Below are 144179 nucleotides of genomic sequence, written 5' to 3' on the forward strand. Positions count from 1 at the left end.
AAATGTATAGGCGGAAATGGCGACAGCCCCACAGGATGGCTAGTGCTTCCCTTTCGATTTGTGAGTACTTCATTTCAGTGGCGGAGAGGGCCTTGCTCGCATATGCGATAGGACGCATATTGCCACGCTCGTCCGGTTGCAGTAGCACCGCCCCAACCCCTACCGGGCTCGCATCTACCACCACCTCGGATTCCACCCTAGGGTTGAAATACGCCATGGTGTCGCCATCGGACAGGGCGGTCTTCAGGGTCTCGAATGCCTCCTGCTCCTCAGTGCCCCATTTCCATGCTGTGTCGTTCCTCGTCAGCGCCCTGAGTGGCTCTGCCGTTGACGCTAGCCCTTTGATGAACCGCCCACAGTATGTTACCATCCCCAAGAAGCTTCTCACCTCGGTGGGGGATTGTGGGGCGGCAACGTTCCTGATGTCTTTGATTTTGGCTGAGTCGGGGGATACACCCGCTGCATGGAAGATGAAGCCAAAGAAGCCTACGCGGTCCTTGAAGAACTCGCATTTTTGCCGATGTAGTGTGAGGCCTAGACTTTTCAGTCTTTGGAGAGTGCTTTCCAGCCTCTTCACGTGTTCCGATTCCGAGGCCGCGAACACCAGGATGTCGTCGCTCATGTTCAACACGCCTTTGAGACCGGCTAGGGCCCCTCTGATGGTATTTTGAAATACTTCGGCGGCTGACGAGACCCCGAAGCTTAGACGTTTGAATTGGTAAAGGCCATCATGCGTGGTGAATGTTGTTATATATCTCGAGTCAGGGTGGAGCTCGAGCTGATGGTACCCTGCTCTCAGGTCCAGTTTGGAGAAGACCTTGGCGCCTTGTAGTTCTCCAATGATGTCATCGAGGGTCGGTGTTATATGTCTTTCCCTCTTAATTGCTGCATTGGGCAGTCTCATGTCCACACATAGTCTGACCGCCCCGGGTTGTTTCGGTTTGGGCGTCACCACAATCGGGGAGACCCATGGCGTCGGCCCCTCTACTCTCTCGATGATGTCCATGCTGACGAGAGATCGGAGTTCTTCCTCCACCTTTTCCCTGAGGTGGAAGGGTATCCGCCGGTGTTTCAGGGCTGTGGGCCTGATTGATTCATCGATGTGGAGACGCACCGGGGGCGCTTTCAATTTCCCAATTCCCTCGAAGATGCCTGAGAATTTGTTCAACAGTGTCTCAATGTCTATTTGATACACCTTGTATGCGAAGTGGACGAGGTTTAGTGCTTCAGATGCGGCGCAACTGAGTATGGAGTGTGGGCTGACATCTGTGACGAAGAATCTGGCCTTGATCGAGACTTCCCCCTTTGACACTGGTGACACAAATACCCCTTTGAGAGGCAACGGGGTATCCCCCCCGAACGTGAACATTTTTGTCATGGACTTGTCCAGTGTTGGAGGGCCTGGGAGTCTCAAGTAGTGTTCCTCCGCGAGGACACACACTGATGCCCCTGTATCGATGAGAATTTGAGTTGGCACCCCCAGTATGTTCACTTCGCACTTGGGCTGTCTTTTCCGTTTGCTCGCCGATGCAATGTTCGAGATGAAGAAGACCTCGTCTTCCTCTTCTTCGTCTTCTTCCTCTTCCTCGGCAAGCTGTAGCTTTTGGATTTCTAGCTCCAGCGCCGCGATACTCCGCTGTCTCCTGAAGCCGCTACCTTGTACTCTCGCGGGTCCTCTTTGTGCCGGCACAGGAGCGGGGGCACGGCACATGCGTGCATAGTGTCCTGGTTCGTTGCACCTTCCGCAGAACCTACCCTTGGCTGGGCACTCCTCCGTATGTGGCAGGTCATATCCACAGTACCTGCAGGAAGATCCAGAAGTGGTAGGGGTATTGTTACCGGATGACTGTGGGGTCCATTTGGCTCTTGACTTGGGCCATTTGTTCATGGCATATGCTACATCCCGTGTGCTGGGATGAACTGCTGCGTCCATGGTCGCCCCTCTGGACTCTGCCAGCTCATAGGTTCGGCCACTATCTTGGATTTGTTGCAGTGACCATCCTGGCTCCCTCAATATTTGCCGTCTCAGCTTACCTGAGCTGCAGCCCTGGATGACCTGGTGTCGTATCATCGACTCTTCGTTGTCCCAGCGACATGTGCTAGCCATTAGTGTCAGCCTTGCACAGAATTGGTCAAGGGATTCCTCCTCCCGCTGTTTCTCCTTGGAAAACAGGAATCTTTCATAGTCTACATTTGACTGGGGAATAAAGTGATTCTCCAATGCAGTCTTTACCGTTGTGTATGTGACTATACGCAGGTTGAGTGATTCATATATGCGCATCACCTCCAGCCCCGCCGAATATAGGAGCGTCGCTCTTTTCGAGTCATCATCGATGGTCCCTGTGGCTGTAAAATACATTTCCAGTTTCTTCACCCATAGTAGCCACCGGGGTCCTAGCTTGGATGGGGGGCCGGAAGTATCAAATTCCTGCATGGGCAGTAGCGACCCCTGTTGAGTCCTTATCACTCGTGTCGCAGTTTCTGGTTCCCCGTCACTTTCCGCCATCCTCACAGGTCGCACAGGCACCTCTCGGTAATTTGGAGGCCGCAAACCTGACTGGGGTGGGGTTCCACGTACCTCAGACTGCTGTTTTCCAGGTTCTCAGTCTCTGCGCAACCGTGTTGTGCTGTCTGCGTCGTTGTGATCATCCCCAGATTATTGGGGGCGGTCGGAGTTCCAAAAATTCGTTGTGTTTTCTTGAAGTGGCAGCGCACGAGCACCTTCTCAGGCTGCTACTGCCACTCCACGTGGAGTCTTGCCGCTGGGTCCGCTCCGTGTCACTGCGTAGCAACGCAGATTTTTTGTTCCTCTGCACCCACGTGCTGGGCGCACGTTGCGGCAGTGATCCCGCCTCGTCGCCAGTTGTTATGTATGCCCCGGGGACCCACACACACACACGCATCCGTGCAGGCACACAAGGAGTACGCGGGACGCAATGTTGGTTCGTCCGCGTCCCGGCGGGAACTGCCGCACGGGCGCACTTTATTGCTGCTGCGCATGCGCGGGCCACAACGAGGCTCGCGCATGCGCACTACACACAACTCGGGACGTCACAGGTGCCAGGTCAAATTGCTCCTGCATGGTCTCAAAGTCCAGGAGGTGGCCCCCTTGTATCACATGTGCTAGCGTGTGTATTCCTTTTGTGAGCCAGTGACCAAGAGAGCCCATTTTCACTATTTCCAGGAGGAGCGCGTTGTGCCATATGGGTTGGGAGAATGTCGGTTTTCCCTTCCAGCCGACTAGCTTGTGTGCATCTCGCCAGGCCCGACGGAAATGGAGGGTCATTTAACAGGGCCATGATCTCTAGTTCAATATGAATGTGTGGTAGTGTGGGGTATGCATGCATCCAGTCATTTACTACCCCAATCTGTGTCGCAAGGTAATAGGTGCGTATGCAGGGTAAACCGATGCCTCCCTCGCATACTGATCTCTGGAGCGTATCGAGAGCAATTCTGGATTGTTTCCCACCCCATAGCAGCATGCAAAGGTTTCTGTCAATAATTGTAAAGGTTTCTCGGGGGATAGTAAATGGCGCATTTTGGAGAACGTACAGCATTCTTCGGAGGGTCATCATCTTGAATAAAGCGGCTCTACCCATTAGCGATAGGGGGAGTGATTGCCAGTGGGAGGTATCTCTGTTGAATCGCTCAATTACTGGTTGTAGGTTAAGTTGGAGGAACCCTTCAAGTGTCGGGTCTAGCCGTATGCCCAGGTATTTGAATTCTTTAATAGAGACATGGTATGGGCAGGTGCTGGGATCGCAGACTCACCACCCTGGATCGGGAAGTAAATGGTTTTGGCTTCATTCACCTTCAGGCCCGCAAACCGCTGATACTCCCTAAGGATGAGGGAGACAGCTGGGCATGAGGTGCTCGGGTTACTGAGGTATATGAGGAGGTCATCCGCATGGAATGATAGGCGGTCCTCTCTTCCTCCCGGCCATGCAAAACCGGTCCAGTTGGTGTTGACTCTGAGTTCAATTGTGAGTGGTTCTATCTCCAGGAGGAAAAGAAGTGGGGACAATGGGCATTCCTGCCTTGTACCTCGACCCAAGGGAAATGATTTAGAGGACCTGCCGTTCACCCTCACTGTGGCCTCCGGGAATGCATTGAGGAGTTTGACCTATGATATAAATGTTTGCCCCAGGTTCACCCGGGCCATGATCGCCCACAATGCATCCCACCCTACAGACTCGAATGCTTTTTCAAAGTCCACCGCCAGGAGGGCTAGTGGGGCTGGTATTTCTTTAGCTCTGCTCAACGCCAGTGGGATTCTGCGCAGGTTCATGCGAGTGGATTTGTGGGGCATAAATCCACATTGGTCTGGGTGGACGAGAGTCTCTATTACCTGCAATAATCTGTTAGCAAGTGTTTTGGCGAGGACCTTGGCTTCGCCGTTAATCAGGGATATAGGGCGATAGGAGGCACATTCCTCCGGGGGTTTCCCAGGTTTATGTATGACTATTGTGCATGCCTTCCTTAGGTCCGGGGGGAGAGCTCCTAGTTCTTTGCTGCGTAGGAACATACGGTGCATATGGGTAGATAGTGTACCACCGAGGCCTTTCCATGTCTCTGTGGGGAACCCATTGGGACACGGGGCTTTCCCAGGTTGGAGCTGTGCGAGCGCCTCCTGCACTTCGGTGTCGGTGATTTCAGCGTTCAGGAGATCAGATTGGCGCTGTGAGAGTTTCGGGATCTCAATCCGGTCGAGGTAGCGTGAAGGTTCGTATGGCGAGCTCTCGTGGGTGGGGTATAAAGATTCCTGTAGTAGGCGGAAAATGCTTCAACAATATCAGAGTCTTGGGTCAACAATGTTCCATCCGGAGATTCAATGGCCCGCCCATGTCCCCCGCTATGTTCGCGTCGCTCCAACCAGGCCAGTGTCTTATTTGCTTTGTCGCCTCTTTCATAAATTTGGCTCCGGACTAGTTGATGGGCAGTTTGTGCGTTATCTAGAGACAGGTTGCTGAGGGTATCCTGTGCCGTGAGCAGAGCCTCCTTTGCTTCTTGGTTGTTGCGTTTTAGGACTCGTCGTTCGCACTCCGAGACTCGTGCTTCTGCTTCTTTAATCCTCAGAACTTGTTGTTGTTGGTGGGCGGAAACCGCCGAGATAGCTTCCCCCCGGAGGACGGTCTTGTACGCCTCCCAGATCGAGATAGGACAGTCAACCGAGCCCTCGTTGATCTCGAAATATTCCGCTGTCTTTTTTTCCAGCTCCTCCGCAATTTCAGGGAGACGGAGGTGGTATATGTTTAGGCGCCAGTTACGATCCGGACATCGGTTGGGATTCTTCATAGTTAGAAGGAGCGGGGAGTGGTACGAAATTCCCCTTGCGAGGAATTCAGCATCAAGGAGTCTATGATTTATGCTGCGGGGGATGAAGGCGTAATCAATCCTGGAGAACGACTTGTGGACCCCAGAGAAGAAAGAAAAGCCAGCCTCTTCATTATGAAGTGAGCGCCATGTATCCACCAGTCCCAGGGCTTCAGCGAACACAGCAAGTGACGTGGAGGCGGGTCGGCCTCCAGCTCTCCTATGAGATCTATCGACTGCAGTATCCATCACCTCGTTGTAGTCCCCACCAATCACCCATATATCGGCCTCTTCTTCCAGGAGTAAGCGCCACAGCTCGGCGAGCAGTTTTTTCGTAAGCGTGGGAGGAGCATAGATTGCTGCGAGGCCCTATTTCTCTCCCCAGATGTCGCCTAATACCATTACGTACCGTACCCGGGGGTCAGTTTTGACCTTCCTGACCTGCAGGGGGACACGCTTATGGACGAGTATCATCGTGCCCCTGGCACCCTTTGTGAATCCGGCATGGTAGGTGTGCGAGTAGTTGGATCTCCTGAAAAAGTTGGTGCTCGTGCCTATCAAATGTGTTTCATTTAAGAGAGCGATGTCCGGCGAGTATCGGTTACGGTACTGGAGCACCAGTCTTCGCTTTATGCTGGAGCCGAGGACAGTATGGTTACTTTGTTGGAGTTCATTCTATCTGCGAGTAATTCTTGTTGAGGCATCTGGGAGGATCAGTGGCGGCTGCGTATTTTCTGGAGATGTGTAGTGACGTTGTTCCCGGGGGAGACATCCGGGGGTCGTCTCGTAGTATTGTGTGTGCAACAGGATGATAGGTGCGTCAACGGTCTTGCCCGTAGATGGTGCTTGGTTTCCTTGCCAGCATTTGTCAGTGTCGCGTCTTCTTGTCCCGTACTTCTGTGTTTGGCCCTGCTCGTAGGCCGTGTTTGGTTCTTCTGCCAGCATATGCCAATGTCTTTCCTTCTCATCCTGTGAATCTGTTTAATTATATCCTTAAAACTCCCCCCACCCTGTACTTCCCCCCCAACTGGGAGCACCTGTCGCCCAAACATTGAATTTATAACTTAGAAAACTTCCTTGGGATGACCCGAACTAGGGTAGTAACTTCTGCGGGGTCACCTGGACTGCGCTTGAGACTGCGGTGCCAGGACGGCGGCGGCCGCAGGAGTGTAGTTTCTGTGTTGTCACGTAGCGAGTTTGATTCTGTGATGCCCAGACCTCATCCGTTCTCTGTGTTATTTAGGTGGGGTGCTGTGGAAATCCGGTTTCCGGGTCCACCTGAGTGAGGGGTGGCGAGCGTTGCCCGGGCCCGGGTTTCCGTGCGGACGGTCCAGAGGGCGAGCGTCGGGCCGCGGGTCCATTGAGGATCTGTGTTTTGAGCCATTCCCATGCTTCGTTGGGGTTGTGGACTAGGTAGGTCATACCCTCGTGGTGGACCTTGAGCATCGCCGGGAAGAAGAGAGTGTATTTGATTGACAAGGATTGAAGTTTCTTCTTGACAGAGTCAAACGATTGGCGGGCCTTTTGGACCTCTTTGGTATAGTCCGGGTAGAACCCCACTCTGTAGCCGTTGTATGTGATTGGGCCGGAGGCCCGTGCCATCTGCAGGATTCCATCCCGGTCCCGATAGTTGAGGAGGCGTGCAATTATTGTTCTGGGCGGGGCTCCTGGGGTGGGTCGCCTGGTGGGAACCCTATGTGCTCTCTCGAATTTCGACAGTTTTTTGGGGACAAAGATATGAGTCAGACAGTCTTCTAGGAAAAGTTCGACACTAGGGCCTTCTTCTTTCTCCGGGATCCCAAGGATCCTAAGGTTATTGCGACGTGCCCTGCCCTCGCTGTCTTTGGCGCGGTATTCAAGTTGGGTGACTTTCTGGGCAATTTATGGCAAGAAGGTGTTCCAACTGGCGAACGTTATCTTCTGTGTCCGACACTCTTTGTTCCGCTTCTCCGACCCTGGACGATAAGTTGTGGAGATCTTGACGTAGGAGAGATACTTCCGTGGAGACTCCGCCTATTCTGAGTTCCAACGATGTTCTCGAGTCCCCAATTGCCTTCATTAAGTCGTTCAGGGAGAGTTGGGGGTCCTGAGTCTCTTCTCTGGTTCCCGCTTCCGCCAGGTTTTGCATCTCCTGGCGAAAGGGGGCCTCCACTGTGTAGAGGTCCATTTTGCTCTGCAGGGTTTGCCTCTTGGCCTTGTCCTTGCCCATTGCGAGGTCAGTAATTTATGTGAGGCTTAAGGCCTGGGTGGACCGTGTTGATGCCCCTCAGGGGGTTGTCGCGGGGACCAAGTTGGGGTGGACTTGTCGGGCGTCAATCTTTCGTAGTGACGTGCAGAGGGCCGTAGCTCCCGACGCTGGTCACCGACCCCTCGCTGCGTGCACCACCGTATTAGTGATATCTCCCCTGAGACCGTTGATTGCAGGGTGGCGATGCAGTCCCCTAGCGTTAATGGTTCCATGGATCATTGGTCTGGGATGATCCAGTAGAATTTGGGGGGGTACCACCCTGCGAGGTCTCACCAGGAGTTATCCCCCCTTGTGGGGTTGTGTGTCCAGTGATTTATGTTTGTGGGGCTATGGGCCCTGCATCAAGGGTCTTCGTCCCCCCAACGGCCGAGTCCCAAAGATGCTGCCTTTTGGCCAGTCCTCTGGACCTTTGAACAGTGTCTCAGTGTGGGGGTGAAGTTGCTGGCGTTCTCACCGGTGCAGGGTGCTTATACTGGTGGGGGAGGAGAGCGTCCTCGGTCCCCATCATTCTGTTTTGTTCTGCCCCCCGCCGGGGTGGATCTTGTGCTATATTGTGGGAGAGGGTGAGCCGCCTCCTTTGTGCGGGTCGCTGTCCCGCCGTTTCGCAGGGTTTGGGGGGGGAAGGTTGCACGTACCTTGTTGGTGTCGTTGGGGGAGCGTGGCGCCGCGTTGCCTGTGTCTGCGTCGCGACTCAACCCAAGGTGCTGCAGTCTCGCTGATGGGGGGGGAGGGCGCAGCGTGGAGGGGTTCCAGCTCTGTACCTCGTCCCAGTTTGTGTTGCCCGGTCTGGCTGCGTAGGGTGTCTGGTCGCCCAGCGCGTTGCAGATGTCCGGCCGTTGCGGTTCCTCCCTAGGGGATGGGGTCACAGCAGCCCAAAGCGTAGGCCGTCGGCGGCAGCCGTGCCGCGATTCGAGTGCTCATCAGCAGGGATTGAGGGGCTCTGTGCGGTAGCCTGCAGGTGCCGGTGTAGCGCCGTCACCTGACATCTCTGATGCGCCCACACCACCATAGCCCAGGGGGGGAGGGGCGGAGCAGCCGCTCTGTCACACAGCAATGGCGGCAAGCCCCGCATTGGCGGGCCCAGGACCGCGTATCGCGCCCCCGGGTCCGATTGTGCCCCAGGTTGCAGCAGTTGTAGCCTGGGTGCGTCCGCCACCGAGACAATGCTCTCAGAGGTCGGGTGTATTTGGAAAACGGAGTCTTTCAGGATATTTTCCACAGCCGCCGGGAGCCTGATGCAGTTAGCTCCTCATGCGCGGCTCGCGCATGCGCAGTCCTTTAGAATGAATCTTAACCACTGGCATTGCTCTGGGCAACCCTCCAGACCATCGTTCTTCGCCTGCCAAGCCATTACAGAAGGGGAAAGGGTATCCCTATATGATATCCCCACCAAAATTATTGCCGTAGATATGGCTGTTTGGTTCGCCATAGGCGATATTTTTGGGGGGGATATTATGTGGGAGCAGGGGTTGCGGGGGTTTCCCCCGCACATTAAAAAATTATGCAGGGGTTGCAGGGGTGTCCCCCGCAGGATCCATGTGTGAATTTTGCTGCAAAAATATGCCGATATTTTTTCATCATAATTAACACATGTAACCGGGGAAAGACCATATGCAAATCGGGATTGGCCCCACCCCAAAATGGGCAGATCAGCCCGAACTGCTAGGTCACATCCCTTCTGCACGAGACCACAAGCATCCCCAAACATATTTCAGCCTTGTTGGGCCTCATCAGTGAGTAGCTTGGGTCACTAGGCACGCAACCCACATATGGGCATACCCGTCCTACTCGGGGTGACATCCCTTGGAAGCTGGAACCTAAAGAACAGAGAGTAGGTAGAAAAGACTGAAGGAAAAATTCACTTCGAAGAGAAAGAAAACAGAATAATCATCATTGAGACAGAAAAATCCCTGCAGGATTCAGGGAAGGAAATCTTATTTTACGGGATTGGGGGAATCCCTCCCAAAGAAAAATGGGTCACATGACACCCACAGACTGACTGTGTAGATACTGACACAGACAGAGGTAGAGAAACCCCTAGAGCCCAACCACGTACTCCCAAGACCTTAGAAGTATCCTCTCCGCAAGCAGGTTATGAGGACTTTCTTCAGATACAACAGGACAGCAAAGAATCTGGGGAAAAAGAGAATCCCCTACTACAAATATCATTTCCAAATGCAGGTTTATTCCCGATCTCAAACACTGGAAATTGATCTTCAACACACAAACCGCCTGCAATCACACACTGACTAAGTTCAACATTAAGAAGATTACTGCAGAGCTGGCAACCAACTCGAAACTTCCTCTGACAAGTTGAGGGAAAGCAGGGCAGGTTGTATGCTCCTGTAAAAGTACAGGGTCAGTGTGAATGATCAGCTTGGGTGGCTACTGGATCCCAAACAACTCTCCTGTCTAAAGAAGCTTTTGACCACCTGAATCTAGGAAGTGGGAGAGTCATCTTATTCCTCTCACATGTCTTTCTGGAGAACTCCAAAACGTTCATGGGAACAATATTTCTGTCGCAGGGACAGCGGATCTAGAAATAAAGATTGGGAATCACCGTTTGAAACACCTGTTGATAATCGTGACTCCAGTGGGCACCCACTGTTTACTGGGGAATTATTTCCTTCGGAGGTTACCACCTCTGACTGATTGCATGTACCAGATCCTATCAACTCAGACTAACTGGCCTATCACACTCAAGAAGTGTGAAACATATGTTAGCCTGAATGGCACCTGTCATTTGATTGAGCGGTGTACAGATCAATTAGAATTTCACTTCCAGAAATCACTGAAGGAGAACAAACTGGTGATGGGAACTATTCCCAACTACCAAAGGTCAACCTTCCTCCCAGTTACGAGTGGTACTCCACATTGGAAAGGAACGGGGAACACTTTGAGATTTTATACTATCAAAATTTAGAAGAAACACCAAGTACTTTGAAAGAGTATGATGAAAAACCAGCTTGAAGTCTGACCGATATTCAGAAAAAGGGCAAGCACTGCTACTTCCCAATTCATATACATGAAGGGGAGGAGCCAGTGCTCACCAGAGTATGTCTGAATAATGGAGAACACATCAGCAGTGAAGGATTATTCAGGCAACTCCACTATTCACACATTTAGATTGAATAATAAATGGGAAGTGGGTTTGGAAACACCAGATGCTAAGCATTTCCTGCCTAGCAGGCAAATCCTAGAAATCTCCATTGGCAATAAAACTATCGAACATAATTGGTGGGTCAGTAGAGATGTCTCTTCTGATTTTTATTTGGGTAATGATATTCTCCATTGATTTGCTATAAATCTAGATTGTATTAACAACAAAATATTTTCACGGCTGAGGGATAACCCCCATGGGCTTTGGCAACATTGAGAGGGCATTTTGTTCAGCTTAATTGTTGACATATGCAGTTGAAGTCCAAGTGGGAGACAAGGATACCATCCCAGGACAAATGCGACAATTCACATTTTGCGTCAAAAATTAATCAAGGGCAAAACCTCGAAAATAAGGAAACTTAAATAAATTTGAAATCTCGCCTCCAACAACAAAGTTTGTATTTATATCCAACACCTTTAGTGGATCTACAAGATGACACCATTTGAATATTGGTGGATAACAGTGATTACTTTGGGCGCTGGCACTTCTATTGAAATGGCGGTTAGCGCCCAATACTATTCTATTGATTTAGGGAATTAAATCATAGGACCAACAACTGCTCTGACACCATTGACAGTATCCCTCCAGAAAACATTTTTTACCCATCACGAAGGAATTCCTTGGTGTACTCTTGACGGATGAGGTGGTATTTGGAGTCAACGACAACTATCTTGAATCCAGGGAACCTCAAGTCCCAGTAAACTCCAATAAAAGAGATCTCTCCACCCAACTGGAGGATACCGCTGAGATTTCTAAGTAGACAGTTTTGTCGGGTTTCAGGCATATGATTGAGAAATTGATCAATCTAGCTGATGCCTGAGGCTGAGGAAAATAAAGCAACTGAAACTGGTATTCCTGAATTTACAGGATATCTTTTCAGTAGATTCTTATGATTGTGGACATACAGCTATTCTTTAAACTACGATACCCACCAACCCAGAGATGTCCCCAGTATTCATTAGACAATACCCTCTCGCGTCCATGGAGTCGCTCACAGAGATTATCAATAACTTGGAATCCCATTGGATTATTCATCCGATTCACAGTACCTTTAACACCCCGGCACTGTGGATACTGAAAGCAAATGGACAATGGAGACGAATGTGCCGACCTGAGGGAGATAAACAGGTCCACATGTCAAGATGGCACTTCCCTATATCGATCACTGGTTCAGGTGCAAGGGTCAAAAGTGTACTCAGCCGTTAATTTGACAAATGGTTACATGACAGTAACTGTGAGAAGGGAACACCAGTACAAGCTTGCCTTTTCCTAGAAGGGGCAGCAATATACGTGGGCCCGAACACCCTTTTGATTTATAAACTCAGTAAATTAATTCAATATATTCCTTCAGACGACCTTGCCCAACTTGGGTGAAGGGGAAACCTGGCCAATGTATATGATATATTTATCAAGAGTTCAACAGTGGAAGAACATATTGCAGACATTTGCTATGTTCTGGCCCAGTTGCAGAGGGCTGGAGCAACACTGTCCTTTCAGAAGGCACAATTCTGCCAGGGTGAGGTTTCTAGAGCATAAAATCACCCTTGAGGTCTCAACCTCGCAGGTGAAGAAAGTGGAAGCATTATTGAAATAGCAAGACCCTACCACACTGCGAAAATTGAGAAGCCTTCTTGGACTCAATCAACTGCTGGTCCATTTATTTATGGCTGGAGTCAAGTGGGATTGGGGTCCGGAGCAAACCAATGCTTAAACTGAAGAGAAGCCTTTCTAAAACTCTTCCTTTTGTTTACCCCATTCAAAATAAAGGTTTTTTCTTAGAGACGGTGTCTTCAGATACCTTCCTGACAGCAGCTTTGTGTCAAAAGCATGACACGGTCAACGAAGTTCTCTCTTACGCAGGCTAAACTTTGTACTCTATGGAGGAGAAATTCAATGATTGTGAAAAGGCACTTCTAGCAACGGTATGGGCATTAAAAAAAAAAAATCACTGCCCGTTTATCCAGGGGGAGCATATGGTTGTAGAGACTCCTCACCAACCCTTGCAGTATCTACAAAGTGATAGAATATTGGCTGTGAATATATCTCATGCCTGGATTCTGTGGAGGTCAGGTATGGCCAAAACAAGAAGAGGCCTTTAGCATAAAGATTGGTGGTTGTGCATAATTGTGCTCAAGAAAACTGTCTTGAGGATGAAATTTAGTGACGAAAGACAATCTAGAGGCATACCAAGTCTCCCCACACAAGGTCTATGAAGAAGACCCTTGCCAGAGTATATACGAAATCTATATAGATGGGTTCTCCTACCATATTGTTAACAATGGGGGAAGAAGAACTAGTGGCTGGCATTGGAAATGCATGGGTTAATGAGACCCTGAACCCTCTGCTGGTTACAAAATAGGACCCCGAAGTAGTGGCAGAGTTAATGGCCATATATCAAGCCTTCCTCACTGCATCCACACTGCAGTAAAGCACTAACTCACAAAATTGGTGATAATCAATGACTCTATGTCAGGAATGTGTTTGTGGTACACCAGGGCAACTGGAACAATAGAGGCATGCTTTGGCCTAACAATAAACCTTTAAAATATGGTAGATTGATCCAGTGTATTGATTATCTGGTGACCTCTAATGAGATGACCATCTATTGGAAAAAGGTCAGAGGCCATTTCAAGATAGAAGATGCCCATAAGATGGGGATTGAACTGGCTGACCCGCTGGCTAAAACTGGAGCTCTACAGTGGGATTTCATAGATACGGAATGCCTGCTGGGTATGAATTCAAGTTACCACTGTGACCAGATCTCAAACTCGTGCCATCAGGATTCTGTCAGCTGCTCAGTGGAGTAAAGTTACCCCTGATGCAGACTTGATCATTGCCCAGAGAGAGTACCCTTTATTGGAAACAGTTAAACATAGTGTGCCATCATCTAATGATATTTAAAAAAATATATAATTGACTGGTATTCAATGTTATCGTCACAATCAATAACCCTGTTACTTGTGTAGTGTCTATTTTAATTGACTAAATCAATACATGTGTTACAAAAAACAATGTACCAATTTTTTATAAATGACCAAATCATTGTGTCGGTTGCTATAATTTGCCAACACGTGTTTCGACCACCAGGGTCGTTTTCAAAGCAAAACCTAATTCAGCAACCCTCATAATTCATAATAAGTCCTGCTTCAGAAAATATATGTATTTCAAGTTGTCCTCTGATTCCCGCAAACCTAGTCACTGAGCTTAATGCCTCTTACTAGTGTCTGTCCCCAAATTCCAAATATCTAATGTGTGAAAAACTTCCAAAATCCAAGACCATTGTGAGTATTTTAAAGAAGTTTGTGGCTGACTCTAACCAAGTTGGGACATTAGATTACAGCTTGTCCTGATTGCTCTTAGGTCCCCACCTTCTGCAACCACAATGTCTCCATTTGACTGATGACCGGACAAAAAATGGTGTTCCCTCTGCATCTGCTCCATAGAACTCAGGAGCAGTCTCTGATTGGTGCCTACAGCACGCTTTTGCTTATGGCCAGCGCAACTCAGAGACATTGGCTGAACGGATGAAGTCCTAGTATGACTTAAAGATCATGAAAAGGGAGTTGGAGGTGGGTGAAAAGGCCTCCATAATTTTCAGGGGAACCAAACCAAGGAACGGAAATTCCACATCAATCAGTTAAAAATCTGTCCCCCCAGACTAGCTTTAAGAGCGATTGAGGAGCCCGCTAAATTGGAGCTGAGGACCATCAGAGAAATGAAGGGTAAAATCAAAACCCCAAGATGAAAACTAAAAAATATTAAAAAAATATACAAAATGCAGCTCATGCTTGATGACGGAAGATAAATAGTGTCTTTTAATGGAAAATGGAAAAAAGTAATGTCTTCAATTCTGTTCAATGGTTCGGGGAAATTATGTTTAAACATACCTTCTTAACAACTCTTTCTACTCCTCTCCTTAGAAAACGAGTTCAAATTCCTTACAGCCTGGTTCACCGGACGAAGAGAGGACCCCGGAAACCTGCAAAAAAAAGAATAGCAATGGAAATCCAGGAAGGAGGCCCCTTTCACACCCCAGGGACATAGAAATCACCTACCCCCGGATGCAAAATAGGGAACTGGCTGTTCTACATCGAAAGGAAGATCTTGTGACTGTTAATGGAGAAAAAACATTTCCCCTGCCCTTTCACAGTAGTTCCAATGTGAGAAGAACAGCAGGGGGTGGGGTCTGTGGGGTATTTCAGCAATAGGATACAGGTGAACTGTATCTGGCTAAGAGGCTGGCCAAAATGGTCAGTACAATTTAAACAAAACATAACGGGTGTATTTGTAGAGTGGACTGTTCACCCTCAGAGGGGCATCTTGGCGCTATTGACAGATAACAGATGTTTATCGTTACCCAACTTAATGGTACTCATTTTATCGACCTCAGAAGGATGAAGAGCTAAGTGGACCTGCCGGGATTTAAACCTGTGACCATGAGGTCAAGCACAGGTCCCTGGAGGGAATGCATTAGTTCATTGAGCCGCAGACAAAAGGCACAACAAAAGACCATATATATAACAACAAGGACCGTTTTGGGATTGCCTACTGTGGGTTGCCCAATTCAATAGTCACACTTAGGAAACACACAGTTTCTTTGTTAAAAAAGATGATTCGAGTGAGCACGTGTCTCTAGCTTGGCTTTCAAGCATATGTGAGTGCATTGTGTCGTGGAATCTTTAATGGGTTTTCTCTGTCAGGCAGGTGTAGAAGTGTTAAAAAAGAAGAAAAAAGGATATTCTTTGGTGAATCTTTCTCTCTCGATTCTTTTGTAAAGGTGGACCTTCGGGGTTAATTGGTTTGAGGATCCATAGTCCAAATGCACTGACTCTGGGTGATCTTATTGTCCTCTAGGTCAGGTCATTTCATAGCCGACCGGTTTCTGTGGTAAGGGGTAGTTAAACCACATTCATCAGGGCTTGAACTGTGGGCATGTAGGTGAGTGCCCTCTTCGTTACTATTGCAGTGTTGTCTGCATTAATACGGTTCCTCTACCTGTAAGGATGACAGGAGGGGAAGGGGGAAGAGAAAACAGGGGAAATTCCCAATTTACAACCTGAAGTGTGGATATAGTATAACACACTGCACATGTAGTATAAGCAAGGAAGGGGGAATCCATGTAGACAGTAGTTTTTGCACGGAGGGGTGAGGCGGCCTGTGACCTAGGGGCCAAATACAATATTTAATACAGTTGTACTTGTGTATGGTCACAATAGCTACAGCAAACACTAATGTTATAACATTCTAAATAACCAGATGTTGCAGTTACATCACTGCGGGAGTGGCCACGCAATGGCGTGCCAGCTTCCGTTTACAAATACACCTCGCGGACGGGATCCGATCTTGCGGTCCCGTCCACGTGCTCATCTAAGTCAAGCGAGGGCTGTCTCCCGCTAGTCGGGGACAGCGCTAGTTACATCTACAGGGGTTTACCTGCTGCTCGTGTCTGGTGGGCCGCGCGAGAGGAGTTCTCAAAGCTGGGGCTCGCCAGTCCCTAGTGTTTATGGTTGTCTTGGCGCCGTTCAGCGTCACGTGTGCATTCCCCAAAATGGCCGACCCGAAAAGGGAAAAAGGTCCTCCATTTTGGGGTCAGGCCAAATTGCAAGTGTGCAAGGCCACCATGTACAGAACCAGATGTTAGAGTACTCGCAGGCCGTGTCTCATCATGTTATGTTACTAACACCATCTGGCATGAACGATCAATTCGACATCATATACCACCGGGTAGGGTGATCAGGACAAAAGGCCAGCAATCAACTCTCAATCACCAAACATCACTTAAGAAAAAAACATTTAAAATAGTGAGCCCTGGCTCATTGTGACGGGGCCAAAAATGTACAGGTATACTTTAACCAACACGTGTGCGATGCACTGTAGTGCAGATTTTCCAAAAGAATGAACTGCTATGGAGAACCTGGAGTTGTCACAGATCAGTGATGATAGAATGTGTGGGTGCATAGTCCCCAGAAATGAGCAGGTCACGTCTGTCATAATGTGACCTGTCCATTCACCAAAACTTGGCATCTAATAAAAGTTTATACTCAAAGCTGTTTTTAATAGGCACAATTTTGTATTTTCTTATTATATGGCTTATAGCACACACCAATCTTAAGGGCAGCAGTGCACTGGATTGTACCAGAATGTATCTTTGCATTTTATACAGTAACTGCGTACTGTTGGTGGAGAGAGAGGGGGATTTTTATTACTCTGGCACTTATCATTGAAAGAACCACGCTTTTTAGCGTTTCGCGGAACTGTAGGAGGGTGGGGGCATGGTAGTGGAAGGATTGCCTCTGCTGGGATTGAGCCCCAGATGGTTGGAACATGGTAGGAGAAGGATTTCTCTTTGTGGGCTAGCTCCGACTTCAACCTTTTGATAACTTTGCTTCACAAGGAGCCTCCAGAGTTGTGAAGTTTAGCCACCAAGTGTGTTGTTTTTCCATTTGAGACTGGTTTGCAGGTGATAAATGCAGTTTTGAATATTTATTTATATACTTGTATTGCGCCGAAAGGCTGCAGGCATCGGGGCGCTTGGAACACAGAAACACATAGCATACAAACAACCACTTCTTTTCGATGGTTCTAACAGTTAGCCAGGATCCCAACTCATTTAAACAGATGGGTTTTCAGAGATTTCCTAAAAGGATGAGGGTCAACTTATTCCAGTATTGTGCTGCCTGTACTGGAAAAGCTTTGCCCATGCCTGTTGCTCAGTCAAAACGCGGCACATTGAGCCAACCCTGATCTTCTGATTGTAACGAGCGTGAAGGAATGTATCTGGAGAATTGTTTCTTTAGATACTTAGGGGCTATACCATGAATGCACCTGTGGACTATAGTCATAGATTTAAAGATGACTCTATCCTCTATTCTCAGCCAGTGCAGTTGTTTCCTTCCTTCCGTGCTATGCTCTCTGTTCTTGATCCCTTTGACAATGTGAACAGCGTTATTCTCCATAACTTGACATCTATCTATTTCTTTCTTAGATGCCCCTAACAACAATGCGTTGCCGTAGTCCAACCGCGACAGGATAATGGCCCTGGGGATGATAGCTGTGTTTTCCTGATTGAGGAACGGGCAGATAGCTCTCAGTAGGCACAGGTAGTAGGCATTGTTTTTATGAAGGTATTTAACATGTACCTCAGACCCTACAGATGCTTCCACCATCAGCCCTAGCATTTTGACCTGAGACATAATTGGGATGTTAACATCCATAATGGCAAACGCTTTGTATTCTATCCCTATGCTCTGGCCTGTCGAGTGCCGAAAATCATCCATTCAGTTTTGGTGTTATTCAGGCACATCCAGAGAATATGAACCTAGCAAGAAGGTGGAGCCACTTGTGGGGTATTTTCAACCATAGGATACAGGTGAATTGCATCGGGCTAAGTGGCTGGCCAAACGGGGCAGGCATATGGAAACCTAACTTGTCTGTGAGACAAAAGGCCAGCAATTAACTCTCAACCCCCAAACAGCCGAATATTGGTTTTAAGAAAACAGCTTAAAAATACTAACTGTGCCCAGATTTATATAATGGGGCAAAAAAGGTACTGGCATAATTCCACCAACATGTGACTGATGCACTGAAGTGCTGCTTTGCGAAAATAATTAACCGCTATGGAGAACTCTGCATTTTGAAGCTTTGCTAGAACAAAGAACATCTAAAAAATGATACTCCATTGCCACAGTGATCCAAAGGCACACTGTAATGAAGGATTTGATACTGTTAGTATGTTGAAAAACAAATTTAAATAAGCAGCAAGAATGAAGATGAGTAGGCCTCATGTTAAAAAAGTGCAGCATTTTAAAAGCACCATTTTCCTGTTCATAAGAACTGACTTACAGCTGTGCCTAAACAAGGGAAACCTTCCCTCATCAAATCAGAGGTCAAGCACTCTTCACACCCCCATTACACTTGCCAGGCCCATTTTGTAAATAGGAATCCTATTTTGCCCATTAACTCGGGAACTGTGACAGATATATAGATGGTGCATACCTTTCCGAATAGCACATAAATGCACTATCTGCTGACAGGACTTCTCTCAAAATCTGACCCTGGGAATCAAAGTTATAGGACAAAATATGAGTGCAGCCTCCCAGAATAAGTTACAGACAGGAGAGCTAGGTATCTGGTACCTTATTGAATCAAAATCTTGTCTATAAAATATCATGATCCTAACTTTAATCCTGTCCTTAGAAATCACAATAATCTGTCATTCACACAGGCAAAATCACCTGCTGATACCAGACACGTCATTGCGATTAGCATGATCAGATCGATTTAGAAATATATGGGTTGTGACCCTTATTTCCAGATTGGAGGGATGTGCCATGTTGAAGATTTTTAATGTCATACTTAAGTTTGTACAGAAATTAAATTTCAGATGGATGGACTACGAACTCTCAGAAGTGGGACCTGGGAACCCGATGACAATCATTGAGAAGAGATTTGGCCTTATTTTGGGGGAATAGCAATAGATATCCAATCAGAATAATTAGCCAATGAGCTAGTATATCCTAATTTAGATATTTCTGTTTGTGGCCAGGAAGTTTTAAAAGTGGATGCACAGTGTTCCAAAGGGGCAGGAGAGAGGAGGGAGAAGTTTGTCCAGGAGGGCAGTGCCAGGGGTTTGTGGGGGGGGTTATGGCTAACAGGGCACTGGCTGGTCTTGAGGCATTGATGTGACCGCTGATTTTATCAGTTTTCTTGATGACAAAGATCTTTATTCTGTTGCAACTCCCTTGTGAAGCTGGCACCTTGGGGACAGGGGTAGGCTTGGAGCAGTGCTTGACTTGAATAAGGCTTTGCTCCTGAGCATCGGGTCCAGGATGTCTACATACCTGCCATTTGATGATCGTTTATTTTAAATGTAAGCAAATATGTGCCATCTCACTTGTAAAAGCTCCTGCATACACCAACATATGATCTTATGAATAGTTTTATTGAAACACTAAGGGCCTCATTACAACCCAGGTGTTAAGGGTTAACGCCGTCGTTAACCCTTAACGCCTGATTCCAATTTTAACGGCTGCTTTTAGCAGGCGTTAAAATCCATGGCACTAAACCACCTTGGTGCTAATTATGGCACCGTAATTTACGGTGCCGTAATTAGCGCCTTCCCCACTCCCATTATGCCCTATGGGGCAAAAATGGGAATGGGGAAGGGTAAATGGGAAATGGCGATTTACCGCCCCACTCACCTTGGAATGGGGCGGTAAATCCGCCATCCACCATGGTGTAAACGTAGTTTACACCATGGTGGTAAAGTTGGTGTACTTACCGCCTGGGTCGTAATGACCTCGACTTCGCTTTAAATTGTACTCTTACCGAGATCCTACTTTTAAATGTATATTACACCTATACAAATACAAAACATCTTGTCTGGGACTGAATTGACTGGTCAATTCTATGTAAATGAACCTACCTGACAAACTTCTCCAAATAGCAGCAAAGCTCTGCAATGGGTTCTATGATGTTTGATCGAAGTTAATTATTTTTTGTAATTTACTTCAATACAGCTACTTTGTGGCTTTATTTTTATGCTTGTTTTCTATAGCGGGGTCCCCCCCTACCCACTCCCATCCCGTAACTGCCTCTCCCACCCCCCTAACTTTACCACCCCCAATACCCCTCTACCGCCAAATATACTTACATAATGTACTTGGCCACAAATTAATTGCAGCATTTCACTTCTATCAAACAGCATACTCCGGAAAAACACCATCAAAATATTTGGCTTTTGTTGTGGGGATGGCGTCAAACTGTTTTATCCAAGTCCTGTCATCCTTTAACATGGGTAGCAGCTCATCTTAACTCATGATTGTTGGAGGGTGTGGAAATCGAAGCCGGAGACGGCGTTTGACGACCAAGACCTTTATTCAGGCAAACAGGTAGTCGGCTTTCTCAGACAAAAATTAGGAATTTTGGTAATGAAAGAACAGTACGTTTTCCTTGCTTGAGGAAAAGTGCTTCAACTCCTGTAGATTAATATGGTCTCTCTCGACTTCTCAGGGTCTCCTTGGAGCAGGCTTCCATATCACCGTCCGGCTCCTGCAAAAAGCCAAAACAGAATTACACTTTGTCTGCGCTTCTTCTTCTTCTAACTGATAGATTTCTATCCATCAGCTGTGATTTTTGGATACCGAGGCTTGATCCTCATTACTCTTCTCGGGTTGAGTATGTAATCGTGGGTTAGTATTCTTCTTGGTCGGCGTGGTCTTGTCACAGTAGGGTTGGTTTCACAGGGTCTTTGCAGCGAGGGGCCGCGGTAAGTGGTCGAAGATGTTTGCAGTGGTGGCAGTGAGTCTTCTGATCAGAGGGATCAGAGGGTTCAGGTTCTCATCCAGGATTACACTTTGTATCTAGTTCTCTTCATTTTATAGCGCATGTTTGCAGCCTTGTCCAATTAGTGTTAGGGGGGGATTCACGTTCAGTACGTATCCTGTTTTCAGCCCCACCCCTTTAGTTTTAGCCCTTGACCCATGGCCGCCATAGTGCTTGCCGATAGCCTGCTAATAAATAAGGATTCAATTTTCAAACGCTACTCCTCCGTCTCCTCAAGTAGGTGCATGCAGTGCTCTCCTTGTGGTCTTTGAGCTGTGTCAGGTCACTTAACGCTCTCGACACAGAGAGTTTGTTTGAAGCAGTGCGCAGACATCCGGGGGTAACGCTGCTCCATTTGACATAGCAGCTCTGCCAATGAAATGCTCGCCTACGGTCTTTCATCGGACCCGTGATACGGTCTGCACTGGAGGGACTATAGCCGGGGATGTCGACATCGGAGCAAGCAAAACGAGTGTTAAACGCCATTCCCGCTGCTCTTCCCCCTGTCAGGGACCCCATTTCCATTCGGTCCCTCAGTGCTCGTGGGCATTTCCAGACGGTCCGACCGGCATCGTAGGGACACACTACCACAGAGGGCAAAGGAGAAAATAGAAACCATAGATCTCTCCCACCTTGGTATATGTAGGAGGTAGAGAGGAGTGTCCCAAAGCCACTTCTGCTGCAGTATAGTGTCGGGGAGTTCTCCAATGAATTGCCCAACTGGACCTTGAAAAATAATGTGTGCATGCCTTGGACAAGGAACACTCCTGACACACCTGCTAAGAAAACTAGAATACATGGTCTCTGTTACCTCATGTCCTTTCCCAGTGTCGAGGCTTGCTACACTTGTTCAAACAGTTAGCTTCCTGACATGCATCCAGACCACAAGAGTTCTAGGGTCTGTGGCGACCCAGTGTCTGCCTGCTTGCATTGTAATTTTAATTGTAATTGTTTATTTATAACGCGCTTATACACAAGTGAAGTGCTTCAAAGTGGGAAGGGAGCAAGGGGATATAGTCGTCTTCTTAGGCCTTGAAGATTCCAAATGATATAACAATAGCTAGCATACTAGGCCAGGGGCATTTCTACTGGTATACGTGCGTGACAAAGAGTGGGGAGAAAAAGGGGGGGAGAAGGACATACAAAGACAAAAAGGTTGGTCATCAATGCGCCTGTGCATGAGTATTTCAGGCACAACCAAGCTAGTGAGGCGAGACGGAGGACGACAGGACAGACAAACCTGCTAAGCCTATTATATTCAAGGTCATGAAAGTGCGCAGACAGGAAGTGCGGGGGATGGGGACAAGTGCGCCCAGTCCAGCAGGGGCCAGGGTTAAGTGCAGAGTGGTTGCCACTCTCATGGAACATAGTCATGGTGCAGTATTGCAAGGCAGAATGTGGAGGCGCGGAGGCAAGTGCAGGACAGGCAGGGGAGCCTGGGACCTGTGAGGCTCTGGAGGTGCACCAGCCGATCAGTCAGCAAACTGAGCAAGTTGGGGTAGAAAACAAAGGAGGGGCTGGAGAGAGAAAGAGGAAGAGAAGAGGAAGGTTTTGAGGAGTTTCCGCGACTTAAGGAGGTCCGGCTCAAGACGGTGCATGGTCCGGCTCAACACAGTGCATGATTAGGACCTCAAGTCAGAGTCTCGCTGGTAATTATGTGATACTGCAGAGAGAGACACAGGAAGCCCTGCTTGGCCATCTGTTTGTAGCCTGATGTTACTGCAGTCTTTTTGATCCTCTGCTAGCTGTAACATCCTATACAGAGAGAGGAGAATGAAGGCTACAGTAACTGGCTGAAGCTGGTGAGACTTTCAGACTAGCAGAACCTCCAGCTCGCTGAGAACTGTGATGCCTTCTCCCTCTACCTGCCTGTAAATGAGTGGACCGAAAATAGTCAACTCTGAAAAACAAGGAGGAAAGACATCTGCAGAGGTTCCGAATATGTTCTTTAGCATATAATGCTTTTCATGTCCATACTAAAAATACTGGAAAAGAGATTTCATAATCCATCATTTGCAGTGATAGCCATGAGGTAAACTGTTCACATATTTAGAATTCACTGTAATCTCTGTAGCTCATTTGTTATGTTATGTTATCGGAACTTCTAAAGCGCACGTACACCCGGAGGCATCTTGGCGCTGAGGAGGCAAAGCAAAAACGGAGCGCAGCTAGAAAAGCAAGGTTTCAAATCCTTGACGAAAGTCGAGGTGATCAGAGATGTCACTCAGAGGAATGGGAAGGTCGTTCCACGATCTCGCAGCAGCGAATGAGAAAGCTCGGCCTCCCTTATGGGCCAGCTTGAAACGAGGTACGACCACCCTTTTGACACTGAAAAGAAAAATAGGGTGCAGAGTATCCTTTAGTGGATACTTTAGATATGGTCTGACTATAAGCCCTAGATAAAAAACATTCCTATACCCCCTGGTAACCTGTAGATCCAAAAGGGCTGATCAGTGGTCTTAGCAATAATATGGAGACATGCTGCATCCTTAACATTTGAATGATGAGTGATGTCACCTAATGACTGTGACGGGATTACATCTAGTGAGGGTGTGAAAGACCTGACCTTTTGATTTTTTTATTAATACAATGATGAGGGTAATTCTGTTTCTGAAAGAGATGTCTGCTAATCAGCCCCCGGACTTCATAATAGCCGTATGCCGAAAATAATAGTGCATGCATTTACCTTTGCTGCACCAGCCTGACATCTGTAGCTCTTGCTCTCCAGTGAACAGGGAAGGTTCAAAGGTCACGTGTGCATTCCTGGCAGCTACTAGCACACCAAGTCCTTACATACAGAAATAGCTATTTCAGTTTACTGGCAGGGTAATATCCTAGAATAAGCCATACCTGGTTATGGTATCATGATTGATACGATCACACAAATATTAAAGCCACAGCAATTCGATTACCTGCAATTGTCAACCGAGTAACCCCAGGTTAGTGATGACAAGGTGATGTATATTCATGGCTGGCTGGACTGCCTCCACTGTGTGGGATATATTGACCCACTCAGCTGTGCTTTACCCCATCACTTTGCTGCATTGATGCAAGAAACAGCAAATTGGCTGCGCTAGCTCCTGTGCGTGCCAGGATCTCAAAATTGCGTTTTTACAACAACCATCAAAAATATACCTGCATCACCCTGCCACAAACATTTCAAGCGGGGTGGAACAGAGTACACACTGCAGGAATGTGCCAGTGTGCTCTGGAATATTTAACATGGAATTAAGTAAATAGGCAGCATTGCCTTGCTGTAAAGCCCAAAATTCCTTTTCAGAATGAAATCTTTTTTTCACCCTTTAAAAATGCTGTTTTGAGGCAAAATCCATCCATTTACTATGAAACTGCTGTAATTGAAAAGGTCCTGCCATGCCGAGGAGAAGACATTGTGCATTAGCAAAACTAGGCATAGTTCTTGAATGACAGGCCCAGTGATTAACTTCCCCTAGGAAGGGAGGCACACCATAAACTTCCAGGACAAGGAAAATTCACAAGCTCCTCAGACTTTCGTCTGTGCTCCAGGCTGGGACAATGCTGTTCGCAGGGAAGGAAGCCGGGGGTGTGAGAGACCATATAACTTCTATCAGGCTGAGGAAACCCCCCATCCTGCTTGAAAGGAGATGCCTGTTGGTGGCAGCTGTAAATAAAAAAATGACAAACAGTGACTCCCATTTGTTCTAAAGACTTTTTTATAAAGAACTTTAAAAAGACTTATATCTCAGTTGCCAAAATGGGTAAACATGTGGAATTTTTACAGTGTAAAAGTGAAAGTGGGGGCTGTATTTTGAAACTTGGTAGAATCTATCGATACACTCTGGACAGAAACGGTGATATATGTTGAATTACAAAAAAAGTATTTCAGAATAAATATTTATTTCATATTATATAATATTTCAGACCTACATTTTTGTACATACATTCCTTATGACAATCCCCACCCATGTATAATGTTTCAGTATTTTGAGTAATATGAATCCCATTGAAAAGCGCAAAAAACAGTCAGAGGGGCGAAACCAAGCCTCACGGGCTGGGGGTTTGGATTGAAATGTGAGGAACAAAATATGTAACTTGTGTATCTGATTTACTACAAGGTTGCAATTGTGTAAATATGTGTTTGTGGCAAAATTAGATTTTACTTCTAGTAACTCTTAGCGGTTTCTGGGCACTGTAAAAAATCACCCCATAAACATGACATCATTTTTCTGAGATCCAACCGGCGAAGAGCTAGGCAGAGACTTTTACCCTTGCCCAATCCTATTGTTAGAGGCGTGTGTAGTAAAGCCTGCCCCTTTCATATACTGTGAGGATGTCACCTGGCATTATAAATAAGAGCCCCTGACAACACACAAGACGCACTGATTCCTGACCAATTCCTGATTTCCTGGCCGGCGTCCTGTCCTGTTCCTGTCTTAATCTTACATTTTCCATCTAGACTCCAGATTCCAATCACAAGGCCAAATCCTTGCTGATCCTGCTTCAGCTAGGCCTCACATTCTAAAAATCACAATAACCAAGGGAAGCTGTGGTGTTTTAGGAAGCATGCTGAATTAACCTGGCTTGCTGCTCACTAAATGCATGCCTGCTGCAAACCTGCCATCCAGCTCATTCTTAGTATCCAGTGACCAGAGGTGCCAGTCCAGTGCCCTCCGGTGACCGAACTGCCCAGCTGTCCTGCCAGGCGCTTTGTCATGTATTGACCAGAACCCTTGACGGTCCAATATCCTAAAATAAAGTGGACTGTAAGTATCATCCCTACCCCATAGCAATCCATAGTCTACATATCCTGCTTTGTCTCTATCCCAAATCTAAGTCATCCTATACTAATCCCGATAACTTGTAATATTGTCAAAATCATTCTTGGCACCCTGTCATTGATTTATTGTGATAGCGCCAACATCTTTTTAGTAATTCTCTTGTGTAAATCCTAAGCTATTAATCCTATTTCGAGTGATCAGACTAGTTCCGCCAGGGCGGGTACTGTGGAACTAGGGTTGATTCCGTGGTCAACCCTGGAACTTACTGTGTCTCCCCTGAATGCTCTCACATCGAGTAAAACTGTTCCTTGTGAAAACTGATTTCTTTGCCTTTTTGCGCCTTCATTTTCTCAAAAACACACCTCACTAGATCTTGCATAATTCACTCAATTTTCCAGATAGAGACCTCATTTCACTTCCAGATTGTACCTAAGATCTATAGCTACACCTCAACCAAAAAAACATCTGGTTAATTTCAGGCGGGAATTGACATTTCTGAAAAGTTTTACATGGGTGATTTTGATTATAAATGATTTTAAACCTTCCATTCAATTTCGAATTGTATGCTTTTGCTGAATCTATTGCTCATGATTACTGGTATCTTTCCAGTGTTGCTCCAGTAAAGAATTGTACTTATTTAAGGATTTTTGCACACATTCATTGTTTTGTTCAGCCATTTCTGAGTGTCATTTTAACATTGCAAGGGTTTCAAATCTGTTTTTCATTCTCATTTAAGGAAGGAAGGGTGGATTTGAATTTTGTTTCCTATTCCTTATTCCTGATTACCTGCTGCTTCTATATATCCATTCAGATTTGATTATTTGTGGGTTGAGGGAACATTGCAGGGGGAAGTCCTTTCTTGAGTGCTATGTTTCTGAAAATCCAGAAGTGTTTATATTTTCTGGGGTTTTCTATCTGTGTTGCTAAAGGGTTGAATTAAGTAAGTATATAGTAAGTTTTCAATTTTTAGGTCCTGACTGTTACTGAAGAAAACCATGTGGCCTAGATATGTTAGTAAAGGAAAAAAAGGGGAGCCAGACATGTGATGTCATCAGTGATGTCATCAATGACATTTGTGATGTCATCTTTGATGTCCTGGGTGTTAGTCTTAGCAGTGCACGGTGGTGGCGCGAGTTATGGTTGCTTAGCTTACCATAACTGGCGAATTTCAGGGTTTTTTCGGTTTTACTTTGAACCATAACGTCCCTTTAACAACGTTTTTTTACTGAATTTCATAGGTTTTTAGTAGTGCAACTTAACCATAACGTCCCTTTAACAAAGTTTTTTTACTGAATTTCATAGGTTTTTAGTAGCGCAACTTAACCATAAAGTCACTTTAACACATTATTTTATACTGAATTTCATAGTTTTTTATTAGTGCAACGTAACCATAACGTCCTTTTCAATGGAGGAAGACCACTAGCATCCTAGGTTCAAAAAGTGGGAACCCGGGGTGGTAAAAAAAAGATTTTTCTTCCCAAACCAGGACACCGCAGGCAGGCGTCCCGTGTGTAGGAAGGAAAATCTTTTACCAAGATGGACACCAGGGAAAGGGAAGGCAGGGTGTATAAAGAGAACACAACAGGGCATCAGCAGGGGGTCGGGAAGACGAGGAGAGAGGCACGGGGCATGAGTAAGGGGTAACACGAGGGAGACACGGGCATGAGCAGGGGGTGGAAAGAAGGGAGACACGGGGCATGAGCGGGGGGTGGGGGTGAACAGGGGAGACACGAGCCATGAGCGGGGGAAAAGGAGGGAGACAGACAAGGAGCATTAGCGGGGGTGGGGGTGAACAGGAGAGACACGGGGCATGAGCGGGGGTAGGGCAAGGTGGGGCCCCCACCCCCGCTCATGCCCCGTGTCTGCCCTGTTTCAACAGAGCAGGCACGGGACATGAGCGGGGGGTGGGGGTGAACAGGGGCGACACGAGCCTTGAACGGAGGGAGACAGACACGGAGCATGAGCGGGGGTGAACAGGAGAGACACGGGGCATGAGCGGGGGTAGGGCAAGGTGGGCCCCCACCCCCGCTCATGGCCCGTGTCTGCCCTGTTCCAACAGAGCAGACACGGGGCATGAGGGGGGGTGGGGGTGGAAAGAAGGGAGACACGGGGCATGAGCGTGGAGTGGGGGGGGAAAGGAAGACACAGGGCATGAGCGGGGGGTGGGGGTGAAAGAAGGGAGACGCGGGGCATGAGCGGGGGGGCACAAGAGGTCAACAAGGGGCATCATAGGAGGGGGTGACAAGAGGAAGACACGGGGCATGAGCAGGTGGTGGGAGGGAACAGGAGGAAGACACGGGGCATGAGCGAGGGTGGGGGGGTACAGGAGACAGACACGGGGCATGACCAGGGGGTGGGGGGCAACAGGAGAGAGACACGGGGCATGAGCGGGGGGTGGGGAGAACAGGAGACAGACACGGGCCATGAGCGGAGTGTGGGGGGGTACAGGAGACAGACACATGGGCATTCGCGGGGGGAGGTGGGGAGGTACAGGAGACAGACACGGGGCATGAGCAGGGGGTGGGGGGCAACAGGAGAGAGACATGGGGCACGGAGCAGGACATTTCGGGGCGGCCGGTTCGGCCCGGGACGATTTGGCGCGGCCGATTCGGCGCATGAGCCGGTTAGGCGCGGCACGGCACGACAGCCCGCGCCGAATTGGCCGCACATAAATGTCCTGCAAGTTCTTCATGCAGCCACCACAGCCACGCAGAGTACACAGCCGGGACCGCAAAGGTGGGGGCTGTGCTGCTCGAAGCAGTCTGCTCCGAGCAGCACAGCCCCCACCCTCGTGAGCCCGGCAGATCAATTCTGCTCTGTGCGCTGTACCCCAGTAGGGGTAGACACAGGGCAGAAGCAGGCAGTGGGCGGGAGCGGTAGACACAGGGGGCATGAGCGGGTGGTGGGCGGGAGGGGTCCATGAGCAGGGGTGGGGGGGAGGGGAGAGACACACGAGGCATGAGGGGGGGGGATGGGAGGGGAGAGAGACACGGGGCATGAGCGGGGGGTGGGAGGGAGAGACACACGGGGCATGATAGGGAGAGACACACGGGGCATGAGCGGGGGTTGGGGGGAGGGGAGAGGGACACGGGGCATGAGCGGGGGTGGGGAGAACAGGAGACAGACACGGGGCATGAGAGGGGGTGGGGGAACAGGAGACAGACATCGGGCATGAGCGGGGGGTGGGGGAACAGGAGAAAGACACTGGGCATGAGCGGGGGGGTGGGGGGCACAGGAAAGAGACACTGGGCATGAGCGGGGGGTGGGGGGAACAGGAGAGAGACACGGGGCATGAGCGGGGGGTGGGGAGGGTACAGGAGACAGACATGGGGCATGAGCAGGGGGGGTGTGGGGGGTACAGGAGACAGACACGGGGCATGAGCAGGGGGTGGGGGGCAACAGGAGAGAGACACGGGGCACGGAGCAGGACATTTTGGGGCGGCTGGTTCGGCCCGGGACGATTTGGCGTGGCCGGTTCAGCGCAGGAGCGGGTTCGGCACGGCACGGCGCGACAGCCCGTGCCAAATTGGCCGCACATAAATGTCCTGCAAGTTCTTCATGCAGACACCACAGCCACGCAGAGTACACAGCCGGGCCCGCAAAGGTGGGGGCTGTGCTGCTCGAAGCAGTCTGCTCCGAGCAGCACAGCCCCCACCCTCGTGAGCCCGACAGATCAATTCTGCTCTGTGCGCCACACCCTAGTAGGGGTAGACACAAGGGGCATGAGCGGGGTGTGGGCGGGAGGGGTAGACACAGGGGGCATGAGCGGGGGGTGGGCGGGAGATGTAGGCACATGGGGCATGAGCGGGGGGTGGGAGGGAAGGGGGCATGAGCGGGGGTGGGGAGAGACACACGGGGCATGAGCAGGGGGTGGGCGGGAGGGAGACACACATGGGGCATGAGCGGGTGGTGGGCGGGAGGGGAGAGACACACGGGGCATGAGCGGAGGGTGGGTGGGAGAGACACACTGGGCATGAGCGGGGGGTAGGCGGGAGAGACACACGGGTCATGAGCAAGGGGTATGGGCGGGAGGGAGAAACAAACGTGGCATGAGCGGGGGTGGGCGGGAGATAGAGACACACGGGGCATGAGCGGAGGGTGGGTGGGAGAGACACACGGGGCATGAGCGGGGGGTGGGAGGGAGAAACACATGGGGCATGAGCGGGGGTGGGCAGGAGGGAGAAACAAACGTGGCATGAGCGGGGGTGGGCGGGAGGGAGAGACACACGGGGCATGAGCAGGGGGTGGGCGGGAGGGAGAGACACATGGGGCATGAGCGGGGGGTGGGCGGGAGGGGGAGACACACGAGGCATGAGCGGGAGGGGGAGACACATGGGGCATGAGCGGGGGGTGGCCAGGGGGTGGGTGGGAGGGTTTAGACATTTTTTCCCTAGGTACCCACAAAATGTTCAACCCCAGAACAATCCATCCTTCTTTCCCCACTTTCCTGAGCCCAGACAGCCCAATCCGGGAGAGGGGAGGCCAAGGATGGAGGGGTACCCAAATCTTCCAAACCCGGGGTATTATCAGAGAAGGGATAGCTACCCTTCCCGGGATCCAAGAGAGAGGGGAGAAATGAGAACCCCGTATCAGCCTGAGCGGGTGTCACAAATAGAGCGCCAGGTCCAAAACATGGCACAGGATCTGGGTCGCATGCTGAGGGCTCAACAGAACCCTCAGATGAGCATGCCGACGAAGAATGCCTCAAACTCCAGACCTGGTGCTCCAGAGCAATGACAGGGGCAGAACCCTGACAACCCACCGGTTCCCAGGGAGGAGGCACAAGGGGAAGTGGGGGGGTGTGTAAAGCCTTGGAGGAAGCTTTCTTCCCCACTTGTAGAAAGCCCCTGGAAACCCAGGAACCGGAACCAAAATCTCCTGCCCCTGAAAGTCTGCCACCCAAGGAGCAGAGGGGGGGGGGGTAGGAGAAACAAAGAACCCAACCAGACAGACCCATTTTGAGGAGGAGGTACAAATCTTCCAATCTGAAGGAGAGGGATCCTCAGAGGACTCTGGGAAAAGGATATTCTCCTTCCGAGATGGGGGAACTCTTCCCAAGGAAAAATGGGTCCCAAAGGATGCAAATCCAGACTGGGGAGATGTGGGGACTGAGCTAGCGCCGCCCATCATCCACCCCAGAAACCAACAGCATGAATATTCCCTGAAGAAGGGGGGGCAGCCCAGAACCAGGGGAACCCACAACTTCTCCCATATCTAGTTGCCACCTTTTTCTTTCAGATTCCCGAGATTCCCCACAGAATTCTGCCCAAATCACCTCCTTATCAGTGTCCAAAACTAGAAAACTAACACACCAGTTGTCCAAAAATGTACATTATCTGTGCCCCCTTGCGGAGAAGGAGGGAAGATTCTATGCCCCGGTACAAATACTGGGGCAGGGTACAATTTTGGCACTGGTGGACACTGGATCCCAAGCTACCTTTCTGTCAAAAAGGGCCTTTGACCAACTGAATTCAGGAAGGGGGGAGAATTACCAAATTCCTCTCACCCCTCTTCCTGGACAACTTCAGAACTTTGGCGGGAAGAAAATCCCTGTCGAGGGGACTGTGGATTTGGACATTAAAATTGGGCGACACAAGGTGAAGCATCCGGTCATAGTTGTGACTCCAGAGGGCACCCCTTGTTTACTAGGGAATGACCTCCTGCGAAGGTTGTCACCCCTAATAGATTGTGTAAACAAGGTCCTCTGGACCCAGACTAGCCGACCAATAAAATTAAAACAGAGTGTCAACCATATTAGTTTAAACGGCACCTGCCACATGGTTGAACAAAAATCTGACCAAGTAGAATTTCACTTCCAGAACAACCAAATCCCAGAATTGACAGCAATAGCTGTAGGACAACAAACTGGTAATGGTGGGTCCTCCCTATTTCTGAAAATCAAAATCCAGTTTCAGGTGGCATTCCAGACTGGAAGGAAACACTCTGAAATTCTTTACCAATCCACAATCAGACATTCCCACTCCTATAGTCCAGAAAGATGAGAAATCAGCACAGAGCCTGGCTGAAATTCAGCAAATTGGAGAGCAGTTGTTCATCCCAATTCAGTTAAATGAAGGGAAGGACTCTGTTCTCACCCAAGTGTGTGTGAACAACGGTAAGAGCTTCATCAGCGAAGCTATGTTCCCCAAACTCCCAAAAGATCCAGCCATTCCCACCTTCAAACTGATAGACAAATGGGAAATGGATCTGGAAACACCTAATTCCAAACACCTCCTGCCAAGCGGGTGTATGCTCTAAATCTCCCTAGGCAACAAGAGCATAGTCCATAGTTTTTGGGTCATGCGAGACGTCACTGCTGGCCTTTTACTTAGGCAGTGACATTCTCAATCGCTTTGTCATTAGTTTGGACCTAATAAACTTCAAAGCTTCGTCCCGATTAGCGGATAATCCCATGGACTTTGATGACCCAGAGAAAGCATTTCGGTCAGCTCAGTGGCTGTCTTATGCAGTTGAAATTCAGATTGGAGAGGAAGTCACCATCCCAGAAAGGACCCGACAATTCTCCCTGGAAGTGAAAGTTATAAGAGGACAGAAATTGAAAAACCCTGAGGCCTATGTTCATCTAAATGCTTCTCTCCAACAGTAAGGGTTGGGGCTAAACCCAACACCACTAGTCAATATAGAACATGACACCATTCTATTAGAGGTGGATAACAGCGCCTTAAAGAGTATCACTGTAGCCGCAGGCACCATTATTAGAATGGCGGTTGATGACCGACATTTTTCCATAGATTTAGGAAATGAACTGTTAGGACCAATCCCCAAGGACTGTTTTGACAGTGACAGTGATGACAACACAACAACAGACAGGATCTTTACCCAGCATGGGGGGAACTTCCTGGTGTACACCTCCTGCCCTTATGGTGAGGATGATGTGACCTGTGACTTCAGGAGGGATGAGGGGATTTTCCAGGTCCATGAGGGCTGCCTTTCCACCTGAAGCCACCAGTCCAAATCAGCACTCTGACCAGGGACTTCTCCACCCAGCTGGAGGAGGCCACTGAGATAGCAAACCCAAAAGTCTTTCCAGGCTTCAGGCAGATGGTTGAAGAGAGAGTCAACCTAGCTGATGCATGTGAGACTCTGGTGCAGAGGCAAAAATTGAAATAAGTTTTCTTGGATTTTCAAGATCTCTTTGCGGTGGACTCATATGACTGTGGTCGCACCGACATCCACACAAAAACAATTCCCACAGACCCTGGCATTACTCCAGTGTTTGTGAAGCAATATTGCTTGCCTCTCGCATCAAAGAACCTTGAGTCCCGTGGGATAATTTGTCCAGTCAACAGCACCTTCACTAATCCGGTGCTGGGGATTTTGAAGCCAAACGGCCAGTGGAGACTCTGCGCTGACCTTAGGGAGCTGAACAAACGGGTCCATACTTCCCGATGGCCTCTTCCATACATTGACCAAGGGCTGGCCCAGATCCAGGGGTCACAGGTATTCACTGCAATAAACCTGACCAATGGGTACTGGACTGGACCTGTCAGTAGATAGGACCAATACAAGCTGGCCTTTAGCTTTGGGGGGCAGCAGTACACATGGACCCGGACTCCCTTTGGTACATCAACTCCGGCAATTAATTCAACATTTTTCTACATAAGGCCATGCCCGACCTGGGTGAAAGGGGTAACCTGGCTTATGTAGATGATGTCCTCATCAAAAGCTCAACTGTGGAGGAACACATAGCGGAGATCAGTTATGTTCTGACACAGTTGAGGGCTGCCGGAGCAAAACTTTCCTTTCAAAAGGCACAGTGGTGTAGAACCAGTGTACATTTCTTGGGGCATGAGATTACTCCTCGGGGTCTCTGTCCCCAGGAAAAGAAAGTGGAAGCACTCCAGAAATTGAAAGACCCCACAACTCTGCAAGAACTAAGGAGCCTCCTTGGACTGACTAATTACAGTAGAAAGTTCATTGAGGGCTACACAGAGATCACAAGACCCCTGAGTCACCTTTTGAAGGGGGGGGGTCAAGTGGGAGTGGGGTCCAGAACAAGCCGAGCAGTAAGACAACTCAAAAGTAGCCTCTCACAAACGCTTTGCCTAGCTTACCCTGTCAGAAACAAGGAGTTCTTCTTGGAGACAGGGTTCGCTAATACATGCTTGACTGCAGTATTATATCAAAAGCATGACAAGGTCAATAAAGTAATCTCCTATGCGAGTAAAACTTTATCCTCTGTGGAGGAAAAATTCAACGATTGTGAGAAGGCACTCCTGGCAACGGTGTGGGCATTGAAGAATTACCGCCAGTTTATCCAGGGGGAACACATCATAGAGGAGACTCCACACCAGCCTCTGCAATATCTCCAACGTGACAGAATCCGGGCCGGAAATGTAAGTAATTCCCAAATTACTTCCTGGATTCTGTCAATGCAAGGCTTTCCTGTGGAGGTCAGATATGGCCAAAACAAGAAGAGTCCCCTCGCGCAAGGTCTGGCTGACTTGCATGATTGTGCCAGAGAAAACTGTCTTGAGGACGAAGGTCTAAAAATCAAGGACAACACGGCGGCATACCTCAATTCCCCCACACAAAGTCTTCGAAGAAGACAAGTGTGAGGGAATGCCCACTGTCTATGTGGATGGATGCTCTTACCATGTTGACAACAACGGGGGAAAAGAACTTGTGGCCGGCGTAGGGAATGCATAGGTAAATGAGACCCCAGAACCCTCTGCTGGGTACAAGATTGGTCCCTGAAGTAGTCAAGTGGCAGAGTTGATGGCTGTGCATCAAGCCATCCTCACTGCTGTCCAACATCAACTCCACAAACTGGTCATAATCACAGATTCGGATTATGTACGGAACGGGTTTGTGGAGCACCTGGTTAACTGGAAAACCAGAGGCATGCTATGTGCTAATGATAAACCCTTGAAACATTGGAAATGAATTAAAAATATTGATGATCTGGTCACCTCGAATGGGATGACCATCTACTGGAAAAAGATCAAGGGTCATTCTAAAGTAGAGGGACCAGACAAAACTGGAAATGACTTAGCTGATCAGCTGGCCAAAACTGGAGCCATCCAAGGGGATCTACTTGAGATTGAGTCGCTGTTGGGGGAGATCCAGGTCACTGCAATCACTAGGTCCCAGACAAATGCTCACAATTAACTCTCAACTGCACAATGGAGTAAGGAGACCCCAGATGCTGATTTGATTACGGCTCAAAAAGGGGATCCAATAATTGGTAAGTTTTATCAACACATTGAGGACCCTGAGAACTTTCCCCTGATGGATACCGATTACTTAGAGAAAGAGGACCTCAGAGTGTTGATGAAATGTCCAAAAACATTCTGAATCCAAGACAGTTTGTTGGTGAGGAGATACATAGCTGGCCATGATCAGTGGGTGGTCCCTACCTCATTCCGAAGCCTGATGTTAAGTCACGCCCATGATACGGCCACAGCTGGTCATAGGGGGTTTCATACAACACTGAGAAGTTGCATACTGGCCACACATGGGGCAGGACCTCGACCAATACTTGAAGGGGTGTCGTGTGTGTGCACAATTTCATGACACTGCCTTGGTCAGATTTACAAGTCGACTATATCGGGCCTGTGATTCGCTCCTCTAGGGGGAACAGGTACATGTTGACCGTGACATGCTTGTTTACTAAATGGGTGGAATGTCTCCCGCCCCCAAACTGCAAGGCAGAAACAGCAGCTGCCCTGATGATCAACCACATCTTTTCGCATTTTGGACTACCCCAATGGATTGAGTCAGACCGAGGTAGCCATTTCACCAGCGAAGTAAGAAAAAGATGTGGGAGATACTTGGGGTCAAAAGGAAGCTACACATTGCTTACCGGCCAGCCTCTAGTGGTGCAGTAGAGATACTACAAAACAATTGTGAGAATATTAAAAAAGTTTGTGGCAGATTCTGGGCCAAGTTGGGATATTCGATTACCTCTTGTCCTAATGGCCATCAGATCTACCCCTTCATCTGCAACTAAAATGGCACTGTTTGAGCTGATGACTGGATGCAAGATGGTGCTTCCCCAGCATCTGCTCTACAGAACCCAGGAGCAGACATTGATCAATGCTTCCACAACTCATGAGTATGTTGAGAATCTAAGAAAACACCTTCAACATGCTTTTGCCTATGCTCACCGAAATCTAGAAAGATCTGCAGATAGCATGAAGACCCACTATGACTTAAAGAATACCATAAAAGAATACAATGTAGGAGACCGGGTCTACTCATACAATTTCCAAAGGAACCAGGCCAAACAGTGCAAATTTCTGCCTACCTGGAATGGGACCTTTTGAAATTGTAGACAAAATCTCACCAGTCGCCTACAAAATCTGCATCCCCAAAGGCAGTTTGGCAGAGGGGGAAGATAAGTGGGTCCATATTAACCAACTAAAGTGCTGCCATCCTAGGCACACTCTGCAGCAACTGGAGGAGTCTTCTGGAACCCCAGAGGGGGTCACTCCAGCTCTTTTGAATTCTAATCATAAAATATTACTTATATATAGTCCATTCCTTACAATAGGAAAAATGTGTCCTGATTTATCAAAATGTATGTGTCCGCCCCACTACATTAATATGTATTTGCCATCCTAGGATTCCAAAACCATAGTTGATTGGAAACCATGGAAACTAAGACCAAGGAGGACGACCCAGGGACCGGACAAAGATCCAAGGGTCCCGGAGTATCGCTCAATACTCACATCAGGACTGGGCGAGGAGAACTGGGTGATCCATCCTTTATGGAAGAAAAGATGATGGACTTTGCCATTTTGGAACCAAAAGAAATGAGACTGACATCCCAGTCTTGCAACTTCCCATTGATGGACAAACAATGCCAAATCGCAAGGGGGGGCTTGTGGGATGCTTTAACCCACTACTCCATGCCCTGCAACATTAATGTGCTCTGCTTGCATCAGAAACAGGAAGGCCGCCAAAAAGATCTTTGCGCTAAAAATCTCTGAAACTGCGCAGGAAAACCTGAAAAAAGGACACCAATCCATTTGGCCTATGTCAGTGGTAACACAGGAGACCACTGCCAAAACCTATCATTTGGCTACCCACAGCGAAAATGAAACCACTTGAAAAGCAGTGCTACAGTGCAAAGGAAAACCCAGAACGGCTTTAAAAATTTGTTTTTCCTTGGCTGTGGAAAGTGCAAAAATCATGGTTCCCAAACATCACAAAAAATCCAACATCCTTGTTGGGTGTTAAACATCACTTTATCAAAGAATTCACCTAAGCAAAATGTCAGCAGAAACATCTTTTCTCAGAAGAAAATCCACATTTAAAAATGCTTGCTTGGAAAAATATGTTAAAAATGGGTGTAGTACCGCCGCTCGCCTGTGTCAGAAGCTGGCTTTTACTTAACCTGTCATTTTAAACGTCTACATTAAAATCAAAGTATGCAAAAGAAGAGGCTTCCTGTCAAAAGCAATAGAGGTGGATACAATTCAAAACTATATTTTAAAAAGACTGGAATTAAGAGATTTGTGGATATATTTGCTAAAAAAGTAATTTGTATTTTAGGAAAATACTATTTTAAACATGGTTTTAAAAAGTAAGTTAAAGCCAGCCACACTGGGCTTCAAAGACATTCCACAGTTTATCTCCAAACAAAGGAATCTTCCTCACTGCTCTGCTGAGGAGCTGGCAGGGAGGTGTGAACGGAAATGGGAGGGGACTTTGGCCTGTTGCTCTTACAAGAAAACAGGCTCCCTTGACTGAAAGAAAATGCTAATTCCGGTGTGACAAAAAACAACTGCTGACAGGAAGAAGTGTGGGACTGATCTGGCCCAGCCCAAAATCTTGGGAGTGGAGACAAACAGTTTTGTTTATTCATAGAGCACAGAAAACATCTTTTTAAAAAAGACTCATAGAAAACTGAACAAAATTGGTAAAAATCTGTAAATATAGTGTTGTTAAAATGAAAAGGTCGCTCACAAGTAGAAACTACTCTGTAAATTGTGCGATGTTCAGAGACTGAACCACGAAAATGTTGACTTTGTAGCAATTGTGATAATTTAAAAAATATGAAACTTCACAGAAGTATGCCCAGATGTTATGTGCATGTATCTGGAAAAATTGGTACATATCTGACACTGGGTAACCAACCAAAAGTGCAAAAGACTGTCATTTGTGAACCGAAACTCTTAGGAAGATGATACTTTGATGGATACGTGCCTTATTTAATCTGTAATGTAAATATGTATTATTGACAAGTTGTTGATATTGGAAATAGGTTTTATATGAAAAACAGATTTTCTGTATAGGAACAAAGTGGAGGTTTCTCCCTGGATTGTAAATGGCAGCATCACTATGACACTTTATGACACACTGTTTGCTTCTCAAATCAGGGGAGAGGAAATTCCGTGACCTATTGGATTCTTAGAGGGTTGGGCATAGTATAATCAGCCTACCCACCCCTTTGGGAAATACATAAATAGGGACTGTTGAGGACCTAGAGGGGAGACATTCACCCATCAAATGATATACTGGCGAAGCACTCTGCAGGAAGAACCTAGACCAAGACTCCAGAAGCCAGATCAAGACTCCAGAACCCTGAAAGCAGAAGGCCCAGAATCCAAAGCTGAACCCTTCTCTGCTGGCCTTTAAAATCGTGCAACCTGATTTTAAACCCAAACTTCCAAGGGGCACAATTCAACAGCCTGGCTGTGCTGTTTTTCTGCTTCTTGTCAAGAACCCAGAGATCCAAACCAGTAGAGCAGAGCTGTAACCCAGAACCAACACGTCAGATCCAGTCCAAGAGTGCCTTGCTGAGTGCAGAACCAAGCGCCTGAATCCTGTCCGGTGGCGAGCAGATTCCAGTCCAAACCCTTGACGGGCATATTCCAGAACCATAGTTGGGAGTATTTAGCATAGAACTGTCCATAGCCAATCTCCTGTCCTAAGTAATCCAATCCAACCCATTCCAACATATCCAGATTGCATTGTAGAATCTATTTTGTCTGTCCTGAATTCTTCTCTCATTCATATAGTCCTGTGATAATTGTATTGATAAATCATCTTTGCGCTAAAATATTTGCTGAAGAAAGTCTCGGCGGGCAAAAGTCAGATCGGAGGTGCCCTGTTCTGGTGGCTGTACCGTTGGGTATCTTGCATCTTCATAGCCTCTTAGTATAAGCCAATCCTTGTTTGTAATCTTCAAAAAGCGCATCGTTCATTTGAAATCTTGACTCTTTTCTGAAAAATCGACCTTTACTAAAACCTTTGTAACTCTTGATCCGTACATGCTAGGAACGTGTCGTTTTGAAGCTATCATCGTCAGCTTTCAAACGAATCCAAAACCACATTCGAACTCCTTATAGTTTTGCCACAATCGCGTTTCCTGCACGCGGAAAAAGTTGCCACAAATCTGCATTTGGCTCAATTTCATCCAATATAAAACAGCTATTCTTTGCATTCAACCTCTGAATTCAGTTTCATATCTGCTAGTTATTCAACCATCATTGCTAGTGTTCACCTGAACCTATCCAAAGCGGCACCCACTAGTTCTGAATCCATTTAGCGAATTAGTCATTTGTCAGTGTTTTTCCCATCATTGCATTTCATTGAACCCACACACAATTTTATTCTCTGCTACATTATTCTTCTCACCCATACTCCTTTTGGTTAAAGAGATTGTTGATTATTGTAACATTACCCGTTGCTGAACATTGTATAAATATTAATAAGTGTGATATTTAGATATTGTTCATATTCATAAAAGTGTGATATATCTATTGTTCAATTAATAAAATAAATCTTTTAGCTTTGAAAAACAACCTACTTCTTGGTTCAGTGAGACCGGGGGGGATTCAGAGAGAGGGCGTGATATAAGGGTACATCGTTCAGAAATAAAAGAACTTTAGACATAAAAATATATAATTACTGCTTCCAGCTGGGCATCTCACGCTAGGCATTGACTTAGATGGAGTGCTGGGTTGAAACCACTTACACCCCCCAACACGGATATGACTTTTCCAAAAGGTTTACAATAGATCTACAACACTAGATACTATTTGAAAAACTTTATATATCTTTCAAACCATACTTTTGGCATGGTTTATGAAGCTTCTATGATGCTTTAGTTTTGGTGTGATTTCTCAAGCCATATGTTTGATATCATTTCTCAAGCCATACTTTTGGTGTGGTTACAAGCCATACTTTAGGTATTGTTGCTCAAGACATACTTTTGGTGTGTTTTTATCAAGCCCTACATTTGATGTGGTTTATTAAGCCATTACTTTGGGTGGTTTATGAAGCCATACGTCTGGTGTGGTTTATCTAGCCATACTTTCGATGGTATGGTTTCAGAGCATGCAAATAATTGTTAAACTTGTTTGGGATGGGAGGCCCTATAAGTTGGGCTGTTAAGCGAAGAAGAGAGCAAGTGTGTCCAACTAATGCAGTTGAGGTTGAGAAATTAATTGGAGCACAGATGGAGAACTTGCGTGACTGGCAAGCTAGCAAGTGGACCTGGGGCTCAACACTCCCCAGGTAGGGCCCTATAATATTATCTTACTTTATCCTTTCTAAGTACGATTCACTGCTGTAAAATATTACTTTGACTTCATCTTGATCATGTCCATGCGGTGCATTGTGATCTTATGCCTAACGTATAATGTCTACTGTTGGTGTATTTAGGCTGGCGATAAAGCCCTCTTTAATGTGTTTATTATTTTATCATGTTTTATAATTGACTATTAGCACCCGGGCGGGGCAACCAGCCAATCAGGCTGCTCGGATCGCGGGCTGACTCCCAGGATCCAAAACCGCATTCCAAGCAACCTGATGACTGCTCACCAGCACTGCCATCTTCCCCCCACCTTCCCTCCCTTCCGCTTTGGTCTCTTGTCCATTCCCACCCCTCTATCTCAGTCACCTTTTTCCTTCGGTGGCCACACCCCCGCCGCTGCTGCCACTGTGTGTCCCCGCCGGCTACCCTGGAAATGGAAGAGGGAGCCCTGCCTTCCAGCTCCACAGAGGCCATTTGAAGTATTTTATTTGAATGAACAGAACACTCCATTCATTCAGCAAAATGCATTGCTGTTAGCACCCCCTAGTATCCAGATTAAAAACCTCGGGTCCTAGTAATAACACCCAAACCCGGCCAACCGGATCGGGTGTTGCAATAATAATATTCTCATTATTATTCATAAGGAATAACAATCTTAGGAAACGCTTGATTGAACTGCTGGATACATTGACAGTATTTTATTAAGGATTACGGTTTTTTGTTGTTTAAAAAAAAAATGTTTTTCCATCCAACACATTTCATATTCTCATATTGAAGCTTTCCTGAATGATCCATCTGTTTTCCTGGGCCCCATACTACTTAGCCTCTTTTTCAGCAAACTAACTGGTGCAAACCATTCCTAGATGGTGGTCTGCATCACCCTCACTTGTTATTTATTTATTTAGCAAAAACCTATTATTATATTCAGATGATATACATCCTATCCGCCTTAATGTTGCATAGCCACGTTTATGCTCAGGGCTCCTTTATGCAGCTGTTTGCTTTCCACAACTATAGGCAGACATTACACACAAGGTAGTTGCTGTCAGGATTCAGGAGATAAGAGATGACAAGGGCCAGAGAGTCTAGCCCAAGTGAGAGTTGGGCGGTGGAACAGCCAGGATACTGGAGAACAGATTTCACTAGATTTTGTGGAATGTGGATAAAATGTGGCACTGTCCAGGCACGCCTCGTTGCCATGAATGCAGTAAGGCGATGATGCATGAGGTATACATGCATATTGCCGTGTAACGGATTTTTAACAAGGTCCCTGCCCTTGTTTGCACATGAATCGTGAATGTTCCTCTGTCGTTTTGGTCGATTTAGTTTTTTTAGTTTATATGTTGTGTTTTTTAGGGTAGGGGTTTGGCGCGGGGTGGGTGTCAGGGTGAGGTGGTGGGGGTGGGTTAGATGTGGGGCTTGGGCATGGGGAAACCCTCAACACCCATTTAAAAACACATTGCACCCAAAACGGCCAAGGGGACAAATGCACGATTAATGTGCAAACGAGGAAAATGTTCTCGTTAAAAATACGTACAACCCTTATTAACATAACGACAATGCTTTGCATAGCAGTTACATTGTTGAAAAAGTTTGCAGTCTTAATTTACACTTATCAAATATTGTGCACATTCTAAGTTAACATTACGTTGCCAAATGTTCTATAGGGAATTATAAACTGTTGTAAGTGTGAAGGCGCGCTGCAGTTCACACATTCGGAAACATTGGGATCATTGTTATGCAGTGTAGTTACTACAGGAGGGAGCCTTTCAATGTTGTCAACCCATCTGAAAACATACATGCAAGATACAGTTGGGAGAAAATAGAATATTGAGAATGGGTTCAAAGCACAGACCCATCCCTTTACCACTATTAAATAAATGATGTATTTGCCCACCCAAAGAAATTGCGGATGTTGGAAATTGCAATTGCCCAGCTTGTCCGTGTGGAATACGCTACACACCAAAGTTTGGCGATTAACCTGATTATGCAAGATAGTGCGTTTTGTTGTTACTGCACTAACCTTACCTTGGCATGTGTCTTGTAGAGGTCTACTGCCTTGATGGATTAAAAGAAAACTTGAATATTGTCTCTTTAAGGGGCAGGCCTATATTGTGTGAGCTTCTTCCATCATGTGTACCCAATGTTCTGGATCTCTAACCAATTTAGATTCCATGTTACAATCATTTTTGATTGTTGCATGTACACTAATAACATGCTATTAGTAGATATTAATATTAATATGAGGAAAAAAGCATGGAAAAAATCATTGAATTTTTTTTGTTTTAACGGTGAAGCGTTTAGTTTAATTAAAATGGGTTTTAAAAGTTAAAAAAAGGGGGTTGGTGGGGCTCAATAAAAAAAATATGAACAAAAATGCATTTGATGTTTTTTTGCAGATTTTATTTCCCTCTGGTATGGCATTCGATGCAATGACTATATACCTATTAATTCACACGTGAAACAACTTTGTAGAATGTGCACCATTAATACATACTCAATAGATAATAAACACAATTGGAGAACTAGGATCACAAGAAGTGATCGGCTAAAGAGTGTGTTCTTTATGATGCAGCTCTGTGCGGAACACAGCCCAATTCCTGGTGCCGACCTGTTCATCTTGGCGCTTAACCACAGTGGCCCATCATTCACCAGAACATGCCCTAGGAGGGCCCTTAGCCATTATCTACCCCATAGAGACAATCATGATACTTTGATGTGCAACATGAACACTTTATTGCAAGGCCAAGAAATAAAAGGAAGGCAGGGGGAGTATCACCACTGCAGACATACACAATGCGCTTGCTAGCACTTTACTGGAATCTTACTCCTCTGATTGGACCAACAGTGGGCAATAGTCCTTGAGGGTCACACTAGGACCTTCTCATTCAAGGTCCATCATTACTGCAGTGATGCATATGGGTGGCTCGATGTGTCACATGATTTAATTGATTTCGCAGAGTGGGGTCGCAAGCGGTTGATGGTTGGCAAAGCATTAAGACATTATCATGAACCGTGGGGCTCAAAATCTGGCCGGTGAGCATGGGCTCATTCTAATTCCTTGACCTCCGCTTGGTCCTCTTCCTCCACTTGGTCCTCACGACGGCCTAGACGATATTCACAGATAAAGGCCCGAGCCCGGTTACAAGCCAGGTCGTTCCATTTCCCATTGCCTGCAAGAGAAATCAGGAGTGTCAGACAAGGAGGAAAGTGAAGAGCAGACTACTGGAAGTCCATGAAGGATGTGAGGTCTTAGAAGACTGCTGGGGATGAGCGAGGGTGTTAAGAGTGGGAATGAAAGCCAAGACGACTACATGGCCAGCAAGGTCGTCCGCTTTATGGGCATTAAAATGAGCACCTGCAAGGACACCTGAGTCATGGGCAGTGGGGCGATACATCAGTTAATAATGGCTTGGGGCAATACCTGAACAGAATAGTACCCCAGGGTAAGGCTGGTGAATGTGTATGGTCCATGTGTGCAGAGCGGGCAGGAACAATGCCTGATGGACCAGGTTGTGCATATCTAGCATCATAGCCTTTGTTGAAACGTGTGTAGTAGAAAAAATAAGGTAGGGATGGAGAGACGCAGATGGTGTGCACAGAAACCAGAGGGTCGTCTGGTGTGTTGTGGTCCCAAATCCCGTAGTACAGGCTCACCCACGTCGAAAGAATCTGCAAGTCCTCTGTAGGAGACATCAATCATTGTATGTGAGGGAAATCATTGCACTGGTGTCCTCGTCATAGCTCCTGACTCCATCCCTAGTTTTTACAGTTCTTAAATTCTTCATTCTCACAGGTAGGGCACAGCACTTGGGCTTGGAGCACCAGAGTGCCATTATGTGAAAAACTGTGCTGTAAAATGCTGAAATATAGTTCATATAAGTGACTTCCTCTAAGTAAAATCACCACCCTTGATTTGTATCGGAAAAAGCAAGACGCACCAGTCAACCATAATCCACAATACAATTAATATACCATTATAGAGGCATATTTACAAAAATATACATATATGGTGGGTGGCGGCTAAATGAATGCTAATAAAAATAAAACATGCTCTGATCCCTTCTAGATTGTATGGGGCACTGACCGCGTATCACTGTTAACCAACACTCTCACAATACTATGAACTATTCCACACTGTGCCTTAGGAAAAATATTTGCTTAACATTTCCCAGCATAACAAATAACCCCATCATGTTTACACTGCCATGGAGTTAGTGTTCAGCGGGGGTCACCATATAGTCTTCAGTAGTATAGTTAGGAATCCCATGTATATTATTCCTCTTCTTCCCATCTATCTGTGAAATATCAGAGACAGAAATGGCCCTCGGTTAGCCTGAAGTTGTAGGACAACTATCTGATTCACTCTCTTGACCCACCAAATATCAGAGACGGGGGTGGCCCTCGACCCGCCTAAAGTCAGAGGATAAGTAGCATTTTACCTTTCATGTCCCACCAAATATTAGAGACTGTGGTGGCCCCTTGGTACGTTAACCTACAGGACATCAAACTGACTCCCTTTTCTACCCTTTTGCGTATCACATACGGCAGTGGCTCTTTGACTACCTGAAGTCATTCTCCTTTTCACACCATGTTTTGCAGACAGATGTGACACTTAGTTCACCTGACATGAGATGCCTGTCTAGGATCCAGTACATTTTTGCAAGGGGTCCCAGGAACCTCTGTCATCTGGGAACCTCTAGGTGTTAAATGTCCACAGAACCTAAGGCTCATTATCTGATGTTTTCCATCAGTCCAACCCAGTGGTCTTTAAAGTGTGAGGATGGCCACCCTTTATTTTATTTATTTATTTATTTATTGGTTATTTTTATGGCAAGACAGTTTCGAAGCACCACAAGGCAAAAGGGGAGGTAACAAGGGAGCACATATACCATGGAATTGACAATGAATAAATAAAGGGGGGTGGGAGGTGAGGAAGTACGTGCTAAGGGCCCTTGAGGGGGGCGGGAGGGGGAGGTCCAGGGTGCTGGTTGGGGAGGCAACAGGTAAGTGCATGGGCAGCGGCATCGCAAGCCAAGAGGGAGTTCTGATGCCCATCAGATAAGTGTGGGGCTGGGACAAACCACCCAACTAGTAGGTGTAGGCGCAGAGGTTAGTGCAGGCAGGGATGGAGGCTGGTGGCGATCGGGAAAATGGCCAGGACCCTATTGGACTCTTGTGGGACTGGGCCGCCAATCTCAGGGCTAAGAGGATGATTAGCACAGGAGGGAGAGAGAGAAGGGGAAAAAGAGAAGGGTCTTTAGTTGTTTGTGAAATTTGAGGTGATCCGGTTCAAGATGGAGAAGGAGAAGGGAGACTGTTCCAGAGGAGAGAGGCAGCCAAAGAGAGATCAGTCCCCAGCTCTCTGCTTGGAGAAGCGTTTGACCAGCAGAGAATTGGAGCCAGAAGATCGAAGGGATCTGGAGGGAGAGTACTTAGTGAGAGAGACTTGCAGGTAGTGTGGTCCCAGGCCCCAGAAAGCCTTATGGATGATTCAAAGGGTCTTGAATTTGATCCTTGCAGCAACCGGGAGCCAATGGAGAGACTCTAAAGCTGCAGAGATATGCACCTTTGGGAGCCTGAAACATGACCGGGGTTGGGGGAGGGGTGCAGTGACAGCTCTCAATAGACAATATGAGTAGATCTGGCATCTGGGGGTGGGGCAAAGCCACACTAATTTTACTCATGGGGGAAATCGGCATAACAAGGTTTGAATAGCACTGGTATAACCCCACAGCCTCTTACGACTAAGAGTGGTAAAGTCACTTATTAGACAAGAGGTCATCCTCCTGTAGCTTTCCCTTATCATATCCCTATAGTTGGTGGAATGGACTGCTTTATAATGTCATCAGAAGGTATTTAAGAAATTCCCTCAGATATCATGAAAATGTATGGTGAAGCCTGCTACCATTTTTGTATTGATGCCATAGAGCATTGGAAATATTTCCCTTACCGTAAATTTCCATGCAGAATTCATTGCGCCCGCAATTGTTGGGTTCTCCAGGTGACCAGTTCTGGTAGTTGAATTCAGACCCATCGGACCAAATGAAAGTTTTTCCCTAAAGAGAGGAGAGAGGTGTTATAGGGGGGGGATCTGTGAGAAATCAGGAGAGAGATGGGAGAGAAAAAAAAAACAGAATAGGTGATAAGATGTGGTGGTAGAGAGAGATAGAGTAGGCGAAAGAGAGAAAGAGGAGGTAAGAAGTTTAACGGAGACTGCTTAAAGGAAGAGCAGAGTGAACAACTGGTTCCATGACATAAAGAGCATCATTTTCTAGTCCCCTGGTTGTAGCCAGCAGCCCTAGTAGTTTGGATTTTTACTTACAAGTCTCATCAGTAAAGCACTGTTGATGAGCACGGGACATCAGGAAAGGACATTCAAACAGCAAATATATGTAGCGGGAGGGACAGTGAAAGAAATAAAAGAGACCAAAATTGTTCAAAGACAATTAGAGAAAAAAAAGAGAGATAAGATACATGGTAACTACTGACGAAGAGGGAGACAAAGAACACAACAGGCAGATAGACCTGGGAGTGAACGTAGCTGTTAGTCAAAAGAACAAGCGGTACAGGGTTGGAGAACAAGGAGGTGGGTGGCAAGTTAGGCAAAAGAACAAGAGGTACAGGGTTGGGTAACGAGGAGGCGGGTGGCAAGTTAGGCAAAAGAACAAGAGGTACAGGGTTGGGTAACGAGGAGGCGGGTGGCAAGTTAGGCAAAAGAACAAGAGGTACAGGGTTGGAGAACAAGGAGGTGGGTGGCAAGTTAGGCAAAAGAACAAGAGGTACAGGGTTGGGTAACGAGGAGGCGGGTGGCAAGTTAGGCAAAAGAACAAGAGCTACAGGGCTGGGTAACGAGGAGGCGGGTGGCAAGTTAGGCAAAAGAACAAGAGGTACAGGGTTGGGTAACGAGGAGGCGGGTGGCAAGTTAGGCAAAAGAACAAGAGCTACAGGGTTGGGTAAAGAGGAGGCGGGTGGCAAGTTAGGCAAAAGAACAAGAGGTACAGGGTTGGGTAACGAGGAGGCGGGTGGCAAGTTAGGCAAAAGAACAAGAGGTACAGGGTTGGGTAACGAGGAGGCGGGTGGCAAGTTAGGCAAAAGAACAAGAGGTACAGGGTTGGAGAACGAGGAGGCGGGTGGCAAGTTAGGCAAAAGAACAAGAGCTACAGGGTTGGGTAACGAGGAGGCGGGTGGCAAGTTAGGCAAAAGAACAAGAGCTACAGGGTTGGGTAACGAGGAGGCGGGTGGCAAGTTAGGCAAAAGAACAAGAGGTACAGGGTTGGGTAACGAGGAGGCGGGTGGCAAGTTAGGCAAAAGAACAAGAGGTACAGGGTTGGGTAACGAGGAGGCGGGTGGCAAGTTAGGCAAAAGAACAAGAGGTACAGGGTTGGGTAACGAGGAGGCGGGTGGCAAGTTAGGCAAAAGAACAAGAGGTACAGGGTTGGGTAACGAGGAGGCGGGTGGCAAGTTAGGCAAAAGAACAAGAGGTACAGGGTTGGGTAACGAGGAGGCGGGTGGCAAGTTAGGCAAAAGAACAAGAGGTACAGGGTTGGGTAACGAGGAGGCGGGTGGCAAGTTAGGCAAAAGAACAAGAGGTACAGGGTTGGGTAACGAGGAGGCGGGTGGCAAGTTAGGCAAAAGAACAAGAGGTACAGGGTTGGGTAACGAGGAGGCGGGTGGCAAGTTAGGCAAAAGAACAAGAGGTACAGGGTTGGGTAACGAGGAGGCGGGTGGCAAGTTAGGCAAAAGAACAAGAGGTACAGGGTTGGGTAACGAGGAGGCGGGTGGCAAGTTAGGCAAAAGAACAAGAGGTACAGGGTTGGAGAACAAGGAGGCCGGCGGCAATTGCACAGGCACTAGGCATTGGTATTTCCTATTATATGCATGAACTGTAATCATTAGGCTATGCTCTCTTTGTGCTCCAACATTCAGAGAAATTAAGTTGACCCAAGCCACATGTGAATGGGTCATCCAGTCCTGTTTGCATCTTTGGATTTTGGCAAATTAGAAGCCTAAGAATGGACGGAGAATGCAGGAGTGGGTATGTTCACTTTTCACACACAACGTCAGACAAAGTGAAGTCATCGGGCACAGTGTTGTAATGGTTTGGTCTGTCTCTTGTTCAGCTAGGTCTGACAGGAAGGTCTCAGCCCTCACATGATCATTAAAAGAATGGGAGTGTGAGGGGCTCCTCCGTGCTGGTTCCAGGAAACCAGAGCAGGAGTGTGATTACAGGCCTGGATGGCTTTGGTGCTATGCACCTCTGTCCTCATCTTACTTGATGTCTCTTCTTCTTTTGAAATGGTCAACCATAACCTGCACAACCAGCTCTGTGATAACCTGGTTATCACTGATCAGGCCCTGGCCTGGCTGACCTCTTTCCTCTTGGACTCACCCTCCCAGGTGCAACCTGGGTCCTTCCTCTCCTCTATCTCACTCTCTACCTGTGGTGTTCCCCAGGAGTCTAACCTTTCTCCCTGGCTCTTCAACCAATACGTGGCACCTCTCACCCACCACATTACTGCTCTCTGCTCCAACATTCAGTGCTATGCGGATGACATTTTCAGGCTCCCGTCCTCTCCCTCTCTCATCTCTGATTGTCTGTCTGCAATCCGGAATAGTGTGCCGGCAATGATCTCTGCCTTAATGCCATTAAGATGGAGATCCTCCTCATCGGCACACCGCCCCTTCCTTTCTTGTCACTCTCTGGCTAGCCTCCCTCGGCCCTCTTCCTGCTCCCACCTGTGAGGCTAAGAACCTCACGGTCATCTTTGACTCCACACTCTCTCCTCATATATCTGACGTCTCTAAGAAGTCAAACTACCAAATGCACCTCCTCAGAAGTAGTCTTCATTAAGTGTAAGGCAGAGCAAAACAAAAGCAACTATTGCATACACCCACCAAAAGTGGTAAAACAATTTATCTCATGTTCAAAAGTGAAAGAATTCAATTCACTCCCATATAGATCTTATAAGAATACATTTATTTGGTCATAAAAACTACCATAAGGATAATAAAATCTATTAACATATGTCAATATAGAATAAATTAGAAAGACCCATACATCATAAATATACAATTAATTCATATTCCTCTTCATAGTGCAACATCTAACAAACCCAAACACATTCACATCACCACAACACTCCATCCATACTACACTCAATCAGCAACAGCATACTATACATATTATTGGTATAATTATATTCAAAAAAATTATATATATATCCAAAAGAATATATAAAAAACAAACCTAGAACAAAAATATAATGTAGCAGAAAAACGAATCTCCTTCTTTTCCTCACCTTCCCCCAGAAGCTCACTGTCTCCAAAACTCTGGTTCTCTCTAGACTGGACTACAGCAACAGCCTTTTTTTAAATGTGCCTGCCTGTACTCTTCGCCCTCTATAACTCATCCAGAAGAGGACTGCGAGACTTGTCCTTGGCCTCAGCCCCGCAATGGTATCACTCCAGCTCTGAAATCTCTCCATTGGCTCCCAGTGGCTGCAAGAGTCAAGTTCAAGACCCTTTGCATTGTACACAACACCTTCTTGAGCCTCGGATCGCAATACCTCCAAATCTTTCTTCACAAATACCTTTCTACTCAAGCTCTTCTCTCCTCTACCTCCAACTGCTTGAGGGTCAGTCGCTTCTCCAAGCAACAAGTTGGGGGTGGATCTCTTTCTTTGGCTGGCACCTCCCTCTGGAACAGCCACCTTGCCTCTCTGAAACTTGAGCAGAACCATCTCCGCTTCCGGAAGCACCTCAAGACCTTCTCTCTTCCTCTACCCTGCTGATCTCCTGTCTGATACTGCACTGGTCACCTGGCTACCCTCTGAATTCGGGCCCAGGTCCCTGCCCACCCAGTTGCACATGTGCACTGCCTCCTGGCAACCCCTGCACTTTAGTCTGTATCTGTAACCCTACAGTCCCCTTACCTGCACTTATTTGACACCTGCTGGTCTGCACTTTAACCCTCGCACTTGCCACCTGTTGGCTGCACTACTTGTTTTTTGTATTCCTTCTAGGGCACTTGACCATCCTCCCCTTCCCCTGGCACTTTTCCCCCTCCGCTGTCCTCTGCACTTGTGCGATCTCAATGTCACTAGGACTAGTAAGATCGTTGTCTTTTGTCCTCCCTCCGTTTCCCTTCCCTTGCCTAGTCGTGCCTTGAAACACTTGTGTATAGCCGCGTTACAAATGCCATATCATATCATACACTGACTGTGACAACTCCAAGGTGGCCAACCCATTTCCAGGTCCGAAGACTGGTATTTGTGCATTTACAGTGGTATAAAAATGTAGTTCTTTTTTTAAAAGTCACACTCTGACAATTGGCTTTGTTGTTTTGTGAAGTGGTGTGTTCTGATCAGTTGAAGCCCCGATTCTTCACTGCATGTGCAGCAGTGTTATTAAATGGCTGAGCAGGTCATAATATACCCCGCCCCCCCACACCCTCCCAGATTTTAAGAAAAGAGCTCAGGTCCACGCTTTCAGGGGCCAGAGTTGGCTGCCTTTCTGTCATTTGCAACATGCTATGAGACTGGAAGTAACATTCATGTACTGCACATGGAAGTCAGGATAACATTTTGCGACAGTCTATAGCCAGCTCAGCAGGTCTCCTGCACTTGTACGTTATCTCTTGTCAGTTAAGAAGGGGTTGCACTTTACTACTCACTAAACTGGTTTCGTTGTCAATTATTGGGATTTACTGGAGGAGGGGTTAGGGGTAGGATTCGTAGACATGAGTGTCTGAGTGTGGGGTAACACTGCTATGTCCATGTAAGAAAACCAACATTGTTTATAGGAACTGCCTGCCCGTTATTCTGTACTCCCAAAAGCCCTGCATTGGGCCTTGAAGGCCACCATGCTGGCCTCCAGAAGTTCTTTTCTGCCCTCAACGGCCACTGCTACTGTCTAAACTAGAAAGTTATGTCTAACACCATGGCCAGCCACTGGCTACTGCAGCAATAGAGGGTAGGCAATGGCCATTTAGACCAGATTGATGGACGTGCCCTGGTATCTCAAGGCCAGGTTCAGGGAAATGGAGGGGGAATAGGGATTTTGCTAAAGGGCTGCGACAATGTTTTGTGAACTCTGTAGATGAGGGCATGTAGGAAGTCTTGTGAACCGTGATAGGATTTTTGTGTTTAAAGTAGGCAGTTTGTAATGTGCTTGAGGTATCAAATTTCGTGCAATGTGCATAATGCCTGGTTAAAAATAGTACCATGCCAAGTTATCCTGTGCTAGAAGACAGAAGTATCAGAAGTATAGAAGTATTCGGCTTTAAACAAAAAGAAATTATATATAGAGAAAGGGAAAGTAATTGCTTCTTTCCCCAGGGGGGATGGCACTCCAAACAGTGAGGTGACCGTAAGAGAAATGCTTCATCCGTTTTGTATAAAACCAAAAGCAAATAGTGTCCTTTAAAATATCCAGTTTATTACAGCATTAGCCAAAGCTAGAAAAACATGTGGTACAACACGTTTCGCAAGCTTCCTCGCTGCTTGATCACGTACAAATGAGTGCTCTGTGACATTGTGTAAATATATCCACCATCACCCAACTCTATGGTTCTACTACGTATTGTGGTCCCTTTTTAGTTTTCATTGCCATCAGTTCTCAGCCTGGTTTGCTGTTAAACACGGTTGCCATTTTAAAATAGCCATTACAGCTACTCTCGCATGCACTTAATTTCTCATCCTCTTTTGTTGAGACATACATGTCAGCAAGAATATTGCTAGATTACAGGCATTTAGAACATTCCTTTATGTAATCAGTGATATGTTGTTAATTTGGACATTTCCTTGAAATTTAAAATGTATACCACTCATATATCAATGTTATCCTGCAATAATAAAAGAACAGTGCTGCCACCTCTATTACAGATGCCATTTTTAAATATATATATATATATAGCTCTAGCGCTTTAGAGCGCTCAAATTATGCTTGTTCTAATGAGGTCTTGCCGGTCAGAAATATTGTCTCAAGATAAGCTACCTAAACTGACAAACTCATTTCCACGGATTCTTTTCTGGACTGGATAATGGACTGTTTTTGGGGGTCATTACAAGAAGAAACATTTGTTTGGATAAATTAAAGCAAATGTGTAGGTAAAATAATAGTCAAATCCTTCGAACGATTCACTGGAGAACTAATTTGTCGTCCGGAGGATCATAACAGCTAACTATGCAACATGTGTTGCAGATTGGTGAAACGGTGTGGAATTGTAGAAGGAACAACACTTTGACTCAAATCCTGCCACAAACAGACAAACACATTTTGACATTTCTATATATAGAGATGAATCACTACATTACATTACAGGGCAACGTGGGTATGCAAATGAGACCTGGCTGATTTCTGGAGAGTGCAGGGTACATTCTGAAGTGCTGCTAAGAGAACTCTTAAGTAAGTGTGGGGATTGAACCGGGTGATTGGCAAACTGGCAGACCATATGAATTGGAAGCATTAGAAATTCTCTTGAAAGGCCAGCCTACAATAATACACACTGTTGAGACCAATAGATCTGGCTTTACAAATGTACGGGCAGTGCCTTTTTTAGTTTGGGTTATTAAGCCAAAACTATTGCATTAGTGTGCAGTTGGGGACGAATGGCATATGAGGAGGGGCACGCAGCTTGTAGGTGCTGTTTGATTATTTTCCCACCCATTGACTGACTATGCCAATGCTTATCTCTATGGCCATTTCCACCCAGTACCTGCCCCTGCCCACCCAAAACACCTCCTTATGGAAACATGTTGAGCTCACTTTAAACAAACCTTATCATCAGACATTGCACTCGAAGTGCCTGTCAGTGTTTTCTTACAGCAGTCTTCTGAGAGTTAGTTACTTAATTGGAGTTGCAAACCCACTACTGGGGTAATAAAAATGTATTGACCAGGTCTTCCTTCAGCCACTCGATTTATACGCACTATACATGTCCTTCAATCAAGTCCTGTTAAAAACAAGCATTGACAACGCCAATCATTTTGGCTTCTGTACATCTATTAGGCGTTTGCCAGGCACTGCTATTGCCCAGGTACTTGGACCATCTTGATACCAGCAATGGCCAGTTAATACCACTAGTGCCTTTCCCATGCATAGCAGAAAAACCCAAACTGCTGTGATTGCCAATGCTTGTTCTGACCTATTGTGGGCTTTGGAAAAAACATATCCACTGCTTTAAAAAGCCATACCTATTGACTTTGACAATGATTGTTTGAGCAGAACTCAGGACACAGAAATGATCATAAGTCCCTCCACAGCGTGCCTTGTTTCTGAAGTTTGCTTCAGGGGTTCCACACATTCCTCTAAATAATAGTTCCTTTCAGTGCATCTGGTTTTGCAAATGTTGATGTTTTAAACATTTTATATTAGTGTTATTCAAAACATAACTATCATTACTAACAGATAGAACAAACTCCAGGGTATACAAATTAAATGTTTTATTAAATGCATCATATATTCATTGTTATTGTAAAGGTTCTGCTTAACCTGACAAATGAGTGCCCCCCCTCTTCAGCATTCATCTCCCATGAGACCACCGTTTGCTGGGAGTGGCAGTGTTTCTTCTGGCAGTTGACAGTGCAGGACTTGGAAGTATGTTGTGCTTGCAGTGCCTGGTACCAGGAGGCGGGTGGCAAGTTAGGCAAATTGGTGATACTTGCATAGCACTAAGTATCACCAAGTATGATATCATTCTAAAGTGTCTTTGATGACAGAACCTGGAAATGTAGTGGGTACTTGGACATGTAATGTCAATACTTACAGAGCAGCCAGACGTATAGGCTTTGCCATTGCTGGCTGAAGAATGGCTTAAGTCATTGCTGGCTTAACAATGTATTAAAGCGTTCGACTCTGTCTTGTCTAGCCAGTAGTTTATCTTAAATATAAATGACTGATATATGCATGTAACCTACATACTATGTCTGCATGATAACCTGCAAAGACTATAGTGATAATGATTATAATGTATTTCTTATATAGCGCTTCTCAGAGCGCTGCAATAACGGAAGACATTATTATGCCATAGAGTGGTACTCAATGTATTCACCTCAGAAGGCTGAGTTGACGCTGCCAGGATTCGAACCTGCCACAGCAGACCGTGCACAGATATCAGGGGTGAGTGCTTAGCTCGCTGTGCTATACTGTCTGTTATGCTGTGATTGGATCCCACCCATAGCTTTTCTACAGACTGCAGCCTAAGCTTTCAGCTTTGCTACCAAAATGTAGGTGTTTTCGTAACCCTTTCTCCCGTTTAATTTTACAATAAGATGTGTTCAGGGGCCTTCAGAAAGGCCACCCATGACCATCACGTTATCCATGTGATTTACAGACTTCCAGAGCTTGGGGGAAGGTGTTTGGGGTTTGCCAAGGCACCTGAATTTTGAGTGTGTGGTTGTCCTAAGGAGGCTCATTTGGGGAAGTTCAAGGTCAGCCAGTGATACAAATTCAGGGTCCTGCAATGAAGGGCTCTATTGCATGTCCCACTTCCCTTCAGAAGCCTCGGGGCATGTTAAACCTGTTTTCTATCATTCTTGGGCTGTTGAAGTATGGGTAGAAATCCATGGGAATCAGTTGCGGGATGGAGGCGGAATAGCTATGTCTTGGGGTGGCCTGCAGGTCTGGTTTGCATGGAACTTGAAAATACTCACGGGTCACCAAACCTTTAGCTCTGTGTCCTGTGAAAAGGGAAGCTCCTCAAAGTGACAGACTATCTCCTGCTCCAAAGCTGGTCTTCAGGCACCTTTGATTGGCTAAACTCGGACAACTCCCTAGATTCTGTGAACATGGGGCAGTAAACCTAACTCGACATTGAACCTGGGATCACATGCAGTCAACGTGGACAACCTAACTACCCATATTAAAAAGTGAGGACAACTCTCTTTATAGTTCTTTGTGTTCTGACCTAATGCAAAACAAATGTGCAGCAATTCGTTTTGCAGCAGTGTCCCTCTAAAACTTCAGTAGCATTGCCGGAGGTCCCCGCTCTGAACTTTGTGCCACCTGCTCAGAGAACAGGGGTCGTCACTGCGGAAACATCTAATTCACTCATTGTCCTGTTAGACCGCTAGTTCAAAAGTGGTCATAATGTTACCTACTCATCACGCACTTATGTGTACACACACACACACACTCACTCTCTTACTCTCAGCATCTCGCTCGCTCCCACTCGTTTGCTAACCCACTTACTTGATGAAGATAGAGCCCTCCAATCCAGGCGGTCGCGGGTCCGTGCCTTAGCAGCCTTGACACAAAACGGTTGTCTCTGCACGTGTGAAGAGAAGCCAGACGTCCACCGCGGATGCGCCTTCGGCAGTACAGCTGCCATCAAACGGAGACCGGGAAAAGAGAGACAGGGTCAGTCAATCCTCGGCCTATATGCTCAACAAAATGCCGGAGACGACTCTAACATTACTCCTGCTGCTCAGATGAAAAAGGCACATGCCTCCCTGGGTGACTATTCCGTAGAACGACCACAATGGCTGTCTGCAGCTCTGCTGAACCCCAGAAAACAGTGGACTCCAGACCGGATTAGCACACATCATTATACATTTGTCAGAGGTGTGGACATTTCATTTTTTTAAAAAAATAACTTAAGGCTTCCTTCTGTTGTATAGCTCAGGACCCCCAGTGATCCAAAATGGGACATATAACTCAGAGAAGCGTGCCTCACAAGAACATGGAAATGCCACACAAGGACATGGACATTTGAAGCCTGCCCATGTGGTGTCTATGTTTTTGTTGTCTTGTGACTTATATGTTCTGAATTTTTTTTGTGCGTCTATGTTATGCGCCCTGATGCCCGCGGGCTTTGGCGCAATACAAGCAAATAAATAAATAAATTGAACTGTGGAGGCATATTTCCACTAGGAATGGGGGGGACCCTCTATGAAGGCAGCGGCATGCACAGCGCTAAAGGATGACAGCATTGCCACAGATGACATTAGTGCGCGACAAGCTGGCAAAAGAAGATGGTTACACTTCCCACATAATAACTGAATCTTAGAGTTTACTTTTAAATCTCCGTGCAATTGTGTCACAGCCAAGTATGGTCCACTTGGATATCAGCGCCATACATAATATCACTTTGTGTCACTCATAGCTACATTGTTTACCTTCAGTCTGACACGTTGCAGATATCCACACAATGACCATAACAATTTGTGCTATGCAACATTTACGCAATACATTTTGAGCTGGGCGGGGGGCGGGCATTACAGTCAGGTAATGCCCCGGGGCGGAGCCTGAGCGAAGCAAGGGCTTTAACGTTGGCCCAGGGGCATTGCCTGACTGGTAATGCCCTCCACCCCCATTGCAGTGAGGAGTGTATTGCTATTAGTATCCCGGCACATGTACCGGGATACTAATCGTTTTTTTTTCTCAAGTTGAGAAACGTCATGTTTGCCATTTCTCAACTTGAAAAAAACTACAAAACAAGATGGCAACCGGGGAAAAGGGAACCACATGTAGTCCCGACTTCCTTTCCAAGGTGGCCATTGCCGGGAACAAAATGCACTGGGAACACCGGAGCGGTACAACGTCATTTCATTGCCGGATGTTTTTTCACTGGGGTTTTTTATTGCAGATTTTTTTTTCGAAAAAAATCATCGAATTTTTTTGAGGGGTAAAAAGATTATATAAATTCGGTGTGGATGTACGGGGATATAAAAAAAATGAAAGGGGATGGGGGTTTGGGGGGTATAACCCACCCAAAAATAAAAAATGAAAAAATTTGGAGTTTTTTCAAAAAAAAATTTGCGGTAAAAAACCCAGCGAAAAAACATCCCGCGATGAAATGACATGGAACCCAGAGGAGCACAAGGTAAGTGGGGAGGCGGTGGGTGGGATATGTGGAGATTGAGGTTGATGCTGGGGGGAAGGAGGGTAAAGCGTACACAGGAAGACTTACCTGATTTCCGGCTGGGAAGATAGTGGTCCCGTTTCTTAGGAGGGTCAGATTGGGGGTTTAATCATGTGGTAAAGCCCCCCGTTCTGAGCCTCTTGATTGGCTGGGAGGCCAGCCATCACACCACGGTCTGGTACTAATTAGAGTGATGTTCTCTGTAGTATTGACTATCCTAATTTTCTGCTTTGTGGAATAATTTAGCTATTAGTTGCCTATGGGTCAGAAATAAATAAAAAAACGCCCAGAACCTATTACCACCTCTTTACATTGTGTCTTTACATTGTGCGAGCTGACCCCTGCAGAATGAAGCAGCCTGAAGCAAAGTTGTATGAAGACAGCACTAGAGAAGCCAGACACATTAGGAGAGATATGGTTACTAAGGTAACAATGAAAATACATGGGATTTGGAGCAGTCAGGATATCCGGCAGGTTAGTGTTCCAACCCTTAGGTGGATCTATATCAAAAAGTGGCAATAGTGACTGCGCTGTTCCGGTTCGTTTGGACCCCTCTTTGAAAAAGAACTTTAAATGCTTAAAACGTCGGTGCCTGTATGTATGGTGTGGAGTTGATATTTGGCCATGATTTCTGAATACATAACAGTGGTTGCAAGCCCACTTTTCACAGATTGATTTAACTATCAAGAGGTATTTTACATAATTCACAAGAAGACATGGTTTCGCATAGACCATGGATTTCTGTGAATGGGAAGCCTATCTGGACAATTAGATATATTGTTCTATAAACATGTCGATTACTAGAAAAAATCAAAACACTGCATGGCTTTCTCTTCATGCAAATCTGTCTATTGGTGCACTTTGTGATCTGGACACTGCAGGGAGCAGCTGTGGGCCAAGTTAATCAACCCCCTTTTGTTCACTCAGCGGTGGGTTGGAGGGGGACTTCCCAAGAAATGTAAACACACATTCGAGTTGTCCTATCGTTAGCTTGGAAAATAAGTATTTCATTAGACACCGTCCTTTTTTTATTATTGATTTAGCTGAAATACATCAACCTTTCAATATTCTTTTATACAAAACAAAATACAATTCCACATTTTTAAAAAAAAACCTTACAAATGAATTCCTGGTCATTTCATTGTCAATTTTCACTAAGGAACTGGATTTAAAAACCAATCAACATTAGACAGTCGACAATCTTAATATAGCAATTAGAATAATTTGATGTTAGGAGAGATACGATATTGAACAACCCTTTGGCTCTTAAGGCAGAAATGAGTGTACAAATTCAGTGGTAAAGTCCTTATACAATCTACTTACACTTCTCGTTATCATGGCTGGTACACATGACACAGGTTGACTAGATGTTTAAATAAGAGACTAGGTTTTAGTCCTTAAATTGATCCCAGCCATCACGTTCTCCTGATGCCGACTACTGTAGTGATACGGATGGCTTCACACATTATTTCTGTTACACAGATTTAAAGATCTGATCAAATGAAAAGTGGCAATGCGAATGCTCATTGATGAGGTCGATAGAATCGTTGGCCATCTAAATTCTGACATGTTACCAAAATATGTCAAATGCTTATGAAAATGCATGACTCTTGGTTGAATTAGTGCCAGGCATTTCACTATTAAATGTTCCATTGTTTCTTTTTCTGTTCGAACCATACAAAACCGGCAAATATTTTGAGTCATACTGATCATTTTGCGTTCGGCCAGTATATCTCGTGTTGGCCATAAATTGAAACGCAGCCGCATTATGGACTGCCTTGGTTCTGGAGAAGGTAACCTGCACAAATAGGGTTCCATGGTTCTAAACCTTTTCTCACCATAGCTGTCCGTGTTGAAATGTTTGTACAATGAGCATAGTCTCCTCGTTTCAATCCAGTCATGTTGGTAAACTTTGCATTTTGCTTTGTCTGGATTGGTGAGAAGAACTTCTATGGAGACATCTGCATTCACCAGAATTTCCATAATGTGACTTGTCCATTCACGGGCAAATTTATGTTGAGAGAAGAACATGTATGTTGATGGCTTTCTCAGAACATTGTTTACATTCGTTGAGATCAAACATTTTTGGAACAAGGCACACAGACGCCACTTATAAAAGGCAGTTAAAGAGATTAATCCCAGCTCATATCACAGCCAAGGACCTGGCACAGATTGTGGCAGATTAAGAAATTTACGCCAATATTTGGCCTCAAGTTTATTCAGAGCTGTAGTAGGAATGATAGATATGGTTTCTAAACCATACAAGAGTGTTGGAATGACTTTTTGATTCCAAAAGGTTAATGCCGAATTGATTGAGAATTTCCCAAATCTGTATAGGATTAGTCTGGTCTGCGAGATGGCGGAGATCAATTTGTGCTGTATGGTTCCCCATTGTGGATTCTTCTGGGGTAAGCCACAACATTTCAATCTTAAATATGTATATTCTGTTGCAATTTCCACTTTAACATTCTTGATGTTCCAGTTAATATAATGCGTCTTACAGTTATTAGCAGAATATCTCAGAATGTGTGTTTTCTCATGGTTGATTATCAACTCATTATTATCCAAGTACAGTGAGAGAGCAGACAATAATTTCTGTAGCTCTGTCAGTGTCTTCGATATGAGCACTAGATCATCTGCATACCATAAGGCTTGGATGGGTAAGCCAGTAATTTTAGGTGAGTCAGAGCAAATGTACTTGAAGATGTGTTTAATATCTTGTATAAAGAAATTAAATATGGCTGATGCAAGTGTATACCCTTGCTTGAGACCTTTTGCAGTTGCTATCGGTGTTGAAAGCAAACCTATCATGTTTAGTCTGATTTGGATTTAAGTATCAGAATGTAGGGCATATATATTATCACACAGAGTCGGTGGACATTCAGCTAATATCAGTTTTTTCATCGGCTGAATGTAAATCGATGAATGCAAAGAACATAGGTCGCTTTGTAGCCTGGGCTTGGGCTTTGAATGCATGTAGTGTTAGCAAGTTAATGGATGTGCCCATTCCAGCAACAAAGCCTGATTATTGCAGATCTTGTTGCTGATACGTTTGAGTCCAGGCATTGAAGTCCCTCAAGACCAGTTTTGTGAATGGTTTCCCGGGGAGTCAAGGAGGGTGATGGGACGATAATTATTTGCTACCGAGCGATCACCTTTTTAAAAAATTGGGACGATTAACGACTTACGCCAAGACGCTGGGAGTTTGGTGGTTTTTAGTATGTCCTGAAAAATGCCGTTCAGTATGACGGCCCATTGTACTGGGTGTGCCTTGAACATAAATTTGCTCAATCCATCTGGACCTGCCGCTCGAGACCTTGTAGCTTTGTAGATTAATTTAGTTACTATTTCAACATTACAGTGCTTGCTTTTCTTGCTCGGAGCCAATTTTTATATTTACATTTAGCTGTTTTGTAGGCCTGTTCTTGTTCCCAGGATGGTAACAGTCAGATGTTTTTTCTTAGCTTTCTATAGTTTGCTCTTACTATTCGTAATTCTTGATCGTAGGAATGTCGATGCTTTATTACAAGCGGCCCAGGGTTCTATCAGGGATTGTATGAGACTGAAGCAGCTGCAAATAGCAGACAGAGTGGTTAAGTGCTTGATACATCGAAAGGTCTTTATGAAGCGAATGTAGTTCCGTATCGGACCATCGAAACCGCGTTTTGGCGTTCTTAATGGTCAAGGTCTGTTTTGACAAATCATGTTGAATAGGTGGGACTGATTCCTGATCTCTCATATACGTTTCCCATCTTCTCGCATCATTGTCTTGAGGGTTTCCAGAAGATGTTAAGCATTTCAAGTTTAGATCGCCAACTATGATTGTGTGTTGTATGGTAGTTGCTTTAGCTATTAGTTCTAGTAGGCTAGTGAGAGCTTTATAAAAGGCCTTATACGAGATGCCTGCTGGGTTCCGATATATGTTAATTAATGCTATTCCCTCTTTCGCTGTTGACACACGAACCAGTTGAAGAAAATTGTTCGGTGAGGCCCACGTTTGGAGAGGGAACCCAGCACTTGTTTTCACGGCTACTAAAAGGCCAGAGGTAGGTCTGCCCCGGGTAGCGGCCGTTGCTGAGACCAAAAGTACATCATGATCATCCCATGTCGGCGTGGTTAGCAGCAGGTCTCTTGAAGGGCTATAATGTAAAAGTCATTGAGATGATTATTTGTTGCTTGGTGCAGATGTGTATGGCCCGGACAATTACAATTTACTAAGGATATTTGTTTTGCTGTCTCAGTCAATAATGGTTATGCAGATCGTGACCATTGAGATTGATCTGATGTAAGACTGATGTCGCAATAAGTACAGTGACATGCAGGTGTATAGTTCTTGATTTGTGGTTTGCCTTGGTTTATATCCTCTGCTGAATTGTGTCGTTCATTGCGCCTCTCAGGATCTTGTGCTATTTGGAAGCCTAGCTTAAATATGTCAATTCTGGCTTGTCAAATGGAGTTTAACACTAAGCCTGATTTAATTTAAAGTCTAACAATGGACAAATTATGTTCACAAACGAATTCCACCTGGTCTATGTCACTAGAAGAGATGTCTTCTAATTCATTAATTTCACCAAATATATTGAGTACACTCGAGCAACATAGATCATATTTTGTGAACAGAGCATCTCGACATTTCATGATCAAAGTGTGCTAATTTTGCCTTGTTTTGGGTGGGATGTTTCTTTGTACTCTTGTGTCCGCTTGCTTTGGGTCCTGATTTTTGTCGTGTACCATGCTCCGTGACTTGTTGGTACATTCCCTATGTACATCTGCTTGCCAGGTTACTTTGTTTCTCATGTTGCCTTGATCAGAGGGTAATTGGTCATCCTGTGTCATCATAGGTTTGGTAGCTGCATTTTTTAATACATTACTTGACGACATCTTGGTTTGAAATGTTGTTACAGGGAGATTGTACTCAGGTTGTGATATTTTACACTGTTCGGCTGTGTTGGAACTTATAGTCATCATTTCCACTTGAGATGGTTTTAGAATCTGGCCCGTTTCTTGCTGTACTATTTTTCGCGGGTCGACTGAAGGCGCAGTCACTAACATCACACTTCCTTCGGTTGAGGGCGATGTATTGTTGAGAAGTGTAAGAGGATTCAATTCAGCACTACAGCTAAGTTAACGCCTAGTCTAGAATATTATTGATATATCTTTATGTCCAGTTCATGCGTTCTGGATGACTACCCCTATATAACACCCCTCTCTTGGAATCCTCCTGACCCCACTGAGCCAAGAAGTAGTTCTGTTTTGCAAGTTAAAAGGTTTATTTGATAATTTAACAATAGATCTATAGATCACACTTTATAATAAATTAATAATTGAATATCACACTTAATCTAATATGATAAATATTAACAACAGAGAATCTGGCACTAACACGCTTCTTGATAATCACTAAGGAGTTGACATGAAATGGATAAGGTAGCAACAATACTTTTATGGTTTCAAATGGATGCAATGTGGAATGAAATGCAGTACAGAAAATACTCAATATGATTTCAACAAAACAATGTAATCACTTTTCTCTGGCAATCCCCTCCCCCCTTTTATGCAATGCAAGGAAGTGGAAGGAAGGCACACAATTCTCAGAAATGCAATTCAATGTAATTCAGTTCACCCCAGCAAGCTTACACTACAGAAAACAGATAGGAGTTTTGAAAACACAGGCAAAATGCTTTGATATGTGCTAGCAATGGATGAGAAATATGCTGGAAATGCTTTTAATTCCCTTTCAGAGGTTCAGGGTGAGTGGTATCTAGTTAATATTAGTCCAGGCTCACACTAGCAATGAGGCAGGGATAGTTAGCAGGTTAAACGAATTTCTGGCAAATGGAAGGCAAGCAGCAGCAGTTTTTACATGTGAAGAAATTTGCAAATCGCGGTAAAATTCGCGAATGCGTGTTCCGCGATTGCGGTAAAACTATAAGGGTTAGGAATGCGGTTCTAGGTTCGTAGGAAAGCCACGATTCTAACCTTTCAGATGAAAGTTATTGCAAGTCTCTAGCACAAACGGTTGCGGAGATATGAGCGATTTTGTGAAGGTCGTTTTTCAGATTTGAAATTTTAAAGTTCAAAAAGACAAGTGCAGCTTGCAACTAGGAAATGACAAGTGACAGCTTTACAAATGACAGGTGACAGTTAGGAGGCAGTTCTACTTAGATTAAATAGATTGAATTATATTAATTTAACTAGGAGATTGGTTCTGCACAGTTTTCTAGGTACTCACACTATATTCTTGAGTGAAATGGGCCTCGCCATGGATCTGGTCAGGTTTTAAATTCGCCTCTGGTCTCTGCACTTCACAGTGATCTGGGTCAGCTCTCTCTGGTTCTCTGGTCTGGGTCTCTAGTTCTGGATAGATTGAAGTCTCTAGTTTGGCTCTCTGGAGGTTTGATGGATGTAAAGTATGGATTTTTCCGGCAGAGCTTCCAGCGGCAGATGGATTTGAAGGTCCCTATCTGTCCTGTCTGTCTGCTTTTATGTGTTTAGAATGTGGGTGTGTTCTAGCATCACTGACCCTACCTCTCTCTCAGCTTCTAATTGGTCAAACTTCCATTTATCATTTGATTGGGGAATGAACTGTGAGTCAGAGGGATGTCATTTTATGGCTTGCAGATAGGACACTCCTCTGTCAGATTGCACACATTCTATATTTGATAATAAAAGACATATTTCACAGTTACACAGTTGCTTGAAATTACATATACATGGTGTGGCTGAATTTAGCCATGTCTCTGTCCAAATCTGCTGTTTCTAAGAGCTTGCATTCAGAAATGGCACATAATTGACTTTTTAACTGATTTTTCACTTTCTGACATTGACCCAACTTTACATACATGTGTGCAGGGAGTATGGACATTAACTGATGAAGTTTCAGATTTTTAACATGCATACATTTAGAGTAATATCCACTTTTCCGCTAAAACCCCCCTGAACATGCCACCGGGTCGAAAAACCTCTTAAAATGTGGGCAGAAAAATCACAAGAATTATGGTGTCATTTATAAAATGTTCACATGTCCGTACTATGAGTTATTCATCTTTTTCTAAACAATATTCTGGCCACAAAGGGGTGTGGTTTCCCCTCAGCACAAGGTAGAAATACTGGTTTATCCAGTTCTGCCAAGCCAGCTTGCTCTCACAGGCAGTGCTCCTCCCAGCTTCTGCCAAGAGGAAGCTACATTTTACGACTGCTGTAATAAAACCTTTGCCTGAGTCAGGAGAGGCTCATTGTTCAAGAGGAAGCCATTTATGATCCTCTCAATAAACCCTCTGCCTGGGTGAAGGGAGTTGCATTGTTCACTCTCCTGCAGAGCACAGGTAATTCAATTATCAGAAAGATGGCATATCCTTAGTGTGAGCAGCAAAAGGGCAGCTAGGCCTGGGAACACAGCTGTGACTCAAGTTTCACTCCTGATGGGGGTAGTTGCCAGGCAGAATTCAGTTCCTTAAGCCGGGTTTCAGATAAAATGTCACTTTTTGTTCCCCAGTTTCTGCCTTCAAATAAAACTAAACATTTTCACATATGCAGCTAGAAGGCTGATTCTAAGTGCAAAACTATGGCATTTCAACAGTTACAAAGGCATGTGACACCAAACATAGGTCACTCATTTAATCTAAACATTTTCGATTTTAGTGTCTTTAAATCCAGTGCAACTTAAACTGCTGACTCCATAGCTCAGCCAGTTTTGTTATAAGCATTGTTCTGGGCTCTTCATTTCCCAGATTTTGTAGGCACACGACACTCCATTCTGCCAAATGTCTGCTGGTGTCCAGTGAGTTTTTAGATGTGTTGCAATGTTTAAAATAGACAGTTTGAGCCTGCCTTCAGAGAAACACAGGGTGGTTTTAAACTGCCGGCTTTTGGATAGTGGTGAGTACTGGTACTGCACCCATTTTTGGGATTTAAGAAAATGAATTCCCAACAATTCTAGGTTGCATTTGGCAATCAGCATTGCCATTCCCAATGGTTTCAGACTACTGTGCGGGTAGTCCAATGGTGGTTTTAAAGCGCTTTGAAGCTAACCGGCGCTACTGTTTTTCCTTTGGCAACCCATTTCCCTCATGGCAACCCGGCCTTTCATTCTCGCACTGGTGGGTGGCAAGTGAGGCAACCATTTTGGTGTGCGCACAAACTGCGCAGCTTTCCTGGATTTCGGCGCACATGTGGGTTTTCCGCCATCTTGAATTTTCTAAGCCCACAGCACCAAATGTTGTGGCATGATAGCTTAAACGTGGGTCAGGACACCCAACAAGCCCCCCCCACGCGACTGAACTTTGAATTTGAGTCGATGGGGAGTCGCGTGCCCAAGGGTTTTGACCCACGCACCGGTCTGTCCGCATAATCTTCTTCCTACTCTGTAGATGGCACAGTTCAGCATCTTCTTCTCCATCCGGTACTGATCGATGAGTTCTCCTCGCCGGTCCTGATGTGAATATTGGGCGGTCCACTGGGCCCATTGGATCTTCGTTCCCGGTCTCCGGATCGTCCTCCTTGGCCCGTCTTCAGATTTTCTTTCTCCTAGGACGTCAAAGGAAGAGCGGCAATACCTACTCATAGACGTTTTTCCACCACTGTTGAGATGGTGGGACAGCATATGCATTTCATCATGACGAAACATTACATTCTTATTTTGATAAAAAACAGTATAACTAAGAGACAGTTTCATGCAAATCACAATATTTTAGAGACTAGATGTGGTATGTTTTATGATTGGAACGGAATTAGTCTGAGACAGTACCCGCTAGGATTCCAGAGGATTCCTCCAGTTGTTGCAGAGTGTGCCTGGGATGGCAACATTTCAACTGGTTTATGTGGACCCACTTGTCTTCCCCCTCTGCCGAACCGCCTTTGGGGATGTGGATTTTGTAGGCCACAGGTGAGATCTTGTCGATGATCTCAAAGGGTCCTTTCCATGTAGGCAAAAATTTGCGCTGCTTGGCCTGGTTCCTTTGGAAGTTGTATAGATAGACCCGGTCCCCCACCTGATATTCCTTCCTGGAAGTTTTCAGGTCATAGTGGGTCTTCATGCTATCAGCTGATCTTTCTAGATTCCGCTGAGCATAAGCAAAAGCATGTTGGAGGTGTTTCCTTAAATTCTCTACATACTCATGAGTAGTGGAGGCATTTATCAGTGTCTGCTCTTGGGTCCTATAGAGCAAATGCTGAGGAAGCACCATCTTGCGCCCAGTCATCAACTCAAATGGTGACATTTTGGTTGCAGATGAAGGGGTAGATCTGATAGCCATTAGGACCAGAGGTAATCGGATATCCCAACTTGGCCCAGAATCTGCCACAAACTTCTTTAATGTGCTCACAATGGTTCGGTTATATCTCTCTACTGCCCCAGAAGAAGCTGGCCGATAAGCAATATGCAACTTCCTTTTGACCCCCAGTATCTCCCACATCTTTGTCATTACTTCACTGGTGAAGTGGCTACCTCTGTCTGACTCAATCCTTTGAGGTAGACCAAAACGGGAAAAGATGTGGTTAATCATCAAGGCAGCTGCCGTTTCTGCCTTGCAGTTTGGGGCTGGGAGACATTCCACCCACTTGGTAAACAAGCATGTCACAGTCAACATGTACTTATTCCCCCTAGCCGAGCGAATCACAGGGCCTACAAAGTCGATTTGTAAATCTGACCATGGCAGTGTCATTCCCCTCTTTTGTAAAGGCGCCCGGTGCGTAAGGGATGATGGCTGAAATTGCGCACACACAAGACACCCCTTCAAGTATTGGTCGAGGTCCTGCCCCATGTGTGGCCAGTATGCAACCTCTCTTAAGATTTCCAATGTTGTGTGAAACCCCCTATGACCGGCGGTGGCCGCATCATGGGCGTGACTTAACATCAGGCTTCGGAATGAGGTAGGAACCACCCACTGATCGTGGCCAGCTTTGGATTTCCTTACCAGCAAACCGTCTTGAATCCGGAACATTTTTGGACATTTCATCAACACTCTTAGGTCCTCTTTCCCAATGTAATCGGTATCCGTCAGGGGAAAGTTCTCAGGGTCCTCAAGGTGCTGGTAAAATTTACCAATAATTGGATCCCCCTTCTGAGCGGTAATCAAATCAGCATCAGGGGTCTCCTTACTCCATTGTACAATTGAAAGGTCGTTGTGAGCATTTGTCTGGGACCTAGTGATGGCAGTGACCTGGATTTCCCCCAACAGGGACTCAATCTCAATTAGATCCCCTTGGATGGCCCCGGTTTTGGCCAGCTGATCAGCTAAGTCGTTTCCAGTTTTGTCTGGTCCCTCTACTTTGGAATGACCCTTGATCTTTTTCCAGTAGATGGTCATCCCATTCGATGTGACCAGATCATCAATGTTTTGGATCAACTTCCCATGTTTCAAGGGTTTGTTGTTAGCACATAACATGCCTCTGGTTTTCCAATTAACCAGGTGCTCCACGAACCCGTTCCGTACATAATCCGAATCTGTGATTATGACCAGTTCGCGGAGTTGATGCTGGACAGCAGTGAGGATGGCCTGATGCACAGCCATCAATTCTGCCACCTGACTACTTCGGGGACCAATTTTGTATCCAGCGGAGGGTTCTGGGGACTCATTCACCCATGCATTCCCTACGCCAGCCACCAGTTCTTTCTCCCCGTTGTTGTCAACATGGTAAGAGCATCCATCCACATAGACAGTGGGCATTCCCTCACACTTGTCCTCTTCAAAGACTTTGTGTGGGGAATTAAGGTATGCCTCTGTGTTGCCCTTGATTTTTATACTTTCGTCCTCGAGACAGTTTTCTCTGGCACAATCATGCAAGTCAGCCAGACCTTGCGCGAGTGGACTCTTCTTGTTTTGGCCATATCTGACCTCCACAGGAAAGCCTTGCATTGACAGAATCCAGGAAGTAATTCGGGAATTACTCACATTTCCGGCCCGGATTCTGTCACTTTGGAGATATTGCAGAGGCTGGTGTGGAGTCTCCACTATGATGTGTTCCCCCTGGATAAACGGGCGGTAATTCTTCAATGCCCACACCGTTGCCAGGAGTGCCTTCTCACAATCGTTGAATTTTTCCTCCACAGAGGATAAAGTTTTGCTCGCATAGGAGATTACTTTATTGACCTTGTCATGCTTTTGGTATAATACTGCCGTCAAGCACGTATTAGAGAACCCCGTCTCCAGGAAGAACTCCTTGTTTCTGACAGGGTAAGCTAGGCAAGGCGCTTGTGAGAGGCTTCTTTTGAGTTGTTTTACTGCCTCGGATTGTTCTGGACCCCATTCCCACTTGACCCCCCCCTTCAGGAGATGAATCAGGGGTCTTGTGATCTCTGCGTAGCCCTCAATGAACTTTCTGCTGTAATTAGTCAGTCCAAGGAGGCTCCTTAGTTCCCGCAGAGTTGTGGGGTCTTTCAGTTTCTGAAGTGCTTCCACTTTCTTTTCCTGGGGACAGAGACCCTGAGGAGTAATCTCATGCCCCAAGACATTAACACGGGTTCTACACCACTGTGCTTTCTGAAAGGAAAGTTTTGCTCCGGCGGCCCTCAACTGCGTCAGAACATAACGGATCTCCGCTATGTGTTCCTCCACAGATGAACTTTTGATGAGGACATCATCTACATAAGCCAGGTTACCCCTCGCGCCCAGGTCGGGCATGGCCTTATGTAGGAAAATGTTGAATTCATTGCCGGAGTTGAGGTATCCGAAGGGAGTCCGGGTCCATGTGTACTGCTGGCCCCCAAAGGTAAAAGCCAGCTTGTATTGGTCCTCCCTACTGACAGGCACAGTCCAGTATCCATTGGTCAGGTCTATTGCAGTGAATACCTGTGACCCCTGGATCTGGGCCAGCCCTTGGTCAATGTAGGGCAGTGGCCATCGGGAAGTATGGACCCGTTTGTTGAGCTCCCTGAGGTCAGCGCAGAGTCTCCACTGGCCGTTTGGCTTCAATATTCCCAGCACCGGATTATTGAAGGTGCTGTGGACTGGACGGATTATTCCCCGGGACTCAAGGTTCTTAATTATTTCAGCAAGGGACTCCATTGATGCGAGAGGCAAGCGATATTGCTTCACAAACACAGGAGTCATGCCAGGGTCCGTGGGGATTGTGGTTGTGTGGATGTCGGTGCGACCACAGTCATATGAGTCTACCGCAAAGAGATCTTGGAAATCCAAGAAAACTTGTTTCAACTTTTGCTTTTGTTCCAGAGTCACATAGGCATCAGCTTGGTTGACTCTCTCTTCCACCATCTGCCTGAAGCCTGGAAAGACTTCTGGCTTGGCTATCTCAGCGGTCTCCTCCAGCTGGGTGGAGAAGTCCCTGGTCAGAGTGCTGATTTGGACTGGAGGCTTCAGGTGGGAAAGGCAGCCCTCATGGACCTGGAAAATCACCTCATCCCTCCTGAAGTCACAAGTCACATCTTCCTTACCATAAGGGCAAGAAGTGTACACCAGGAAGTTCCCCCCATGCCGGGTAGAAATCCTGTCTGGTGTTGTATTGTCATCACTGTCACTGTCAAAGCAGTCCTTGGGGATTGGCCCTAACAGTTCATTACCTAAATCTATGGAAAAATGTCGGTCATCAACCGCCATTCCAATAATGGTGCCTGCGGCTAGAGTAATACTCTTTAAGTCGCTGTTATCCACCTCTATTGGAATGGTGTCATGTTCTATGTTGACTAATGGAGTTGGGTTTACCCCTAACCCTTGCTGTTGGAGAGAAGCATTTAGATGTATGTAAGCATCAGGGTTTTGCAAATATTGTCCTCTTTTAACTTTCACTTCCAGGGAGAATTGTCGGGTCCTTTCGGGGATGGTGACTTCCTCTTTGATCTGAATTTCAACTGCATAAGGTAGCAATTGAGCTGACCTAAATGCTTTTTCTGGATCATCAAAGCCCATGGGATTATCCGCTAATCGGGACCAAGCTTTGAAGTTTATTAGGTCCAAACTAATGGCAAAGCGATTGAGAATGTCACTGCCTAAGTAAAAGGCGGCAGGGACGTCTCGCACGACCCAACAATTATGGACAATGCTCTTGTTGCCAATGGAGATTTTGAGCATACACCTGCTTGGCAGGAGATGTTTGGAATTAGGTGCTTCCAGGTCCATTTCCCATTTGTCTATCAGTTTGAAGGTGGGAATGGCTGGATCTTTTGGGAGTTGGCGAAACATGGCTTCGCTGATGAAGCTCTTACCGTTGTTCACACACACTCAAGCGAGAACAGAGTCCTTCCCATCATTTAACTGAACAGGGATGAACAACTGCTCTCCAATTTGCTGAATATCAGCCAGGCTCTGAGCTGATTTCACATCTTTCTGGACTATAGGAGTGGGAGTTTCAGATTGTGGATTGGTATAGAATTTCAGAGCGTTTCCTTCCAGCGTGGAATACCACCTTAAACTGGAAGGAAGGTTGATTTTCAGAAATAGAGAGGACCCCCCATCACTAGTCTGTTGTCCTACTGCTATTACTGTCACGTCTGGAATCTGGTTGTTCTGGAAGTGAAATTCTACTTGGTCAGATTTTTGTTCAACCATGTGGCATGTGCCGTTTAAACTAACATGGTTGACACTCTGTTTTAATTTTATTGGTCGGCTAGTCTGGGTCCAGAGGACCTTGTTTACACAATCTATTAGGGGTGACAACCTTCTCAGGAGGTCATTCCCTAGTAAACAAGGGGTGCCCTCCGGGGTCACAACTATGACCGGGTGTTTCAACTTATGTCGCCCAATTTTAACGTCCAAGTCTGCCGTCCCCTCGACGGGAATTTCCTTCCCGTCAAAGTTCTGTAGTTGTCCAGGAAGAGAGGTGAGAGGAATTTGGTAATTCTCTCCCCTTCCTGCATTCAGTTCGTCAAAGGCCCTTCTGGACAGAAGGGTAGCTTGAGATCCCGTGTCCACCAGTGCCGAGATTGTACCCTGCCCCTGTACTTGTACCGGGGCATAATATCTTCCCTCCTTCTCCTCAAGGGGGCACAGATAATGCACATTTTTGGACAACTGGTGGGCTAACTTTCCTGGTTTTGGACATCGATAGCGAAGAGATTTGGGCAGAATTCTGTGGAGAGTCTTGGGAATCTGAAAGAAAAAGTTGGCAACTGGAGATCAAAGCCATTGTGGGTTCCCCTGGCTCCGGTTCTGGGCCACCCCCCCTTTTTGGAGGCAGTCACCAGGATGGGTTTGAACCAGGGGATTTTCTTGCGGTTGGTTCTGGGATGAGATGGTGGGCGGCGGTAGCTCAGTCTCCACATCTCCCCAGTCTGGATTTGCATCCCTAGGGACCCATTTTTCTTTGGGAGGAGTTCCCCCCTCTCTGAAGGAGAAGATCCTTTTCCAAGGATCCTCTGAGGATCCCTCTCCCTCAAATTGGAAGATCTGTACCTCCTCCTCAAACTGAGTCTGTTTGGGTCTTTTGTTTCTCCTACCCCCCCTCTGCTCCTTAGGAGGCAGACTTTCAGGGGCAAGAGATTTCGTTTCCGGTTCCTGGGTTTCCAGGGGCTGTTTACAAGTGAGGAAGGAAGCTTCCTCCAAGGCTTTACACCCCCCTTCCCTTTGTGCCTCCTCCCTGGGAACCGGTGAGTTATCGGGGTGCTGCCCCCGTCATTGTTCTGGAGCACCAGGTCCAGAGTTGGGTGCGTTCTGCGCCGGCACGCCCATCTGAGGGTTCTGCTGAGCCCCTCAGTATGTGACCCAGATCCCGCGCCATGTTTTGAACCTGGCGCTCTAACTGGGAAACCCGCTCAGGCTGATACGGGGCCCTGTTTTCTCCCCTGGGCTGATCCCGGGAAGGGTAGCTGTCCCTCCTCTGGTAATACCCCGGGTTGGGAAGATTTGGGTACCCCTCCACCCTTGGCCTCCCCTCTCCCGGATTCAGTGGTCTGGGCTCAGGGAATTGGGGAAAGAAGGATGGATGGTTTTGGGGCTGAAAGTCGGGTGGATATCTGGGGAAAAAGTTCTGCCCAGGGTTTGGTAAATTTCTGCCCTCCTGTGGGAAGTTTGGAGGGAAGTTCCCTGGGTTAGGTGCTTGGCTGGATCCCCCCCCTTGGGCTGGAGGAGTCCACACATAACCCAGGATGGGTCTGTTTCCCTTGTAACGGGGACTTACATAATCAGGAGAGCGAGGGACCCCATTTGTGGGGCTGCCTCCTTGGCTCCCTGCCTGTGACTGACCCGAGGACCTTCTGGGCCTAGCATTATTAGGTGCGGGTAGGTTTTTAGGCCCTCCCATCTCCAAATCCAAAACGGGGGTGACCTTTACCTCTGCCACCTTGGCAGCAGCAGGGGTGCTGTTGGCTTTGGGGTTTTTCTGGGCATTACTTTTGCTATCTACCGGTTTCTGCACCTCATAGATCCGGGTAGCCTGTTCAATGACCCAGTCTAAAGATCTTTTCTCGTGAAAATCCCTCACGAGCTGGGTCATGATATATTTGGGCAAGGCATGGAAAAACGTATTAATAAATTCCCTGCTATCCGTGCGCACCCTTCTTGTGGTCTGTGCAAAAGCACGCTTTAACTCCTGCACAAATTCTTGTGGGGCCTGATCCTCCCCACATTGCAAATTGTAGGCTGCCTTGCGAGCCTCTTGAGGATTTCTGTGAACAGAAAAATGTTTCAAGATGGCCGCCTTATAGGTGGACCATCTTAAATGATTTTGGTCCTCCAGCCCCGCAAAGAAACTGGAGTATTCCGGGGAGAAGGTCCACTTTACATATTGAATACAGCTTTGGCTGTCCTTCAAATGGAAAGTCTCCATCATTTGTTCAAACAACTCTAAGTGCTCCCAAACAGAATACTTAGCGTTCTTATGGTAAGGCGTGATGACGCTCCTGATCGCCTTAATCTGCTTTAAGGGGTCCTTACGCAAGGCCCTTTTTGCCTTATTGGCCTTTTTGGTTCGGGTAACCCTTGTCCATTCTTCCTCGGACTCAGAGGCACTGCTCCCAGAGGTTCCCGTCTGTTCTTCCAGGTTTTCCCGGATTCTGCGAGCCTGGGAACGGCTGGCAGAAAGTGGGGACCTGGTCTCCTGTGTCCTGCGCAGTTCAGAGGAGTCTTCAGATTCCTCCTTGCTGCCAGGATTTGATGGGTACCCCCTCCACTGACCTAACTGGGCAGAGGTTTTCAGGATGCCCTTAATGGGCCTACTCTCCTGGGGTTCCCCATTGAACTGTACTGTACTTGGGTGCCCATACCCGGATGCCCACCCCTCCATTCCTGAGTGGTACTGGCCTATGAGCCCCATACTCTTAGCTGGATAGTAATCTGCCACCCCTGCGGCCCTGTGCTCATGTGCGCCAGGGGACATGGGGGTGGTAGAGTCCAGGGACTGGGGGAGATGAAGGCCCCTGGTGTTAGGGCTCCTGCGGTTATGGTCAGGAGTCTCTCTTTCCCGGCGGACCTCATCTCTATCCGCCCCTGCTCCCTGTTGCAATGCAAGAGCCTGCATTTGTGCTTTCAGTTCCTCTGTTAAGGCCTTACTCGACTCTATCAGTCTCTCCTGCATCGCTACCTGTTGTTGGAGCCTATCATTGTGTTGACAGAGGGCCTCATTTTCCCTCTGTGCTTCCTGGTTGGTCCTGGAGAACTGGGCCAGTCTTTGCTGCAGGAGGGTTACCTCCTGAGCTGTGTCCCTATTGGCCTGCTCCTTTCTTGCTAGAGCATCCTCCACCCTCCTGGTGTGCTCTAGCAAGTTCTGGTGTTCTTTTTGGAGGTCACCCAGTCCCTGGTGGGTCAGGTGATTTTCTTCCATTTTTCTTTTTAAATGGCAGACTTCCTGGCCTAACGTATCCCTTTCCTGACTGAGAGCCTGCATCTGTGCTGCCAGGTCGTCCCTTTGCCTTTGGAAGGCACCAGCATTCTGGCGCTCCTGATCAAACTCTGCCTGGGTATCCAGGTCTTTCAGAATTAGTTTGTTGCTCTCTGCCTTCTCTCTATCTAGGTGGCCTTGCAGGGTGACTACCTGCTCAGCACATACCCTGTTGAAGTCCAGTTGTTGCTCCAGCTTTTTCTGGTTTTGCAGTAGGGAGTCCAAACCTTCTTGGTATTCCTTCTGCAAGGCCAGAAATCTGGTATTCTGTTCTACCTTTTCCTCTTGCAGCACATCCATATCCTTCTTTATTTTAATGATGTGCTGCCTACTATCATCTTCTGACTCCTGGCTCCTCTGCAGCCTCTGCTCAGAAGAGTCCAGATCAGATTGGGCCTTCTGTAATGCCATCTGTTGCCTATTTGCCAGATTTTGGCTTTCAGCACATCTATCCTGCATGTCTCCCATATATAGGTACAGGTATGCTGCTATCCTGGCAATCTTATTGTGTTCCTCTTTGGCTTTAGGAGCCATATATAGTTCACTCAGGGCCACATGTAAGGGACCCTGATCTCTATATATATCTGACCCTGTTTCTGTGACCTGTTGTGTGATGGCCTGCAACCACACATCCTGGCCCTGTTCGGTCCATTCACCTCTCACAAATAGCTTATGCAAGAGGTGCTCTCTGGCTATTTTCATGTCTACTAAGGTCGTCATTCTAGAGATTGGTCTCTGTCCTGACTTACAGAAGTTTGTATTTTATTTTTGCAGAACAGAACTTTTCTTGGAGTGTCCTTTTTGAGGAATGCTTCACAGCGTAATGCAGCGTGGTGATCCGACCGGATGTATGTATCCCGTCAGTTAGCACACTGTATTAAGCTGCACAAGTGGTAAATCTAACCCAACGTCTCGGCTCGAGCCCCCAATTTGTAAGAGGATTCAATTCAGCACTACAGCTAAGTTAACGCCTAGTCTAGAATACTGAATGAAAACCCTTATTGATATATCTTTATGTCCAGTTCATGCATTCTGGATGACTACCCCTATATAACACCCCTCTCTTGGAATCCTCCTGACCCCACTGAGCCAAGAAGTAGTTCTGTTTTGCAAGTTAAAAGGTTTATTTGATAATTTAACAATAGATCTATAGATCACACTTTATAATAAATTAATAATTGAATATCACACTTAATCTAATATGATAAATATTAACAACGGAGAATCTGGCACTAACACGCTTCTTGATAATCACTAAGGAGTTGACATGAAATGGATAAGGTAGCAACAATACTTTTATGGTTTCAAATGGATGCAATGTGGAATGAAATGCAGTACAGAAAATACTCAATATGATTTCAACAAAACAATGTAATCACTTTTCTCTGGCAATCCCCTCCCCCCTTTTATGCAATGCAAGGAAGTGGAAGGAAGGCACACAATTCTCAGAAATGCAATTCAATGTAATTCAGTTCACCCCAGCAAGCTTACACTACAGAAAACAGATAGGAGTTTTGAAAACACAGGCAAAATGCTTTGATATGTGCTAGCAATGGATGAGAAATATGCTGGAAATGCTTTTAATTCCCTTTCAGAGGTTCAGGGTGAGTGGTATCTAGTTAATATTAGTCCAGGCTCACACTAGCAATGAGGCAGGGATAGTTAGCAGGTTAAACGAATTTCTGGCAAATGGAAGGCAAGCAGCAGCAGTTTTTACATGTGAAGAAATTTGCAAATCGCGGTAAAATTCGCGAATGCGTGTTCCGCGATTGCGGTAAAACTATAAGGGTTAGGAATGCGGTTCTAGGTTCGTAGGAAAGCCACGATTCTAACCTTTCAGATGAAAGTTATTGCAAGTCTCTAGCACAAACGGTTGCGGAGATATGAGCGATTTTGTGAAGGTCGTTTTTCAGATTTGAAATTTTAAAGTTCAAAAAGACAAGTGCAGCTTGCAACTAGGAAATGACAAGTGACAGCTTTACAAATGACAGGTGACAGTTAGGAGGCAGTTCTACTTAGATTAAATAGATTGAATTATATTAATTTAACTAGGAGATTGGTTCTGCACAGTTTTCTAGGTACTCACACTATATTCTTGAGTGAAATGGGCCTCGCCATGGATCTGGTCAGGTTTTAAATTCGCCTCTGGTCTCTGCACTTCACAGTGATCTGGGTCAGCTCTCTCTGGTTCTCTGGTCTGGGTCTCTAGTTCTGGATAGATTGAAGTCTCTAGTTTGGCTCTCTGGAGGTTTGATGGATGTAAAGTATGGATTTTTCCGGCAGAGCTTCCAGCGGCAGATGGATTTGAAGGTCCCTATCTGTCCTGTCTGTCTGCTTTTATGTGTTTAGAATGTGGGTGTGTTCTAGCATCACTGACCCTACCTCTCTCTCAGCTTCTAATTGGTCAAACTTCCATTTATCATTTGATTGGGGAATGAACTGTGAGTCAGAGGGATGTCATTTTATGGCTTGCAGATAGGACACTCCTCTGTCAGATTGCACACATTCTATATTTGATAATAAAAGACATATTTCACAGTTACACAGTTGCTTGAAATTACATATACATGGTGTGGCTGAATTTAGCCATGTCTCTGTCCAAATCTGCTGTTTCTAAGAGCTTGCATTCAGAAATGGCACATAATTGACTTTTTAACTGATTTTTCACTTTCTGACATTGACCCAACTTTACATACATGTGTGCAGGGAGTATGGACATTAACTGATGAAGTTTCAGATTTTTAACATGCATACATTTAGAGTAATATCCACTTTTCCGCTAAAACCCCCCTGAACATGCCACCTGGTCGAAAAACCTCTTAAAATGTGGGCAGAAAAATCACAAGAATTATGGTGTCATTTATAAAATTTTCACATGTCCGTACTATGAGTTATTCATCTTTTTCTAAACAATATTCTGGCTACAAAGGGGTGTGGTTTCCCCTCAGCACAAGGTAGAAATACTGGTTTATCCAGTTCTGCCAAGCCAGCTTGCTCTCACAGGCAGTGCTCCTCCCAGCTTCTGCCAAGAGGAAGCTACATTTTACGACTGCTGTAATAAAACCTTTGCCTGAGTCAGGAGAGGCTCATTGTTCAAGAGGAAGCCATTTATGATCCTCTCAATAAACCCTCTGCCTGGGTGAAGGGAGTTGCATTGTTCACTCTCCTGCAGAGCACAGGTAATTCAATTATCAGAAAGATGGCATATCCATAGTGTGAGCAGCAAAAGGGCAGCTAGGCCTGGGAACACAGCTGTGACTCAAGTTTCACTCCTGATGGTGGTAGTTGCCAGGCAGAATTCAGTTCCTTAAGCCGGGTTTCAGATAAAATGTCACTTTTTGTTCCCCAATTTCTGCCTTCAAATAAAACTAAACATTTTCACATATGCAGCTAGAAGGCTGATTCTAAGTGCAAAACTATGGCATTTCAACAGTTACAAAGGCATGTGACACCAAACATAGGTCACTCATTTAATCTAAACATTTTCGATTTTAGTGTCTTTAAATCCAGTGCAACTTAAACTGCTGACTCCATAGCTCAGCCAGTTTTGTTATAAGCATTGTTCTGGGCTCTTCATTTCCCAGATTTTGTAGGCACACAACACTCCATTCTGCCAAATGTCTGCTGGTGTCCAGTGAGTTTTTAGATGTGATGCAATGTTTAAAATAGACAGTTTGAGCCTGCCTTCAGAGAAACACAGGGTGGTTTTAAACTGCCGGCTTTTGGATAGTGGTGAGTACTGGTACTGCACCCATTTTTGGGATTTAAGAAAATGAATTCCCAACAATTCTAGGTTGCATTTGGCAATCAGCATTGCTATTCCCAATGGTTTCAGACTACTGTGCGGGTAGTCCAATGGTGGTTTTAAAGCGCTTTGAAGCTAACCGGCGCTACTGTTTTTCCTTTGGCAACCCATTTCCCTCATGGCAACCCGGCCTTTCATTCTCGCACTGGTGGGTGGCAAGTGAGGCAACCATTTTGGTGTGCGCACAAACTGCGCAGCTTTCCTGGATTTCGGCGCACATGTGGGTTTTCCGCCATCTTGAATTTTCTAAGCCCACAGCACCAAATGTTGTGGCATGATAGCTTAAACGTGGGTCAGGACACCCAACAGAAGGCGTGAAGAGAGAGTTTCTCTACCGCTGCTCTGATCAATGAGTTTCTGATTTCCAGGTCCAACAGATGAGTGTTACTTTCTAAATCCGTTTTTTTAAAATTTGTTCTTTGATCATGACTTGATCCGCTGACACCGGATTCAATACTGGTGATTCAATGAGGGCCACTAGTGCATCCAATGGTGGATGATTAGCTGGAGCATTTGGGCCGGCGCCTGCACTCACTGCTACAGTTCTCGCTAAGTCTGGAGTTACCATGTACTTATCCAGTGTGACAATTTTTGCATTCTTGGTTAGAGACAATCCGTCCCTTACGTCTACTGTCTGAGTGTTGGTACTTTGTATCTTTTGCTGATTCTTGTTGGTATGATTATTGGCTTTCTTGATTGATCATTTTGTTTTGCACGCTCTTCTTTTTTTCCCTTTGTTAGCAACATGTGAAACTATGGGCCGTGCGATACTAGGCATGGTTTGTGGTTGCTCCTGTTTATTAGAATAATGCAACGGCTCTTTTTGTTGTTGCTCTGGTTCATTAGATGAGTAAGACGGGTCTATACTGATCCAGGAGTCATTGTTATTTGCCCAAGGCGGTTCATTGTCCTGTTCAACTGGCCGCATGATGTGTTGAAAAGCTGGGAGCGCTGCTGTGGCAGTCTTCACAGAAGTCTTTATTAGTAGTGCTTTACATCCATCTATGGGGTCTGAACAAATTACAGAGTCATCATTTTTCGCCAAATGTTTTTTACTTTCAGTCAAGGCCATCCATGTCACCAGCTGATGGATTTGAGTTGATTGACATGTAATGTTCTCTTCCAATGAAGAATACAGCTTAAACAAGCTGTTGATGGTGGTGCTCACTGATGTGAGAGTGATCTCTATCAGTGAAGAATGTTCTATGTTTGTTGCTGAGACTTGACACGGCCTGCCTCAGCGGGGGGGCGGTTGTGCATAGGTTACTGAGACCGAGTGAATGGATGAGTCCATTGAGCACCGTGCTCGGTAATCCGGCGATTTCGGCTCATTGCATAGGCTCAGCTCCCCCATGCTAGCGTGGATTGAAATGTCTGAAAGTACCACACTCATACGTTGGGTGTGATTGGCAGTTTTCTGGGGGTCTTCGCTACATTCAGTATCGTGACCTCTGAGATTGTTTGAATCTTGGGGATCATATATTTAATTTGCAATACTAATTCTGATAAGCAGGACACACTTCTAGACTTGACTCGGTCTTTGTTCGTATCTTTCTCATTTCGGACGGCACAGAATGTGCAAATGTCTCGATTGAGAGCGGGCGTCCGTGGTGCTGGAGAAAGTGTAATTATTTTTTGGGGATTTAGCTTAACATGTTTAGCCATATTTGCATGCGGTTTTGCTGGTGTGCTTAAATTACTCGGATTATTCGGCATGCTTGTTTTTAGCGTGTAAATTGATCTTGACATAGGAGCTTGTGAAACAGTGTGAGCAAAATACTTTTCAATGACAATAATGAGATCAGCAATGTCATACAACACCAGCAATGTCATACACCAGTCAATGTAATTTTAGCCCCACCAAGTTCTCAATCGTGACTCAACCCAGTACCTGTACCGCTGTACCGCTGCGCGGTGGCCAAGTGGCAAAGCAGTACTTCCGGTACTTGATTGGAGCGCGTGTGCTAGTGCGCGCCCGCCCTTGGTTAAATAGGTACTGCCCAAAAGGGGTGTATCCAAAGATCAAACACGCCTCCACAGGGTCTTTGCAGACGTAATCCAGGGAATTGAATGTTCAGAGAGCACAAGTCCAACTGGAGCGAACGGAGTAACACGGCAAAGCGGTACTTCCGTTACTTGCTTGATGGTTTTAACAACTGCAGTTTTGAAATGGAAAATGTCCTTGTTGAAACCCGTCATACCGAATAGCATAAACGTAGTATAGTATATACGTAAATGTGTTCTACAAATTGGGCAGAAGAAAAAACAAACTCTCCTCTTTTTGGTCTCTTGATAACCCCATTGCGACGGTCACTGATTGTGATTCTTTAAGCATATGCTTCTTTACAAAACCAGTGGGTGATTGTCACATTAACAAGCAACATATAAATAGGAAAGTGGACCAAAGTGGTATCAATAGACTAGCCAAAATGGTCATTAGAGTATATAGGCTGGGAGCAAAGGCAGTGGCCATCTATGGTGGATCCGTCTGGTGTGTCTTGTTATTTCCGCTTTGCCAATCAGACACAATGCTTTTCTTAAAAGTTTACTTTGATTTCAGAATCCATTACCCAATTATGCCTTGCATAACGAGATTGGATTGGGAATCAGTGAAGATGACCTTGTAATGTCACCCACCGTGGATAAGAGTGCGGAGAAACAGTAGCTCGTCATATTTTTAAGGTATGGAGTGAATTTCTCGAAAGGGGAAAAATTGAAAAAAGGCTGGTTAAGAAAGACCGCTCCAAGCAGTCTCTCTAAATGTATCTGTCATGCCCCTGCCGCACATGAGTGGGGGGTGAAAGGTGGGGGTGGGGGGTGAAAGGCGCGGCCAGTCGTGGGAGCGAGGGAAGTGTATTTAGTGTTAGTGTGGGTGTGTGTGAGAATGAGGGAATGTGTTTGGCAGGGAAGGGGGGTGGTGCGTAATGAAAGGGGAAGTTTTTTGTGTGGGGGCCCTCCTTATACTCCACATTTCTGTTTCATTATAACCTGACCCTAACCTCCTCCCGCCCTTTTTAATCCCCTGGCCACCCCCATATATGTTTTTAATACAAAAGTTTGTGTTTTTTCTGTATTTTCTATTCGTTAAAAATGTTATTAGTTATTTTGACTAGATCCCTTTTTTGGATGGTCATTATTTTTTTGGATGGTCATTATTATCACATTTGAGACATGTTGTAACGTCAGAAAATATTTCATTACTTGAACAGTTCTATGTCATTTCCGTTTGGCTACTAGCAGTTGATGTTGATTTTAATTAGATTTTTTTAATCGGATATGTAGATGTATTATCATTTTTGAATGTCAAAAAGGAGTGAACTTGGTGGAGAGAATTTATTTTTGGTTTTTCATCCAATTCTATTCTATCCATCGTAATGTTCATTATTTGATAGATCTTTTGTACATGTTTTATGGAATTGATTATTCCTAAATAAACGCAAATGATGAGGATATATATTTTCAATTACAATGCAACATAATGCCTTGTGTTGCTTTCGGTAATTAGTTTACTGTTTTTAAAGTATGTTGGGCCATAGCAAACCGAGCGAGCAATGTGTTGTGTAGATGTAATTGCCAAGCTCTTGAAAATGCCACAGTAATAACATCAAAAATATACATTTCTAGGAAAGAGTTAAAGAGATAATGTGCATTATAATCCAATAATGCCCTCATAGGGTTTACATGCTATTTTCAAAGTGACAATGTTTGCGGTTTATCATGTCAGCAGAACCGTTCTGGCATAATTAGATCATCATACCCTGTGGCCGAGAATCTATCCTATACATATATGTTCAATTCAAAAGTTTATTTCATGCAAGCACCTATAGAACCAAACAATACAGTAAATAGTGCATTCAAATAAATCTGCAGTCTTATATAAAACTATTAAATATATTATAAACCATTACGTGCATAGCTGTTCTTTGGTTAGACATTAGAACAGAAATGAAAACACTACACAAGACAAGCTTCTTCATAAAGGCAGTCCAACCACCCTAAACATCAGCTGTGCTTATGGATCCAGTTAACAAGATTGAAAGTCATGAAGAAAAGATAGACCCTAAATATTTCTTTTGCAAAACCTTTTTCCTATGCTGCCCTGCATACACAACATAACTCTACTTTGTGGACCTGCACCCCATTACGGCTTCTGTTACGTTTTTAACCCCCAGCGTCTGCTCACATGGTTTTAACCAAATACTACACAAACACACGCAATCAAGCCCAGACATGTTGCAGCCATATTAGAGAAGTGCTGCATGGTTCCCAATGGCACGGCTCGCTAGGGAACCACGTCCGTGCATGGCCACTCTCAAGAAGAGAGGGAACCAAGCAGACCGGGCTTTCAGGCACGACGGCCCCTTTTGGGGTGCCTCCAAGCCCGGTTTACATGTGGTCTGGAGGGTTGCCCAGAACTTTGCCAGTGGTATTTGATTCATTGAACGCCACCAGTCATTACTCTGCAGTGTTCCCAAAGTTGGTATCCCAGATTTGAGGACCTGCCCCTGACCCATGGGAATAATGCCCAGATCACCCAAAGTCCACACATTTTCCCCCATAGCATTTGATTTTAGAGTCTGGATGGACTCTCCCACTCTTAGCAATATGTACCCCTCAAGCAAGCAAGTCACATGTATAATATCCATACGTACCTCAGCGTTGGCAAATGTAGTTTTACAATTGAAAAGTTTGTAACACACGTTGCCAATCCGCGCCCAGTCATGAATACCACAAATGGGGCAACAGGAGCTATCAGATGTGTTGATCTTGGAGCAGGGGCCAAGTACAGAGGCGTCCACCACAGCATCTTCGGGCATCACCTCTGCAAACGACGTAGAGTTTAAGATCTTATCTTTACATGTTTAGAAATGTGTTGTTCACATGAGTGGCCTATGCCATGGAAAATCGCTGTCTTTGCCATGCCCCCTATACCGGAACCCCTTGTCGTCACATCGAATTTTCCAAGTAAATGATGGCTACTATATATGACTTCATATGGAATTTCAAATACGGCATGACTCTTACAATTACATCAATATGTTACTTCACGTTATTTCCTTTGAAATTAAACCTTGATTGGATGACACTTGCTTTGGAATAATTCTGTCACTTCAACTAAAGTCCTAAAGATTTTGTGGAAGCAAATAAGGGAAGTAAATAGAATGAAGAACATAACCAGGGACACATATGGAACCCTGGGGGCGTGTCTGTGGTGAGAGAAGAAATAATACAGTGTGTAACTCTGTAGACCGGGTGAAGTGTGTGGCTGCATAGATGTGGAGTGCAAGGGTGCATATATCCGGGGTGCTATAATGTGTTACACTGCGAGCAAGGCACTTCAAAGCAGCACATATAACAATGAGCTGTCTAATAAGCCAGCAAGCAGCAGCTTTGGACTGACCAAGTGATGGATAGGTTTGGCTGGACCAAGTAGAATATACGACTCAATATATCAAAAGTAGTGTAGGGCTAGCTATGCCTAGCAAGGTGTGGGGATGTCCAGAGCAAGTGTGCTGGAGGACTGGATTAACTATCCGCAAATGCCCTCCCATAATTTACAAATGCAACCAATCCTCAACCCTTTCAATTTAGAAGGATAATCACTTTTAGAAAATAAAAAAACGACATTTTAGAGAAAAAATATTTTTGTTTAATTGTAGATCAGTTACATACAAGTCTCTGAAATATTCTGTAATCTATAATCCTTCAGTAATGACTATCACATAACGTCCAACTGCTCATTCATATTTTACAAAGCCTTGTGGAGTATTTTGTTAGCTGAATGTTTCGGTCAGCAGGCCATCTTCAGGAACATTTCTGAAGATGGCCTGCTGACCGAACCGCGGTGAGCTGAGCGAATATGCCACAAGCTGCATAAAATATGAATTAATTGCTGTACTTTGTATTAAAATCATCACTGAAGGATTACATATTGTTGATTAAAATTTGGGAACATTTCAGTGACTGAGCTATGATTAAGGTAAAAAGTATTTTTGCTTTTAACGTTTCATTTTTCTAAAAGTGATGAGTCTTCGTTTATTTTATTTAATGTGATCATTTATATATAAACTTTTCACATATAAATAAAATATGTTCTACAAAACAAAAAATACATTATATATAACTACACATTAACATTGAATGTCATCATTATTATCGTAATTAACTAATTCATATTTCATAATTACATAGTCACAATTATCAGGACCAAATTTTAAAATCAATTAAAAACATTGCATTTATACCTAAATATTAACTTAATTAAACCATTTAATTATCATTATAAAATATGCAGACAAACCAAGAATAACTCATTTAGTTTTAGTCAAGACGTTTACTAACCTCACACCAAACCCTATGAAGTGCTCTCTGCAGTGCCTTATTATTTGAATTAAACAGTATTTCCAAAAAGACTCCCTTTTATATAGATCCCATTCCGTAAACACATTGGCCTAAATTGCCACTGTAAATAGGACCAAGATCCGTGCATTTGGAAGGAACATGTTTCCCAGTTTCAGACACAGTATTTATTAAGCATATTCAGCAGTATCTCTTGTCATTAGCTAATTTCAGTTTTGAGCCAAATACGGACAAAAATGGGAGTCGAGTAATACGCATTAATAGAAGAAATACGCGCATAACCAGCAAAGGACAAAGGAGCAAATAGCTTTCTGGGACTCTAAATGTATACATCATTTCGACTATATGCATAGTTCTTCATTGCAGATAAACAATCAAAACTCTGCAGCAGTCTCATCTCTCAGATTTCCTAACAAAACATCTTTTCAGTATATATAACTCCTTGTTCCAGTTTGGTTGCCAACTGATCTTATTGAAGTAATCAATTAGTTGCCACAAATCTTTCATTAGTCCTTCTGTTTGGCTGCATCGTATTACCAAGCAATGTTAACAATGGGCAGCTAGGGTTCGTCAAAGATGTTCTATATAATATACCCTGTTTTATAGATATTAGCATAATTGACCGAAAACATTTGATCACTGTTTTTGACCTTTTTTTGGTCAAATTCAATTAAATATATGTATGGGGTGGGAAAGGGTATAGATTAGGTAGAAGGGAAATGTGGGGGGATTGCGGGGTTCACCCCCACATTTTAGACCAAAAAAAAGGTCAAATAAACTAGATCAAATGTGATTAGGTCAAATGTTTTAGATCAAATGGACCCAAACCGTTTTTATAAGAATATTACTTTGAAGACAGACAAGCCCCAGCTCCAGTCTAAGTATAGTCGTTGGGACACAAACTGGCAATCCTAAGATTGGTTCCACTAATTGTCCTCCTAAACATTTAACCAATCTAAGTCATTGACGGTGAGTGCTTCCAGGCCATACGTAATTGTGGTGGAAAAGCATGTCTGTAGAGATCAATTATTCCGTCAAGGCTGGAGCCAGCTGTTCGATTACTGAATTTTGACATAATTTGTCTAAGCAGAATTGCATTTCTTTTCTTTATACATTTACTTTGATGATAACCAACCAGTGAATCGACATAGATGCCCAAGTATCTATAGCTGTTTATATATTTAATTGGACCTTCCAGTGAAATAAGCCTACTTCTTTTCAGGTGCTTGTTTGCAAATAGCATCACATTAGTTGTTTCTCTATTAATTATTAGCTTATTCTCTGCTGTGTATCACCATCATTCGGTGGTGGTCCTTTTTAAGCCAGAGTAAGTTTGGTTAAAGATAACTAAGCCATCTGCAAATAGAAGATTCATAATATGCAAAGATCAATTTTTTGGTGGACAGCTAAGAACTCGCTTGAAGCACGCAGGCAAGTCTGTGATGTACAGATTGAACAACATGGAGGCCAAGACGCAAGCCTGCTTGACCCACCAACCCCCTATTTGTTTCAATCGGGCTCGATATGGTCCCCTTGCTGTTCAATCGGATCTGCAAAGTAGTCTCCTCATGTGGGAGTCTCAAAAAATAGAGCAACAAGTGAGGACAACCATAATGATCCAGCTATGACCAAATATTTCTCTATTAATAGAGACGAAAGCATCTCTAAAATCAACAAATAGAGGACTTGGACTTCACGCTTCTTTGTCTTTTCAATCAACATGTCACACGACCTCACATTAGGAATTGTAGAAGAGCCAGCCCTAACTCCTGTCTGGTACAGGTCGAGGATGCCGGCTCTGGCAGCCCACTTAGTAAGCTTAACCAAAATGAAAGATGCAAACATCGTCCCTGTACTGTCTAACTGGATTTTCCATGTGAGATGTAGGTTAGGGTATAGGAAGTAATGTGTAGGGTTGGATATATCCAGCAAGGTGTAGGACTAGATTTAATATGTGATATAAAGGGATGGCTATAGTAAGGGAGTTGTGGGACTACCTATGTCAAGTGTGGTTTAGAGCTGGATTTACGATGTGGGACATAGAGCTAGGTATGCAACTTGAGGTATAGGGTTGGACATACCAAGTGTTGTGTAGGGACTGCATTGATCATGTGGGTTGCTGGGTTGGATATAAGTCAGTGAGGCTTTGAGCTGGTTATATCAAATGTGGTGTAGAGTTGGACTGGATTTACCTTGTGAGACGTAGCGTTGGGTATACAAAGTAATACTTAGGACTGGATATAGCCAGCAAGGTGTAGGACTAGATTTACTGTGTGGGAAATAGGGCCGGGTATATAAGGGAGGTGTGGGACTTCTTTTAGCAAGAGTGGTATAGGACTGGATTTGATTTACAATATGAGATATTGGGCTGAGTATCCGAAGTGAGGTATTGGGCTGGCTAGACCAAGTGTGCTTTAGGACTATGTGAGATGTGGGCTGGGTATAGTAAGTGTATTGCTGGACTGGCTATATTAGGTGTCTTGTAGGACTGGCTTTTCTATGCGAGATGCATATGCACAGTGTAGTAAAAGGCTGCAGTAATCAACTCTGGTTTGGTCTGGATATATGTGTGTTAGTGTAGACCTGGGTAAACCATGTGAGGGGTTGGCTTAGGTATGCATTGTGAGGTGGAAGATTGGGTATAGCGAGTCCAGAGGAAGCAGATTGAAGAGAGTACTGATTGGCAGACAATCCAATATAGAAAGGATAACATTAAGATGTGTGATGAATGGTTCATTTGAGATGACCGGAAGTGCTTACTCAGCATATTGACTAGGGTGAGGAACGAATAGACTGAGAATTGAGGCTGGGTTGTGGACTGGGCCTGTAAAGGAAATAGCAGCGGCCTTGTGGCTGCATATCATGTCCACGGAATCCGTTGTGGCTTGCACCGAATGATGTGTGCATCAGTGCCACTTACTGCACGCTTCCCTTGCACTTGTATGACACTTTTTTCCTATTGAATTCTTCAGTGCATACAAGGAATTTTCCACATAACCCTGGTGTGCAGGTATTGCATGTCCCATGCAGTTCCTCTTTGGCATGTGACCGATCTGCATATTGTGGTATATAGACTTTCTGTGTGCCTGCATGTGTCATGCTTTTGACAAGAAATACTTAGGTTAGGAAGTGAGCACTCTTTTAATAAATAAGAATAAATAAAAGACACTTCCCAAAGACCCTGTCTGTGCCTATGTGCCACTTATATTATATCAGCGCTAGAGGGCAACTCCTCATATCTCTCTACTTGTAGGGCACTTGAATCAGACGAGGATCGATCTTGTCTGGCATGGCTCTCCCAACACACTACGCTTATGCTTGCAGTGCTCTCTCTACGGATCCCCACTCTTCCAGAAGGACACGTCCTGTACAAGATCCCTGTGCCTGCCTAGCACTGCATATGGGACGTCCTGTTCCCTGCATGGCACTTGAGGACCTCTGTCTTTGAATTTATTTTATTTTATTTATTTATTTGTTACACGCCCAAATCCTCAGGTGTCACGGCGAGGAAATAAGATGCCTTAGGAATTAGTCATATTCATACATTACATTAGTTGCTTTACATGATATAGGTTACAAACATATTCATAAAAATATACAGTGGCCTAAGTATTCACAGCAGTATCTGGTGGGAGGGGACCTATCTTTGGATGCTAATATTGGTTGAATAGCCAGGTTTTTAGCTGTTTCTTAAAGATCGTGAAGGAGGATGCTTTTTTGATGGTGGTGGGTAGGGTGTTCCAGTGTTTGGGGGCTAGAGTGGTGAAGCTGCTGCCCCCTGCTCTTGTGGTTTTGAATCGGGGGGGGTCCAGGAGGAGTTTGTCGTTGGATCTCAGTAGTCTTATATTAGTTTTAGGATGCAGAGTGTTGTTGAGGTAGATGGGTCCTTTTTTAGTGATGCATTTGTGGGTGATGCATAATGTTTTGAAAATGATGCGGGCTTTGATGGGGAGCCAGTGGGCATCTTTCCTGGTCTTGGATATATGGTCTGATTTTTTTATACCTAGCGCTGCCCTCAGGACTTTGTTTTGCAGAAGTTGCATTTTGGCTAGGTTGGTGTTGGAAGTGCCCAGTAGTAATACATTACAGTAGTCCAATTTCGATAGGACCAGTGCTCTGGCCAGGGTGAGGCAGTTAACTGGAGACAGAAATTGGCGGCTGAGTGCAATTAATTTGGAAGTGTAGGCCGTGGAGGAGGAAAGTACATTGATCTGTTTAGTCATGGTCAGGCTAGCATCGAGGTACACGCCCAGTGTTTTTACTTGTTTTGATACTGGAATATTGGTGCCGTCGATGTTGATGGTTGAATATTCTGGCTGAAGGGTTGCTAATTTGGCTGGAGCTCCTACGATGAGGACTTCCGTCTTCTCATCGTTAAGACATAGGCTGTTTAATGCCATCCAGTTTTGTATGATGGCGTAAATTTTATTGATGGTTGAAGTGTCCTGGTCATAGTTGCCTGTAAGGGGTATTAGGATCTGAGTGTCATCCGCAAAATTTGTGTATATGACACCCATATCGTCGAGTGCTGAGAACAGGAGCTTGGTATATGCGTTATACAGCGTGGGGGAAAGGCAAGAGCCTTGGGGCACTCCTATGGGGACTGGGATGGGGTTGGCTGCTTCTTTGCCTATGGACACTCTGGAGGTGCGGTCAGTTAAGAATGATTTCACCCAAGCAGTGGCTGCCCCAGAGAAATTAAATTCACGGGCAAGTGAATTACAGAGTTTGTCATGGTCCACCAAGTCGAACGCAGCTGAGAGGTCCAACAGCAGGAGAATGCAGAGTTTCCCTGAATCTCTAATGGCATCCATCTGGATTTTGAGGTCCAAGAGAGCTGTTTCAGTACTATGGTTAGGCCTGAAGCCTGATTGTCTGGTACCGAGGAGCTGGTTAGATTCTAAATGGGCTTGAATTTGGTGGTAGGCTAGTTTGTCGATGATTTTGAGTAAGAATGGGACCGTGGTTATGGGGCGATAGTTGGTTGGAATGGTGGGGTCTAGATTTGGTTTTTTTAGAAGTGGTGTAACCCAGGCTTCTTTAATGCAAGTCGGAACTGTATTGGAGTTGAATGAGGCATTGACAAATTTAGTGATGAGGGGTGTCAGGGTGGGTGCACAGGCTTTGACTAGTTTGGCTGGGACAGTATCTCCTTTGCAGTTGGATGCTTTTAGTTTGGAGATAGTCTCGAGTACGAGATTGTGGGTGACTGGTGTGAATTGGAAGGGGGGGTTGGAGTTGTCACTGGAAAGGGTACAGGGATTAGAGGAGGGGGGGGTTTTTGTAGCTAGGAGTAATTTTTTGGAGTTGATTTTGTTTTGTAACATAGTGATTTTGGAGGCAAGAGCATCTTGTATAGTGGTACACCATTCTTTGCTTGTGTTAATGGGAGTGTCGGTCGGAAGTGGGTTTTCAAGTTCTCTAAGGATAGAGAAGAGCTCTTTGGAATCAGATGCTGCATTGCTAATGCGAGCATTGTAGGCGTTAGCTTTATGTGAGATGATAGCTGATTTGTAGAGGGTATTTGCGTCTTTGAATGCTTTAGCTGAGTCTAGGGAGGGATGTTTATTATGGGCATGCTCAAGAGAGCGTTTTTTCCTTCTAAGGGCGAATAGTTCCTCGTTGAACCAGAAGTTGGATTTTTTATTGAGGCGCCTTAGTTTGGAGGTTACCGGTGCTATGGTGTTAATCGCTGTGGAAAGGCATGTGTGGTAGTACTCAGCGATAGTAGTTGGGTCATTAATGAGGATAGAATGGGTATCTAGCAATTTATTCAAAGTGGGATCGAAGTTCTCAGCTGTGAGCTTTTTAGAATTTCTACTTTCGATGATGTCCATAGGTATGTTCTTGGGTATGCTGGGTTCGTCACTAGTGATTGTAAATTCTATGCAGAAGTGGTCTGTCCAATTCAGTGCGGTAATCGGGCCTAATGCATTATAACACATCCTGCTGTCTCTGCATGGTAACTCGTATTTCACTTGAGATGTGATATAAAGCTTTGATCTCTCTACATGGAGTATCCCAGAAACCCTGCCCCCATTTCTGCATGCAACACGATGCAGAACCCTGTTCTCTCTGTACAGAATATAATGGAACGCCGCTGTCCTGGCACAGCACCTCACTTAGAGACCTCCTTTTCTGGAAGATGTTTCCCACATATAATCTATTTGTCCCTCAATTTCTTTCATACACATTTATATGCTCCAAAAGAGAGACCCATAGAAAGACATTGTGCACTCACCCAGTTTCCTGCATGCTGACAGTCCCAGAAGGGACAGCATTATCACCAGTGATTTCATTGTGGAGTAGGATGGGGACTCCAGCAGCTCCTCTACCCTCTTCCTTGATGCTTCCCTCTTTTGAAGCATTCATTTTATAGCTGCAATTTGCAGAAGTTGAACTGCATGTGTTCATCTCCCTGATCAATATCTCGCCTCTTGGTGGTGTGGGCAGTGGTGGAGTAACCCATGCGATTGCACAGAACGGGTCACCACAAGCATTTCTCAAAGCCTTGCTATAGGTTTTGAGGAATAGGCATGTCGCAACAGTCCCAAGTACTGGACAGTCTCACCCACCATCGCCATATTTGGCTGCCAAGATGGGCTGGAGGTCCCCAGACATTAGCATTCGCCTTTGCATGTGCTGCTGACCGGGATCAAAAGCAAACCTATATCCTTTGCTCATGGACAAAGAAATTACATGAAAAAGTAAAAATATGAATTGATCAATTTCCATTGGCCCACATGTTGGTTCTTCTGGCATGAGCCATTGTCACTCAAGCATTACTTATGGGAGTACATAGCTCTACTGAAGCGCCTCAATCGTACAACACTCCACTTTTCCATGGTGGGCTTGTCAGATCTATCTAAGGCAATACATCTCCGGCTTTATATATATCAACCCCTCCCTGCCCACACACCACTGGCATAAAAATGGCGAACAGCTGTGTGACCCACAATGCATCTACATTTTAAAATGCTAGACCCCTCCTCCCCCATTTCTACTTGTATCATTATAGGGTCTCACAAACGCAGTGATGTTGCTACTAAAACGAGTTTCTAGGCGAGGGTGACCTTAGCAGAGCTGCACTAAGTGACAGAATGTGAGGTTCACCCTGTGAGCCATGATGAGGGGGCCTTCCAAGCTCGAGTACAAAGCATAGGCCATGCCACCCTTTCGCCCTGCCTGAACCAACACTCACAAGCAGTGCCCATGATAATCCAGCTGCTGCATGGGCACACTGCACTAGGTGAAAGGTGGAAATATGTGTTTTAACCGAACCTTCACTCTTTCACCAATCACAGAAACAAGGGGGATGTGCCAGTATTATTATGCACAGTAATGATACCATAGGAAACCCTATTCATGCTGGCTCTGCCAGTATATGCCAGTATCCCCATGTATGAACATGCTCTTGTGAGCTTTTCCCTCAATGCCAGTGAAAATCACCTGGCACAGGATGAATACAAGTTGTTGCTGGCTGCATAAACATTTGCCAAGTGCCTGCACCACCAAGTGACAATACTCTTCATGTTGACTTTGCTCTCAAAGCCAGTGAAACGTGCAGTGCTACAGTAAGTATACATTTTGTGTGGCTGCAGAAACGCTGCCACACACCATGTAAGAACACTCATAATGTTGACTTTGTCCTTAACACCAGTAGAACATGCAATGTGGCAGTAAGAAAGCATTTACTTGCTGCCTGCATAAGTCCCCCCACCCTCTCCATGTGCGAACACACATCATAAAGGCTTTACCCCTTATGGGAGTAAAAAATGCCATGCCACAGAATGAAATTGTCCAATCTGCCTTCTGCATTGTCCTATAAACCCATCACCCCAAACTCTCCTCCATGTAATAACATTAATCAAGTTGGCTTTTCTCAGGAATGGCAGTAAACCATGTGAGAAAAATGCCATGCTCCAATTCCCCTTGCCTGGGCCCTAGCTTTGCACGCACCCACTCATACCCATTCACTCACCTGCCTCACTCAGTAGCGCCTGGTGAATTTTTTAATTTGAGGGGTATAAACAGTTCCCACACATATGCCACTTCAACCAAACGTAGAGAGGGAGAAGGAGTCTGAACCAACCAATTGGGGCTTGATCCTCCACACACCTTACCCGAGAAAAATGTTTTAATATTGGGTTAAAATGGAGCACATACAGCACACTTTCTACAAGAAATTTGGTAAAAAGCTGGACAGTTTGCAATTACTTTGTTGGGTAACTCCAAAATCCAATAGATGCAGGTCACTAACAATTCACAGGTTCCTTTCCCAACACATTTTCTTGATGCCTTTGGCCACAATACATGCCAGTATATAATAATGTTCACGCTGACTGTGCCTACACATTTCCATGCTGGCTACACCAATATATGCCAGTACTAGCATATAGGAACATACTCATAATTTATTTGCACATAATGCCAGTAAATATACTATAAGGATTCCTCTCCACAGCGGCTCTTCCTATATATGTCAGTATCCCTACTTCAGAGCATAATCCTGTTAGCTTTGCCATTAAAAATGCCATCCCACTATAAGAAAACATGTCCGAACTAGCAGCAAACTGTAGGCTAGACACCTAATATCACTTCTGTGTACTTTACGCTTGCAGGCCAGTAAGAAATGTCTTGCTACAATAAGAAATAGATAGACTGGCTGCACCAAAATGCCAGTCTAGCCAAGTAATAACAGGTGTGCTTGCTTTATCATCGATGCCCAGTAAAAAATCTGATGCCACAGTAAGAAATTGCTAGACTGGCTGATCCAAAGGCCAGTCTAGCCACGTAAGAACACATATAACGAGTGCAATATTTGTTTTTGAATTCTGAGTTCCCCTCACGCCCATGAATGTGTGCAATAGGGCCTCTTTTGCACTCTCCCTGGCCACATCATCTCTCCTAACCTTCAAAAAACCTCTAAAGACGTGGCTTTTCAACAAATATGCTTAAGACTGTATCTCCCCTGTGTATCTTTGTTTACTGGCTGACCATTGCACCAACCATGTGCAAGCATCGTGATACTTGGTCTGGGCACTATATAAATAAATAAAAATAAATATCATGCATGCTGTATCATAGAGGCAAAATGCTATACAAGTAGCAAACCCCCTACCCACCCAAATCAACTCCTTTGCTCCCCAGTACAAACACAAGGGACACGCACGCACACACATTCACACATTTTCATGCTCATTTAATCACACCATTAACTCACTTATTCACACATGCACCTATACACTTGCTCATTCATGCGCATGCACTCAACCACCCATACATCATAGACTCACTGATTCACAAACATTACATAACACACACTGTTGCATGCACGCATGCATAGATACATGCATATAAACATACTTCGAAGGGATTGTGTCCTCCGACGTATTCCTTATCTTAGATATCTCTTTCCAGCTTTGCTGGCCTCGGAAAAAATTTTCACTCTAGAGGGCGCTGCGCGTCGACGTCCGCCGAGTCGATGTCCCTCGACAGCTGCCGTATCGACGTCGACGTCATCCTGCCTATAAAGGCCGCGCGCAGCGTCCGTTGCTCAGTTCCGTTTTTCCGCGCTTACTCAGTGCCTCGGAATATCGTTGCTCAGTTTCGTAGAGAATTAATCCAATTTCCTCGAGATATTCGATCCATACTCGATGGCTTCCTCATCGGAACCGACGACCCCTCGGTCCGGCTTTAAAAAATGCAGAGACTGTGGGAAAAAGATGTCGCTGACTGACCCTCACAGAGTTTGTCTGTGGTGTTTGGGAGCTGAACACCATTGTTCGGAGTGCGAGGACTGTATGTCCATGACAGCTAAGGCCCTGAAGGAGCATAGGGGGAAGCTGGAAAAAGGTAAGACTTCTAAAGCTTCTTCTTCCTCGACGAAGTCGAGACATTCGTCTCCTCATCACCATTCACGCTCCAGGTCTCGAAGCGGGTCCCATCACTCCTCGAGATCGAAGCACTTGAAGAGGAGACGTCGAAGATCCCCTTCTTCGTCCTCCTCTTCCTGTTTCACCAAAGAGAATCCCTTGCCCCACGAAACATAGTTCCTGGGCTGAATGGGAGGAATTCCGCAAAAATATGATGAGCGTCTTCGAGAAAGCAGCCTCGACCCACTCGAAGACTGCCGAGAGCGATGCTCTGGTCGAAAGACCTGAAGGTCCAAAACGCTGCGAGTCGCAGTACCCGGCGAAGGAAGCTTCTCGAGCGCGTCACGAACCCTTGAGTAAAGCTAAGACCTCGAATCCTTCTTCGAAGGTTCCGTCGACGCCGTCGATGAAGGTTCCGTCGACGCTGAGGTCGGTGTCTTCGACGCCGTTGTCGAAGGGACCTTCGACACACGGGTCTGTCGACTCGACGCCATCTTCGACACCGGCGTCGACGCCAAGGAAAGTCACGGTTGCGGCGCACCCAGTGGCTATCCCCAGGTCTTCGATGACAATGTCGTCGAGATTGTCGACATCCTCAAGTAGAATCCCAATTCTATCGAGGACCTCGAGGCCTCCGCCTTTGTTTTCGACGCCACGTTCGAAGCCTTCGACGTCGGCGTCGACGACATCGACGTTTTCGAGGCCGATTACAACAAGTTTGGCACCCTCTGCCTTGGAGATGGGTTTCACACCCTTTGTGAGTTCAGACCAATTGAGAACAATGTCCTCAATTATGGAAGAGGGAGAACTATCTGACCAAGAAGAGACATTTGAGTTGCAGGGATCTGCAACCCCAGTTCAAGAGGAGTTATCCTCAGAGGAACACAGATTAAAGGAACTCCATGATTCCTTACATGAGGCAAGTGGTTTAGACACTTCCCCTGAGGTGGAGTTCGATAGGCCAGACCCGGGGGAGCATGCTGAAACCCCCTATAGAGCCTTAATGGCCAGGATCACAGAATTTATGGGGTGGTCAACACCTTCACAGGCTTTCCAACAAGATGACCTCACGGATATTCTTGATAAAGGTCCACAGGAGGATCCTGTAGTACCTTTTCATAAGGCTCTTCAAAAGGAAAATCATGACGAACTGGGAAACCCCAGATGTCGTCCCGGCAGTAAATAAAAAACTGTTTACTAAATACAGGGTATCTTCTGCAGACCCAGAGGTTTTGTCCAAACACCCATCCCCAGAAAGTCTGGTGGTACAGGCAGCATCTTCTACTGACATCAAGACTGCTTACCCTACCGTCCCACAGGACAGGGACGACAAAAAATATGATGCTATGGCTAAGAAAGTTTTTTCAGCATGTAGCATGGCGTTAAAATCTATTAATGCTACTTGCACCCTTGCTAGATTCAGCCATACACTTTGGGAGTGTACTTCTACAGCGGCTGACTGCATCCCGGAGGGAGAAGAAAGGGAGGCGTTCCTAAATATCATACAGGACGGTAAAGACGCTATGTGCGAATCCCTCCAGACGGGCATTGATTCGGCTGACAGTATCAGCAGAGCAATGGCGGCAAGGACAACAACCAGGAGATTCGCTTGGTTGAGAAAGTCTGGTTTTGCCCCAGATGTGCAAGCCAGGCTCTTGAACATGCCATTCGATGGCTCTTCTTTGTTTGGGAAAAAGGCGGATGACAGTTTAGAAAAACTGCAAACATCAAAGGCAGCAGCAAAATCCCTAGGCGCTGCAATCCGTCAGACACCTTTTCGTCCCACAGGATCCTCTGCGAGAGGCAAGTCTTTTCGCTTCTACTCTGCATTCGGAAGAGGTAGAGGACGACCGGCTCAAAGGGGACAAAGAAAAACTACCCGAGGTGGACGGGGTAGATATTCAAAAGCCGCAGCAACAGCAGGTGCCTCTTTACCATCAGCATCTGCATCAGCCGCCCCAAAACCACTCTGAGGACTTCCCTCACAAGACACCTGTAGGAGGCAGGTTAACTCAACATCTGGCGGAATGGCAGGCTATCACGTCAGATGCTTGGGCATTGGAGACAGTTGCACAAGGTCTCTGCCTGCCTCTCCTACGCATACCTCAGAGTCATCCACCAGGGATCAGCTCTCAAAAAGCTCCAGATCCGCTCCTCTTGCAGGAAATTTTAGACCTGCTAGAGAAAGGTGCCATAAAACCGGTACCTGTAGTGGAGAGGAACAGGGGCTGGTACTCCCCTTACTTTCTCATTCCAAAGAAAGACAGAGGACTGAGACCCATCCTGGACTTGCGAGAATTTAACAAATTACTCAGGAAAGACAAATTCAAGATGGTAACTCTTTCTCAGATCCTCCAAGCCCTTCAGTTCCAGGACTGGTTGGTATCTCTGGACCTTCAGGATGCTTATTTCCATGTGCTAATCCATCTCAAACACAGGAAATACCCGAGGTTCGCAATTGGCAACTCTCATTATCAATTTCGAGTGCTGCCATTTGGGCTGACCTCCGCCCCGAGGGTCTTCACCAAGTTAATGTCAGTAGTGGCTGCAAGTCTAAGGAGGGAAGGGATTCACGTCTACCCCTACCTGGACGATTGGTTGATCAGGGCTGTATCTTCGGAACAAGCTCAGATCCAGCTAAATCACGTTTGCCACTCCCTGCACAGACTGGGCTTCTCCCTCAATTTAAAGAAGTCACAAATGATACCATCGCAGAGACTCCAGTTCATCGGAGCGATCCTGGACACTTCCCTGGAAAAAGCCTCGCCACCAGAGGTGAGGGCTCAAGATATTCTACAGATGGTTACCAAGTTTCAAAATGCCCAACGTCTCCCAGCCTTCGACTTTTTGAGGTTGCTAGGCCTCATGGCATCCTGCATTTTCCTAGTGCCAGAGGCTCGCCTGAGAATGAGATCCCTCCAGTGGACACTGAGAACTCAGTGGTCACAATTCTCAGGGAGAATGACAGATCTTCTTCAGGTTCCCGACAGGGTGGTTCGAGACCTTCAGTGGTGGGCCTGTCAGGAGAACATTCTGAAAAGAGAACAGTTTTGGCAACCCTGGCCGGAGATAACAGTAGTCACGGATGCCTCACTCACGGGGTGGGGAGCCCACGCCAACGACTTGACCATCAGCAGTCGTTGGTCTCCATCGGAGTCCAGACTACATATCAACCTGTTAGAGCTGAGAGCCATCAGACTTGCGCTGAAGGCGTTCTTGCCAGCTGTACAAGGGAAAAACGTCCTGATAATGACGGACAACACAGTGGCCATGCATTACCTCAACAAAAGAGGAGGCGTAGGATCACTACCCCTGTGCAGAGAGGCGATGCAGCTCTGGTTTTGGGCAATCCAAGAAGGAATCTCTCTATCGGCAGTTCACCTACCCGAAGAGAAGAACTTGACAGCGGACGCTCTGAGCAGGCAGAGCACAGTCTCCCACGAGTGGGAACTAGCTCAGGAAGTCCTTCAAGAGATCTTCGCCCTTTGGGGAACCCCTCAGGTGGATCTGTTCGCCACCAGTGTCATCAGGAAGTGCGATCTGTTCTGTTCAAGGGAATTTCCCCCGAGAGGAGCTCTGGGAGACGCGTTCATAGTGGACTGGGAGTTTACGCTTCTGTACACGTTTCCACTGGTCCCTGTCATTCCTCAAATGATCAGGAGGTTGAGAAGATTCCGGAAAACCATGATCCTAATTGCCCCGGATTGGGCCAGGAGAACGTGGTACCCGGACTTTCTAGACTTGTCCATCTGCCCTCCAATTCGACTTCCACTCAGAGAGAATCTGCTCTCACAGAAGGGAGGTCAGGTTCTCCACCCAGACATCAAAACCCTCAACCTTCACGCTTGGCTTCTGAAAGGCTGAGGTACAAGGATTGGGACCTCCCTGATGATGTTATGGAGGTGTTGCTTTCGGCAAGAAGGCCAGCAACAAAATCTTTATACCGCTGCCGTTGGAACAGATTTTGCAGCTGGTGTAGAGAAAAGAATATCGACCCCTTTTCATGTGGTACACCAATGGTTTTGTCCTTCCTACTCTATTTAGCGAATTCAGGCCTTCAAGTTGGCACCATCAAGGGCTATCTTGCAGCGCTATCCATCTGTAAGTGCACTGCGGAAGAACCATCCTATTTCAAGTTACCCTTGGTAATACAGTTTCTAAAGGGGTTAACTAACGTTTATCCCCCAAGACCATTCCAGGTTCCCCTATGGGATTTAAACTTAGTCCTAACTTTCCTGATGGGCACACCTTTCGGACCACTCCACTCTTGTTCGTTAAGATTTCTTACCCTTAAGACTGTTTTATTAATAGCACTTACATCTGCTAGAAGGTTGAGCGAGTTACAAGCTCTTTCTTGTAAACCCCCTCATACAATCTTTCACAAAGACAAAGTTATTCTGCAAGTGAAGCCTAATTTCCTCCCAAAGGTGGTTTCTGAATTTCATATCACTCAGAAGATTACCCTTCCATCTTTCTATCCTCCTCCTCATCCGGGGAAAGAGGAAGAGAGGTTACACAGGCTGGACCCAAGAAGGGCTTTAAGTTTTTACATCAGTAGACTGGCTAGGATGCGACAAGAAGACCAGCTGTTTGTAGGCTACGCAGGTCACAAGCTGGGGTTACCAATAACTAAGCAGACCATTTCCAGATGGATCATTTTAGTCATTTTGGAATGTTATAAACTGGCAGGAAAAGAGCCCCCTCAAAATCTTAGGGCTCATTCGACCAGAGGTATTGCAGCTTCATCGGCCCTCAAAAGAGGAGTGCCGGTTAGAGACATATGTGCGGCTGCCACATGGTCGTCCGTCCATACCTTTACACGGTTTTACAAGTTGGATTCCTCCTCCAGTCAAGAGACTAGGTTTGGAAGGGCAGTATTGCACTCTATTCATCAATAAGTGGAAGCATGCAGTCAGTACTCCCACCTCCAATAACAGAATACTGCTATGGGAGCCTGTCTAAGATAAGGAATACGTCGGAGAACACAATCCCTTCGAAGAACAAGTTACTTCTTACCTTGTAACGTTCTTTCGATGGGATGTTCCTCCGACGTATTCCTTATCGACCCTCCCATCCATCCCTGCAGTACTACTTCCCTTGTTGTTGCAGCTTACGCTCCTTCAGGGTGATTATTCTAGCCCAGAAAGAATTATTGTGGGCTACAAAACGGAACTGAGCAACGGACGCTGCGCGCAGCCTTTATAGGCAGGATGACGTTGACGTCGATACGGCGGCTGTCGAGGGACATCGACTCGGCGGACGTCGACGCGCAGCGCCCTCTAGAGAGAAAAAAATTTCCGAGGCCAGCAAAGCTGGAAAGAGATATCTAAGATAAGGTATACGTCGGAGGAACATCCCATCGAAAGAACGTTACAAGGTAAGAAGTAACTTGTTCATCTTCAACATGCAACACTCTTGCACACATGCATACACGCTTCCTAAAAATATATATCATTTCTCACCTGTTTCCTGAATCAGTCACCCGGAGGGCCTCCACTCCAGGCAGGCCTCAGGCTTCCACGCTCCACCCAGACAGGAAACAGGAAGCATTGAGAGCTTCCTGGTTCATCTCATATGCAGTGGAGCCGGAGTGCCTCGATCTCGCGCCAGAACTGGAATAATTCATTTTTTAAGTAAAAGTACGAGTGCATGCAATCTCACTTTAGAAATACATTATTTGCTTAACTAAATAATTTCTTTCTGAAGTCGGAGAGCAGTATTTGTTTTTGAAGTCTGAGTTCCCCTCACACCCATGAAATTGTGCAATAGGGCCCCTTTGCTATGCTAGTGCTCGCCAGATGTTGGCTAGGGCTGTCAGGAGTTGTAGTGCAAAACATAAGGCGAGCCAAAGGTTGCAGACCAGGCATAGGATGTCCATGCACTCCTTGTCAGTGGGGATTGGGTGAGGAAGCTTTGTGCTCCATCCACCAGGTCCCTCTGAGTGAACATTTTAGAAAGAAAATGTCATGCCAAGTGCAGGGAGCCACAAAAAAATCCCTCAACGATACTACAATGACTATGTAACTGGACTGTATCGAACTAGTTCATGTTGCTAATATTGCAGATGCTTATGAGGAGTGTGTGTTACCATGACAGTCCCATCTGGGGGCCATCATTAAAGAGGTTGCTTCGACCTAGCTAGCTTTTGCTTCTGACATGGGAATGTTCCAATCCAAGCGGTCCAGACTCAGCACTACTTCTTTTCTTGATCAATAAATTATAAAACCCATGAAATAGGGTTATAATAGCTATTATTGCAATCAATGCTTAGTGGGTCAAAAATTCAGCATGAAGCACTATATGAAAAATTCTGAACAAAACTAGATAGCCTTTACTGCCTTTATTGACCTCACAAAGTAGTCGATGTTCAGTATTTGAATCACTACAGTGAGTTTGCAGTAGACGGAACCCAAAGTTCCCTTGGGAATTTCATGTCGCATACCCCAGCAGACCAGGGTGCAGTCTGCACCATCAAATCGTATCTAGCCAATCAAACCCTAAGGGAAATCTTTCATAACATCGGGGAAGCTGGCACCTCCAGCATTCACCCGTTTCAATATGGGCTGAATGACTCGGTGGGCGTAGACCCCCCTGCTGGGTTTGAGGGAGGATACTTTACTGATGTTTGGGGATAGATAAGGGGGGCATCTTTGGACACGCATTTGTGTACTCTGGAGAGGTTTTGAAGCAAATTTGTTCACACACACGAAGCCAATGGACTTGTTTTCTTGCTTCAGTGGTGTGCTCAATTTTTGGGATATTTAAGGCTGCTCTGAGTGTGTTGTTTTGAATAACCTATAATTTCTGAATGTTGTTTGTAGTACCTGCTCGAAGGGTATGGCAGTAGTCGAGCCGAGAGCCTACGGTGGCTCTTGCCATGTTAAGGCAGCTCTCAGGGTGTCGGAAGGGTCTGGATGTGCTGATTAACTTGGTAGTGTAGGCAGTGGAGAAAGCAATGGCACTAACCTTTCCTCAGAGGGTAGTGTCCAGGTATACTCTAAGTGTTTTCACAAATGGGGGGACCCCAATCGGTGTACTGTCAATGTTAAAGGTGGAGAATTGAGGCAATCCAGGCTGAGGCCTCGGGCGAGAAGTTAGCTGAGGAGGAAAGGTGCCGGCCTAGAACTTCGTGGTCTACTAGGTCGAATGCAGCTGATAGGTCAAGGACTAGCAGCATGGAAGGCTTACCTTCATCTCTGATTTCATCAATCTTGATCTTCAGGCCTAGAAGTGCAGACTCATGACCAGGGCAGAACCCTGACTGGCGTAAGCCTAGTATGTGGTTAGCGTCTAGATATTTTTGGATTTGCAGATAGGCTGCTCTGTCCATATGTTTCAACAAGAAGGGGACTGTAGTGATGGGGCGGCAATTGGCGGAGATGGCAGGGTCCAGAGTGGGGGTTATGATAAGAGGGAGCACCCACGCTTCCTTGAGGTTAGTACGGACTGTTCCTGTGGCGAAGGATACGTTGATGAAAGAGGTGATGATGGGTACTAGTATGTCAGCACAGTCTTTGATAAGGCTGCCCGGACAGGTATGCCCTTTACAATGCGAAGTTTAGAGTCCCTGATAGCTGACAGTCTATAAATCAGAGGCCATACGCATGGCAACCTATGGTGCTGTTTTTTCGTGAGGGTCATATTTAAACGATGTTACTCAAATAATAGAGTATTATTTTTTCAGTGGATTTCTGGGTGTTTCCTGATCAGCTTCATTTTAAATTGCCAGTTTGGAGCTTAATGAGCTTTACTTAGTGGACACCCTGTTGTATAAAGGATCAGAATTGAGTGTTAAGTTATCGTCCACAAAACAGGCTTCAATCACTTTTTTGTTCTGAATGACCCCCGGGACCTCACCTTGAACCGTAAACAGAGTCTGGCTAATTTATGTTAACTAGCAATACTCAAAATTAGGCTTGAACGTGAGCTGCATTGATCAAAGAAACTTTCTACAAAAAGTGAAAGGTTTAAACAAAGTGAGTTTGAAGAGACATTGTACAGAAAGTGGGAGTACCAGGGGGAAAAGTAAAGTGACAGTTAGTTTGTCCACCATTAATTTATTTAATGCTCTCAGTGTTTGCTTTAGATGAGAAACTGTAATCACAGGTTAGCATTGTACAAATTGCTCATTAAAGCCTTTAAGAAGCAAGTCGGCGCACGAAGGCTCTGCTGACATGTCCCTGTGGACAACTGAGGATGCATTGTTGCATTTTGTGGTATTTGACCACTATATGTTATATTTTGAATGACCAGCGGCAGGCATGCTCTATACTTTTTAATGTCATTATATAATGTAAGTTCCACAATGGATAAGGATCTTAGTGTCTGGAATAAGTTAATAGTGAATATTTTGAATTTGATGTACTTTTATGGAAATTGTGTAATTTTCAAAATAAAGTTGGGATTTGACCCGATCTTTTGGTGCTCTGCCCCGGATACAAATGCTGCAAAGTGGCTGATCACACGATGGATTGTGCTATGAATATTCGAGAGTTACACATTGACAACACAAAGGGTATGCACACACCTTCGTTCAGGGAAAATGGGGCTTCTGTTGCCCTTTAGCTTCATGCTCCTTTGGAAGATACTTGCAAGGCAGCCCTTTGGGCTACCCCACATGCATTCTGTAAACACTACTCAATGGACATGAGCTGTATGGGGATGCACGGTTTGGGCAGGAGGCCCACCTTCACGTTTTTGGTTAACAGGCAGGAGACCTCCATAGATTCATGAGTGTGATCCTACAGCGGGCGTTTGTATCTCCACAAGGCATGGAGGAAAGAGGATGGGGCTTTGGTGTGTGTCAAAGTTACTTACTGTGTTGACTACTGTATTCCATGTCCATGGACTGTTTTCCTCCATATAGTACTCCTTTTCATGGGGGGGGTGTACCACGGGGGCGAAGGAAGGGTTACTTATTGTTTCAGGGATACTATACTTTATTACAGACCGAGTTGTCAAATATAAAGCATATGGTCATTCTTGCATTCTCAAATGGGCTTTCAGACCACAGCATCCCACTGCAGAGTCTATCTGCGACCTCTTCACCTCTGTAGATAATCCACCCCCCCCGTGTGATGGCGAAGGTCCTGCACGACACACCCAATGACAATATATTTCTTCGAATACAGTTTGGTCCCCACCTCGGATGTTACGGTCATTGCTGCTATCATTTACAGTTACCCTTATAATGGCAGTCTCCCCACAGAAAGAGAGAGTGACAGAGACATAGAGGGAGAGAGTGATAGATGGGGAGAGAGAGAGATCAGCCATTGTATGGCACAACAGGTACAGCTACTATTTGGTTGATCACGTCCACAGCGCACGCACATGCACAGACCAGTGCTATTGTACGGAGACCTTCTGACCATCGTTGGCATCAGAACTGTGATGTTGCGCCTGTCCAGTACTTGGCACCATTGACTCATGCACTGTTTCTGTAGATCCATTCTCAAGGGTTTGAGAAATACTTTGTGTTGACACTTCTTGCAGGCTTGCCGGAGTTACTCCACCTTCCCTTGTGCCTCCCAGATGCGAGATATTGATAATGGTGATGAAAACATGCAGAATACAGATAGCCAGCCATGGCACTTCAGCACATTTCTTATCTAAAATGATTGCTTCAAAGGAAAGAAGAAGCAAGATGAGGCAAAACCCATCCTCATTGGGTCGGGGCTTCTTTTACAGATAATTTGTGCTTTCAAAGCCAACCCAAGATTAAGGGGCCGATTCATGGAACAAACGTGCACCAAAAGTCCCACAGCAAGCATGCGAAAGGAGGAGCAAGCGGGAGAAACCAAGCGCACACGCACACGTGCGATTCAAGGAAGGCGCTGCGCTACTTTCCCACTGGTTGTGCGCCAAATCCGTGCATGTCGCACGCTGGCGCACACGTCTCCAAACAGCATGCACTAAGCGCACAGCGAAAGCGCACATAGCGCAGCGCACACAACAAAAGTGGGCCTTACAGTGGCCGTAACACGCGGAATGGGGAATAACGCATGAAAAAGAAGGCGTAACTGGGGAAGTACTGCAGGGAACTACACGGAACGCCCACACGCACGCGAACAACCCATATACATGGATTCGTATACGGGAAACCCGCGCACGGTCAAGGACGCGCACAGGTGTCAACGCATCCGCCACACGAAGGCAGGCAGAAGCGTCCCCACGCACCGCATAAAAGTGCGCGCAAACAACAAACACGTACATACAGCTACGATGAATGGCCCATTTGTCGCAGCACTGATCGTGGGACACTGCAGGAGGAGGAGAATAGCCAGGGCATGCATTTTGTCACCACGGATAAGCCTTTTTGGGATGCCTGACGACCAGGTCTATGGCAGGTATAGGTTTACACCCCATATCATCCTAGACCTGGTCAGGGAGTGGGAAGATGACCTACCATCCCCCACCCTCTGCTCCTAAGCATTGAGCCCCTTGGAGAAGGTGCTCAATATCCTGCATTTTTTGACCAGGACTTTTACAGGGTGGTACACTTCCCCAAAGTGCTCGGTGTCATAGATTGCACCCATGTGGCCCTACGTCCACCTAGGGCCACTGAGCACATCTTCCGAAACCGCAAGCACTGGCATTCCATCAATGTATAGGTGGTATGCGATGCGAAGGGAATCATCACCTCTGTCTATGCAAACTACCCTGGCTCCACCCATGACAGTTTCATATACAGAATGTCCTCCCTGAGCCGGGCCCTGGAAGCTGGGCAGCATGGCGACACATGGCTCCTAGGTGAGTACAAATGCCTGTGCACATGCATGCATGTCACACACAAACACACACAAATACACAAACCCCAATAATCACAACCGTTATCACCTCTCCAGGGGACAGTGCCTACCATCCGAGCAACCACATGATGACGCCAATCCGGAACCCCACCACACCACCCCAGATAAAATACAACGCCGCCCATATTGCAACCAGGGCCATAGTGGAGCGCACATTCGGAGTGCTCAAGTCACGCTTCTGCTCCCTTGACCGCTCTGGTGGGCAGCTACTCTATGCACCCCCAGTAGTGTGCAGGATCATTGTGGCAGCATGTGTCCTGCACAATGCTGCAACACAGCAGGGCGTACGGGTGGACATGGTGGTGCCCCCACATCCCCAACCACAGGCACAGGCACCGCCCATGGGAGGGGATAGGGAACGTGGCGAGGAAGCCCGGACCCAGCTTGTGGCCAGATTTTTCACCTAAACTCCCAACCCTGCGGAGTGCACACAGGCCTGGCACATACCAAGTGACAATCGATGATGACAAAGAGACAGTCAACTGTCACAACCTTACCACCCTGAGAATGTTGCCACGTAAGTGCTGCATTGTGTGCATCCCTAGCTACTTAAACACAAGCAATCCTGTGTGACCAAAAGGCACATATGCAAGGTGTGAATCACACACACCTGCAAAACAGGACATGACTATCACTGGTATTTCACTCAAACCCTCCCATACCACAACATGACATGGCAAGCAATAGCCATACACCAACACAGTACCAAACAGGTACACATTGCCATGTCAAAAATGTAAATGGGCATCAGACAATGATGCCTGACATGGAATCAGATGAAATGACTGACCAACAACCTCCCACCAAAAATAAGTCATACCCAAATGCTTTCCAAAAATTGTATTTTAAACATAACAATGAATGCCTGTCCACATGCGCAATGTGCATTGCAAAATCAACACTGCAGCTACTGTGTGCCGTCTCCACCTCCTGCAACACACTGCTCAGCGCACAGCACAGTGAACAGCCATTGTGTGTGATGCACACCCTGAGCATCACATCTAAGTGACAAAATACATTAAAAAAACCAAAATAGGCATGTACAGGATCCACAAATGGTCATAGAACATGTGCTGCAGTGGGCACCAGAAGGCAAACAGAGTGTACAAGTGGCCATGGAAGGGTGGTTGTACATGTTGTGGATCATAGTGCGAGTGTGTGGGTCAGTAGGGACATGCATTCAACATATGCATGTGAAATCAAGTGACCATCAGTGTCCTCTACACATCACATGTGAACATTCACCATGTGTACACCCCAGCATGTCAAACCATAACTATCCCCTCACACCTGAAAGGTAAACACAACACATGAACAGGCATTGATCAGCAGACTACATCATGTAAATAGGAAAGCACAATTACAATTTCCGGGTACCCATCAAACTGCAGGGCAAGGCAACTATCAACAACAACACACCCCCCTCCCTCACAAATCACCACGACCCACTGAACAACTACATCTGGGTTATTCATCCGACATCCTTGAATTCCACCTGGCCAAAGGATCACCCTTCCCCTTTGTCACCATCTCCCACCTTGTGTGTAAAAAAGTTGCCAGCACCCTCAGAGTCCACCTAGATTTGCAACAGCACAAAATCCAACAGAACTCAAAGCAGGACGACACAGAAGCCAAGCAAATAGCCAGCAGGCAGTAAAACAAACCAGAACAGCCTCCAGTAGATGACTTAAAGTAACAGTACGCCACAAAGGCCAAGTACTACCACAATGATGTTAACAACCAAGGTAGCACAGTAAAACAATGTCACAACAGGATCTGAACCATGTGTGGCACATAACATAGAATGATGCACCATGAACGGATGTCTACTGTCACAGCTCCCGTGTACAGGAGCAGGAGTGGCACGAAACCACCCTGACCGTGATCTGGGTGCCTGCAAGGTCTAACTCACACAGTCCTCTGAGACCCTGGTGGGGAAGGAGGGTCAGAGATATGCAGTCGGGACAGGCATTGGCATACTGGATAACTGGAATGAGGGGCAGGAGAGGGGAGTAGGATTGACATGGGAAAGTAGGGAATGCACCAAAATGTAGTACACACATTAACACATACACAATTAGATCAAACTTGTTCACATGCACATAGCACCAAATTACTCAAATATAAGTCAAAGAGAAACTTATCTCTGGGGTGAGTGCTGGCCTCTTGCCTGCGCACTCTCAGGTCCGGTAACAGGAGCATTTCAATGCTGCAAAGAGAGCCACAGTTAATAATCTGTGCGTTCCCAAAACACACAAACACACCACCAAATATGCCCCAAAGTAACAAAATACACTACAAAGAGACAGACTTGTGTGGATGCTTCATACCCATACGTAATATTACCCCTCTGATGGTTCATACACAGTCAATGCAGAAAGTCAGGCACTGGTGGGTGCGTGGCAAATGGAACACCAATGTGTCACGATTCACACAACATGCAATGTTCCCTGTGTAAGCAGACAGACAAGTCCTGTACCACCATGACCAAAATAAAGAAGCCAGTGTTTGTATCAATTTCTACTTGGAAATGAAATGCACTGCACCCGAGTCTGTCCCTTGCTGTCTGCCCCTGTGAGCTGCTTCATTCCATGTCACGGAACGCTACCTGGCTAATACAAGTGCCTCAATTGACCATGGTGGACCGGAGGGTATGTGCCACTGCCACTGCAGGTGCCCCAGACAACTTTCACATCAACTAGCCATCAGTCCACTAACACATCTGAGCTGTATTGTGCGCTTCTACACCAATATTTGTCCAAGTTCACTGTCAGTGCTGCTACTAAGCATGCATGTTCAACTGGCCAGGTGGAAGGTTTGCTGTGTTGTGACCCCCCTGTGCAGCTCACCTTGTCTGGAGTCCCTTGAAACACGTCATCGATTTTCGGATGTATGATCGCAATCCCTGTGCCTCTGCTTGCGCATACATGCGCATGTCGGCAGAACCAAACGTGTCCTGTTTCCAAACGTCCAATGGCCCATGTCTGCTGGCAAAGGTGGTCTTGAGGCTCATCCCCCGTGCAGAAAGTGCATAAAACACATGATTAATACTTAATATTCATCTGTGTGTGTCTCTTCAGGCATTACATGACTGGACCATGTCAGAGACGTACATCAGAAATCACACCATCAGTCCGTCTTTCACAGCAACAGTGTGGAACACACTATCTACGGCATGATTTGCAACACGCAAATGTTCATTAAAGATAAGAAACATACTACAAAATGGATAGCAATGAATGTACACACGAATCATTAAACACCCCATCTAGCAAAAGAAGAACAGTGGACAATTACACCCCAATCATCCCCACTAGGGGTGTTAAGACACGTTCCCCAGCAGCAGACATGCCACAGATATGACAGTCCATTGCCCTTGTGTAATAGGCTGTTACACCGAACCATCCTTGCGAGCCCATGAGTAAGGGAAGCAGGAGTGGTATATGTGAGTCAAGGACCCCAAGCAGCAAACACATACACAAGACCAGCTTGAAGGGCCCAGCTGGAACAGACAGTGGATGCTTTCAAAAGCCACAAAGCACCATACCGTCTCATGAAAGCACAATAGACAAGCAATTTTAAACTATATTAACTAATTACACTAACTATGAAAATCCTACATTACCTATTTAAACTAACTATCAAAAAGAAACTTAACTAACTAAACTAAAAGAAAAATCAAAAATGGCCACATACGACCCGGGAGGGAGCACCCAGGAGGGGGGAGGTACAGGATGCTGCTCAACACCCACATGCGATGATGCTGAGGAAAATAAAAAACCTCCATGGGCTCAACGCCTGCACAGCCCGACCTATGTGGGAGATAGATTGTCGTCCGAGTCTGGCTCTTCCTGGAAAGGAGGACGTGGAACAGGAGCATGACCACGCCTAGCTGCAGCTTGCCCCTCGTCGGCAGCAAGTCTGCCGGACGGGTGAGCCTGGTTCTGTGTGGCGATGACACGTAGGTCTGCATGCAGAACCTCCCGTGATACACGTGCTTCCTCTTGCAAGGTAGCACGTGTAACACAGATTTCTTCCTGCAAGGCCTGGCTGGACAACCGCTGCGCCTCCCGGCAAGGATGTAGCTCAGCCGAGATTGTACGCTCAAGCTGTGCAAACCTCTCCTCTGCCCGCTCACTCTGGGACATCAGAAGGACACCCAGAATGGATCTGAGGGAAGCATACTCCTCCCTCAGGGCCTCCATGTGTGCCTCTGCACGAGCAGCAATTGCTTCATGCAGAGACAACATTTCAGCCTGGCGTGCCCTGTCTCAGGCCGTCATGCCCACCCTGAGTGAGCGGGCCGTGGACCGTGCCACCTGCTGCTGGAGAAGCACCTGCTAGCAGGGGGGAGCACGGATTGGGCCACATGCTCCATGCTCTCAGCGATGTTCTCCATTGCTGCCCCCTGGCGTTCGGAATTGGCAGTCATGTCTTGCTCCCATTTAGTATACAGCGGTTGCGCGCGGCAACCGTGTTGCTGGGCTTGACCCCTGCGGGACCCAAGGACCGGGTGTCCTCGTTGTGTTGGCACCGCCCGCGGCTGCACGACTACATGCCCCCGTCGACGTGATGTCCCAGGCACATCAGTGACTGGAGTGGAGGGTGACCCTGCGTCCCGATCCACCACGGGCGGAGGTTCCAAGACTGTCTGACCCCCTCAGTGCAGGTGTCGCAGACAGAGGAGTGTCCACATCAGAATCACTCACCCCTGACATATGGATCTGATGCTCATCCAACTCGACATGGTCGTCAGAGTGTTATTCAGGGCTGTACGCATAGGCAGCCAGAGACAAGATGGACTGTAGCACTTGGAGGTTTTCGTGGCCTACCACCCCATGACCCCCACTTGTGCTGGGTTGATGTAGTGATAACAACCCTGTGCCTGGCATGACAACACCATCCTCCGGCTCCATTGCGTCATCACCTGAAAAATAGAGAGGAAAAAGGTCACTACACATGTTAGAAGCACACTACACACACACACACTGACACCAAACACATCAGACAGACATGTGACACACAAAATAGATCCTGGCATGCATGCTGGGTAAACTTGAAATTGCTTCTGTGATTAGACCTGTGGAAAGGTGGCAGTTTGCACTGAAGTGGGTCTATGCAGTGCAGCAAATATGTATGTTACTCACTATCTACATGTACAAGGACTTCATGGTGTGTGTCAGAAAATGTGAAGGCAGTGCAAGGTCAACTTCAGGCATCACGTGCAATGCAAACCACCCCTCCCCCCAAGTGCAAAGGCAGGGATGCCTAGCATGGTATCAAAAGGCTGACCATAGACCTGTGTATTGACAGACAGTGTTGGCTAGCATCAACAGCATCATGTGAGTCAAGTGACAACACAGCAAATGATGATGGGACAGTAAGCAGGACACATGATGAACCCTCTGGAGTACACCCATGTGTGAAGAAGACACTACACCAGTTCGACAGAGTCATTGGCCATTAAACAGGCTGAGGCCTGTGACCCACACAGATTGTCAGACCCTAAACATGTGTGCAACGCAGTACTGAGCCACAGTTGACATGGGAAGGCAGATGAAATGCCATGCAATTTGGGTCATCATGGACTTGTGTAACAGTGATCATCCAGTCATGGACACATATGGGCATGCGTGAAATGCACATGGAGCATGAATGGGGACTCATGTCCCTGCTGGGCATCTGACCTCTGCACAGTCCAAGTGAGACACCCTGCATCAAGTACTAAGGATGTACCTCACTGGATATGTCTGGCAGATTGGCCGCTGGATGTTAGAATGTACACAGGAGGCATGACCAGGGAAGTAACCAAGGGCAATATTGTAGCAGACCAGAGCTAAAATGGAAATGGGGTGCAGAGCAGGGGGTTGAGGGGCAAGGGAGCATGCCTACATTGGCTACCCCCTTGCAGGCAGAGGACACATGCACGTCAGTCATGCTATGCATAATTCCTGGGCTGAGAGGAAGGTCACCCCACGCTACATGCAGAAGTGCCAGTGAGCTGGAACATGGACCGGAGGGGCATACTGGTAACCAGCATGTGACTAGGGTGCTAAAGTGGCGATGTGGACAGTCCCCGTCTGCTCCACATGTCCACCATCCAGCAGAGGAGACATGCATCAGGGAAGCATTGCATTACTCGCACATCATAACCATGTACACGTGACATGTAGTGGCAGTCATGCACAAGACATCACACAAGTAAAACACACACGTCCTCGACAAACACGCATCAACACTCACTGGACTGGGCATCAAAGTCCGGCATCTCTCCCACTCCTTCGACCAATTCAGATGGTATGAACTCTGCAACGAGTGACTCATGCGGAGTGAGGTCTTCCTCCTGCGGTGCAGGCCCACCGCCAGTCACCAGAGTCAAGTTGTAATTTGAGGCACGCTTAGCCTTAGCGCTGCGTTTGAGGTCATTCCAATGCTTTTTGCACTCTTGCGCCGTGCGCACCTCATGGCCGAATGCACTCACATGTTCCGCAACTTGCTTCCAGTGGGTATCACGTTGGGTAGCCGTAGTCTGACAATTAGCACCCACTAGCATGTCACGGCTGTGTTTCTGCAAGTAGCCCGCGAGGAAGTCCAGTTCCTGTTTGCAGAAAGGCTTCTTCCTCGACGTGCAGGTGGTCGTGGCTGTGTGTGGGGTCCCAGCCTGTGCTGCAGGTGCAACCTTCCTCCTCTTGGATTGTGGGGCAGACCCTGGCTGGCTAATGCCGCCCTGATCAGTATGGCCAGTGAGTTCGGTGGATTGAGCCAAAGGAGTGGCAGGTGGAGGGACGACCATAGGCCTGACTTGTGTCAGTGGCAGCTGGGTGTCCTCTAATGGACCCTGTGCAGCAACATCCGCTGTGGCAGGGTCATTGACCGCAACTGTCCTGGTTGGCAGACTCACAACCGGGGTGTTGTTGGGTGCATCTGCCCCTGCACTTGCCAACAACCTTGCTGTTCGTGGCAGCAGATGACATAACTGCCCCAGGGACACGTGTCTTGGTCAGGCCAATCCTCTGTGCCCCTATAGTTTCCCTCCTGGCCTGTTGGAAATCTTCCAAGGGCTCTTCAAGTGCCAACGCAGCCTGTGCTGGCAGACCCTGAGCCTGGGTGGTGGTGTCCGCAGCTACCACTACACTTGGGCCTGTGGCAGTCGATGAAACGGACTGCCGGGTCACACGGGCACCAGTGCCAGATGCAGAAGCTGCATCTCCCGGAACCACAGGGGGTGGTGGCATGACGGCACCGACACATGGCACAACATCGTGCTCAAGTGGCGCACCCCTGCCTCTTCCCCCTCTGTGGCCACCCTGGACACCCTGGAGTCCCCCGACTCTGTGGTCAACCCGGCCATGTCCCCAACCACGCCCGCCACGAGGAGTATGCCCAGCTGAGGCGCCCCTCACCTTTGGTGGCCTCCCAACCATGGCACAGATGTAGTAGTGCCAGCACAGATGGAGTAGTGCCAATGGGAGGTGTACACCACAATTGACCTGGGCAATTGGGGTGAAGGGGGTGGGATGCAAGATGTTAACAGCCCCTCTGCACCTGCAAGGCTGTATGTGACCCCGGTGATGTAGTGACGGGTCACGATACGCTCAGGCACCCCAAAATTGCAGTAAAACCGTGCACACAACCCTGCAGCCTACGTGCGTGGAATCAACCTCCCGCAGTATGCGGTGGCACCCAGTAACACGAAAAACGCATACGCGTGGGACACGCAGGCTACTATGACCTCGAAGAACGGGTGCGATACACAGGGGCACCAGTAGTGGGAAAAATAGTGTGCGCTACTCACCATCTGACTAGCGTGATGCAGAAAAACACGCATAGCCAATACCCCCGCCAAAAGAAGAGATAAGTCCTTGATAGCTGTGAAGTTGTGATGGCGCACGAAACACGAAGCAGCGAACTGCTGGCCCTGCTCACCTTTAACCCGTGCAGAGGGAAACCCCCGCGCGCGTCACATCACTTACACGCGTATGCCCTTTCCTCGGATTACAAGCATTCACACACGAACGTGCAGTTTTTTCACGCGGGTTTAACCACTATGCCGACGCCACGAGGGAAATGCCCGCGTGCGTAACGTCAGAGAAGCGCTTACGCGCTAAGGGCCTTTGTTCCAATGAAATCACGTACGTGTGCTGACGCGCTTATGCGCTGAGGGCCTTTCCTCAAATTACACGCTGACGTGCAATTTTTTCAAGTGCCAAATCACTCCGTATCAAGCTGGCCACGCGAAAACACACGGAAGACCACGCTCCTGCCCAGAAGGCCGAATTACTACCCCCCAGAACCCAGAGCACGCTCCCACCTGCAATCTGCTGCTGCCTGACTGCCTGCTGCCCACGTGCCCTGCCATTTGCTGCCTGCACGTCAGCCAGGGGTGCAGTTGCTGTGACCACCCCTGCTGGAACCGAAGACTCCCGACTGGGATTCCATCGCTCCACAGCCCGGCCCCAGGACCCAGTTGCCCACCCACCCCTGACTCTGGGGTTGCCATGTCCAGCACAACACCATCTGACAGCACTGGAAACACCCAGCCAGAGAGGCAGAGGGCCACCAGCTTCAGTGCCAGGGAAGTTGGTGTCCTGGTGGAGCAAGTCCTGGGGCAGTATGATGCCCGCTTTGGAAGTTCGCGCGCCAACAATGAAGGACGGACCAGGATCTGGATGGACATTGTGACTGCCATCAACACGGAGGGGGGGCAGTCCGCGACTTACATCATCATGTCAAGAAGCGCTGGGAGGACTTCAGGTCCAGGACCCTCAACAAGGCCCGGCGCCTCGCGAAGGCAGCGGATGCCGAGAGGCACCGGGGTCAGCTGTCGGACCACCAAATGAGGGTCCTGGAATGCATATGCCCAGCGCTCTATGTCCAGATCCTTGAGATGCAGACCCATCTGGAGTTGAGCAGTAAGTATACATGGAGAGTGATTGGACGCTGTGCGTGTCGTGGTGTGCCAGTAGTGTGCAGGTTGCACATGTTTTTTTGTAGGGCCATGTAGGGATGTGTATGAACATGGGCGTGAGGCTGCCACATGTGTGTCCTCTCATGTGTGAGACACATTGATGGTGTATGTGTTGGTAAGCATGCTGGACAAATGCAGGTGTGGGAGCACACATGTTTGAATTTCTGTGTATGTACATTGGCATGGTTGTGGCATGGATGGTGGTTCCTAATGCATGTATCTGCACTGTGTACATGTGCATGTGTGTGTATTTGACAAGTGTGCAACTGTGATGCAACATGGATGCATGTGACACTGATATGTAGAAGGCTGAATGGCAGATCTGACATGTATGGCGATCTCATCACTGCAACAGTTGGAGGAGATGTAGTGTGCATGTCTACTGCACTCCCTGTGTTTCATGTGATGTCTGGCTCACCTTTGGAAGCTCATGCTGTTGTATGTGTATGGATGGTGCTGGCTGTTGTGATATGGCTGTGGAATTGCTCATGTGTGTGAGTTGAAATGACATGTGTGTTGGGGATTGTGATGCCATGTCTGAAGCTTGACACTGCCACTCATGTGCAACTGTCATGTGTGTATCAGTCCATTGTACAGTGCCCTGATGCCTGTGTCCTATCTCTCCCTGTCTGCAGCATCAACTGATGAAGAGGGCGGAGAGGGTGCTGTGGAGCACAGCGGCAGGGATCGCAACGCCAGCCGGAGACGCAAGGCCCGGCTCCCCTCCCAGGTTGTGATCTCGTCAGGGAGTGAGGAGTCCGGTGCCGCGTCCCAGGCCGCAGCTGCCGGGGGAGGTCCAAGAGGCGGAGGTCGGAGTTGGACTCCTCGGCAGCAGAAGGGGCAGCTGAGACCCCACAGGGTCCGACGGAGGAAGATGGCACAGAGTCATCCAGGTTGGTGGGGGTTTGGTGGAGGAGGAGGCCGTGCAAGGGACAGACACGGGGTCTGGAGGTGGGGATTCCACCGGTGCTAGTGGTGCAGTGCAGGGGCAGGGACAGGAGGCAGCACAGGCCACCATGGAGGTGCCTGTGTGTAATCCTGTCCCCGATCCTGTACTGCATCATCCTGCACCAGCAGGGATGCCTACGTCCAGACCCGTTTTCAGGGAGGGGATCCGCTTACAACAACTGGCCTTCCTCTCCCTGCGGACGTGGCTATCCAGGACAGGGTTGAGCCTGTCCTGAGTGGGATGGCGTGGTGTCAACGGGGCATGCGAGGTGACCTGCAGTGTTTTCGTGAGGACACTGCACGTCATCTCGAATGCCTCATTGACCGCGTTGACCTACTGGGACGGGTCACCAGGGCCAGATTCCTCCGTTTGCTGGACCTTGTTCTGACCCCCTCCTCACCTGAACCCCGTATGCGCCAGTCGTCCTCCATGCTATCTTCCCACCCATGTATCACCTGGGTACCCTGTGGTGCTGTCTCTGACCCTGCGGCCAGGCTGGTAGAGGACACATCCCTGCCACAGTCGGGAGTCGGATGTCCAGCAGGGGTGGCCACCTCAACAACTGCACCCCAGCCGGAGGAGGATGTGCAGGCAGCAAGAGCCATGGCACAGGCAGAGGCACAGCAGCAGCAGCAACAAGGTGGGAGCCATGATGGCTCGGGGCCTTCAACTTCGGAGGGGCAGGCATCGGCCAGGGGGCAGGAGGACCCAGGACTTGAAGTGTCTTCCGTGTGGCAGCGGTTGGGCCATGCTATAGATTTAGAGCGGCAGCGGGCAGAAGAGGCACGGCTCACAATGGTCAGGGCGGAGAACTCCATGCGGAGGGCTCTGAGGTGGGCCGAGTGCCTCGAGGCAATTCACAGGGACCTGGAGATCCACATGTCATCGTCCCAACGAACCCTCGGGGCCATGGAAGAGGACCGCCTCCGGGACATCGAGCAGGAGTTCGATGATGCCCTGACCCGGGAAATCGGGAAGTGAGCCATCGGACTAGCCCGCTGCCATTGTAAATAGTTTTTAGAGTTAGGTTTCCTTTTCCTTTTCTTTTTATTTGCGGTCAATGGACAATGCCACACACATTTGTATATAGTTTTATTTTTATGTAGTTTCTTAGGTAGGTTTAATTTGTTTGGTTGGGCTCATGGGCCCTTTACATAGTTGGACAATGGATTGATTTGATTTTTTTGGGGGATTTTGCACATGGATTCATGGATTTTTCTTTTGGACAATGGATTGTGAATAGTTTGATCATGGATTAATTAGAATATTTTTTTTTCATCATGGACATGGAGTAATGATTTTTTTCTAGGAACAATGTATTGTAAATAGTTGGACTATGGAATAATTTGAATTTTTTTTTTATTATGAAATGAAGAAAATTATATTTTTTTTTTTTACCTTTCCTTTGGATTTGCGTTGGTGGAAGGAGAGTTTGGACTGTTTTTCTTTCAAATTTTTTGGATTGATTATAATTTTCATTCACTCATCTTTTGCACATGCTTTTCATTTCATGTTTGCTATTTTTGTATGATTTCATTTCATTTATTTATTTTTGTACATAATACATATTCATATTTTATTTCCATGTGTGGTATTCGTTTATTGGATTGATGCATGTGAAAATTGTGTTTACACAATCAATGCCAACCAGTGTATCTGTGTGACGGACATGTGTTGATGTACATAGTTGACTTTTGGTTTGTGTCTTGAGATAGGCTTGTCAGTGTGGGGTAGATTGGGAAATCATTGCGTCTCAAGAATGAGGTGGCATGATGTGGTTTTTTGGTGTAGAAGTGGCCCATGATTGTGTTTCTTTATTTTGTGTAGAGGGGACATGAGTGGGGGCCTGCTGGCAGGTGCCCCGCACTGCTGGGGGGTGGGGGTACAGGGGGACATGAGTGGGACATGAGTGGGGGCCTGCTGGCAGGTGCCTGTCACTGCTGGGGGGGTGGGGGTGCAGGGGGACATGAGTGGGGGCCTGCTGGCAGGTGCCTCTCACTGCTGAGGGGTGGGGGTGCAGGGGGACCTGAGTGGGGGCCTGCTGGCAGGTGCCTGTCACTCCTGGGGGGTGGGAGTACAGGGGGAAATGAGTGGGACATGAGTGGGGGACTGCTGGCAGGTGCCTGTCACTGCTGAGGGGTGGGGGTGCAGGGGGACATGAGTGGGACATGAGTGGGGGCCTGCTGGCAGGTGCCCCTCACTGCTGGGTTTGTGGGGGTGCAGGGGGACATGAGTGGGACATGAGTGGGGGCCTGCTAGCAGGCACCCCTCACTGCTGGGGGGTGGGGGTGCAGGGGGACATGAGTGGGGGCCTGCTGGCAGGTGGCTGTCACTGCTGGGGGGTGGGGGTGCAGGGGGACATGAGTGGAACATGAGTGGGGGCCTGCTGGCAGGTGCCTGTCACAGCTGGGGGTGCAGGGGGACATGAGTGGGACATGAGTGTGGCCCTGCTGGCAGGTGCCCCTCACTGCTGGGGGGTGGGGGTGCAGGGGGACATGAGTGGGGGCCTGCTGGCAGGTGCCTGTCACTGCTGGGGGGTGGGGGTGCAGGGGGACATGAGCTGGTGATCACTAGTGGAAGGTGACATGTGTGCTGGCTGGGGGGCATGCCCAGGGGTGCCGGGCAGTCCCCTGTGTTGTGGGTTGCCTGCAGGGACTGTGGATGGGGTGGAGGGCACACCTGGGAGGACCCACACTGCCAATTCGCATGTGGGAGTCCCTGTGCACCCCACTAGATACACGTACCAGCTCTGACAGCGAAATCACGTGTGAAACTTCCTGCGAACCCCAGTAATACACGTACCCCACTCGCACAGGGCCAATCGCGTGTGAAATGTCCCGCGAACCCCAGTAATACACGTACCCCACCCGCACAGGCCCTTTCGCATGTGAAACTTCCCGCAAATCCAAGTAATACACGTCCCCCACTCGCATAGGCCTTTTTACGTGTGAAACTTCCCGCAAATCCCAGTAATACACGTACCCCACTCGCACAGGCCTGTGGGATGTTTTTACCCGTGCATCCAAGCCCTACCATAAAACTGTGCGTTACTGGCATTGAAAACATCATGATGGCCAGAACTCCCCTGAGAGTGCACAGGGAAAACATGAAGAATAGGCTGCCACCCATTTTTGCCTATGTTGTGAGCACAGGAGGGCACTGCCTAAAACCACCATTGGGCTACACACACAGTAGCCTGAAACCATTGGGAATGGCAATGCTGATTGCCAAAAGCAACCCAGAACTGTGGGGAATTCATTTCAATTTCTTAATGTCAAAAATGGATGCAATACCGGTGCTCACCACTATCAGAAAGCCGGCGTTTTAAAACCACCAGACTTTGGTGTAAAACTGAACAAATGAACCCAAACCAGGCCAAGGAAAGACTTGCTAAGAGGTGGATACAATGTAAAATTATATTCTGAAATGACTTGAAGGAAGTAATTATTTAATGTATATATAAAAAATAGCTGCATGTAAGTTGGATTTGAATGCTGAAAACTGGGAACTAAAGTGACATTTAGCTGAATTCTGCCTGACAACTACCCTGACAGGAGAAACCGGCTCAGCCACTCTTCCCAGGCATAGCTGCATCCTGCTGCCCCTGCCAAAAGGAGATGACACCTCTCTGATTGGGTTAGGGGAGGAGCACCTGGGGACTGCAGGAAGTTGAACAAAGCCCTGTCCTGGACTCAGGCAAATGTTATATTGGGGGGGGTCGTAAAATGGCTTCCTCTTGGGAGAAACTGGGAGGGGCAGTGCCTCTGCTAGCAAGCTGAGCTTGGGGGAAGTGGACAAACCAGAAACTCCACCATGTGCTTGGGGGAAACCACACCCCTTTGGCCCAGCGCATAATTTAAAAAAAAGATGGATAATTCATAGTACAGACTTGTCAGAATTATATAAGTAATATCATTATTCTTGTGATTTTTCTGTGCACGTTTTAAGAGGTGTTAGGACCCTGTGGTGTATTCTGGGGGGTTGCTAGCGGAAAATAGGGTCTTACTCCAAATGTCTGTGTGTTAAAAATCTGACACTTCATCAATTAATGTCCATACTCCTTGCGCACATTTGTGTAATTTTTGGTAAATGTCCGATATTGGTAAACCGACCAAAAAGCACAAAATGTTGTCATTTCTGAATCCCAGCTCGCAGGAACATGGCGCTTGAACAGAGACCTGTCTTAATTCATCTGTAATATGTACATGTAATGTCAACCACTTGTGTATCTGGGAAATATGTATTTGAATCAAATATAGATTTGTGTACAAATTGACCAGGGGAGGATCCTCTGACCCATAAACAGACCTCATCATGATGACAATCCATTTCCTTCCCCCAATCATGGGAGAGGGGAGAATTGGGCCAATGACAAGTAGAGAAGGGCAGGCTCAGATATGCCATGCACACACCCACTTTCTAAACACATAAAAGCAGACAGTGCAGGACAGGTAGGGAGATTCACTTTCCACTTTCGTGCGTGACGCTTTGCCGGGAGACTCCAGACTTCAAATCCATCAACCTCCAGAGACCAGAGATCCAGAGAGACCAGATATCCAGAGAGACCAGAGATCCAGAGAGACCAGAACTGTGCAGTGCTGAGAGCAGAACCAGAGACCAGGCCGCTGTGAAGAACCGCTAGCAGAAGTCCAGCCAATCCTGACCCGATCGGTGACAAAGCCATTCCTGTCCAAAAGATAGTGTGAGTACTCTAGGACTGTGCCAGACTAATCTCTTAGTTTAAAATAATCTAATTAAAACTATTTTAACCTATTTAGAACTACCTCATAGGAATCGTGTGTGTCATTCTGTCCTTTTCAAAGCTGAAAACTGTCACCTGTCATTTTGAACTTTTAAATTTCAAATCCGAAAAACTACCTTCACAAAATCGTCCATATCTCCGGAACCGTTTGTGCTAGGAGCAAAATTTATCTTAAAGCTAAGATTCTAGGCTTTCCAACGAACCCAGAACCGACTTGCTACTCCTTATAGGGCCTCCATAATTACGCTCGACGTGCGCAATTAAATTTGCCGCGATTTGACATTTTGCACAATTTCAGCCACGTGTAAAAATCAGCAGCTCTTTGCTTTCCTTTGCTAAAATTCGTTTGAACCTGCTAGTTACTCATAGAGCATTGCTAAAGTGAGCCTGAACTAATATAAACTAGATATCACCCACCCTGAACCTCTAGAGGGAATTAAAAGCCTTTTTAGCACATTTCTCACTTCATTGTCATCACATTCAAAGCATTTTGGGCCTGTGTTTTAAAATCATACCTGTTTTTCTCTAAGCTTGCGAGGGGGGAACTGCATTTCGTATTGCATTTTGTTGGGATTCTTGAAGACTGTGTGCTCTCCTTCCATTTCTTACATTGCATAGGGGGGGGGGGTTAATTGCCAGAGAAAAAGTGATTATATTATCTTTTGCTAAAATCATATCAAGTTATTTCTGTACTGCATTTCATTCATCATTGCGTTCCTTGAACCATATAAAGCATTCTTTCCCACCTTATTCTTCTGTTCCTATTCATAAGTAACCAAGAACTGTGCTACTGTAGGATTACCTCTTGCTGATTACTGCTCATATTCACAAGTGTACTATCCATTATCAATTTATTTATAGACGTGTGATATATATATATATATATATATATATATATATATATAGTTTAATTTTTCAAATAAACCTTTTAAATTTGCAAAACAAGCCTACTTCTTGGCTCAGTGGGGTCAAGGGGGATTATAAGAGAGGGGTGTTATACAAGGGTTCTTCATCCAGATTATAACTTGCCATAAAAATACAGAAATAAGGGCTTCCCTTGGGCATCCCAGACAAGGCACTGACTTAGTGGGATTGCTTGATCGGAGTCACTTACAAAGTGGGGGCTCGTAGCCGGGATATTCTGGATTAGATTTAACACTTGTGCAGCTTAATACTGTGTGTCAACTGACCGGATACACATATCCGGTTAGATCACCATGCTGTTTTACACTGTGAAAGCACTCCTCCAAGGAACGCTCTAAGGAAACGGTCTGTTTTGCAAAATAAAATACAAACTTCTGTAAGTCAGGAAGGAACTCAAATCTCCAGAATGACGACACTGGTAGACATCAAAATAGCCAGACAGCACTTCTTACATAAGCTATTTGTGAGAGGTGAGTAGACGCATCAGGACCAAACGGTCTGGTTGCAGGCAATCGCGCAACAGGTTACTGAAACAGGGTCAGATAAATGGAGAGATCAGGGTCCATTACATGTGGCCCTGAGTGAATTATATATCGCTCCTAAAGCCAAAGATGAACACAATAAGATTTGTAGGATAGCGGCATATTTGTATCTATATATGGGAGCCTAGCAGGATAAATGTGCTGAAGGCCAAGATCTGGCAAATAGGCGACAGATTGCGTTAGAGAAGGCCCAATCTGATCTGGACTCTTCTGAGCAGAGGCTGCTCAGGAGCCAGGAGTCAGAAAATGAAAGCAGACAGTACATCACTAAAATAAAGGAGGATATTGATATGCTGCAACAGGAAAAGGCTGACCAGGATACCAGATTTCTGGCCTTGCAGAAGGAGTACCAAGAAGGTTTGGACTCCCTACTGCAGAGCCAGAAAAATCTGGAGCAACAACTGGACTTCAACAGGGCATGCACAGAGCAGGCAGCCACCCTGCAAATTCGATTAGACAGAGAGAAAGAGGAAAGCAATAAATTGATTCTCAAAGACCTGGATACCCAGGCAGAGTTTGATCAGGAGAGCCAGAAAGCTGGTGCCTTTCAAAGGCAGAGGGATGACCTGGCGGCACAGAGGCAGGCTCTTAGTCAGGAAAGGGACACCTTAGGTCAGGAAGTCTGCCAATTAAAAGAAAAAAATGAATAAAATCACCTGGCCCTCCAGGGGTTGGGTGACCTCCAAAAAGAGCATCACGACTTGCTAGAGCACACCAGGAGGGTGGGGGAGGCTCTGGCAAGAAAGGAGCAGGCCAGTAGGGATGGGACTCAGGCGGTAACCCTCCTGCAGCAGAGACTGGCCCAATACTCCAGGACCAATCAGGAGGCACAGAGAGAAAATGAGGCTCTCTGTCAGCACAATGATAGGCTCCAGCAACAGGTAGCCATGCAGGAGAGACTGATAGAGTCTAGTAAGGCCTTAACTGAGGAACTGAAAGTGCAGGCTCTTGCATTGCAACAGGGAGCAGGGGCTGATAGAGATGAGGTTTGCTGGGAAGGGAAACGCCTGAGCATAACCTCAGGATCCCTGGTACCAGGGGCCTTCATCTCTCCCAGTCCCTGGACTCTGCCACCCCCATGTCCCCTGGCGCGCATGAGCACAGGGCCACAGGAATGGCAGATTACTATCCAGCCAAAAGTATGGGGCTCATAGGCCAGTACCACCCAGGAATCGAGGGGCGGGCATCCGGGTATGGGCACCCAAGCACAATGCAATTTAGTGGGGAACCCCAGGAGAGTAGGCCCATTAAGGGCTTCCTGAAAACCTCTGCCCAGTTAGGTCAGTGGGGGGGGTACCCATCAAATCCTGGCAGCAAGGAGGGATCTGAAGACTCCTCTGAGCGTTAGAGGAAACAGGAGACCAGGTCCCCACATTCTGCCAGCCATTCCCAGGCTCGCAGAATCCAGGAAAACCTGGAAGATCAGACGGACACCTCTGGGAGCAGTGCTTCGGAGTCAGAGGATGAATGGACCAGGGTTACCCGAACCAAAAAGGCCAATAAGGCAAAAAGGGCCTTGCTTAAGGACCCATTGAAACAAATAAAGGCAATAAGGAGTGTCATCACGCCTTATCATAAGAACGCCAAGTATTCTGTTTGGGAACACTTGGAGCTCTATGAGCAAATGATGGAGACTTTCCATTTGAAGGACAGCAGTAGCTGCATCCAGTACGTCAAGTGGACATTCTCCCCAGAATACTCCAGTTTCTTTGCAGGGCTCGAGGACCAAAACCATTCAAGATGGTCCGCATATAGGGCGGCCATCTTGAAACATTTTTCTGTTCATAGAAATCCTCAAGAGGTTCGCAAGGCAGCCTACAATTTGCAATGTGGGGAGGATCAGGCCCCACAAGAATTTGTGCAAGAATTGAAGCGTGCCTTTGCGCAGACCACCAGAAGGGTGCGCACTAACAGCAGAGAATTTGTCAATACTTTTTTCCATGCCTTGCCCAAATACATCATGACCCAGCTAGTGAGAGATTTTCACGAGAAGAGGTCACTAGATTGGGTCATTGAACAGGCTACCCGGATCTATGAGGTGCAGAAGCCCATAGAAAATAAAAGTAATGCGCAGAAAAACCCCAAAACCAACAGCACCCCTGCTGCTGCCAAGGTGGCGGAGGTAAAGGTTGTCCCCGTTTTAGATTTGGAGATGGGGGGGCCTAAAAACTTGCCTGCACCAAATAATTCACAGCCCAGAAGGCCCTCGGGCCAGTCACAGACAGGGAGTCGAGGAGGAAGTCCCACAAATGGGGTCCCCCGCTCCCTTATTATGTAAGTCCCCGTTACAAGGGAAACCGACCCATCCTGGGTTATGTGTGGACTCCTCCAGCCCAAAGGGGGGGATCCAGCCAAGCACCTGACCCAGGGAACTTCCCTCCTAACTTCCCCCAGGAGGGCAGAAATTCACAAAATCCTGGGCAGAACTTTTTTCCCAGGTATCCACCCAATTTCCAACCCCAAAACCATCCATCCTTCTTTCCCCAATTCCCTGAGCCCAGAAAACCTAATCCTGGAGAGGGGAGGCCAAGGGTGGAGGGGTACTCAAATCTTCCCAATCCGGGGTATTACCAGAGAAGGGATAGCTACCCTCCCCGGGATCAGCCCAGGGGAGAAAATAGAGCCCTGTATCAGCCTGAGCGGGTTTCACAACATGAGCGCCAGGTCCAAAATATGGCACGGAATCTGGGTCACATACTGAGGGCTCAACATAACCCTCACATGAGCATGCCACCGCAGAATGCCCCAAACTCTGGACCTGGTGCTCCAGAACAATGACGGGGGCAGCACCCCGATAACCCACCGGTTCCCAGGGAGGAGGCACAAGGGGAAGGGGGGTGTAAAGCCTTGGAGGAAGCTTCCTTCCCAACTTGTAAACAGCCCCTGGAAAACCAGGAACCGGAAACAAAATCTCCTACCCCTGAAAGTCTGCCACCCGAAGAGCAAAGAGGAGGTAGGAGAAACAAAGGACCCAAACAGACCCATTTTGTGGAGGAGGTACAGATCTTCCAATTTGAGGGAGAGGGATCCTCAGAGGACGCTGGGAAAAGGATCTTCTCCTTCAGAGATGGGGGAACTCCTCCCAAGGACAAATGGGTCACAAGAGATTCCAATCCAGACTGGGTGGATGTGGGGATTGAGCTGTCTCCGCCCATCATCCTATCCCAGAACCAAAAAAAACAAACTCCCCTGGTTCAAACCCATCCTGGTGACTGCCTCCCAAAAGGCAGGGGCGGCCCAGAACCGGAACCAGGGGAACCTAAAACCGAATCAACAGACTGGGTAGATGTGGGGATTGAGCTGTCGCCGCCCATCATCCCATCCCAGAACCAACAAAACCAAAAACCCCTGGTTCAAACCCATCCTGGTGACTGCCTCCCAAAAGGCAGGGGCGGCCCAGAACCGGAACCAGGGGAACCTAAAACTGAATCAACAGACTGGGTGGATGTGGGGATTGAGCTGTCGCCACCCATCATTCTATCCCAGAACCAACATTACCAAAATCCCATGTGTCAAACCCATCCTGATGACTGCCTCCAAAAAGGGGGGGGGGGCGGGCCAGAACCCGAAACCATTTCCAGTTGCAAACTTTTTCTTTCAGATTCCCCAGGCTCTTCACAGAATTCTGCCCAAATCTCTTCTTTCGCCATGTCCGAAACCAGAAAATTAGCCCACCAGTTGTCCAAAAATGTGCATTACCTGTGCCCCCTTGAGGAGAAGGAGGGAAGATACTATGCCCAGGTACAAGTACAGGGGCAGGGTACAATCTTGGCGCTGGTGGACACTGGATCTCAAGCTACCCTTCTGTCCAAAAGGGCCTTTGATTAACTAAATGCAGGAAGGGGGGAGAATTACCATATTCCTCTCACCTCTCTTCATGGACAACTGCAGAACTTTGACGGGAAGGAAATTCCCATCGAGGGGACTGCAGACTTGGACATTAAAATTGGGCGACACAAGGTGAAACACTCGGTCATAGTAGTGACTCCAGAGGACACCCCTTGTTTACTAGGAATGACCTCCTGAGAAGGTTGTCACCCCTAATCGTTTGTGTAAACAAGGTCCTCTGGACCCAGACTAGCCGACCAATAAAATTAAAACAGAGTGTCAACCATGTTAGTTTAAACGGCACCTGCCACATGGTTGAACAAAAATCTGACCAAGTAGAATTTCACTTCCAGAACAACCAAATTCCAGACGTGACAGTAATAGCAGTAGGGAAACAGACTGGTGATGGGGGGTCCTCTCTATTTCTGAAAATCAACCTTCCTTCCAGTTGAAGGTGGTATTCCACACTGGAAGGAAAGACTCTGAAATTCTTTACCAATCCACAATCAGCCACTCCCACTCCTATAGTCCAGAAAGATGTGAAATCAGCTCAGAGCCTGGCTGATATTCAGCAAATTGGAGAGCAGTTGTTCATCCCTGTTCAGTTAAATGATGGGAAGGACTCTGTTCTCGCTCGAGTGTGTGTGAACAACGGTAAGAGCTTCATCAGAGAACCCATGTTCCGCCAACTCCCAAAAGATCCAGCCATTCCCACATTCAAACTGATAGACAAATGGGAAATGGATCTGGAAACACCCAATTCCAAACATCTCCTGCCAAGCAGGTGTATGCTCAAAACCTCCATTGGCAACAAGAGCATAGTACATAATTGTTGGGTCGTGCGAGACGTCACTGCCGCCTTTTACTTAGGCAGTGACATTCTCAATTGCTTCGCCATTAGTTTGGACCTAATAAACTTCAAAGCTTGGTCCCGATTAGCGGATAATCCCATGGGCTTTGATGACCAAGAAAAAGCATTTAGGTCAGCTCAATTGCTACCGTATGCAGTTGAAATTCAGCTTAAAGAGGAAGTCACCATCCCAGAAAGGACCCGACAATTCTCCCTGGAAGTGAAAGTTAGAAGAGGACAAAAATTGAAAAACCCTGATGCTTATATTCATCTAAATGCTTCTCTCCAACAGCAAGGGTTAGGGGTAAACCCAACACCATTAGTCAACATAGAACATGACACCATTCCAATAGAGGTGGATAACAGCGACTTAAAGAGTATTAGTCTAGCCGCAGGCACCATTATTGGAATGGCGGTTGATGACCAACATTTCTCCATTGATTTAGGAAATGAACTGCTAGGACCAATCCCCAAGCACTGTTTTGACAGTGACAGTGATGACAATACAACACCAGACAGGATTTTCACCCGGCATGGGAGGAACTTCCTGGTGTACACTTCTTGCCCTTATGGTAAGGAAGATGTGACTTGTGACTTCAGAGGGGATGAGGTGATTTTCCAGGTCCATGAGGGCTGCCTTTCCCACCTGAAGCCTCCGGTCCAAATCAGCACTCTGACCAGGGACTTCTCCACCCAGCTGGAGGAGGCCGCTGAGATAGCAAAACCAGGAGTCTTTCCAGGCTTCAGGCAGATGGTGGAAGAGAGAGTCCACCTGGCTGATGCCTGCGTGACTCTGGAACAGAAGCAAAAGTTGAAACAAGTTTTCTTGGATTTCCAAGATCTCTTTGCGGTAGACTCATATGACTGTTGTCGCACTGACATCCACACAACAACAATTCCCACAGACCCTGGCATGACTCCAGTGTTTGTGAAGCAATATTGCTTGCCTCTCGCATCCATGGAGTCCCTTACTGAAATAATTCAGAACCTTCAGTCCCGGGGAATAATCCGTCCAGTCCACAGCACTTTCAATAATCCGGTGCTGGGAATATTGAAGCCAAACGGCCAGTGGAGACTCTGCGCCGACCTTAGGGAGCTCAACAAACGGGTCCATACTTCCCGATGGCCTCTGCCCTACATTGACGAAGGGCTGGCCCAGATCCAGGGGTCACAGGTATTCACAGCAATAGACCTGACCAATGGATACTGGACCGTGCCTGTCAGTAGGGAGGACCAATACAAACTGGCTTTTACCTTTGGGGGCCAGCAGTACACATGGACCCGGACTCCCTTCGGATACCTCAACTCCGGCAATGAATTCAACATTTTCCTACATAAGGCCATGCCCGACCTGGGTGCGAGGGGTAACCTGGCTTATGTAGATGATGTCCTCATCAAAAGTTCATCTGTGGAGGAACACATAGCGGAGATCCGTTATGTTCTGACAGAGTTGAGGGCCGCCGGAGCAAAACTTTCCTTTCAGAAAGCAGAGTGGTGTAGAACCCGTGTTAATTTCTTGGGTCTCTGTCCCCAAGAAAAGAAAGTGGAAGCACTTCCGAAACTGAAGGATCCCACAACTCTGCGGGAACTAAGGAGCCTCCTTGGACTGACTAATTACAGCAGAAAGTTCATTGAGGGCTACGCAGAGATCACCAGACCCCTGATTCATCTCTTGAAGGGGGGAGGGTCAAGTGGGAATGGGGTCCAGAACAATCCGAGGCAGTAAGACAACTCAAAAGAAGCCTCTCACAAGTGCCTTGCCTAGCTTACCCTGTCAGAAACAAGGAGTTCTTCCTGGAGACAGGGTTCTCTAATACGTGCTTGATGGCAGTATTATACCAAAAGCATGACAAGATCAATAAAGTAATCTCCTATGCGAGCAAAACTTTATCCTCTGTGGAGGAAAAATTCAACGATTGTGAGAAGGCACTCCTGGCAATGGTGTGGGCATTGAAGAATTACCACCCGTTTATCCAGGGGGAACACATCATAGTGGAGACTCCACACCAGCCTCTGCAATATCTCCAAAGTGACAGAATCCGGGCCAGAAATGTGAGTAATTCTCGAATTACTTCCTGGATTCTGTCAATGCAAGGTTTTCCTGTGGAGGTCAGATTTGGCCAAAACAAGAAGAGTCCCCTCGCGCAAGGCCTGGCTGACTTGCATGATTGTGCTAGAGAAAACTGTCTCAAGGACGAAAGTCTAAAAATCAAGGACAACATGGAGGCATACCTTAATTCCCCACACAAAGTCTTTGAAGAAGACAAGTGTGAGGGAATGCCCACTGTATGTGGATGGATGCTCTTACCATGTTGACAACAATGGGGAAAAAGAACTTGTGGCCGGCGTAGGGAACGCATGGGTGAATGAGTCCCCAGAACGCTCCGCTGGATACAAAATTGGTCCCCGAAGTAGTCAGGTGGCAGAATTGATGGCTGTGCATCAAGCCATCCTCACTGCTGTCCAACATCAACTCCACGAACTGGTCATAATCACAGATTCGGATTATGTACAGAACGGGTTCGTGGAGCACCTGGTTAATTGGAAAACCAGAGGCATGTTATGTGCTAATAACAAACCCTTGAAACATGGGAAGTTAATTCAAAACATGGATGATCTGGTCACCTCGAATGGGATGACCATCTACTGGAAAAAGAACAAGGGTCATTCCAAAGTAGAGGGACCAGACAAAACTGGAAATGACTTAGCTGATCAGCTGGCCAAAACCGGGGCCATCCAAGGGGAGCTAATAGAAATAGAGTCCCTGTTGGGGGAAATCCAGGTCACTGCTCTCACTAGGTCCCAGACAAATGCTCACAATGATCTTTCAACTGCCCAATGGAGTAAGGAGACCCCTGATGCTGATTTAATTACAGTTCAGAAGGGGGATCCAATCATTGGTAAATTTTACCAACACCTTGAGGACCCTGAGAACTTTCCCCTGACGGATACCGATTACATTGGGAAAGAGGACCTAAGAGTGTTGATGAAATGTCGAAAAATGTTCCAAATCCAAGACGGTTTGTTGGTAAGGAAATCACAAGCTGGCCATGATCAGTGGGTGGTTCCTACCTCATTCCGAAGCCTGTTGTTATGTCACGCCCATGATGCGGCCACCGCCGGTCATAGTGGGTTTCATACAACACTTGAAATCTTAAGAGAGGTTGCATACTGGCCACACATGGGGCAGGACCTTGACCAATACTTGAAGGGGTGTCTTGTGTGTGCACAATTTCAGCCAGCATCCCTCACACACCGTGCGCCTATCCAAAAGAGGGCGATGACACTGCCATGGTCATATTTGCAAATCGACTTTGTAGGCCCTATAATTCGCTCGTCTAGAGGAAACAAGTACATGTTGACCGTTACATGCTTGTTTACCAAGTGGGTGGAATGTCTCCCGGCCCCAAACTGCAAGGCAGAAACAGCAGCTGCCCTGATGATTAACCACATTTTTTCCTGTTTTGGTCTACCTCAAAGGATTGAGTCAGACAGAGGTAGCCATTTCACCAGCGAGGTAATGACAAAGATGTGGGAGATACTGGGGGTTAAAAGGAAGCTACATATTGCTTACCGGCCAGCTTCTTCTGGAGCAGTAGAGAGATACAACCGAACCATTGTGAGCATATTAAAAAAGTTTGTGGCAGATTCTGGGCCAAGTTGGGATATCCGATTACCTCTGGTCCTAATGGCCATCAGATCTACCCCTTCATCTGCAACTAAAATGTCACCATTTGAGTTGGTGACCGGACGCAAGATGGTGCTTCCCCAGCATCTGCTCTACAGGAGCCAAGAGCAGACACTGATAAATGCCTCCACAACTCATGAGTATGTGGAGAATTTAAGGAAACACCTTCAGCATGCTTTTGCCTATGCTCAGCAGAATCTAGAAAGATCAGCTGATAGCATGAAAACCCACTACGACCTGAAGACCACCAGGAAGGAATATACTGTGGAAGACCGGGTCTATCTATACAATTTCCAAAGGAACCAGGCCAAACAGCGAAAATTTTTGCCTACATGGAAGGGACCGTTTGAAATTATAGACAAAATCTCCCCTGTAGCCTATAAGATCCGCATCCCTAAAGGTAGTCTGGCGGAAGGGGAAGATAAGTGGGTCCATATAAATCAGCTAAAGTGTTGCCATCCCAGGCACACTCTGCAACAACTGGAGGAGTCCTCTGCAATACCAGAGGGGACCGCTCCAGATTAATTCAGTCCCATCCTAAAATATCCCACATATAGTCTCTAAAATATTATGATTTGAAAAAAAGAATGTTTCATATTATATCTTGTTTTTCAAAATAAAAATGCTATGTCTCTTGAGTTATAAAATGTACATGCCGCCCCACTAGATCAATAGTGGTGGAAAAATGTCTATGAATAAGTATTGCCTCTTTTGCTTTATCATCCTAGGAGAGATGAAACCATGGAGACTGACCAAGGAGGACGACTGGGGACCGGGAGCAAAGATCTGAGGGGCCCGGGGTACCGCCCAATCCTCCCATCAGGACCAGCAAGGAGAACTGATTGATCGACTGGCGGGAGGAAAAGATACTGAACTGTGCCATCTACGGAATTGGAAGAAGATGAGGCGAACATCCCAGATCTTGCGAGTTCCATCAGTGAAACATCAGAATGGCCATCGCAAGAGGGGGGGCTTGTGGGATGTTTTTACCCATGCATCCAAGCCCTACCATAAAACTGTGCGTTACTGGCATTGAAAACATCATGATGGCCAGAACTCCCCAGAGAGTGCACAGGGAAAACATGAAGAATAGGCTGCCACCCATTTTTGCCTATGTTGTGAGCACAGGAGGGCACTGCCTAAAACCACCATTGGGCTACACACACAGTATCCTGAAACCATTGGGAATGGCAATGCTGATTGCCAAAAGCAACCCAGAACTGTGGGGAATTCATTTCAATTTCTTAATGTCAAAAATGGATGCAATACCGGTGCTCACCACTATCAGAAAGCCGGCGTTTTAAAACCACCAGACTTTGGTGTAAAACTGAACAAATGAACCCAAACCAGGCCAAGGAAAGACGTGCTAAGAGGTGGATACAATGTAAAATTATATTCTGAAATGACTTGAAGGAAGTAATTATTTAATGTATATATAAAAAATAGCTGCATGTAAGTTGGATTTGAATGTAGAAAACTGGGAACTAAAGTGACATTTAGCTGAATTCTGCCTGACAACTACCCCCGACAGGAGAACCCGGCTCAGCCGCTCTTCCCAGGCCTAGCTGCATCCTGCTGCCCCTGCCAAAAGGAGATGACACCTCTCTGATTGCGTTAGGGGAGGAGCACCTGGGGACTGCAGGAAGTTGAACAAAGCCCTGTTTTGGACTCAGGCAAATGTTATATTGTGGGGGTCGTAAAATGGCTTCCTCTTGGGAGAAACTGGGAGGGGCAGTGCCTCTGCTAGCAAGCTGAGCTTGGGGGAAGTGGACAAACCAGAAACTCCACCATGTGCTTGGGGGAAACCACACCCCTTTGGCCCAGAGCATAATTTTAAAAAAAGATGGATAATTCATAGTACGGACTTGTCAGAATTATATAAGTAATATCATTATTCTTGTGATTTTTCTGTGCACGTTTTAAGAGGTGTTAGGACCCTGTGTTGTATTCTGGGGGGTTGCTAGCGGAAAATAGGGTCTTACTCCAAATCTCTGCGTGTTAAAAATCTGACACTTCATCAATTAATGTCCATACTCCTTGCGCACATTTGTGTAATTTTTGGTAAATGTCCGATATTGGTAAACCGACCAAAAAGCGCAAAATGTTGTCATTTCTGAATCCCAGCTCGCAGGAACATGGGGCTTGAACAGAGCCCTGTCTTAATTAATCTGTAATATGTACATGTAATGTCAACAGCTTGTGTATCTGGGAAATATGTATTTGAATCAAATATAGATTTGTGGGCAAATTGACCAGGGGAGGATCCTCTGACCCATAAACAGACCTCATCATGATGACAATCCATTTCCTTCCCCCAATCATGGGAGAGGGGAGAAATGGGCCAATGACAAGTAGAGAGGGGCAGGCTCAGTTATGCCACGCACACACCCACTTTCTAAACACATAAAAGCAGACAGTGCAGGACAGGTAGGGAGATTCACTTTCCGCTTTCTTGCGGGACGCTTTGCCGGGAGACTCCAGACTTCAAATCCATCAACCTCCAGAGACCAGAGATCCAGAGAGACCAGAGATCCAGAGAGACCAGAGATCCAGAGAGACCAGAACTGTGCAGTGCTGAGAGCAGAACCAGAGACCAGACCGCTGTGAAGAACCACCAGCAGAAGTCCAGTCAATCCTGACCCGATCGGTGACAAAGCCATTCCTGTCCAAAAGATAGTGTGAGTACTCTAGGACTGTGCCAGACTAATCTCTTAGTTTAAAATAATCTAATTAAAACTATTTTAACCTATTTAGAACTACCTCATAGGAATTATGTGTGTCATTCTGTCCTTTTCAAAGCTGAAAACTGTCACCTGTCATTTTGAACTTTTAAATTTCAAATCCGAAAAACTACCTTCACAAAATCGTCCATATCTCCGGAACCGTTTGTGCTAGGAGCGAAATTTATCTTAAAGCTAAGATTCTAGGCTTTCCAACGAACCCAGAACCGACTTGCTACTCCATATAGGGCCTCCGTAATTACGCTCGACGCACGCGATTAAATTTGCCGTGATTTGACTTTTGCACAATTTCAGCCACGTGTAAAAATCAGCAGCTCCTTGCTTTCCTTTGCTAAAATTCGTTTTAACCTGCTAGTTACTCATAGAGCATTGCTAAAGTGAGCCTGAACTAATATAAACTAGATATCACCCACCATGAACCTCTAGAGGGAATTAAAAGCCTTTTTAGCACATTTCTCACTTCATTGTCATCACATTCAAAGCATTTTGGGCCTGTGTTTTAAAATCATACCTGTTTTTCTCTAAGCTTGCTAGGGGGGAACTGCATTTCGTATTGCATTTTGTTGGGATTCTTGAAGACTGTGTGCTCTCCTTCCATTTCTTACATTGCATAGGGGGGGGGGGTTAATTGCCAGAGAAAAAGTGATTATATTATCTTTTGCTAAAATCATATCAAGTTATTTCTGTACTGCATTTCATTCATCATTGCGTTCCTTGAACCATATAAAGCATTCTTTCCCACCTTATTCTTCTGTTCCTATTTATAAGTAACCAAGAACTGTGCTACTGTAGGATTACCTCTTGCTGATTACTGCTCATATTCACAAGTGTACTATCCATTATCAATTTATTTATAGAAGTGTGATATATATATATATATATATATATATATATAGTTTAATTTTTCAAATAAACCTTTTAAATTTGCAAAACAAGCCTACTTCTTGGCTCAGTGGGATCAACGGGGATTCTAAGAGAGGGACGTTATACAAGGGTTCATCATCCAGATTATAACTTGCCATAAAAATACATAAATAAGGGCTTCCTTTGGGCATCCCAGACAAGGCACTGACTTAGTGGGATTGCTTGATCGGAGTCACTTACAGGCCCTTTCGCGTGTGAAACTTCTCGCGAACCCCAGTAATACACCTACCCCACTCGCACAGGGCCAATCGCATGTGAAACTTCCCGCAAACCCCAGTAATATGCGTACCCCATTCGCACAGGCCCTTTCGCATGTGAAACTTTCCGCGAACCCCAGTAATACACGTTACCCACTCGCACAGGACCAATCGCGTGTGAAACTTCCCGCGAACCCCAGTAATACACGTACCCCACTCGCACAGGGCCAATCGCGTGTGAAACTTCCCACGAACCCCAGTGATGCACGTACCCCACTCGCACAGGGCCAATTGCGTGTGAAACTTCCCGCAAAATCCAGTAATACACGTACCCCACTCGCACAGCCCCTTTTGCGTGTGAAACTTCCCACGAACCCCAGTAATACACGTACCACACTCGCACAGGGCCAATCGCATGTGAAACTTCCCGCGAACCCCAGTAATACACGTACCCCACTCGCACAGGGTCAATCGCGTGTGAAACTTCCCACAAACCCCAGTAATACACGTACCCAACTCACACAGGGCCAATCGCATGTGAAACTTCCCGCAAACCCCAGTAATACACGTACCCCACTCGCACAGGCCCTTTCGCATGTGAAACTTCCCGCGAACCCCAGTAATACACGTACCCCACTCGCACAGGGCCAATCACGTGTGAAACTTCCCGCGAACCCCAGTAATACACGTCCCCCACTCGCACAGGGCCAATCGCGTGTGAAACTTCCCGCGAACCTCAGTAATACACGTACCCCAATCGCACAGGGCCAATCGCGTGTGAAACTTCCCGCGAACCCCAGTAATACACGTACCCCAATCGCACAGGGCCAATCGCGTTTGAAACTTCCCGCGAACCCCAGTAATACACGTACCCCACTCGCACAGGGCCAATCGCGTTTGAAACTTCCCGCGAACCCCAGTAATACACGTACCCCGCTTGCTGTGTGGCGGCCATGTATACTTCTACAGGGTTAGCGCAGCCCTTTGCTCTGGATTGGGGATTTTGATGGATTTTCCCTGCGCGAGGGGCGTTCTTGGGGGCATAACTGGCACTGCTGCAGGGTTGCTGCGCCACCGTGCGCCACGGCTGGATTTGGTAGCTAAAATCCATGAATACGCTGTGCGCGGAAATGGATTTTAGCGCACGCGGCTGGCGCAGAGATTCGCACGCGCACACTGTGCGCCAGCCGCATGCGCCTCTTGTGGGCTAAATCCTATGAATTATCCCCTAAAAGCTCTCCTTTCTGGGGCTGGGGCCATGGAAGAAACTGTATGAGGGCACAATGTGTGCCATTCATTACATGTAAGTGATTTCCACCGTCTAATTATGACTCTGAAATTAATTCAGGGATAAAAGGTTTCCATGTGAGGAGCCACACACGTCTACGAGGACCAAATGTTTCTAGGTGAGGTACCGTGCAGGATTATTTATATTGCCTGCAGAGAGAACAGGGCTTTATATTATGTTCCATTTAGAGACCTGCAAAGTAAATGTTGTGCTCCATACAGGGAGATACGATTATATGTTGCACACTCCATGTAGAGTCAGGGGACTCTATGTTGTGCTCCATGCAGACACCGGAGGATTCTATATTCCTCTCCTTGCAGAGCCAGAGTGACTATATGTTGCAATCTATACAGAAACATCGGGGTGATTTGTTACACTCCCTGCAGACACGAATTGTATGCTTTGCGGCATGCACAGGATGTGGGACAATATATTGTGCTCTATGCAGACACAGTGGGGCTATATGTTGCTCTCCATGAAGGGACAGAGGGGGCTATAGGTTCTGTTCCATGCATAGAAAGGGACACTATGGGCCTGATTCACATAAGTTTCTCCTATGGGATTGCACCACTATGAATTAGGCCCTATATGTGTATTTCCATGAGTAAACAACATGATGCTGTGTTAGATATGCAAAACATGCCATGAGTCCACTGAATATTCTATGTGGAATGCGCCATGTAGGCAGATAGGCCTTGTGCAAGAGACATCACAGGAGCTATCATTCAGTCTCCTAGGATGCCTGCAGTTATTGACATGCCTACACAGGCAAACGGTTCTGGACCTGCAGTGCAACCCACACAACCCACACCTCGCTTCTCTTAAGTCACAATGTATTCTCTGCTCTTGGCAATGAGGTTCTCCCCGTGGTACACTGAGTGTCACTAGTGACCCATCCATGCCCCTTGGTAATGCTCTCCTCTCTATAGTCCTTGTATTGGATAGTCAATGTGCTCTCTCCAGTCTTGGCATGCCTCGCCCAACACCTCGCCTGCTATCAAACTCACTGGTGCATGCAGCCCTACGTGGTACTCACTGCTTGCTACTGTATTCCCAGTTCCACGCCTCCCTGGATATAGCCAGCAGTATACCGCACGTGGTAGACCTGGCCCCACACCTCACGTGCTGTCACAGCCCTGCACCTCACTTGGCATATGGACCCTGTCACTACATTTGGTATATCAAGCCTTCCCCTCATTTGCACATACCCAGCCCTACACCGCACTTGGTTGTCCCAATCCAACACTTTTCTGGGCATAACCAGCACTACACATTTAGTACCTTAAAAACGACATGATTAATACATCCTTGCGTTTCAGATATTACATACATGTATACTTTCCTGCACAATGTGTGCAATGCTGTTTTTCTCCTAGTAATTGTGCAAACCTCCTGATTTAGCAACTAAGTAAAAATGCGGACGTCCTGATTTTTCTTGCCAATTCTGCCTATAGTGAAGAATCTTTGCTGGCACCATTCATGTAACAGATCCAATATCCAGCATATGTTCTTTGCGGCTATTGCACACACGTAGTTTCGCAAAAAAATTGTTGTTGAGAGAAGCATTTGCAAAGTTTATTACTAGGTAAAGTACACTGAGCAGAAAATAAAACATGCATTACCATTTTTTGCACATTTTTATCTCTCCCAAAACATGTCTTGTAGGTTGGCGGATCATACCTCGGATTGTTGAATGCAGTGTAAACAACATGCACAAAAGGTGCACACATATTTGTACTCTACATTTAACACTGGGAGATTTTCGAGTTTCGACAGCCCTAGCGGGGCGGACGGAGCACTGCCCAAATGGTACATGTCCATCGCCCCATCGGATCCACCTGTCAGAAGCATATGATTTAGATTGATTGCTCCTGTAAACCATCAGCAGCTGCTAAAAGTTGGCGGATATCATTGGAATCCATTGTAATTGATGCAAAACAAAGAGGGTCTGGTAATCTCTCTACCAGCACGAACACAGCCCAATGACCTGTTCTTGGGTGAATAACCCCTGGGAGAGACTCTACCAAGTCTTTAGCTCACAGTCCCTTTCACAGAGAAGAAATTTCCCCCATATCAGCCTTTGTCCTGCCCAGGGGCAGTCCAGCACCGAAATGCTAGGCAATTCTCCTCTGAACAAGAGTACCATCAGTAACCCCATACATGTGTTTCAGCCTTGCTGGGCATCATCAGTGAGGTGAAACTGTTGCCTCTCTAAGAACAGTGAGCAAGGGGTCCACATCTGGATCACCCTGTTAACTTAGGATGAAACCCAAAGTTAATTTATGCAAAACAAAGGGGGGTCTGGGAATCTCCCTACCAGCACGAACACAGCCCAATGACCTGTTCTTGGGTGAATAACCCCTGGGAGAGACTCTACCAAGTCTTTAGCTCACTGTCCCTTTCACAGAGAAGAAATGTCCCCACATATCAGCCTGTGTCCTGCCCAGGAGCAGTCCAACACCAAAATGCTAGGCAATTCTCCTCTGAACAAGAGTACGATCAGTAACACCATAAACCCCCATACAAGTGTTTCAGCCTTGTTGGGCATCATCAGTGAGGTGAAACTGTTGCCTCTCTAAGAACAGTGAGCAAGGGGTCCACGTCTGGATCACCCTGTTAATTTAGGGTGAAACCCAAAGTTAATTTATGCAAAACAAAGGGGGTCTGGGAATCTCTCTACCAGCACAAAAACAGCCCAATGACCTGTTCTTGGGTGAATATCCCATGGGAGCGACTTTACCAAATCTTTAGCTCACTGTCCCTTTCACAGTGAAGAAATGTCCCCGCATATCAGCCTTTGTCCTGCCCAGGGGCAGTCCAGCGCCGAAATGCTAAGCAAATCTCCTCTGAACAAGAGTACCATCAGTAACCCCATACACATGTTTCAGCCTTGTTTGACATCATCAGTGAGGTGAAACTATTGCCTCTCTAAGAACAGTGAGCAAGGGGTCCACGTCTGGATCGCCCTATTAACTTATGTTGAAACCCAAAGTTAATTTATGCAAAACAAAGGGGGGTCTGGGAATCTCTCTACCAGCACGAACACAGCCCAATGACCTGTTCTTGGGTGAATATCCCCTCGGAGAGACTCTACTAAGTCTTTAGCTCACTGTCCCTTTCACAGAGAAGAAATGTGCCCACATATCAGCCTTTGTCCTGCCCAGGGGCAATCCAGCACCGAAATGCTAGGCAATTCTCCTCTGAACAAAAGTACCATCAGTAACCCCATACATGTGTTTCAGCCTTGTTGGGCATCATCAGTGAGGTGAAACTGTTGCCTCTTTAAGAACAGTGAGCAAGGGGTCCACGTCTGGATCACCCTGTTAATTTAGGGTGAAACCCAAAGTTAATTTATGCAAAACAAAGGTGGGTCTGGGACTCTCTCTACCAGCACGAACACAGCCCAATGACCTGTTCTTGGGTGAATAACCCCTGGAGGAGACTTTAAAAAGTCTAGCTCACTGTCCCTTTAACAGAGAAGAAATGTCCCCACATATCAGCCTTTGTCCTGCCCAGTGGCAGTCCAGCGCCGAAATGCTAGACAATTCTCCTCTGAACAAGAGTACCATCCGTAACCCCATATATGTGTTTCAGCCTTGTTGGGCATCATCAGTGAAGTGAAACTGTTGCCTCTCTAAGAACAGTGAGCAAGGGGTCCACGTCTGGATCGCCCCGATAACTTAGGGTGAAACCCAAAGTTAATTTATGGAAAACAAAGGGGGGTCTGGGAATCTCTCTACCAGCACGAACACAGCCCAATGACCTGTTCTTGGGTGAATAACCCCTGGGAGAGACTCTACCAAGTCTTTAGCTCACTGTCCCTTTCACAGAGAAGACATTTCCCTGCATATCAGCCTTTGTCCTGCCCAGGGGCAGTCCAGTGCCGAAATGCTAGGCAATTCTCCTCTGAACAAGTGTACCATCAGTAACCCCATAAACGTGTTTCAGCCTTGTTGGGCATCATCAGTGAGGTGAAACTGTTGCCTCTCTAAGAACAGTGAGCAAGGGGGTCCACGTCTGGATCGCCCTGTTAACATAGGGTAACACCCAAAGTTAATTTATGCAAAACAAAAGGGGGTCTGGGAATTTCTCTTCCAGCACGAACACAGCCCAGTGACCTGTTCCTGGGTGAATAAACCCTGGGAGAGACTCTACCAAGTCTTTAGCTCACTGTCCCTTTCAAAGAGAAGAAATGTCCTGCATATCAGCCTTCGTCCTGCCCAGGGGCAGTCCAGCGCCGAAATGCTAGGCAATTCTCCTCTGAACAAGAGTACCATCAGTAACCCCATACACATGTTTCAGCCTTGTTTGGCATCATCAGTGAGGTGAAACTGTTGCCTCTCTAAGAACAGTGAGCAAGGGGTCCACGTCTGGATCGCCCTGTTAACTTAGGGTGAAACCCAAAGTTGAATTATGCAAAACAAAGGGGGGTCTGGGAATCTCTCTACCAGCACGGACACAGCCCAATGACTTGTTCTTGGGTGAATATCCGCTGGGAGAGATTCTACCAAGTCTTTAGCTCACTGTCCCTTTCACAGAGAAGATATTTCCCCCTTTATCAGCCTTTGTCATGCCCCGGGGCAGTTCAGCACAGAAATGCTAGGCATTTCTCCTCTGAACAAGAGCTCCACAGCAACCCCATACACGTGTTTCAGCCTTGTTGGGCATCATCAGTGAAGTGAAGCTGCGCCTCTATAAGAACAGTGAGCGAGGGGTCCACGTCTGGATTGCCCTGTTAACTTAGGGTGAGACACAAAATTAAGTTATGCAAAACAAGGGGGGGTCTGGGAATCTCTCTACCAGCACGAACACAGCCCGATGACCTGTTCTTGTGTGAATAACCCCTGGGAGAGACTCTACCAAATCTTTAGCTCACTGTCCCTTTCACAGAGAAGAAATGTCCCCGCATATCAGCCTTTGTCCTGCCCAGGGGCAGTTCAGCTCCGAAATGCTAGGCAATTCTCCTCTGAACAAGAGTACCATCAGTAACCCCATACACATGTTTCAGCATTGTTTGGCATCATCAGTGAGGAGAAACTGTTGCCTCTCTAAGAACAGTGAGCAAGGGATCCACGTCTGGATCGCTCTGATAACTTAGGGTGAAACCCAAAGTTAATTTATGCAAAACAAAGAGGGGTCTGGGAATCTCTCTACCAGCACGAACACAGCCCGATGACCTGTTCTTGGGTGAATAACCCCTGGGAGAGCCTCTACCAAATCTTTAGCTCACTGTCCCTTTCACAGAGAAGAAATGTCCCTGCTTATCAACCTTTGCCCTGCCCAGGGGCAGTCCAGTGCCGAAATGCTAGGCAATTCTCCTCTGAACAAGAGTACCATCAGTAACCCCATACATATGTTTTAGCCTTGCTGGGCATCATCAGTGAGGTTAAACTGTTGCCTTTCTAAGAACAGTGGGCAAGGGGTCCACGTCTGGATCGCCCTGATAACTTAGGGTGAAACCCAGTTAATTATGCAAAACAAAGGGGGGTCTGGGAATCTCTCTACCAGCACGAACACAGCCCACTGACCTGTTCTTGGGTGAATAACCCCTGGGAGAGACTTTACCAAGTCTTTAGCTCACTGTCCCTTTCACAGAGAAGAAATTTCCTTGCTTATCAGCCTTTGTCCTGCCCAGTGGCAGTCCAGCGCCGAAATGCTAGGCAATTCTCCTCTGAACAAGAGTACCATCAGTAACCCCATACACATGTTTCAGCCTTGTTTGGCATCATCAGTGAGGTGGAACTATTGCCTCTCTAAGAACAGTGAGCAAGGAGTCCACGTCTGGATCGCCCTGTTAACTTAGGGTGAAACCCAAAGTTGAATTATGCAAAACAAAGGGGGGTCTGGGAATCTCTCTACCAGCATGAACACAGCCCAATGACTTGTTCTTGGGTGAATAACCCCTGGGAGAGACTCTACCAAGTCTTTAGGTCACTGTCCCTTTCACAGAGAAGAAATTTCCCCCATATCAGCCTTTGTCCTGCCCAGGGACAGTCCAGTGCAAAACTGTTAAGCAATTCTCCTCTGAACAAGAGTACCATCAGTAACCCCATACATGTGTTTCAGCCTTGTTGGGCATCATCAGTGAGGTGTAACTGTTGCCTCTCTAAGAACAGTGAGCAAGGGGTCCACGTCTGGATTACCCTGTTAATTTAGGGTGAAACCCAAAGTTAATTTATGCAAAACAAAGGTGGGTCTGGGACTCTCTCTACCAGCACGAACACAGCCCAATGACCTGTTCTTGGGTGAATAACCCCTGGAGGAGACTTTAAAAAGTCTAGCTCACTGTCCCTTTAACAGAGAAGAAATGTCCCCACATATCACCCTTTGTCCTGCCCAGTGGCAGTCCAGCGCCGAAATGCTAGACAATTCTCCTCTGAACAAGAGTACCATCCGTAACCCCATATATGTGTTTCAGCCTTGTTGGGCATCATCAGTGAAGTGAAACTGTTGCCTCTCTAAGAACAGTGAGCAAGGGGTCCACGTCTGGATCGCCCTGATAACTTAGGGTGAAACCCAAAGTTAATTTATGGAAAACAAAGGGGGGTCTGGGAATCTCTCTACCAGCACGAACACAGCCCAATGACCTGTTCTTGGGTGAATAACCCCTGGGAGAGACTCTACCAAGTCTTTAGCTCACTGTCCCTTTCACAGAGAAGATATTTCCCTGCATATCAGCCTTTGTCCTGCCAGGGGCAGTCCAGCGCCGAAATGCTAGGCAATTCTCCTCTGAACAAGTGTACCATCAGTAACCCCATAAACGTGTTTCAGCCTTGTTGGGCATCATCAGTGAGGTGAAACTGTTGCCTCTCTAAGAACAGTGAGCAAGGGGGTCCACGTCTGGATCGCCCTGTTAACATAGGGCAACACCCAAAGTTAATTTATGCAAAACAAAAGGGGGTCTGGGAATTTCTCTTCCAGCACGAACACAGCCCAGTGACCTGTTCCTGGGTGAATAAACCCTGGGAGAGACTCTACCAAGTCTTTAGCTCACTGTCCCTTTCAAAGAGAAGAAATGTCCTGCATATCAGCCTTTGTCCTGCCCAGGGGCAGTCAGCGCCGAAATGCTAGGCAATTCTCCTCTGAACAAGAGTACCATCAGTAACCCCATACACATGTTTCAGCCTTGTTTGGCATCATCAGTGAGGTGAAACTGTTGCCTCTCTAAGAACAGTGAGCAAGGGGTCCACGTCTGGATCGCCCTGTTAACTTAGGGTGAAACCCAAAGTTGAATTATGCAAAACAAAGGGGGGTCTGGGAATCTCTCTACCAGCACGGACACAGCCCAATGACCTGTTCTTGGGTGAATATCCGCTGGGAGAGATTCTACCAAGTCTTTAGCTCACTGTCCCTTTCACAGAGAAGATATTTCCCCCTTTATCAGTCTTTGTCATGCCCCGGGGCAGTTCAGCACAGAAATGCTAGGCATTTCTCCTCTGAACAAGAGCTCCACAGCAACCCCATACACGTGTTTCAGCCTTGTTGGGCATCATCAGTGAAGTGAAGCTGCGCCTCTATAAGAACAGTGAGCGAGGGGTCCACGTCTGGATTGCCCTGTTAACTTAGGGTGAGACACAAAATTAAGTTATGCAAAACAAGGGGGGGTCTGGGAATCTCTCTACCAGCACGAATACAGCCCGATGACCTGTTCTTGTGTGAATAACCCCTGGGAGAGACTCTACCAAATCTTTAGCTCACTGTCCCTTTCACAGAGAAGAAATGTCCCCGCATATCAGCCTTTGTCCTGCCCAGGGGCAGTTCAGCTCCGAAATGCTAGGCAATTCTCCTCTGAACAAGAGTACCATCAGTAACCCCATACACATGTTTCAGCATTGTTTGGCATCATCAGTGAGGAGAAACTGTTGCCTCTCTAAGAACAGTAAGCAAGGGATCCACGTCTGGATCGCTCTGATAACTTAGGGTGAAACCCAAAGTTAATTTATGCAAAACAAAGAGGGGTCTGGGAATCTCTCTACCAGCACGAACACAGCCCGATGACCTGTTCTTGGGTGAATAACCCCTGGGAGAGCCTCTACCAAATCTTTAGCTCACTGTCCCTTTCACAGAGAAGAAGTTTTCCTGCATATCAGCCTTTGTCCTGCCCAGGGACAGTCCAGCGCCGAACAGCCAGACAATTCTCCTCTGAACAAGAGTACCATCAGTAACCCCATACATGTGTTTCAGCCTTGTTGGGCATCATCAGTGAGGTGAAACTGTTGCCTCTCTAAGAACAGTGAGCAAGGGGTCCACGTCTGGACCACCCTGTTAACTTAGGGTGAAATCCAAAGTTAATTTATGCAAAACAAAGGCGGGGTTTGGGAATCTCTCTACCAGCACGAACACAGCCCAATGATCTGTTCTTGGGTGAATAACCACTGGGAGAGACTCTACCAAATCTTTAGCTCACTGTCCCTTTCACAGAGAAGAAATGTCCCTGCTTATCAACCTTTGCCCTGCCCAGGGGCAGCCCAGTGCCGAAATGCTAGGCAATTCTCCTCTGAACAAGAGTACCATCAGTAACCCCATACATATGTTTTAGCCTTGCTGGGCATCATCAGTGAGGTTAAACTGTTGCCTTTCTAAGAACAGTGGGCAAGGGGTCCACGTCTGGATCGCCCTGATAACTTAGGGTGAAACCCAGTTAATTATGCAAAACAAAGGGGGGTCTGGGAATCTCTCTACCAGCACGAACACAGCCCACTGACCTGTTCTTGGGTGAATAACCCCTGGGAGAGACTTTACCAAGTCTTTAGCTCACTGTCCCTTTCACAGAGAAGAAATTTCCTTGCTTATCAGCCTTTGTCCTGCCCAGTGGCAGTCCAGCGCCGAAATGCTAGGCAATTCTCCTCTGAACAAGAGTACCATCAGTAACCCCATACACATGTTTCAGCCTTGTTTGGCATCATCAGTGAGGTGGAACTATTGCCTCTCTAAGAACAGTGAGCAAGGAGTCCACGTCTGGATCGCCCTGTTAACTTAGGGTGAAACCCAAAGTAGAATTATGCAAAACAAAGGGGGGTCTGGGAATCTCTCTACCAGCATGAACACAGCCCAATAACTTGTTCTTGGGTGAATACCCCCTGGGAGAGACTCTACCAAGTCTTTAGGTCACTGGGCCTCATTACGACCCTGGCGGAAAGTTACCGCCAGGGCCGTGACTTTACCGCCATGGTGCTAACTACGTTAACACCATGGCGGTAAGGGGATTTACCGCCCCATTCCGACCTTGGCGGGGCGGTAAATCCCCAATCCCCATTTACCCTTCCCCATTCCCATTTTTGCCCCATAGGGCATAATGGGAGTGGGGAAGGCGTTAATTACGCCACCGTAAATTACGGTGGCGTAATTAACACCAAGTTCCCTTACCGCCATGGATTTTTACACCCGCTAGAAGCAGGTGTAAAATCCGCCATGGCGGAGAGGGAACTCGTGATTGGCGGTAAGGGGTCGGCGCAGCTAACGATGGCGCTAACCCCTTACCGCCAGGGTCGTAATGAGGCCCACTGTCCCTTTCACAGAGAAGAAATTTCCCCCATATCAGCCTTTGTCCTGCACAGGGACAGTCCAGTGCAAAACTGCTAAGCAATTCTCCTCTGAACAAGAGTACCATCAGTAACCCCATACATGTGTTTCAGCCTTGTTGGGCATCATCAGTGAGGTGTAACTGTTGCCTCTCTAAGAACAGTGAGCAAGGGGTCCACGTCTGGATTACCCTGTTAATTTAGGGTG

General features: G+C 46.7%; 1 protein-coding gene across 1 annotated transcript; it reads right to left on the bottom strand.

Annotated features, from left to right (window-relative positions):
* Positions 1–43029: 43029 nt before the first annotated feature.
* LOC138480754 (C-type lectin mannose-binding isoform-like) lies at positions 43030–90464 on the bottom strand. Its single transcript, XM_069612490.1, has 5 exons — positions 90348–90464; positions 82399–82568; positions 55503–55634; positions 46264–46369; positions 43030–43483 (listed from the first exon to the last, which is right to left on the bottom strand). Exons 1-5 carry the CDS (start codon positions 90403–90405, stop codon positions 43359–43361), a joined length of 591 nt encoding a protein of 196 aa, XP_069468591.1. The 5' UTR covers positions 90406–90464; the 3' UTR covers positions 43030–43358.
* Positions 90465–144179: the final 53715 nt, after the last annotated feature.

Source organism: Ambystoma mexicanum, chromosome 5p, assembly GCF_040938575.1.
Source record: "Ambystoma mexicanum isolate Mex_15411 chromosome 5p, UKY_AmexF1_1, whole genome shotgun sequence".
NCBI classification, from domain to species: domain Eukaryota; kingdom Metazoa; phylum Chordata; class Amphibia; order Caudata; family Ambystomatidae; genus Ambystoma; species Ambystoma mexicanum.

What these genes read in the sequence shown, in the direction of transcription:
- LOC138480754 (XM_069612490.1), bottom strand. Translation starts at nt 90,405, where the DNA reads ATGAAATCACTGGTGATAATGCTGTCCCTTCTGGGACTGTCAGCATGC. An exon ending in GTCAGCATGCAGGAAACTGG is followed by an intron (nt 82,569 to 90,347) that starts GTGAGTGCACAA and finishes CGTCGTTTGCAG; the next exon opens with AGGTGATGCCCGAAGATGCT. An exon ending in CTACATTTGCCAACGCTGAG is followed by an intron (nt 55,635 to 82,398) that starts GTACGTATGGAT and finishes GTTTGATGGCAG; the next exon opens with CTGTACTGCCGAAGGCGCAT.